This window comes from Sus scrofa, chromosome 13 (genome assembly GCF_000003025.6).
Source record: "Sus scrofa isolate TJ Tabasco breed Duroc chromosome 13, Sscrofa11.1, whole genome shotgun sequence".
In the NCBI taxonomy this organism is placed as follows: domain Eukaryota; kingdom Metazoa; phylum Chordata; class Mammalia; order Artiodactyla; family Suidae; genus Sus; species Sus scrofa.
In genome coordinates, this window is record NC_010455.5 from 198,084,110 (window position 1) to 198,206,005 (window position 121,896).

General features: G+C 47.5%; 1 protein-coding gene and 1 long non-coding RNA gene across 3 annotated transcripts; both read right to left on the reverse strand.

Moving 5' to 3' along the window:
* On the reverse strand, positions 22,147 to 121,618 carry RCAN1 (regulator of calcineurin 1). Of its 2 annotated transcripts, none has more exons than XM_005657146.3 (4): positions 121,187 to 121,618; positions 29,307 to 29,480; positions 27,507 to 27,666; positions 22,147 to 23,939 (listed from the first exon to the last, which is right to left on the reverse strand). In XM_005657146.3, exons 1-4 carry the CDS (start codon positions 121,427 to 121,429, stop codon positions 23,767 to 23,769), a joined length of 750 nt encoding a protein of 249 aa, XP_005657203.1. In that variant the 5' UTR covers positions 121,430 to 121,618; the 3' UTR covers positions 22,147 to 23,766.
* LOC106508034 lies at positions 46,977 to 51,071 on the reverse strand. The gene is made up of 3 exons (XR_001304574.2): positions 50,352 to 51,071; positions 48,721 to 48,780; positions 46,977 to 48,421 (listed from the first exon to the last, which is right to left on the reverse strand). It is a non-coding gene; the product is annotated as an uncharacterized LOC106508034 (long non-coding RNA).

Below are 121,896 nucleotides of genomic sequence, written 5' to 3' on the forward strand. Positions count from 1 at the left end.
ACTCAATAACTGTTCAGAGATGGATGAATGAATGAATTTGCGAATTCAACAGGTGAAGAAACTGGCCTACAGGTGCTTTGTCCATTTGGCAAAGTCATCCACCTTGTTAGCTTCTCATCCCTTTGTGTCAACCAGGAATGAAGACACAAACTCAGACTGGCTTTATCATCTCCCGGCAGGAACTGTCCTTTACATGGGTGTAGACTTACCTTGGAGTTTTTGTTGGTTGCTCTTGATCATCCCTGGCGCCCACCTGGATGGAGCTCACGTTGTGCCATGATGAGCACAGCCCTTGCCTCACTCCAGCCTGCCCCCCTGCACTCACCTGACCGCACCGAGATTGGTCCCTCTGTCCCTCAACAAGAGGACATTGAGGACAAACTGGTGATTGTTCTCTCTACTGATACAAGTGAACAGCAAAGAGTTGTTGAGGGCACTGGCCTGAGACTGGAATTCATCCAAGGTTGGTTAGATCAGAGGTCACAGAACTCCTTATGAAGCCCCAGCAGTTTCCTTGAAGGTGCATGGCTCTAGAAATTTTGAGTTTTCCATACAAATCTCACCATGCCCACCGTCAGGCTCGGGTGAGTTTCTCATTCTCCTTCTTTAGAAAGCAACCTGCTTTACTTTTTTTTTTTTTTTTTTTTTTTTTTTTTTGGCCATGCCTGCGACAGGCAGAATTCCCCAGGCCAAGGATCAAACCTGAGCCACAGCAAAGTGCTGACTCTTTAACCACTAGGCCATCAGGGAACTCCCCACTTGTCTTACTTTAAAGGAAGTACATCCTTAGGAAAAGTGAGCCCTTTGGGGGTCCAAAATTTTAAGAGGCCACCAATCTCTTCCCTTTCCTCTGAAATTTTGGAGTAGCTCCTCAGCTTGTCAATTTTTTGTTTGTTTGTTTTTTGTCTTTTGTTGTTGTTGTTGTTGTTGTTGCTATTTCTTGGGCCGCTCCCGCAGCATATGGAGATTCCCAGGCTAGGGGTTGAATCGGAGCTGTAGCCACCGGCCTACGCCAGAGCCACAGCAACGCGGGATCCGAGCTGCGTCTGCAACCTACACCACAGCTCACGGCAACGCCGGATCGTTAACCCACTGAGCAAGGGCAGGGACCGAACCTGCAACCTCATGGTTCCTAGTCGGATTCGTTAACCACTGCGCCACGACGGGAACTCCAGCTTGTCAATTTTAACACTCCAAATCAGTAACTACAGACATGCAAACACATATGAATATTAAGAGTTATATGCTAGTAAGCCCTTCCCATATTTCACTTGCACAGATAGAAGAAGATGGAGAAATTTTCCTCTAAGCAGCTAGTGTCAGAAGTCCTGCCTTTGTCGGGTAAGTCCACCTGTGGCAGAGCCTGAGCCCTGGCCTTCGTGGTGATTGGCATGGCACCTTCAGAGGAGGGGAAAGCCGTTCTGTATAGTGGAGGGAGAAGAGGGGACCTAGGTGAGCATTTGGGCCGAGTGGAATTCGGGAGGATACAGGGTGAGGAAGAGGGGGAGGGGGAGAGATGGTACAAGGTTCTGGAAGATGAGAGCTCCTTTCCTCAAATCCAAATGAATGGCCAATTAAGTATAGGGAAAGATGCTCAATATCACTAGTCATCAGGGAAATGAAAACACACACCACCATGAGACATTACGTCATACCCACTAGGATGACCAGAAAGAAGAAGTCAGATAACAGTAAACACTAAGTTTTGGCAAGAATGTGAAGAAATTGGAGACTTCATACACTCCCGGTGGGTGTGTGAAATGGTTCAACGCTTTGGAAAACAGAAAGGCAGTTCCTTAAATGAAGAAGCACAGAGTTACTGTATGCCCCAGCCATTCTACTATGGTATCTACCCAAAAGAAACAAAAACTTCATATGTCTGCACAGAACCTTCTCATAAATGTTCATAACAGCATTATTCATAAGAGCCAAAGAGTGGAAACAGCCCAAATGTCCACCAACTGATGAATGGATACACAGAATGCAGTATGTCTATAAAGTGAAGTATTACTCAGCTGATAAAAAGGAATGCAGTACTGATTCATGTTACAACATGGATGAATCTCAAAAATGTGTTGCTAAGTGAAAGAAGCCAGTCACAAAAGATCACATATTATATGATTCTGTCCCCAGGAAGTTCCTGAATAGGGAAATCTATAGACACAGAAAGTAGATTGCTGGTTACTTACAACTGGGCTGGGGTTGAAGAGAGAGGAAGGATGAGAAGATAAGGGAAAAAATAGCTAAAGTTTTGATGTTCCTCTTTTTTTTTTTTTCAGTCTTTTTAGGGCCACATCTGTGGCATATGGAAGGTCCCAGGCTAAGGGTTGAATTAGAGCTGCAGCTGTCAGCCTATGCCGCAGCAATGCCAGATCCAAGCCACATCTGTGACCTATGCTGCAGCTTGCCACAACACCAGATCCTTAACCCTCACCCAGGCCAGGGATCAAACTCTCATCCTCATGGATAGTTGGGTTCTTTTTTTTTTTTTTTTTTTTTGTCTTTTTGCTATTTCTTTGGACCACTCCCACGGCATATGGAGGTTCCCAGGCTAGGGGTCGAATTGGAGCTGTAGCCACCGGCCTACACCACAGCCACAGCAACTCGGGTTCCGAGCCGCGTCTGCGACCTACACCACAGCTCACGGCAACGCCGGATCGTTAACCCACTGAGCAAGGGCAGGGACCGAACCCGCAACCTCATGGTCCCTAGTTGGATTCGCTAACCACTGCGCCACGACGGGAACTCCGATAGTTGGGTTCTTTACTGCTGAGCCACAGTGGGAATTCCTGGGGATCTCTTTTTGAGATGATGAAAGTGCCCTAAAATTGACAGTGGTGATGGTTGCACATATCTGTGACAATACCAAAAACCATTGAACTGGGCACCTTAAATGGGTGAATTGTACATCTGTGGATTATATCTTAATAAAGACCTTTAAAACAAACAACAAAATCAAAGAGGAGTTCCATCTGTGGCACAGTGGGGTAAGGATCTGGTGTTTCTGCAGCTGTGGTATAGTTTGGAGCTAAGCTTGGATTCATTCCCTGGCTCGGGAACTTCCATATGCCATGGTGTGGCCAAAAAAGAAAAAAAAAAAAAAAATCAAAGACCTTTCTGTCTTTTTTTTCTTTTTTTTTTTTTTTAGGGCTGCACTTCCAACATATGGAAATTCCCAGGCTGGGGGTTGAATCAGAGCTGCAGCTACAACCGACACCATAGCCACAGCAATGCGGGATCCTTAACACACTGAGTGAGGCTAGGGATAGAACCTGCAACCTCATGGTCAGATTCGTTAACTGCTGAGCCATGAAGGGAACTCCACGTCCTTTTGATTTCTTGTGGAGGCTGATGAATGAGGCACACTTTGTGACCTGGGAGGCGTGGGTCCAAAGAGAGTTGGGCCTTAGAGCCCTGAGCAGGACCAGTTGACATCGGGGGTGCAGACACATGTAGGTGCATCTGCAGCCGACACCACAGCTCACCACAACACCAGATCCTTAACCCACCGAGCAAGGCCTGGGATGGAACCTGAAACCTCATGGATACTAGTCGGATTCATTTCCTTGAGCCACAACAGGAACTCCCCATAAATGTATTTTTAATGGAACATTGTTTAGAAGTGATTTTGTCCTACATTCTCTGAGTTTATAGCAATTATATGTTAAATGCCTTACACTGGGAGATTATTTAGTTTTCAAGCCCTATGGGGAATTCCTCAGAAATGAATCGCTGTTGTGCATTCAGAACTATGTGGATGCACTTTTTTATCCTTATAAGTCCTCATAACCTGTTTATTCTATTCTATTTAGAAACTAACACTCGCATGAGTCTTAATGCATACACCCCCACCACCCGTACTCTTTCTTTTACAAAAGAATATCTCAGGAGCTCCCTGGTGGCCTAGTGGATAGGACTCAATGCTTTTATGGCTGTGGCCCAGGTTCATTCCCTCATCTAGGAACTGGGATCCCACATCAAGCCACCGCATGCAACAGCCAAAAAAAAAAAAAAAAAAAAAAGAGCATCTAAATTCAGCCACTGAGTTTTACAGCTACTATTCCTACCGATCAAATGCTGATGCACCGAGATTGTACTTCTTATGAGTTTCAACATATCGAAAGTACACTATTCACCTAATACTGAAGGGCTGTGCCTTACTTTATAAAAAACAAAGAGAGCCACATCAGTTTACTGTCACAAATGCTGCTACCTATTCAGTTTATTAAAAATGGAAATAAACATCACAATCAAACTAAGGCTCCACACGTACGCTTTTTTTTTTAATCAAATTTTATTTTTTTTGTCTTTCTGCCTTTTCTAGAGCTGCACTCGCTGCATGTGGAGGTTCCCAGGCCAGGGGTCTAATCAGAGCTGTAGCCACCAGCCTACACCACAGCCACAGCAGCTCGGGATCTGAGCTGCGTCTGCGACCTACACCACAGCTCACAGCAACACCGGATCCTTAACCCACTGAGCAAGGCCAGGGATCGAACCCGCAACCTCATGGTTCCTAGTTGGATTCGTTAACCACTGCGCCACGATGGGAACTCCAAACGTACGCTTTTCACGTGGAAGACACTGCAAGAGAAGACACACTAGAGATGGCATTGCAGTAACAAAAATGGGAAAGTGTGTGAGTCCCTGATTCACTTTTGAGCCACTCTGCCCACCTTTGGGCTTCTGAGTATATGTGAATAAATAAAACTTTATCTATTTTTAAGTCAATAAATAAATGAATAATTCTTTTCTTCCAAGAGCAATAACGAAAAAGAATTACATGGCTACAATGATTCCTTCTTGCAGGTCAAGGTCAAAACCTCAGGAACGTTCCTTCTGGCATAGCTCTCTAAGAGGGCCCCTACAGACCCTTTCAGAAAACTGCTGGGTGTCTAGACTAAGCTTTGCCCTGTTTCCTCACCACTCAGTGATTTCTTGCTTTAAATCACTTCCGGTGGCTGTTAGACTGGGCAGACGCCAATGGGATGCAGCCATGGAGCACCAGGGGGAGAACCAGCCCCTCCTGGACACATCCTGGGAAAGCCAGGCCTGTGTTTCCATGTTGGTAGAGAGTCTCCATTGAGAATACACCCCTGTGAAATATCCATGTGTGTCCCCTTACTCTAGTCCACCCCCTTTCACCACAGACATGGCCCACTCAAGAGTGTTTGGGGGAGGAGGTCCCATCGTGGCTCAGTGCAAACAAATCTGACTAGCATCCATGAGGACGCAGGTTCGATCCCTGGCCTTGCTCAGTGGGTTAAGGATCTGGTGTTGCCATGAGCTGTGGTGTAGGTCGCAGACACAGCTTAGGTCTGGTGTGGCTGTGGCGTAGGCCGGCAGCTACAGCTCCAATTCAACCCCTAGCCTGGGAACTTCCATATACCATGGGTGTGGCCCTAAAAAGATAAAAAAAATTAAAAAAAAGAGTGTTTTGGGGGGACCTGGATCATACAGAGTTAAAGAAAAAGGAATCGGGTTGGATTATAAGCCATTCATTTGATAAATATTTATTGAGGGACAGACTTGCAGAATAGGCTTATGCTGAGCAAGTGCTGAGAAATTAGAGGCAAATAAATGGAAAGAGCTGGGGAACTGGCTGGGGGCTGGAGGGAAGCCAAGCCCTGGGTTCTAGATGAATGGGGTGAGTGCGGTGCTGCAGACCCAGTGGCTTTGCAGGAGCTGGAGCAGGGACACGTGGCTCTGATTGGTGGGACTGGCAAGTGGCGGGCAAGTCTTCCCAAAGACATGCTGTGTGAGCAGGGCCCTGGGGCACAGCTGGAAGCTGGGAAGTCAGAGACGGGCACTGCAGGTGAAGACAGCGGTGGAAGCATGGCAGGCGCGTCCAGAGAAACACAGGTGCCCTCCGTGTGCACAGTCTCTGCAGGGGGGGTGGTGGTGAGGGAGAATGCCCAGGGCAGATGATGCTCCTTCGGAGCCTGAGATAGGACTGTGGCATGAAGATGAAGGCGGTAGGAAGATCAGACACACGTGCTGGAAAGCTCAGCCCGGCTGTGGTGTGGAGAACGGATGGGGGCGCATTGCCTATAATAAAATCAGGAGTTCCCATTGTGGTTCAGGGAGTTAAGAACCTGACTAGTGTCCATGAGGATGCGGGTTCAATCCCTAGCCTCGCTCAGTGGGTTAAGGATCTGGGGTTGCCGCCAAGTTGTGGCATAGGTCGAAATGGCAGATCTGGCGTGACTGTGGTGTAGGCTGGCAGCTAGAGCTCCAATTCAACCCCAAGCCTGGGAACTTCCATATGCCGCAGGTGTGGCCCTAAAAAAGAAAAATAAATAAATAAATGAATACTAAAGAAAGAAAGAAAGTCAGAAAGATGGGGGTCTGATGGGGTTGGAGCACAAGGGGCATGTCCTAAAGATAGAAGAGAGAGACCAGGACTTGCAAAGTGACGGAAGTGGCGGATGAGGAGACAGAGCCTCCTTCCACAGCCCTAGCCTGCGTCACTGGGAGGACAGGGCGGAGATCTGGGGATATGGACCAGAAGTCAAGGAGCCCTGCAGGATATGCGGTTCTGGAGCTCCTGAGAGACGGCTGGACAGAAGAGTTTGTGCGGAGCAAGGAGCTGATCCACACAAGCGTGTCAAGACTTCCTTCTGAAAGAAGGAAAGCCCATCTCCAACGGTGAGAGACATGAACACACATCAGCCTGGCAGCCTCCAGTCCCTTTCTTGGGGGAATCAGTGACAGCCCAGGGATGGCAAGTGATGATGAGGAAGCTTTGAGCAGGTCCTATGCAGCTTCATACAACACCCCGCCTCGGAGCTCCCCCGGCGGCACAGACCGAGGAAGATGTGAGAAGGCCACCGGCGAATAGCAGCTTTGGCATCTGAAAACACTCAAAGACATCCACTCTAGCTTATAGAATATTTTTGTTTGTTCGTTTTGCTTTTTAGGGCTGCACCTGCGGCATATGGAGGTTTCCAGGCTAGGGGTCAAATCAGAGCTACAGCTGCCGGCCTACACCACAGCCACAGCAATGCAGGATCCAAGCCACCTCTGCGACTTACACCACAGCTCATGGCAATGCAGGATCCTTAACCCACTGAGCAAGGCCAGGGATCAAACCCGAAACCTCAGGGTTCCTAGTCAGATTCTTTTCTGCTGAGCCTCGATGGGAACTCTTCTAGAATGTTTTTAAAACAAAGACTGCCCCTAATGACACCACCACCTGGAATTTCAGGTCCCCTTTCTTCCAAGGCATTCAAAGAGCCTAACACATCACCTCCTGTCCAGGTTAGCTAATCAGTTTAACTCTTACTTTTGGTGTTTCTGGAAGGCCATCTGTGAGGCTTCAGGATAATCAAGCATTTGAATAGGATATATATCTTTTTGTCTATTTTTATTTTTTATTTTATTTTTTTAATTTCTTATTTTATATTTTTCTATTTTTATTTTTTTGGGGGGCTGCACCTGCAACATATGGAGGTTCCCAGGCTAGGGCTTGAATCAGAGCTGTAGCCACGGGCCTATGCCACAGCCACAGCAACACCAGATCCTTAACGCACTGAGCGAGGCCAGGGATCGAACCTGCATCCTCACAGTTGCTAGTCAGATTCGCTAACCACTGAGCCATGGGATAGGATGGGAACTCCCAGGATATATATATTTTTTAAACTCAGGAAATATGCAAAAAGTGGGGAAGCAGTCACTGGACATATTTATAAAAATATGCATAGACGTGAATGTGTATGATAAAAATGCAATCCAGCTAGAGGTCTTTCTTCACCCTTCTTTATTGATGTGCAAGTATATGCACCCAGGGTTCTTCTCACACATAGAATTGAGTTGTGTTCTCTACTACAGCACTGGTCTAGAGTGTTTATGCTTCACTAATTGTACAAAGTTAGCTAAGAGACGATATCAAGCAGAGACAGCGCTGAGATGAGGTCGGCAGCTGTAGCTCCAATTGGACCCCTAGCCTGGGAACCTCCATATGCCCCAAGTGCAGCCCTAAAAAAAAAAACCAAAAACCAAACAAACAAAAAGGCAAAGATCTTGACATCTGGCGGAATTGAAAGCCCTCTTATGGCCTAACTGCAAGTTCGCTCCCGACTCTGCTACTGTGGCTGAGCCCCTCCAGCCCCCTACCAAACAGCCCAGGCTCAGCGCCTGCTCACCCCTGAGTCGCAGGTTTCAGTTCCCTCCCAGCTGGTGGAATTGCTCAAACAAGCCCATCACATCCTTCCGGGGGGAACCAGGGGCCACCCCCACCCTCTGTTGGGTGCCTGCCTCCCGCAGCCCTGCTGGATCCCTCTGTTCTGGGTGTGACCCCCAGGTGCCCCGCCATGGAATGCTGCATCCCCTTCCCTGTGATCTCATTTGTCTGTCCTGTGTTGGGTGTTGTGTGTCATCCATCCCCATAACCCTGGGGCTGGAATGTCTCAGGGTGAACAAGGTGAAGGGGAGTTGATTAAAACAGAGAAGCAAGGGGTTGGAGGGATGCAAGGAAGAGGTCACGAGCCAAGAATGCAGTGGCCTCTGGAAGCTGAAAAAGGCAAGGATTCTCCTCCAGAACCTCCAGCATGAATGCAGACCTGGTGACACCAGTTTTTTTTTTTTTTTTTTTTTTTTTTGGTCTTTTAGGGCTGCATCCATGGCATATGGAACTTCATAGGCCAGGGGTTGAATCAGAGCTACAGCTGCCTACCTACACCACAGCCACAGCAACACAGGATCCGAGCCATGTCTGTGACTTACACCACAGCTCACAGCAACGCTGGATCCTTAACCCACTGAACAAGGCCAGGGATCAAACCCAGGTCCTCGTGGATACTAGTCAGATTCGTTTCCGCTGAGCCACGACGGGAACTCTGAGACACCTCGATTTGAGAAATCTGATCTCCAGAACTGTAAGATAAACTTGTGTGGTTCAAGGCACTGCATTTGTGGTAATTTGTTCCCAGCAGCCATAGGGAACTTATAGATCTGGTTTATCTTCTTCATGGCATCTCTCAGTATTAGAAGTTATTTAATACTTAAATAAGTTTAAATTTATTTATTTACGTGTTTACTGCCTAGCACCTCTCGCTAAGAGTGGACACGGTGTTTCCATCACCTCATCTCCAGCTCTGCCAACAGTGCCTGGCACTTCTGGGTGCTGAATAAATACTTATTGAACAAGCCTTAAATGACTTATAACAATAGCGCAATGGCCTCTGTGTGGTATTATCTGGGTTTCTACTCTGCTACTGGTTTTGATTATCATGGGAAGCCTGATTTTTAAAATCATAATAACTCTATTTGCTTATTTTTATAACAAAGCTTTGCACCAAGAGTACTGCATCCTTGGAAGGAAAAAAAAAAAAAAACTCACCCAAATTCATAGCCAGTCGGCCCAGAGTTCCCTAGTGGCTCTGTGGGTTAAGGACGGCATTGTCACTGCTGTGGCTCTGGCTACAGCTGTGGTGCAGGTTTGATCTCTGGCTCGGGAACTTCTGTATGCCACAGGCAGGCATAAATGCGTCATAAAAGAGGAGCCGAGAGATCTGTGTTTGAGTCAACATAGCTTGCAGCATACAGCAAAGGGATGGTTTGCAGGGAGCTCAGGTCCACTGGAGGCTGATGGCCCACAGGGGGCGCACAGGCTGCCCCAGAGGTGCCGGCCTTGGGCAGTCCACGTGGCACTGTGAGTCTGGCCCAATGGAGACATCATACCTCCTTTTTGAGGTTACACCTTACACCTCGGTATTAGTTTTCTAATTATGAATTACCACCAACGTGGACATTTCAAACAGCACACAGTTTTCACCTCACAGTTTCTGCAAGTCAGGACCCAGGTCTGCCGTGGCTGGGTCCTCTGCTCAGGATCTTACCAAGTGAGACCCCCTTGAGGTACAAGATGTTAGCCAGCACTGCGATCTCACCCAAGGCTCAGAGTTCTCTTGCAGACTCACACTGTTCTTAGCAGAACTCATTTCCTTGCAGTCGTAGAACCAACATCCCCTTTTCCAGCTGGCTCTTGTTGGAACTGCTCTCAGCTTCTAGAATCTGCCCTCAGGTGCCTGGCACAGAGCCCTCCTCTCAAGGTTTCCCTCTCCCCAGCCAGCAGGAAAGCCCCCTTGCAGCTTCTGGTCTCCTTTAAGGACTCACCTGATTAGGTCGGGCCCACCTAGGAGAATCGTCCTTTGGATTAACTCAAAGTCAGTTGAGTAGGATGCAGAGTTTTATCTGCAAAATCCCTTTTGCCATATAAAGCGGTATCTTCATGGGAATGAGAGCCCAGCATAGTCACAGGTCCTGCCCACACTCAAGAGGTGCCGGTGAGAAACCTAAGTTTCTCCATCTGGGCCAGTCCGCCCCTGTCCCCAACCCTCCACCCATATTCACAACTACCTCCCCAGCAATCCCATTCTCTCCAACCCCAGGAGGCGCAGCCACAGCTGGATTTCAGCTAAGCCCGGGGAACTCTCTTATGTCCGGGGACAGGGGAACTATCTCTTCAGACCAAGGCTGGCCTCCTGCTGAGCCCCCTAACCTGCCCAGCTCACCTCTCTGCCTCCTCTCCCATCCTCCTGGCCAAGTCAGCATCATGCCTGGATTCCCTGCTTTCTCCCTCTCCTCCGTGCTCTCTGAGTGTGTACCGCTCAGGATGGGCAGCAGGGGGCGCTGGCCGTGGCTGGCAGCAGGAGACTGACGCTCAGCCACATTCCAGGCTGGGCATTGGGCGCTCAGAGGAGGTGGGCTGTGCTTCTGCCTGAAGTTTTCTCTCCCCAGCCTGGTCTTTGGGGGGAGCCCCGGGGCGGGGGGCAAGCGCATGGACGGGGGCTTCCCTGTCGGCCGATGAGCACACCTCCCCCTGCATCCCTGTAGTAGAGGTGAGGCTGGAGGTTGTGGCAGAGTGGTCTCTATTTGAAGGGGGGCTATATTGTCCCTTTCTTGTTTCTGGACACACACACACACACACACACACACACACACACTGCAGTGTTCACATCCTCAGTGGAAGCTTCTCTGCAGGGCAGTCTGGGGAACTTGGCTGAACTCTTTCTATCTCTTCCCTCTGAGCACACTTCCGCTGGGTGAGTCCCCTGGCCACCTCATTCTGGGTCCTTCACGACAGGCCACGGGGCATGTCTGTTTGGCAGTGTACCGGGGTCCCTTGTCCCTGGCTGCCAGTTTCCACCCGCCTGCAGGTGAGGGCCCTGAAATCTGCAAGGCCGGCACTGCGCCCCCTACAGGCAGGCCTTGCCTGGCGCCGTGACTCTCCTTCCTTCACCTCCCCTTTCCCTCCTCCGGGTCTCCATCACCTCCTGCAGCTGGAAGAGGTTGTGAGCGGGGCTCAAGCTCCTTGGGGTGAGCTTAGAGCAAAGCATGTCCTTCAACGTGCCCTTGCCACAATGCCTGAGTCTGGGCCCTTGGGATCAGGTGGACCGCCCGTTATCATTGCACATACAGCTTCCGTTTCCGGTCGGCCCACCCCACCCCCCCTACTTTGAAGGCCTTGGGATCTTTGCTGCAACTGCCCAAGATCGGGCATTAGGAGTGGGCCTGTCCTCAAAGCCTGAGCCTGTAAGGCCATCTGTGGATGACTTGCTTCTGCCTCTCTAAGAAGCATCACCCTTGGAGCATGGCAGGAGTGTGTCCCCCTTCAGATGCAAACACTTTGCTTCCTGCGGAGGAAGATTTATGCGGTAATTCACGATTTCCATCACTGCCTTGGGGACCCACCTGCTGCCTAGCCCACGTGGGACAACCCGTTGGGGTCATTTCCTGCCCTGGGTGTCCAGCCACCTTGATCTGTGGTCTAATTTCCTCCCGGAGAAGAAATCCAGTAGTTTCTAGTATTTGGGGCCCAAGGCAAAGGGCTGCAAATCAGCACCTGTGCTTCTTTTGGTCTTGTTCTGAGAACTGCGTAGAAATTAATAGCTTTGGCAAACTTGAATGGAAGGGAGTGTGTTTGGCACGTTGGTGTAACTAGCCAGTGCCGAGCCAGAGAGAGTGTAGACAAGGAGGTCAGAGATGAAGGGTCAAGGCCAGGACCAAGAGGGCTTCAGAGTTGGGTGAGGATTTTCGATTCCATTGTAAGTCCAGGCTGGGGGTGGGGGGCAGGAATTAGCTTCCTACTCCTGCTGTAACGAATTAGCACATGCCCGATGGCTTCATATAGCATTTATTCTCCTTCAGTTCTGGAGGCCGGGGTCAAAACCAGTCTCATTGGGGAGTTCCCATTGCGGTTCAGTGGGTTAAGGATCCAGTGGTGTTTCTGTGAGGATGTGGCTTCCATCCCTGACCTTGCGAAGGGGGTTAAGGATCTGGTGTTGCCAAAAGCTGTGACACAGGTCAAAGATGTGGCTCGGATACAGCATGGCTGTGGCTGCAATGTACGTCGGCAGCTGCAGCTCCAATGCAAACCCTGGCCCGGGAATTTCCGTATGTCAGAAGTGGGGCTGTAAAAAGAAACAACAGCAGCAAAAACAGCTACACTGGGCTGAAGTCCAGAGGTAGGCAGAGCCATATGTCTCTGGAGGCTGTAGAGAAGCATCCTCTTTCTTGCCTAGTCCAGCCTCAACAGCTGTATGTCCTGCATGCCTGGGTTCACGGCCCCTTCCTCCATCTTCAAAGCCCACTGTGGAGCCCCTTCAAATCTCTTTTCTTTTTTTTTTTTGTCTTTTTGTCTTTTGTTGTTGTTGCTATTTCTTGGGCCGCTCCCGCAGCATATGGAGGTTCCCAGGCTAGGGGTTGAATCAGAACTGTAGCCACCGGCCTACGCCAGAGGCACAGCAACGCAGGATCCGAGCTGCATCTGCAACCTACACCACAGCTCACGGCAACGCTGGATCGTTAACCCACTGAGCAAGGGCAGGGACCGAACCCGCAACCTCATGGTTCCTAGTCGGATTCGTTAACCACTGCCCCACGACGGGAACTCCCAAATCTCTTTTCTGTCTTCATCTGTCTCTGCTTCTCTCTTATAAAGACTCTCGTGATGACGCTTCGGGCCCACCTGGATAATCTTCCCACCTCCAAATCTTTGTATTTTTATTTATTTATTTTTTTAAGGCTGCACCTGCGGCATATGGAAGTTTCCAGGCTAGGGGTTGAATCAGAGCTGCGGCTGCCAGGCTGTCCCACAGCCACCACAGCAACGCCGCATCCTTAACCCACTGAGCAGGGCCAGGGATTGAACCCGCATCCTCATGGATACTAGTTGGGTTCATTATCACGGAGCCACAGTGGGAGCTCCCTCATGTCCAAATCTTAATCACACCTGCAAAGTTCCCTTTGCCCTCTAAGGTCATAGCCACAGGTCACAGGGATTAGGACCTGGAAATTTTGGGGTTCCACCATCCAGTCCATCAAACAAAAAGTCATGGCAGGGGGGCAGAGGTGGCAGTGAGAAAGGGCCTGGCAGGACCTGCTGTATTGTCAGCAGGGTTCCTCTGGTGATGTGAACGAGGACTGGAGGACAAGGGCAGGTGACCGCGCAGGAAGCTCTGCGTCACCCCAGGCCAGAGACCTTGGAGGGCCGGGTGACCTGAAGGAGGGGGACTCCGCGTGTGTTTTGAGCACAGAGGTGAGCATATTTGCTCATGGATTGGAGGTGAGGCAAAGAGGATGGTCAGGCTGGACCCAGGGCATCTGAGCTGAGCTGGACGAATGGTGTTGCCATGGACGGGGGTTCAAAAAAAAAAAAAAAAAACAGGGAAGGAGGGACAGGTCTAAAGGTCCGGTGTGGAAATTAAGATGAAAAAGGAAGTTTGCATTTGAGCACATTTTGTCTAAATGAAAAGCAAAATGTGGGGTTCTCATTATGACTCAGCAGAAACGAACCCAACTAGTATCTACGAGGATGTGGGTTTGATCCCTGGTCCTGCTCAGTGGGATAAGGATCCAGCATCGCTGCAAGCTGTGGTGTAGGTCTCAGATGTGGCTCGGATCCTGTGTTGCTGTGGCTTTGGCGTAGGCTGGCAGTTGCAGCTTCTATTCAACCCTAGCCTGGGAACTTCCATTTGCTGCAGGTTCAGCCCTTAAATTAAAAAACAAAAACAAAACCAAAACAAAACCAAAAAGCCGGAGTAGAGAACAAAATGAAGTTTGCTCAGAAATCCACCTTTGGAGACTGGCTGGCAATTCAATGGAGGTCAAGGTAGGGTGCTCTTTCCAGGCACACAGGGAGCCCGGGACTCTGCCTTCCCCACTGTGAGGGTGTCTTGATCTACAGTGGCTGCCCCTGCCCCTTGCTCAGGCCCGCACAGCCCAGGCAAAGAAGAGCATCCTCAGTGGAAGAAGCCATTGACTCTGGCCATGCCGAACTTGGCCATGAGGGACCTTGGGAGAAGCTTCACACCGGGCCCTGAGACCCTCACAAAGACAAGCCAAGCTCTTCCAAGGTCAAGTCTCTCCTTTTATAGCCCCTCTTCTGTTTCTTCCCCCACCCCAACCCCATCATCTCCTGACCCCTGGCCTTCCCACTCCCAGCTCTGAGCACAGATTCTTCACTCTCTTTTTGACCTTGAAGCTTGGCCACCCACCAGGAAGACCCTGATCTTTCCAAGAGGGAAGCCCCGGGCCCCAGGACCCCAGGATATCTTGCTGACCTCATCTGGGAGCTAATGGAGCCCCATCTAAGGGGCATCTTATTACTCTGCTTTCCCGTTTTGGAAGGGGGAACTCTTCCCATTCTTTTCCTAGTGAGCCTACAGGGGTTTAAAAAAAGAAAAAAAAAAAAAAAAAAAAAAAAAGGAAAAGAAATACATCCACCCAAAGGATAACCTCTCAATAGGTTCTGACCCCAGACTCGGTTCAGAGACATCGAGCAACTTCAGGGAGAAGGACACCTGTTTTGGCGAAGCCGCAAGTCCTGTGAGGGGGAAATCCACCAAGAATCGGGATCAGAGCAGCTCTCAGCCGAACAGAAAGACAAACCATTGATGACATTTGGCAGAGAAAACTTCAAGTAACGGATTTGAGGCTAAAGCAGCTCAGGGTCCGGGTACAGTCGGTTTAGGGAAGCAGCAGATGGGCAGCCAGATACCAGAGGAAAACGAGTCATACCTGGGTGTGGTTTTTAAGCCCGTTTCCCTGTCTGTCTGCCTCCTGGATTTGGCAGTTGCCCGGCATCTCTCACTAGCCTTAAAGCTCCCTGAGGAGGTCCCGTCGTGGCGCAGCGGAAACGACTATGACTAGGAACCATGAGGTTGCGGGTTCGATCCCTGGCCTCACTCAGTGGGTTAAGGATCCAGCCTTGCCATGAGCTGTGGTGTAGGTCATAGACGCAGCCCGGATCTGGCGTAGCTGTGGCTGTGGTGTAGGCCTGCAGCTGTAGCTCCTATTCAACCCCTAGGCTGGGAACCTTCATATGCCAAGGGTGTGGCCCTAAAAAGACAAAAAGTAATAATAATAATAAAGCTCCCTGAAAACTCGGACCAAACCCAAGCTAGGCAGGGTCTGCTCACCCCTCAGGTTTCATCATCCACCTTTTTTAATGTTTATTTTTTGCTTTTTAGGGCCTCACCTGCGGCATATGGAAGTTCCCAGGCCAGGGGTTGAATCCAAGCTGTAGCCTCTGGCCTACACCACAGCCACAGCCACACCCGATCCGAACTGCATCTGGGACCTACACCACAGCTCACGGCAACGCTGGATCCTTAACCCACTGAGTGAGGCCACAGATCGAACCTGCATCTTCAGAGTCTATATCAGGCTCTTAACCCACTGAGCCACAACGGTAGCTCCTCACTGTCCGCCTTCACATCTTTTCTCAGGCAATCTCCTAGTTTCCCAAATGTGAGTGGTCCCTTGGGCTTCCTGGGCCAAAGCTTCCAGTTTCTGATATTAGCAAAGGAAGCAAGCATCAAACTGAGGTGGTGGGGCGAAGGCTCAAACCACTTTTCCCAACTTCATGTTTATTTCCATGGGAACACTTCACATTGATGTCTTTATGGGTGTGCAGTATTTTAACAAAACAAAAACAATTGTATGTCACACTACATACAATTTAGTCTAGGTGATGTCTTTCCTTTTTTTTTTTTTTTCTTTTTTTAATTTTAAGGGCCGTACCTGTGGCATATGGAAGTTCCCAGGCAGGGGTCCAATCGGAGCTGTAGCTGCAGGCTACACCACAGCCACAGCAATGCAGGATCCAAGCCACGTCTGTGACCTACATCGCAGCTCAGGGCAAGGCCGGATCCTTAACCGCCTGAGCAGGGTCAGGGACTGAACCCACGCCCTCATGGATACTAGTTGGGTTCGTTACCGCTGAGCCACAATGGGAACTTCTGTCTTTCCATTTTTGATTATTCACCATGAAGATATTTTAAGGAACATCAATATACCTACTTGATGGTCCCTCCACAAAGCAAGTTTCTTGCTTTTTTCACCAGAGATCTGCCACCAAGACCAAAAACTAAAGCTGGGACTACTTTTACCTCATAAAAAGCACAAATTCAAGTTAACTCAATTAAAGAAATTATTTGGGAGTTCCCGTTGTGGCTCAGTGGTTAACAAATCCGACTAGGAACCATGAGGTTGTGGGTTCGATCCAGGGCCTTGCTCAGTGGGTTAAGGATCTGGCATTGCCGTGAGCTGTGGTGTAGGTCGCAGGCACGGCTCGGATTCCGCGTTGCTGTGGCTCTGGCGTAAGCAGGTGGCTATAGCTGCGATTGGACCCCTAGCCTGGGAATCTCCATATGCCACGGGAGTGGCCCTAGAACAGACAAAAATAAATAAATAAATTTAAAGAAAGAAAGAAATTATTTGGCAACTTAGCCTATGACAAAATCATATAAAAATAATAGGTTTTGGAAGGCATATAAACATGCAGATGTAACTCACTGTTTATAATGGTTGTTGATGAGCTTCTATTGCTTTTAAAGTTATCTCTCCATTATTCGTGGTGCTTAAATTTTTAAAAATTTCTGAGACAAAGAAGGATGAGCATTTGTGTAATCTGCAGGAAAAAATGCTTTAGAAGCTTCAGAAATAAAATCGACCTTGCAGAGACATAGCGGTTTTGTTTTATTTTGTTTTTGTTTCTTTTTCTGATAGTTCACTAATTTCAAATGCATCGTGGCAGATGTGTCTCCTTGGTCCGATATGTCACTGCTTCCTGATGAAAGTCTGATGAAAGCGTGGACTGACATTAAAGACAAGCTGAAATGAATTCCATCTGCCAGTTATAAGTGGATGTGTATATTCTTGAAGTAGCATATGGTTGGTTCTGAACATATGAACATTAGTCATATATTAAACTTTAGGGAAATAAATATGACCCAAGTTGATTTTTAAAGTTAACAGATTGTCATGGACATTTCAAGGTCTTCTAGAAAAGCTTCATGGGAATGCTCCCATTCTAATTTTGGACGTTGCTTTGCCTTGCTGTATAATACTGGGTTTTAAGAATTTTATGAAAGCTTTGCACACTTGAAAAATGTTTTTAGGAGTTCCCGTCGTGGCGCAGTGGTTAATGAATCTGACTAGGAACCATGAGATTGCGGGTTCGATTCCCTGGCCTCGCTCAGAGGGTTAAGGATTCTGCATTGCTGTGGCTCTGGTGTAGGCCGGTGGCTACAACTCCAATTAGACCCCTAGCCTTGGAACTTCCATATGCCGTGGGAGCGGCCCTAGAAAAAGGCAAAAAAAGAAAAAAGAAAAAAGAAAGGAAAATGTTTTTACAAGGATATGGTGAGAATCAAGACCTTCCCTCCCCAACTTTTGTCCATTAAGATGAACATTTTGGAGTTCCCGTCATGGCGCAGTGGTTAACGAATCCGACTAGGAACCATGAGGTTGCGGGTTCAGTTCCTGCCCTTGCTCAGTGGCTTAACGATCTGGCATTGCCGTGAGCTGTGGTGTAGGTTGCAGACGCGGCTCGGATCCCGAGTTGCTGTGGCTCTGGCATAGGCCAGTGACTACAGCTCCGATTCAACCCCTAGCCTGGGAACCTCCATATGCCGCAGGAGCGGCCCAAAGAAATAGCAAAAAGACAAAAAAAAGATGAACATTTTTTCCTTCATCCTAGTTTTTAAAAATGAAATCAACTTTACGGAGGCACACTTTACATAAAAGAAGATGCACTCATTTTAAGTACGCAGTTCGAAGAGTTCTGGACGAAGGTATATTCTTGTTTTACTGTGTGTTGTTGCTGCTACTCTTCTTCTGTTACTCCATCAAGAGATAAAACGTTTCCATCATCCGAAGAGTGCTTTCCTGCTCCTTTCTGATCACCCGTCCTCTAGCCAATCACCCTGGTTTGAAAAGAAAATTTTGAAAACCGAGTATTTTTTCTCTTCGTATTTATTGCTCTAGCCCAACACAATTATGTCTCCTTTTCTTTCTCTTTCATTCTCTTTGCTCCAGCAACCTGGCAGTTTGTTGAAGTAAAGCACTGATCTGCGTACTGATTCAACTAACTAGGGAGAGGGGAACATACCTTGTTCTTTTCTATTTTTTTTTTTCTCAGTAACCTCTCCCTCCTCATCCTCTGAAATCTCCATCCATCCATCCACTCACCTACTTACCCACCTATCCATCCATCATCCATTCTTCTACCAACCCACCTATCCATCCATCCATCCAATCTATTATTCATCTATCCATTCACCCACCCATCTATTCATCATCTATCCATCCACCCATCCAACTTTTGTTGAATGTCTACTGTGACCCACAGGCTACCAGGAATTCTGCCTCCATCTGATTTATGTTTAACAGGGAAAATAAAAGGCAGTACATATTACAACAGGGGAGGATGGGACACAGCAAGTGACACAGCAGGACTAGGTGGGAATGGTCCTCCGGGGGAAGAGACATTACTGATGGAGACGTAGGGCAAATATCAGTGAGTGGGGTAATTATTTCAGTAATATTTACTGAGCACAACAGGCTGGGCACAGAGGTAGCTGCTAGTGATTCAGACAGAGGTGAGTAGGGCAGACATGGCGCTGTTCTCACGGAGTGCATAGCATCGTGGGCTTAGCCCAGGCCGGGCTGGGGCAGTGGGATCATATTTTAAGGCAGAGGGAACATGCCTAATGGAGCCTGGGGAACAGAATGAGTTAGAAACACTGCAAGTTCCTTTGCAGCAACATGGATGGAACTAGAGACTCTCATGCTAAGTGAAGTAAGTCAGAAAGAGAAAGACAAATACCGTATGATATCACTTGTATCTGGAATCTAATACATGGCACAAAGGAATCTTTCCACAGAAAAGAAACTCATGGACTTGGAAAACAGACTTGAGGTTGCCAAGGAGGAGGGGGAGGGAGTGGGATGGACTAGGAGTCTGGGGTTAATAGATGCAAACTATTGCATTTGAGTGGATAAGCAATGAGATCCTGCTGCAGAGCACAGGGAACCATATCCAGTCACTTGTGATGGAACATGATGGAGGATAATGTGAGAAAAAGAATAAACAGATATATACATATATATGACTGGGTCATTTGCTGTACAGTAGAAATGGACAGAAACACTGTAAATCAACTATAATGGAAAAAATAAAAATCATGAAACATAAAAAGAAACACTGCAAGTTCCATGGGATGAGAGTATGAAGGTCAGCCAGGAGGGGTCCCTGATGGCCTTGAAAGAGAGCAGGGGCTATAGCAATCGCTTGGCTCTCAGTGGCCGTGAAGAATGGTCATCGAATCCTTAATCAGAATCTTGAAAGAAAGAGAAAGGTTGAATGTGGGCACTGCCTCTCCATCACTCGCAAATAATCTCCTCTGGCTTTCATAAACAGAGCCATGATTAAAATGACCTTTCACGAACAGCAGGGAGGGAGAGCTGAAGAAAACGAGGTATGTGAGAATAAAATCCATCTACCTGCTTGCCATGGAATTTTGGTGAGTCACAAGAGTGAGAATTTCAGATGTGAATTAAAGATTGCCAAGAGTGGTGGCGTCTTTGAAAAAAATTCCCCACATGTCCTACTTTAGAATCAGAAGACAGGAGAATTGGGGAAGGAAAAAAATGTATTTCTTATTTATAGTCCAGCTTCTTTCCCTGTAAAGGTTCTTCACAGGGTTCTTTAAATGCTGTTAAGTATGACATACCCTAGCTGCCAGTTCAGTTTTGCTTATAACATGTCCCTATAGTGTATTTAATCGTTTGCAATTAATATTTAAGAAAATCTATTTTTTAATTTAATTTTTTTTGGCCATACCCTTGGCATATGGAAGGTCCCAGGCCAGGGATCAAATCTGAGCCACAGCTGCTGGGGCAACACCAGATCCTTAACCCACTGTGCCACAGTGGGAACTCCAAAATTCTATTTCCTTAGCAGTGAGTTCTGTGCAATTTCACCTGAAATTAAAGCTCTCTGAAAACCCAAATCTCATGGGGGTGCTCATTTTCACAACAATCTGGAAATGTAAAATCCTAAACGCTCACTGATGGCAGATCAATGTTGATAGCCCGAGTATTAATAGCTGCATGAAATATTATACCTCGCCCATCATTCATCACCTTTTGCTTGGATTTAGCATACATTTCCAGGGACTGATTTTCTTTTCTTGGATGGATGGCTCTAAGCTACCTACCATCAGAGGGGAAATATATTCTCTCAAAATCTATTTGAGGAGCATATCCAATCCATGGCAAAGAATGTATTCTGCCTGAGCTCACCTGTTTGGTGTCCGTCGTTTCGTGTTTTATGGAGCCTTCTCTCTAGCAGGGCTAGAGAGATGCATGAACCCTGGGCATGTGATTTGGGGCCCTTCATTGCCATCTGCCTGGTCACCAGACCGTGAGCATTTTTGGCTTCGGAGCTTCAGGTGAGGCTGCCCCACTCACCTCTCATCAGACATCATCTGTCAGGAGTGAGGCTGGCTATTGACTTGATTTCTACTCGGGGATCTGATGGAGCATCCACCTGTCTTTCCCCACTTGTGAAAGGGGACCTGCTGGAAAGCTCAGTTACCTGACAACACGACTTGACATTACTCCAGGGCTATTTATGAAATCCGGTCCTGGACCAGCACGCTGCCCAATCCAGCTCTGCTCAGTAGTGGCTCCTAGTTGTTCAACCGGATGGCAAATAACAGCACCCCACCACCACCACCCAGGGGGTCCATGATTGAATCAGCGCAACAATCACATTCAGCCAACCTGATGGAACGTGACTTTCCCACCACGTTTAAACTTCCACCACACGTAGCTTTAATCTGTGCAACTGCTCTTGCGGAATGACAGCATGAGGCTGCTCATGCAAGGAAAACGGGAGCACGTGAATTTTCATGGAAAAATGCCTGATGCTGATCTCGATGAAGATTAATGCCATTTGCTTGAGCTCAGCAGATGAACATGGGGTTATTTAGGCCTTTGAGGGTTGGTCAAGAACTCGTCACACTGATGATAAGATTTCCAGGTGAGGTTCAGGTAGAGGCTTAAAAGACAGAGTTCTGAACATAACCAGCCTTTGTAACTTAGTCTCTTCCGTGGACATCTTATCTCTTTTTTCTTTTGGGCTGCACATCGCTCCACTCCCCCCACCCTCATCCCACCCCCGCATGCAGATGTTCTGGGGCTGAGGATGGAACCCAGGCCACGGCAGTGACCTGAGCCACAGCAGTGACGATGCTGGATCCTCAACCCGCCGTGCCACCAAGGATCTTTGACGTCTTTTCTAACAGGAAAGACAACTCCTCAAATTAACAATCAAAAATGTTTAGTGGAGCTGCCTGTGAAAAGGGTTTTCATTAGAATATCATCTCCCTGGACAAGGGAAATATTCAGACTTCTGCTTTCAGCTTTGTCCATTTTCCCCTCCCCTAAGTGACACACGGTTACTGTGGGTGAACCATAGCAAGGAACTGTGATTATTATTTTTTTTTTCCTTTTTAGAGCTGCAGCGGCAGCATATGGAAGTCCCCAGGCTAGGGGCTGAATTGGAGCTTCAGCTGCCAGCCTGCATCACAGCTACAGCAATGCGGGATCCAAGCCACATCTGTGGCCTATGCTGCAACTTGCAGCAATGCCGGATCCTTAACCCACGGAGGGAGGTCAGGGATTGAACATGCATCCTCATGGATACTGGTCGGGTTCTTAACCCACTGAGCCACAATAGGAAGTCCCCAAAACTGGGAGTTTCTAAATTCAAACTGATGAATGAATGTATCCTTCTAAGACTGCAGAATTTGAAGGGGTCCCAGGTTGACCATTAGCAATAAAATGACAAGCGGATAACTTTTCCATAAAGAGCATATTGTGTTGATTTATTACAGAATGCAGTTAAAAAAAATATCTTGAGGTTAGCCTCTCCAGTTGAAAAGCACTTAACTAGGAACACTTGAACGCTATGCAATGGTCTCTCCCTCACCTGCCCCCCATGCCCCACCAAGTACTGTAAACAGGGTTTGGAGAACATTCGGTCAGTTTTCTTGATATGAGCAACCAAATGTATTTGCTCCTTCAAGAAAATCCTCTTCTGCATTTCCAAAGCATGCATTGTTACTTGGCGTTAGGTATTTCAAAGGGACAAATCTTGCTATGGTATTGTAAGGCCAAAACAGAATACCTATCAACCAGACATACACATGACACACCTAGAAAAAAATGACAGATGTTAACCTCATGTGACAGTTCCATCAGGGAGTAATGGGGAAAGGCACTGCATTCTTTTCATACCACCACACACCTACTATCCACTTCACATGCTTTGAGTTCAAGTCCCGTCGATCATTTGAAAGGCGTTTTCTACAACACAGAGTTCACAGGTAGGTTAAAACATCTTTCGTGATTCTTCCACTGCCCTATTTCTCACCCAAGTGCACAGCAGGTATGAATATATGTTACTAGCTTTATTTACAGGTTTATCTCGATGTTTTTGTAGGGTTCAAAAAAATTAGTTATCTCAGCTGATATTTTCCCCCCAAAAAAGGGGTTTTGGCTAATGATTCATGTATCTAAACCACCATATAAAAGAAAGAAATGAAACCAATTTATTGTCTGACCTAAAACATTGAAACATTTCTCACCCACTAAATGTTGGCAGTGAAACTGCTATTCTCTGCATTTGATAAGCGCAACGCTAGCTCGGACTTTCAGATCGACTTCTTTTGCAAAAGCACAGGTTCTAGGTTGCTTCGCAGAGGATGCTGAATGAATGTACTCCAGGTGTTTTCCCACCTGTGTGTGCTGTTGCAAAGACAGTCAGGAACCTGGAAAGGTGGACAGATATTTCTAATGCTTCTCTATCTTCCCCAAAGGTGCAAAACAACAGTGGCGTAACTCTATACACGAACAAAGGTTAGTTCCGAAAATCAGTAATATACATGCACAAACATTAGAACATGGAGGGGGAAAAAAAAAAGAAACACTACAATTTCCACACTGCCTTGTTGTTTTCACAACCTTTCTTGCACCAGATGCCTTGTGGCTTCCCCACGGTGCCTTTTCCTCCCAGGAGAGAGAGGGTCAATCCTGTAGGCTGGTTAGAAATTCTACAAGTCTCTCCCTGGACCCTTTGATCAACCTGCCCCTGGCGAAAACAGAACCTACCAGAAAAGAACAAGTACAAAACACTATCGTTATTGGTTTTCTCGAGACATTCCCAGATGTCCTTGCGGATCAACCCTAAACTCAGTGATTGGCTCAGGACATTCCCGGGAGCCACGAACAGGGACGGATGCGCAGCGTTGGAACCGGAAGACAAAGCCTCGATTCTCTTCTGAGCAACATGAACTGGAATTTCTGCCACAGCGCTCACGGCTGCCGCCTCCAAGGTTGTGACCGGCCACTTCCACAGACAAAGATTCCTTCTCGGGTGTTGGATTTGGAACGCTTCTTCGTCCGGGTCCCAGTTCAGCTTAAGTGGATGGGCGTATACTCTGGCCTCCTCGTCTGGATAATTTTGGGTTTGGGTCTCTTCATTCTTTCCATCTCGTCCTCGTCCTCGTTCTCCTGATCGCTCTCACACACGTGGACCACCACGCTGGGAGTGGTGTCGGTTGCGGCGTGCAATTCATATTTTTCGCCTACGGGGAGAAAATAATTGCAGAGTGACTCAGGCAAGCACCCCAGGGCCAAAAAGCAAGGGCAAATGAATGCGCATCGGAGTCAGCTGGGCTGAGCTTCTGTGGGCATCCGACAGGGGCTGAGGGATGCGGCCAGACACATGCTGGAGTGCTGTATCTTTGGGGCTTCATTATATGGCTCACCACAGTAAATGACTCTGCTTTCAAACACCCTTGAGTTCAGGCAGATGAAAGATATGGAAGGGATGTATTTTCTTTTTTCTTTTTTCTTTTTGGATAGTATTATTTGCCAAAATTTTTAAAAATTTTATTGGAGTATAGTTGACTTGCAATATTGTGTAAGTTTCAGTTGTACAGCAAAGTGAATTAGTTATACACATATCTGTTCCTTTTCAGATTCTTTTCCAAAGGAAGGATGTATTTTATTTTATTTTTTATCTTTTGCTTTTTACGGCCGCACCTGTGGCATATGGAAGTTCCCAGGCTAAGGGTCAAATCGGAGCTGCAGCTGCCAGCCTACGCCACAGCCACAGCAACTCGGGATCCAAGCTGCATCTGCAACCTACACCACAGATCAAGGCAGCTCGGGATCCTTAACCCACTGAGCGAGGCCAGGGATCAAACTCGCACCCTCATGGATACAAGTTGGGTTCATAATCCGCTGAGCCACAACAGGAACTCCAGAGGGACGTACTTTTAAATACACTTAGCAGGTCTACCAGGCCCTCTAAACGACTAAGGGGACTTTGCTGGTGTGATGCAAAGAGCACCTACTTAGGACAGGACACTGCATGAATAAAGGCGTTAGGAAAGGACCTCTTGAGCCTCCTTCCAGGGGCTCCTGCTGAAGTGCACAGCCCATGCCAGGGACAGGAAGCAGGGGGAGGCCCTGCATGAAGACACAGGTGTGCTGGTTGAGCCAGGTGCTCTGAAAACATTTTTGACCACATCATCCTTTTTCATACAACTATCAATCCCCTTGAACCAGGCGTGTCCTGCTCTGTGGTTCCATGTCCGCCTGAGGTCATCAGGTTCGGTCAAGGCCTTTTGGTTTTTTTTGTTTTTTGTTTTTGGCTGAATCTGTGGGCTTTTTTTTCTTTCTGCTTTTTAGGGCCACACCCGTGGCATGTGGAAGTTACCAGGCTAGGGGTCGAATCGGAACTACAGCTGCAGGCCTACACCACAGCCATAGGAAGGTGGGATGCAAACCTTGTCTGCAACCTATACCAAAGTTCATGGCCATGCCAGATCCCTGACCCACTGAGCCAGGTCAGGGATCAAACCTGCATCCTCATGGATACTATCAGATTTGTTTCCCCTGCGCCACAGTGGGAACTCCCACACCTATGGTTTATGGAAGTTCTTGGGCCAGGGATCAAATGCGAGCTGCAGCTGTGACCTATGCCACAGCTGTGGCAATGCCGGATCCTTAACCCACTGTGCCGTGGCTGGAACTCCCAGTCAAGATCCTTATATTCGTAAAAGAGGTGTTGCCTCTTCTCTGCCCCACACGTGAGACTGGCAAGTTATCGTAACTGTATTTGGGTGAATGAGCCTCAGCATGCTCAGGGGAAAAAAATCAAGGTCAGACAGATTCCTCAAAATGTTGGCCAGGATCCCCTTTCCAAATCCTTTTCTACCTGCCAAGGAGTCACAATCCAGAAGGCATGGATATTGGATCATGTTTGCAAAATCTTCGCAGGAGTTCCCGTCGTGGCACAGCGGAAACGAATCCCACTAGGAACCTACCCTCGCTCGGTGGGTTAAGGATCTGGCATTGCTGTGAGCTGTGGTGTAGGTCACAGATGTGGCTCAGATCCCACGTTGCTCTGGCTGTGGTGTAGGCCAGCAGCTATAGCTCCTCTTGGACTCCTAGCCTGGGAACTTTGATATGCCTGGGGTTTGGCCCTAAAAAGAAAAAAAAAAAAAAAAAATCTTGGCAATCTTGTCAGCTGAAGAGAGAGCACAGCTGAGATATGAAATACTATTCAAGTTCATTGCTAACTAGGGGCTAGGTGATCTTATTTTCTAAGAAGGCTTCTCAACCAAGCCTTCTGTAAAGAAGTGGGTAGATTCTAGAGAGTGAGGAATGTTCGCTGGCAGCCCCTCCTCGCTTCTCTAACATCCCAGCAGGTTCCAACCCTCGGCTCCGCTAAGACACCTTGGCTGGGAGGTGCCAGGAAGAGCACTGGCCACCTCCCTCTTGACCTTCACGCCATGATGAGCAATAGGTAATATGATGCTTGCTCTCCACCACAGAGGGAATTTCCATCAGAGCAATGTTCACAGAAATGTAATCTTTTCCATACGAAATTGCTGATGGTCCAAGAAAATAAAACCCTCAGTGAAAAGAACATCAGATTGCTGGTCAAGGAGAAAGCTGATGGTCTCAGCGCTTACTGCCTTTGCTCCACGGATAGGGCAGAAGGCGGGCTCCAACCTCTTCACCCCAAGAGCCCTCCCTGCACCTGTCAGCTCACCCCATCGGGGAGGACAGGACCCACCATTTTATTGTTTCCAGAAAACGTAGCGCGCACGGCCACTGAGCCAGGTGCTGTATGAAGAAGTCTTTTTACATGATGGTCTTATGTATTGCTTATAACTCCACTGGGTAATACCCATTTTCTGGATGAGAAGCCTGCCTGCAGCCAGAGTATCTTTCTTCCTAAATGCTCAGGCCTTTGTCCCTTCAGAGGACTGGAGCCTCTTCCCCTGGCAAACTCAGCAGCGGAGCCAGGGGAGCCCAGGGAGTCCAGGGAGGGGAGCGCCCCCCCCCCCCCCCGCATAACTGTGGTCCTCCCATCCCCCTCACACATTGAAAAGGGCAAGTGACAATCACAACAAAGGACACAGTTACCTTGACAAAAAATGTAGTGTATACAAGGAGAGGGGAGTTCCCTTCGTGGCGCAGTGGTTAACGAATCTGACTAGGAACCATGAGGTTGCGGGTTCGGTCCCTGCCCTTGCTCAGTGGGTTAACGATCCCGCGTAGCCGTGAGCTGTGGTGTAGGTTGCAGACACGGCTCGGATCCCGAGTTGCTGTGGCTCTGGCGTAGGCTGGTGGCTGCAGCTCCGATTCGACCCCTGGCCTGGGAATCTCCATATGCCGCGGGAGCGGCCCAAGAAATAGCAAAAAGACAAAAAAATAAACAAACAAATAAAAGGAGGGAAGTTCTGCTTTCCCTTTCCCAAATCCAACCTCTCACTCCCACTTGGAGCGACAGGAATAAGAGGCCGGGTTTTGAATCACCCACACAGGCTGTGCTCAGTGGGAGGGGAATGGGGTCAAGCGATGTGCCCGCAGGTCATGGTGCTTTGTCCTGTGGACCAGCTGGCATGCCTCCCTAAGAGAGGAGGCCGGAGGCAGGTGTGCACGCTCCTGGCGTGGGTTACTTTGATTCAGAAGAAAGCAAAGAGAGACATTTCACAACACACGTTTGCGCGGATCGCTGCTCAAGAGGTGGAAAGAGCCATGGAGATACTGCCACCCCTGTGGCAGGTGAGCCCCGGCCTTTCACACTATCCCCAGGTCGCCTTGCTCCCTCGCCACCAGAGGGCGCTGCTTACCTGGCCCCAGCTTGGAGATAGCATATAAAAGATCATAATTTATGACGGGAGTAGCGTCTTCCACTTGTTTCCAACCGACTGGCGGCGAGGCAGGAGGTGAGATCAGAAATTGCTTGTCTGGATTGGGTGGGGCCAGGTGGGAACTTCCTATGTGTAAAGTCTGAGGAGAAAGAGAAGAACAGGTGGATGTTTCTCTAGGGAAGAGTTGAAGCAATGCCACAGCACTTAATGACAGCCTGCAGAAGAAGGCACGAAGGACAAATCCATGTCCAGACAGCAGAACAGGTGCAGCCCAAGGATGAATGTAATACTGTTTATAAGGGGAGGGGAAGGGAACTTGGATTATGGGGCAAACATGATTAGAGCCCCCTCCCAGGACTGGGACTCCTGGGCACAGAGACTAATTATGCTTGCCCTAGACTGATGGAAAATACACAGAGATAATTTTAGTATAAATGGAAAAAATAAAGCACTGTGGCTGAGGTCAGAAGGGATCTCAGAATCGATTGCTTCCAGCTCCTCACATCTCAGAAGCATAACATACCACAGAAGCTCCAAAAGGCTAAGCGACATCTTTAAGATGACATCATTTTTGGGGGGCTGGGGCTGAGCCACCAGGGTCTCAGGCTTCCCTCCCTCTGGGGCTCTGAATCAAATGCCAAAAGTGAGGAAGGAAAAATACATCCACTTTTCAGGGCACACACTGAAAAGAATACTGATAAGGAACAATAACCAAGGTCCTTGTTTGGGCTTTAAAATTATACCAGTGATTAGAGGCGCTGTTGCGAAAGATCTTACGTCAAAACCTTCCTAGTTTGGATTTTCTTAGTTCTTTAGCAATGAACTTTAATAAACCAGAACAAGTCGTGGAGGGAGGGACTAAGTAAGTATTTCTATGAAACCCCACCATACACAGAAGCAAGTTTGCTCCCAAGGATCCAAGGTTGAAGCCTGCGCTTGGCAGTCACCACCACCAGGGGGCAGGGCATCTCAGCAATCGGTTAACCCCGGGAGGGCCTGCACTTTCGCCTTTTGGTGAAGTCAGGAAGCCCCTCTACAGGGTGTCTTCCAAACTGACCTGAGAACTCAGGGCCCCAGTGGGGTCTCTTTTACTAGGCAGCAGCATGCAGCATCCACGAAGCCCCACCCCTCCCACTGCGGACCTGTTAGATTCCTGTAACATCTTTAGAGGGAATTCTGAGAGCTGCCTAGACGGTGGATGGCTCATCATCAAAGGACCTGGTGGGGAGGGGGAGGAGCAGGAGAAAAAGCAGACATACCCCTCCTCCGCCCCACCCTGCGCCGAGGGTCCGGGGCCTGACCTCCCCTCCCCTGCTCCTTACCAGGAGGATTTTTTAGCACTTGCTACCTGCCAGGTGAACCTATTTTTTCCCCTTCAGGCAGGGCCAGGCCGCCGTGTGCTGATGCGCAGTCCAGGCTTGCAGACACCAGCTCTCTGAGAATGAGGGGGCTGCAGGGACCTGCACGCAAAGCCACAGGGCTCTGGCGCGGGGGTTCCAGGGTAGCCACGCCCACGACCCTGTGTTCTAGACCACCCTGAGTCGGGAAAGGCTCTTTCCCCATCGTCACTCAATCCAAGAAAGTCATTTGTGAGGTCACTTTCAAATGCACCCCGATGTCTTCTTAAAATAGGGGACATGAAAAGTTATTGAATAGAATTCTGCCCTTCTCGACATGAGTCCTTGGAGTTTGAAATCAACATACACATCCTCGATGTCTAAGCTACTTTAAGGTCAGAGGGAGAAGGGAGAAGCATGCCAACCAGTGACCTCCACTCACCTGAGCAAAATATAATTTCATTTCCTTTCCAAGAAATTCAGTCTTATGTAGTTGGAGTCTCGCATCTGCTGCAGACAAGGGGTTGCTGAAGTTGATTCTGACTCTTTTGAAGCTCTTAAAATACTGAAAGGTGATATCTTTGTCATATGTCCTAAAGAGGGATTCAAATTTGGCCTGAAAAATGAAAATAAAAGGAGTTGAAATTTACCTGCCTAGGACATTTGATTAGATGATTTCATTACATCATTTCTTATGAAGGAACTGAACTATGAATCATTTCAAGAATTTGACTTCTTTTTTTCTTTCTTTTTCTTTCTTTTCCTTTTTTTTTTTTTTTGGCCTCGCCCACAGCATGCAGAAGTTCCCAGGCCAGGGACCAGGCCAGGGACCAAACCCTCACCACAGCGGTGACAACTCTGAATCCTTAACCCATTGGGCCACCAGGGAACTCCCCTAACTTCTTTCTTGAGAAGACAGAGAGCCTGCCTTTACCCTCGGGGAAGATTCTGCCCTTTCTGCCCTTTTAATATAGGAGATTTTATGTGACAGTAGTAATGTTTTTTAGAATAATCCCCGCTACTATTTTTCTATTCGGTCGGCTACTTTTTAACTCTCTAAAATAATCCTGGGTTAAAAAAATGAACATACTGCAAATGAACCCATTTCTGCATGCTGGCTTTACCACGCATACTGATCGAGGCTAGTATTCTAAGAACTAGTGAACATCAAGAAACAGCATGAGCTCTTAGAATAGCCCCAGTTTAACAGTCAAAGCCTAGATTCAGGAGGGAGACTGTGGGCTCCTGGGAACAGCTCTGGGGAGTACTCCTTGGCCTGAGTCCTGGGTGGGAGTGTCTGTTGTGCGGGGGTGCTAGGAGGCCACTGCAATCTTTCCAACCAGAGAGGGAGTTGATGGACAGTCTGGAAACTTCCAGGGAGATTTTAGTCACTGTGTTTTCTGAGTCTTTTTTTTTTTTTTTTTTTTTTCCTTCAGGCTAAACACTGAGGACAGTGAGAGGCAGGTGGTGGAGGGTGGCTGAGAGCCTGGAGGGGGCAGGTGCCCTCTACCCAGGTGACTGGTGAGAGGAGGAGGAGCCACAGAGCTTCGCAGAGGGGAAGAGAGAATGCCCAACAAGAGGGGAACATCTTTGGGAACATCCAGCGCTAGAAAGTGGGGGAGCGGACGGCCCTCCCACAGCCCTGTAGTACCTGCTGTCTACCGCAGGGCAGGGCTGCAGGCAGGTCCTGCGTTCCCTGCTGGCAGGCCGTTCACCAGGAGTGAGACCAACTCACAAACTTTCTCTCTTCAAATATACTGGCTTTTCTTTAGTGGATGGAAACATCTGTGATTTTCCAACGAGGGGTGTTGCAGAGGCAAAGAAGAAGAAAGCAAGCTCGACAGATGATCAACCCGAGAGATTTCATCTGGCTGCAGGTGGCTTGTTCTCCCCCTCTTCTAAGCTGGGGCAAGTGTGGCGGGGGAAGGGTGTCTGTGCAGATTTGGAATCTCACACAACCTCATCCACGGGCACTGTGACCCACTGTTTCGTTTTAAAGTTATTATTCATAATTTAGGAGAGATGCCTTTTTTTTTTTTTTTTTTGGCTTTTTAGGGCCACACCCTCAGCACCGAAGTTTCCAGGCTAGGAAACTTGAAACTTGAATTGGAGCTACAGCTGCTGGCCTACACCACAGCCACAGCAACATGGGATCCAAGTCGGACTGCGACCTACACCACAGCTCAGGACAACACTAGATCCCCAACCCCCTCACGGAGGCCAGAGGTCAAACCCACATCCTCATGGATCCTAGTCAGGTTCGTTAACCACTGAGCCACGAAGGGAACTCCTAGGAGAGATGCCTTTGATGAATGTTCTTAGAATACAAGTCAGGGCCTAGGACCAGGACGCAAGAGAACCCACATTGTCTTGCTAATTTCATATTGCTATTGTACTGTTCTCTTAGAAAATAATCGTGTTTATTCTACTAACTGATACCTAGTTATGGTAGTGATTGGAGAGCATCTCAATTAAATAAGTAAATCAGTGATTTGACACATATAAAGCTAATATTAAATGGCTGGCTTTGTAGTATTTTTACCCATGCAACATCTTCTAATACTGGTTCTGAAACGCCAGTCTGGGCTTGCAAGCGTAGCACCCAGTGATGGAGTTAAATTTGATTAGCTTTGGATATAAAGCTATAACATGACCTGTGCCCTCCAAAAAGAACATACAGAATCCATTCCCTAGTGGTTGGAGATCAACTAGATACCTGCACAGCTACTGCTGAAAAATCTTACATTTTCATCAAATGAAGAAGAAAGCATCGTAATTAAAATGGCTAATTATATTAACTACCACCAATGAGAGCTGCTTCCCAGGAGGTACACTTATAAGTTATTTATCCAGTTTTATTATTTGCTATGGCTGCATTTTCTCCAGCGAGAGAAAGCTGGAAACTTGAAGACAGGCCGTTGTAATGACGGCAAACCCTCAAATGTCTTTACAACATTTATTTCCTAAGATAAAAATCCAAGTACTCTGAACTTCGGATGCCAAAGCCAAACGTTCTGTTCTTTGTCAGACAAGCCCTCCCTCCAAAGTTTACTTACGACCTGTACAGAATGACAAAAACCCAGTGCCAAAGGCTGCTTACTAATTAATTGGTCTGGAGATGAGGATGGTTTTTAAGCATTGAGAGCTTTGAAAATGCCATCACAGTCAATTCCTCCGGCAACACCTTCTGCTTTTCAAGGTTCAAAGTATTCTGGAGGACTTTCAAAACCCCAAAGCCACAAGAGAACCACCTACACCCCTCCCCCACCCCGCTCCAAACAAAGATTTCAGTTCGTACGTAGTCCCAGTTAACACACGCTTTGACAATGTTCAAAAACCACATGAGAGTAGAAGCCTTACCCTGGTTTCACTTTCGCTGAAGACATCACTGTTTGCCACACAGGCAATCAGGGAGCTAAAACTGTAGTTAAAGTTTCTAAAATGCATCTTGCTTTCTTAAGGTGAAAGCAATAGGCTCCCGGAGACGAGCTCCAAGTGAAGTTCCTTTACAGAGGCTGTGGGTTCTTTCCCCAGCCGGCGCTTATAAAGCATGAGGTCCAGCCCCCCCGGGGAAAAAAAAAAAAAAAAGAAAAAAAAAAGCTCCACTTCCAGAGCATCCTGTTTGGACACCAAATTCCTGAGTCAAGTCCTGCTTGCTCGCGGCAGACAGGGACAGAGTGTAAGTTTCTACTGGAAAGAGGTGACGTCAACACCTTAGTCATTTTCCCTATGCTAATTAACTTTGCTTGGGGAGGATGGAAAAAGAGCGGAGGTTTGCTGTGCAGCTGCTCTATCTACCCCTCTTGCAGCATAGTTTCCATTGGTAGTAATTCCATTCAGCCACTCAGTCACCAGGCTCGGCGGCTGAATGGGACGACCCTTCTTCAGATGGAAAATGTTACAGAAGAAAAGGAGGAAGGTCTTCAGCAGTAAATAGCAATTAGCCTCCAGGGAATTTTTAAGGCTTGGAGAAACCTGGAAACCACCATCTTGGCAAACTGTTTGAGCCCTGTAATTTTCTGAACCCTTCAATCACAGTTTCATATACCGGGGGGATTAGAGAAAACATTTGGAAATCTGTCTTGGTCAATGAACTCTGTTTCTAAAGAAGAAAGTGCAATTCATTTTGAAATAAGGTCTTTTTTGTTTCCTCTTCCAATTGAACTTTATTGGATGAATGTCCCAATTCCCCACTTGTACGCCCCAGTGAGAATGTGGGAAGAGATCCTAAGAGTATCACTGGAAAATCTATGACTGTAATTTGAGAACTAGGACTATGAACCACTTCGATCACTTTCGAACAGCTACTGAATTCAAAGATACCAAAACATTCTAGAGAACCTAGTCTCTGAAACTGAGAAAAGAAACATTAAGAGCTTGTCCTGTTTGAGAGACTCATAGCCTGAACATTTTCTGTTTTGAATAGGAAAAGAATAAATAGAAAGAACGTATGTTACAATTGAAAAGTTACCTTGGCTCGCCTTTTTTCAGGTTAGATGTCTGGTGGCAGGATTGCTGGTTCTTTTATTTTTAATTTTTATTTTTATTTTTATTTTTTTTTTTGTCTCTTGTCTTTTTAGGGCTGCACCTGCGGCACATGGAGGTTCCCAGGCTAGGGGTCTACTTGGAACTGTTGCTACCGGCCTGTGCCAGAGTCACAGCAATGCCAGATCTGAGCCTAGTCTGCAACCTAGAGCACAGGTCATGGCAATGCCAGATCCTTAACCCACTGAGCGAGGCCAGGGATCGAACCCGAAACCTCATGGTTCCTAGTCGGAATCATTTCCGCTGCGCCATGACGGGAGCTCCAGGATGTCAGTTCTTTTAAAAGGCTAAGACTTTCTTCCTCCCAGCTTTTTCTATTATTATTTGTTAAATGAAGTATAGTTGATTTAGAATGTCATGTGAGTTTCAGGTGTACTGCACAGTGATTCAGATACACACATACACATTTTTTACAGATTATTTTTCCTTAAAGGTTGTTACAGAATATTGAGTATACAGTTCCCTGTGCTATACACTAAGTCCTTGTTAGTTATCTATATTATATGCAGTAGTCTGTATATGTTAATCCCATTAAAAAGCTACAACTTTCCCGAGTTCCCGTCTTGGCTCAGTGGTCAACGAATCCGACTAAGAACCATGAAGTTGTGGGTTCGAGCCCTGGCCTTGCTCAGTGGGTTAAGGATCTGGTGTTGCTGTGAGCTATGGTGTAGGTTGCAGACGCGGCTCGGATCTGGCATTGCTGTGGCTCCGATTCGACCCCTAGCCTGGGAACCTCCATGTGACGCAGGAGCTGCCGTAGAAAAGACAAAAAAAAAAAAAAAAAAGCTACAACTTTCTGACCTTCCAAATACTTTGCAAGTTTAGGTCCCATGGCAGTTGGAGTCCCAGGTCCTTTCCCCTCTCCCCAACTTTATGATCACCTAAGCGCAGTCACGCTACTACTAAAAACAGTCACACTACTACTAAAAACACTCTCTAGTCTAGAGGCACACAGGGCCAGCTCTTAAGCTTCCAGAAGTTAAGTGGAATCCTGCCATTCCCCTTTAAAGATTAACTCCAAAGAATCACTGAAGTCAGCCAGTCATAAGAAGAATATATGCAATGGCTCTGAGCAAACCAGAGCATTTATCCCTCCATAAAAGGAAGCTCACCTCCCTGGATGAGAGCGTTGCTTAATCTCTGAGCAAGGTGCCCTGCTGCCAGCTTAGGGTTACGTAAGAGACCAGTTATGGTGTTTGCTTTACCAAATTACCTGTAACTCCCAACCCAAGAGATCTAAAGGCATGTATCCTAAACAAGTCTGGACCGCTGTGAATGAACAGGATGCGATGCCTCAAATGCCAAGAGGAAAGCTTCCTGCTGGGTGATGCTTGGTTCTGGGGACAGTGCGCTTAGATGAGCTGCGATTTCAGGGCAAAGCCTGGAGTGTGCCCTAGGTGGCAGCGGTGTGGGGATGGGAGGCTTTGCGGGTTGGCGGTGGGGGCGGGCACTGAAGGGAAAGGGACTGGCAGAAAGTGCATTCCACTCCCCCAGAGGGGCTGGAAACATCTCAACTCCCTCCGCTCCAACCCTCCTTTGCTGCTTCTGCTGGAGTCCACCTTGGAAATAAGGGTTAAAGGGGGATGAGAGGAGGGAGAAGAGGTGGATTTCACTGTCTCCTCCGCCCTTTCTCCTCCTCCTATGAAAACATATAGCGTGAAGCTCCAGCTCAGTTGTGTGGGCAAGTCTGGAACATTCTATTCATTCAAGATGACACCACTGAACTCACTCAGATGAACAATTGTGGATTCACTGTACAGATGGGGGGGGAAATAAAGGAAGAGCGAGGTATTTGAAGATGGTTCCACTGTCTCTGCTCATAAAAATAAACGATCAATGACAGATCTTTCATCAGGCTGTCCAAAAAGCCTTCCAAAACATGGAATTCCGGACCCGCCTTTGACTTGATGGCCAGCTCCATCCAAATCCTGCTTGGTGAAGGTGAGTGGCTCCAATTCCAGATCAAGGAAAGGGGCTCAGAAGAGTGGCTGACTCTAGGGAGGCTGGATTGGATGCTGGCAGAGAGCACTGGGTCACCAAGTTGAACCCAGGAGGGACAGCACATACGGTCCAATAGCACAGGCCTCCTATGGCGAGAGAGATGGAGTGGATTGGAGCTGTCAAAGTATTGTCACTCTGGGTAGCACAGACCCTTTGCGGTGCTCCACGGCCCCAGCTGGCCAAGGGGACAGACACCTGTCCCTGAACCTAGAGGTACTTCCCCTCATCTGCCAATCAGACATTTATTAGGAATGTCCGCTCTTGGACTGTACGTCTCTTATACATGAACTTGGATGTCCTTCCAAACGTCCTATGGAAAAGACTTTACTTTATAAATAGCAATTTTTCCCACCGAGAATAAAAATGGATCCAAAGCAAGTGTTTAAAAAAAGTTGACTTCTAGGGGGAAAAAAAAAAAGGAGCTCCCGTTGTGGCTCAGTGGGTTAAGAACCCAACTAGTACCCATGAAGACACAGTTTGATCCTGGCCTCGCTCAGTGGGTTAAGGATCTGACGTTGCCATGAACTGTGGTATAGGTCGAAGATACAGCTCGGATCTGGTGTTGCTGTGGCTGTGGTGTAGGCTGGCAGCTGTAGCTCTGATTTGACCCCTAGCCTGGGAACTTCCAATTCCTTCGAGTATGGCCAAAAAAAAAAAAAAAAAAGTTGACTTCCCTATTTGTATATCCCTTGGAATTTGGGAGACGTGCACCTTCTTGATTCTCGTTTGTTAGCTGGATGTAAGTGATTTGAAGATAGCAGTGCCCACAGCAATGTCTCGCTAGAACGCTTGAAAAGAGTACTAAAAGTTGCACTTAGGCTGGTAAAACTGAAACCAGAGATTAAAGAAACAAAATGCTTTAGTCCACTGGAAGCTTTAAATGCTTTGCATTTCTTCCATTGATAGTATTAAAAATCTTTTTTTTTTTTTTTTTTTTTTTTTTTGGCTCTTTAGGGCCGCACCCATGGCATATAGAAGTTCCCAGGCTAGGGGTTGAATCGGAGCTGTAGCCACCAGCCACAGCCACAGCAACGCAGGATCTGAGCCACATCTGCAACCTACACCAGAGCTCATGGCAATGCTGGATCCTTAACCCACTGAGCAAGGCCAGGGATTGAACCTGAATCCTCATGGATGCTAGTCAGACTCATTAACTGCTGAGCCAAGATGGGAACTCCCTATTAAAAAAATCTTAAATGAACCTCTCCCACCTGCATTTACCTCTTCTGGCTCCAAGCAGTTAGAGCATATTTTCATTAAGAAGTTTCTATTTTCAGTGAGGAAAAACTGAGGTTTATGTTGAAATCCACCATCCCCATTACAGCACTCCGAAAGCAGAGTGAGGATGATCTCAGCGTGCCCATTATAAACCCCAAGGAGTTTACAACTATGCCAAGAATGTGCCACCAGTGAAACCTTCTGCAAAGTGACCAGAGAAAGAAAAAAGGGAATTTTGACTTGGATGCTCAAACCAAAGCAGAGCCAGGAACGAGGAAATCTGCAAACGATCTCCTGGGAGGGAAACTGACACACCTGATTGAGATCAAAGATATCATCAGAGCATTTATCTTGAATGCCAATGAAACTTGTGGTTTCCTGGTGTTTTAGCTTCTGAGATAATGGGACAGCTTTGTTGTTATTTAATGCTAGCCCTTCCCTCTCTGAGGTGGAGCCTTGTCCCCCTAACCTAAGCTCTTAGACAAAACAAAAACAGCGGTTTGCTCTCTTGCTCATCTTTCTCGCTTCCCAGTCTACAAAGTGTTATTACTCCAGGGGACAGTTTTCGTCCTCAACTTATAAATGGGGTTACTACCTAGTTCAGGGTTGCCGTGGGGACGGAACAGTCTGACACAGGCAGGGGCCCAGCATGGTGCCCGGAGCGCAGTCAGTGTTTGATGCATGTTAGCTCTCACTTCATGGCTGATGATACTGAGGTTCAGAGGGGCACCCTGTGTTGAGAAGAGCCAGGACTCACCCTGGTCCTTTGGGTGCAGATTCCATGCTTGTTCCATGGAACTGTGCCGGCCTCACAGTGCCTTTGGTATTTCCCCAGCTCTGTCCTCTTAGTCCCTCTGGCATCTTGGATGGCTGTACCCTGCTGGCCAAGGGAGAGGTCCCTTGTACCACCCTCCACCTGGCACTCCCGCATGCTGATTCACGCAGAGCTCTGCAACCACCATAATACCTCTTCTTTTCTTTTTTTTTTTTTAATTTTAGGGCCACACCTGTGGCATATGGAAGTTCCCAGGCTAGGGGTCGAATCAGAGCTGCAGCTGCCAGCCTACACCACAGCCACAGAAAGGCAGGATCCAAGCCACATCTGCCACCTACACCCCAGCTTGCGGCAATGCCAGATCCTTAACCCACCGAGCGAGGCCAGGGATCGAACCCGGATCCTCATGGATACTAGTTGGGTTTGTTTCTGCTGAGCCACAATGGGAACTCCCACAATACCTTACAATAAGAATTCCCACAACAGAAAACACCCCAAAGCTGAGCCTGAGCACATTCTTCGCCTACTATAATGATTTCAGTGACTTCCAACGCTCCTTAGGTTAAAGGTGAAGGTTTTCACGTGGCATTCATCTGTTTGTCCACCTGTGCATCCATCCATCGAGCCATCTACCCATTTTTTCCTTCGCCCCAGCACAATTTCACCTCCTCATGGACACTAGTCAGGTTCTTAACCTACTAAGCCACAACAGAAACTCCCTGCCTTGTCTTTTTTAAGTGCCTACTTTTAGGGTGTGTTTTATAAGGTACACAGTGCAGGGTGTGTTTTATAAGGTGCACAGAGTACGGTAGAATTTGTATAAAGTTTACAGATGAACTGCTTTTATTGGCAATGTACTCAAAAGTCTTGCATCCATGAGGTTCATGATCCAAAATGTTTGGAGCCCTATTGTCTAAGCGGTAGTGTGATTCAATTCCCAATTTTCTGCTTTTTCATGACAATCATGGGCAAGAAAGAGAATAGGAACATTCTCTTCTTTCTGGTCTCTAACGGCATTTCCATTTTTGTTCTCTCTGGGGGTGATCAGGGAATGGGTGGGGAAGCAGTCCTGGGCCAGACCGGGCTCAGGAATTTATTGCTCACTGAATTGCTTTATTGCTGGTAAGATCTGCTCAGCAACAGGGAGCGGCCTTCATTTGAAAGAAAACATAGGAGTTTCCTGGTGGCTGAGTGGTTAAAGGACTTGGCGTCATCACTGCTATGGCTCTGGTTGGATCCCTGGCCTGGGATCAAACTTCTCATGCCGTGGGTGTGGCAAAAAAAAACAAAAAACAAACCAAAAAACAAAACCAAAAACAAGGAAACAAACAAAAAACTAAAAGAAAGCCGATAACCTTTTTTTGGTGACGGATTTGTAAAGTTCTAACTAGAACCCCTGAGACAAACTTCTCCCACCACAAAGGATGATGCCTACGGATTCTGAATCTGAACTGAGAACATGTTCTTCAATGAAAATCTTCTTTACGTCTAACAACCATTAATCTTCTGAACCCGAAGGATAACACAGAAGAAATGACATTAATATTGAACGTCAGCCCGGGCCATGTCTGATGCTTTGGAAAAAAACGGAAAAGCCTGAAATGTCATTTGATACTTTGCACGGAGTAGTACAAAGATGATGTACAAAAGATTTGTATGTCGGAGATAACACAGAACTTCCTATTACTAAATTTTTGAAAAAGTGCCCAAAATGATGGCTGCAATGGTGAGAATGCTAGACATCTGTTTTTAGCAGAATGACAATCACGCTCTGTTAAAGCTTATGGTGGAAAGAAAGAAAAAAAATTGCCATCATCCAAAGGAAATAAGAAAAGACATAAAGTAAAATAAAATAAAATATAAAATAACCAACAAATTGGGGGAAAGGCGGGAGGAAGAGGGTGTTCAAATTTATACCTTAAGAGAGAGGTCACGGTTCATCCAAGATTTCATCTTGTTTGTTAAATTCCATGTGCACTTGAAATCCCATTAACTCTTTTTTCCTTATTGCCTCAATCTTTCCTTAGTACATGGAGGTTAACCACCCCTCTGAAACTTCTTGGAAACGCACTGCTTGCAACGCTGACGATGGAGAAATAGCCATCGGCAAATCAGAGCAGTTCTTAACAGCCTGGCGACCGGCAGCCTCGGATGAAGGGAGGTAACAATTATTCTGAGAAGATGGGGGCCAAAGCCACCCTAATTAATCACTCTTGATTTGCTCCCTCTAGTCTGTCCCTTCCGGGACCCACCTTGCTCTAGTGACTGATTTTCACTTCCGCTTGGAAGCTGTTCTCAAGCCGGAGCACAAGCCTGTGGTGACCAAAGCCTGGGCAAGGTCAATTGTGCAGGGCGGGCTGGTGGCAGGCAGCCCCTATATTCATCAGTCCCCTGGACCTGGTTAACTTCCATTCCAGCTCGAAACAGCTTTCACTGCCCCAAGTCAACCCCTTTACATTCAAAGGATGAGTACAGCACAGGGAACTCAATCTAGTTACTCGTGATGGAACATGATGGAGGATAATGAGAGAAAAAGAATGTATATGTGTGTGTGTGTGTGTGTGTGTGTGTGTGTGTGTGTGACTGGGTCACTTGGCTAGAAGCAGAAATTGACAGAACACTGTAAATCAACTATAATGAAAAAATAAAATAAACAGAAATAAAATTTAAAAAGAGGATGAGTCCTACACGGTCGTGTGAACAGCAACAGAAAAGCCTTCTCCCTCTCCGTCCCTCCCTCTTCCACACTCATCTCGGAAGAACTGACACAACTAAACCCCAGCTGGTGTGTGTGCTGCCGTGAGGCAGAGGCCGGATCCTGTTCTGGTAGGTTCTCCTGGGGAACCTGGCGCAGAGCGGGGTTCCCGTAAACACCCCATCCGTACTGGTGAGTGACTAAACCAGAGGCGGAGGTCAAAAGGAGGAAGGGGAAAAGAAAGGCATCAACCCGAAATCAGAACCACTGGAGAGAAAACCCGGTTTTCAAGAACTTGGCGGTGCAGCGTTTGTATCCACACCCAGTTTTAAATCTCAGGATCTCCGCTCAGAAATCGTTTGTTTGCCAAGTGTGGGGAAGAGCAACGTATGTTTTGTGTTCCTACCTACTCTTTTCCGTCCCTACCCACAGGCCCTCGTTCCATGTCTGTAGTTGGGAAGTTACCAGGACGAGACCACAGCCTCTGCTGTCTTTCCACACTTCCATTTGCCTTCTTTGAGGATTATTTAAAAGTCTGATTAACAAGCCGCCTGAGAAAGTATATCCTGTCACCTCCATGCGGGTAACAGTGATTCAAAACATACTTTAAAAGCAAAAACACAAAGACCCTATAAACACAGAATGACTAAGACACCACCACGACTTGGATATTAACAGTCACCGTGGAAAACAAGACCTCGCCAACTTTGTCCATTAGGAAAATTGGGACATTGGTGTCATGTGACTTGAAACACACACACACACACACACACACACACACACACACACACACACACACCTTTAAACCAGAGCATCTCAGAAGAGCTGCCTTCTTTCCATCAACTCTAGAGGGGCCAGGTCAGTGTACTGGTTGTGAACTGGCAGCCCACTATTCCCCTCCACCCCGAAGTTAAAAAGTTAGCCAGGGCGTTCCCGTCTTGGCTCAGTGGAAACGAATCTGACTAGCATTCGTGAGGACGCATGTTTGATCCCTGGCCTCGCTCAGCGGGTTAAGGATCCAGCATTGCTGTGAGCTGTGGTGTAGGTTGCAGACGTGGCTCAGATCTGGTGTTGCTGTGGCTGTGGTGTAGGCTGGCAGCTACAGCTCTGAAGATTTGACCCCTAGCCTGGGAACTTCCATATGCCATGGGTGTGGCTCTAAAAAGACCCAAAAAAAAAAAAAAAAAGTTAGCTGCTAGTATTTTAAAATGTGGAAGTTTCACATAGAAATGGAATTTCTGGTTTCTTTGGGATTAAAGAAGAAAAAAAAAAAAAGGAAGATGTGGCAATTTGGGGCCCATGTAGCAATGGCTGACCCAGTGGCTAAGCCTGTGTGCTCTTCAAATACCAATGGCCTCATTGCTCCCGTATCTGAGTTTTTGGCCTCTGGCTTAATTTACTAAGTCATCAAAAATAGATTAGTCACTTGCTAGGAGCCAGACACGGAGAGGTAGGAATACACACCAAGTTTACACACTGTATGTATCCCCATGGCTCAGAATGTTCTGGGTCAAAGAATCTACTCCATATATAATACAGGGAGAGAGCGAGTCCCTCACTCCTTATACAGCAATTCTCTCTCTCTCTCTCTCTTTCTTTCTTTTTCCTTCCTTCCTTCCTTCCTTCCTTCCTTCTTTCTCTTTCTCTCTCTCTCTCTCCAAACACATTTCTTCGGGTGACTCCCCGTGCATTTGCAAAATGTTCCCTCCACTCCTGAAATTATACTGTTATGCAAGTGAACGGTGGGGACGTTATTATAGGGCCGACCTAGATTCCATCGAAACGCTTACAAAGCACAGTTGGTTTCTTTAGCAATCTCTAGTGAGACGCGATTGGGCCACACCAGGGAGGCGGACAGCACGGCTTGAGAAGCAGAACCTTAGCGCGCTTACAGATTTCTACAGAATTGGCTTACGATGATGGGATGGAGACAGCGGGGTTTCGGCAAGACCAACGTTCAATGACACGATTAGAAAGATAACCTGAGGGATTTCCCGCTGTGGCGCAGTGGTTAACGAATCCGACTGGGAACCATGAGGTTGCGGGTTCGATCCCTGCCCTTGCTCAGTGGGTTAAGGACCCAGTGTTGCCGTGAGCTGTGGTGTAGTTCGCAGACACGGCTCGGATCCTGGGTTGCTGTGGCTCTGGCACAGGCCAGTGGCTACAGCTCTGATTAGACCCCTAGCCTGGGAACCTCCATATGCCGCGGGTGCGGCTCTAGAAAAAGGCAAAACGACAAAAAAAAAAAAAAAAAAAAAAAGATAACCTGAAAGTAATCTGAGGTCCCAGTATTCTTCCGGGTGAGGCTTTTAAAATAGTTTCCGGAAAGATCATTTTGAGAAGGCAGCGTTTTAAACTGCTCTTGTAAGATCCTCAGATACAGTTGGATCCATCTTCTGCTGAAACAACCCTCAGGAAGCAGGAGCCTGTCTTCATCCTTTTAAGAACCCCTCCCCTTGAGTCTGGGCTGCCCTGGCTCTTCCGTCCAGAGGTAGGTCGTGGTAAAACTACTAATTTCCGAAAAGGTGAAATTATGTGATCAACTGCTGGGATCTGCTGAGCCCCACTTCTGCTCCTGTAACCCCCCAACCCACCCCAAACCCAAGAGTCTCTGGCTGTTTTCAGACTGAGACAGAGGTGCTGCTGCAAGAGGTTTATTAGGGAGTTCTTCCGGGATCTACACCCAGGGAAGGAAAGGGAGGGAGAGGAGAGGGAATGGGGGGAGGGGAGAAAACAGGACTGGGCAGAGGGAGAGGGCCGTGTGGTCCAGCAGAAACCTTGCTGACCTTGTGGGAAGTTCTGAAGATGGGTGACCCGCGTTGGAGCAGAAGGGCTGAGCCTTGATATTCCCATATCGCTCAGCTCTGGGATAGGAGCTTACCACAAGAAGGCGGAGACTGGAGTTCTGGTTGTGGCTCAGTGGTTAACGAATCCGACTAGGAACCATGAGGTTGTGGGTTCGATCCCTGCCCTTGCTCAGTGGATTAAGGATCCGGCGTTGCTGTGAGCTGTGGTGAAGGTCGCAGACACGGCTCGGATCCAGCGTTGCTGTGGCTGTGGCGTAGGCCGGCAGCTGTAGCTCCGATTGGACCCCTAGCCTGGGAACCTCCATATGCCGCAGGAGCAGCCCAAGAAAACGGCAACAATACAGAAGGAAAAAAAAAAAGGTGGGGACTTAGGGACAGGGCTGTCAGCTGAAGTAATCCCTAAAGGGGGCAGCTGAAAAGAACAGCTGGGGGACAAATCCACTATCTCTGAAGGGACCTGGGTTGTGTCACTGTGTCCCTCAACAACCAATGAACCAACAAACAGCCGATGAAAAACCAACCAACCAGCCAGCCAATGAAAAACCAGCCAACCAACCAACCAGACCCAAAGTCAACAAGCTAACAAAACCCACATTCAAAGATTTGTAGCTGAAGTATCTCACAAATAGGACAGACTTTAAACTGGACACCATGAAAATACTACTGGGTCCACACCAAACCATGAGCTCCTCTCCGCAGACGGGAACTTCTAAAGGAATATGGTAGTGAGCCGTGTCATAAACTCAGTAGTTTAAACTTTCAGGGTAAACCAGATCAACTAAAACCCTGAGTATTTTCACCAGTCTCCCTCCTAGGAGTTTATCCCAAGGAAATCCTCCTGGCCGTGGGCTTAGATTCAGATGCAAATACAGATTCAGATGCAAATACAGTCCCTGCGAGGTCTTTTATGCAAATAACACACTAGAAACAAGTTAACCGTCCAGTCAGTGACCAGCTAATACCCATGTTGAATCCATTCAATAGACTGTAGAGTTGCTCACACCTCATGGGAAAGAGGTGAAAGCTATTTAATGACATAGATGTCACAACTTGCTGTCAAGAGGAAAAAAGCAGGTTACACAGCAAATTTTATTGTTGTGACTCCAATTTGGTGGAAAGAAAAACTACGTGTGTTTGTATTAAGAATGCAGAGCTCCTGCTGTGGTGCCAGGGGATCGGCAGCCTCTTGGGAGAGATGGGACCGGGGTTCCAGGGTTTGATCCCTGGGCTGGCACAGTGGGTTAAGGATCTAGTGTTGCCACAGCTGGGGCTTAGGTTGTGACTGTGGCTTGGATCAGTGTGGCCACAAATGAAAAAAAAAAAAAAAAAAAAAGGAAAGGGAAGATTGCAATGATCCCCTTTTGCCTTTCTTTGGACTTAACTAGAATTTCTACAATGCACATCTGTCACTTTTGTAATAGCAAAACAGCTTTCCTCTTTCCCCTCCCCTCCCCATATGTTGGACAGCAATGATCACAGAAACTGTGGTTACAGATACACGAGGTAAGGTTGAAGTTTAGTCGGAGAGGAAATCTACTTTTTTTGCATAGCAGTCTGGCACCATGACCTTTAATTCATTATGTACCATTCCCAAACATGATGGTTTTTTTTTTTTTTTTTTTTTTTTTTTTTGGCTTTTTAGGGCTGAACCTGCAGCATATGGAGTTTCCCAGGCTAGGGGTCTAATCGGAGCGACAGCTGCTGGCCTACAGAACAGCTCACGACAATGCCAGATTCTTAACCCACTGAGCGAGGCCAGGGATTGAACCCACAACCTCATGGTTCCTAGTCGGATTCGTTTCCGCAGTGCCATGACAGGAACTCCTCAAACCTGGTGTTTTTAACTCATTAATATTTTAGAGTACCAACTGTTAGAAGAATCGCATTTCTTTACCTAAATATTTCTTTTTATCTTTTGGTCTTTCTGTCTTTTCTAGGGCCGCACCTGAGCGAGGCCAGGGATTGAACCTGCAACCTCATGGTTCCTAGTCAGATTCCTTAACCACTGAGCAACGATGGGAGCTTCTACCTAAATACTTTTAAAGACAGGGATTTTAGGAGTTCCCCTTGTGGCTCATCAGTAATGTACCTGACTAGTATCCATGAGGATACGTGTTCAATGCTTGGCCCTGCTCAGTGGGTTAAGCATCCAGTGTTGCCCTGAGCTGTGGTATAGGTCACAGACGTGGCTCAGATCCTGCGTTTTTGTGGTGTAGGCCAGCAGGTGCAGCTCTGATTTTACCCCCAGCCTGGAAACTTCCACATGTGCAGCCCTAAAAAAAAAAAAAAAAAAAAAGACAGGGATTTCATCAGAAAATATTTATTTTGCCTTTTCTTTGAAAAGCTCCTTGGTGGTCCCTTCATGGCTCAGTGGTTAACAAACCCAACTAGGATCCATTAGGATGCAGGTTCGATCCTGGGCCTTGCTCAGTGAATTAAGGATCTGGCATTGCTATGAGCTATGGTGTAGGTTGCAGCCGTGGCTCAGATCCCATGATGCTGTGGCTGTGGTGTAGGCCAACAGCTACAGCTCTGATTCGACCCCTAGCCGGGGAACTTCCTTATGCCACAAATGTGGCCCTAAAAGAGAAAAAAAAAAAAGCCATACACTTCCACCTTGTTCTTTTGGAACCTGGTCACCATGCTGTCAGGAAGCCCAAGCAGCCTGGGGAGAGGCCCACATGGCGAAGAACTGAGGCCCGAAGCCCAGGCCAAGCTCCCACATGACAACCAGCACACCTTGGTGGCCATATGACTGTGACATCTTGGGAGTGGATTCGCTGTCCAGCCAAGCAAACATGGCAGAGAGAAGAACCATCTCCCCACAAATTGCAGATTCATGAGCAAAGTACGTGGTGGTTGCTGTTTTAAGGCACTAAGTGCTGGGTGGCTTGTTTCCCAGCACTACTAACTCAACAGCCTTTCAGAGGTGGGCAGAAGTGACAGCGCCTTGTTACCGATCAGGCTTGGAAAGCACGTACAGAAGGACCAAAGTGACTGACTGCTGTCCCACCTGAGAGAAGGGGCCCTTACCAGGCACAGTGGAGTTAGACGAGGGGCAGGTCAGGGGGAGAGGGGGAGAGGCGGAGATGGAGACGTTGGCTTCTTGCCTTTTTTTTTTTTTTTGCTTTTTAGGGCTGCACCTGCCCCATGGAAGTTCCCAGGCTAGGGGTTGAATCAAAGCTGTAGCTGTCAGCCACAGTCACAGCAACACCAGATCCAAGCCTCGTCTGCGACCTACACCTCAGCTCACAGCAACACTGGATCCTTAACCCACTGAGTGGGGCCAAGGATCAAACTTGCATCCTCATGGATACTAGTCGGGTTCTTAACCCACTGAGCCACAGTGGGAACCCGTAGTTGCCATTTATATCAAGTGGCCTGCTTTGCCCCTGTCCATTGATGAGAGCTACATAACAGAGTGGGAAAGACACAGTCTCTGGAGCCAGACTGTCTGGGGTTGAGCCCTGGCATTGCCGTTGCTTAGCTGTGTGGCCTCAGGCAAGGTTCTTCACTCCCACATGCTTCGGTTTCCTTGTCTGTTCAAGGAGGACCATAATAACAGAACCCACCTCTGAGTGCGGTTGTGACACAAATGACCTCATGTTTACAAAGGGCTCGGCTCATAGAAAGTTCTGGGGAAGTCTCTGCTCTGTGCTCCACAGACATGTGGGCCTTGGGCATGAGCCTCTCAGACATCCACGCCCTAGTCCCTGAGACTCTGAACACATGACCTTACAGGGCAGAGGGGCTTGTGCAGGTGGGATTCAGTTAACAACCTTGCGATGAGATGGGAGATGACCCTGGATTGCCAGGCAGCAGGTGCTTCTAAGAAGCAGGCAGGAGGGTCAGGGTTGGAAGCAGAGATGGTAGTGATAGGAGACTGTGACCCACTTCTGTAGCCTTAGAACCTGCTAAAAGGCAAGGAAACAGACTTTTTTTTTTTTCCTTTTTAGGGCAGCTCCTGCAGTAGATGGAAGTTCCCAGACTAGGGGTCAAATCAGAGCTGCAGCGGAGGTCTATGCCACAGCCACCGCAATGCAGAATCTGAGCTACGTCTGCGACCTCCAAGCAACCCACGGAGTGCGGCCAGGGACAGAACCTGCATCCTCATGGATACTAGCCGGCTTCTTAACCCACTGAGCTACAACAGGAACTCCAGGAAACAGATATTTGATGATAGGCCCCTGAGGTGGATTTGAGAGTCTGGCATCCAGCACTGTGAGACAATAAGATCTGTGTGGTTTCAGGCACTAAATCTGTGGTAATTTGTTAGAGCAGCAGTAGGAAACTAATCAGATTTTAACCTTGAGGAAGGTGGCTTTATAGTGCATGGAGCAGAGAGAACGCAAGGAAGAAGATGGGTTTGGGAATCAGTAAACCGTCTCTTTATTCCTCTTCTCCTGACTTAGCCTTGGTGGGGCATTTTCTCATTCATCTTAGCTTATGGAGCAGCCAAGTCCCAGCTCTGGTCTGGGTGCTGGCTCCAACCCCCTCTTGCAGGGGCTCCTTGGGCAGCAGGTGCGGACCAGCAAGGGCACAGCGGTTACACACGGCCAGAACCCCTCCCGATCACCTTGACGTTGCTTCTGATTGGTTGGGCCCACGAGATACTAGTTGCTATAAACTTTGAACGTTACCTCTAGACTTAAAACACTCAGTGTCCTATTTGTAAATTAGGCACAATCTAAGCCGAAGGCGGTGCAAGGAGCCAACACAGGTAAGTCGTTCTCTGGCAATGCCATTTCCAGAGCAGCAGCATCTCTTTAGCTGGGAATTTGTTACAAGCGCAAATGTTCGCCCCACCTACTGTAGCCGGCAGAGTTCTAGAACGGCCCACAATTCCCTTTCCTAGCGGGGAGGGGGAGACGGGGGTGGGAGGCATGCCGGGAATAATCCCCAGGATGACGGCCATGACGAATTTTACCCATGACTAGGTTCTGTTACACCGCCCAGTTTGTGCAAGGGAGATCAACCGGACTGAGCCCTTGAAAGAGACCAGGCTTTTTCTGAAATCAGGGTTGACATGAGAGAGATGCCTGGTGGCTGGCTGGAAGGAGGAGGGGACAAGTGGCAAGGCTGTAAGTGGCCTTCAGGAGGGATGACAGAAAACGGGGCTCTGCGTGTTGGCAGATGCAGACTCTTGCCCAGCCGCCAGAAAGGAAGGAGCCCAGCCTAGGACTTGATTCCATCCTTACACAACCTGGAGCAGAGAAGCCAGCCGTGCCGCACCCAGACTTCTGACTACTGACCTGTCAGCTAATAAGCGGGTGTTGCTAAGCCCCTCATTCTGTGGTATTCCGTTACGCAGCTAAGAATGAATTTACTGAATCAGGAGCTCTGTGTTTTAACAAGTCTCCAGGTGGCTGGGATCACGTTCAAGTTTGAGTAGCTGATGCACAGAAAGGGCCCACCCAGCACAGCCGGGCACACTTAGGTGGGTGGGTAGCAGCTGGTGTTGTACCATCTATCATATAGTCCGAAGATCTTTCTGCTTCTTTGTTGCCTCTGAAAACCTTTTGAAAAGCACAGAAGAGAAACCACTTTCAGGCTGGCCCTTTTCAGGTGTAAGATCAGATTGAGAACCTGGACATTCTGCATACACCAGACAAGGGCGTGAGTCCCCCCCTTCCCTTTGCCCACGCAGACCCCTCCACGCAGCTGGAGGGAATGCCCAGAAAGCTACAGCAGAAGGAAAGTCTGAACAGAAGTGGGGCCAGGGAAGGGGGACCACATCCCATCTTCCCATCTTCTGAGAGGCTGCAAGCAGGGGCAGGTTGCCCAGAGTCTTTGAAACTTTAAAAGCAGGACCTACCTCCTAGGGTGGTTGTGAGGCTGCAGCAGGAGAAGCCACGCCCAGGGCTCAGCACAGCACCTGGTACAGGGACATGGAGTCAGGGTGAACAAGTCTGTGTTTGTTCCCTTTTCCATTGTCCTCCATTCCATCCTTTTGGCATCCTTCTCACTTCTCCCAGTTTTTTTTTTTTTTTTTTTTTTTTTTTTGTCTTTCTAGGGCTGTACCCAAGGCATATGGAGGATCCCAGACTAGGGGTCTAATAGGAGCTGTAGCCGCTGGTTTACACCACAGCCACAGCAATGCCAGATCTGAGCCTCGTCTGCGACCTACACCACAGCTCACATCAATGTAGATCCTTAACCCACTGAGCGAGGCCAGGCATCGAACCTGCGTCCTCATGGATACTAGGTCAGATTCGTTTCCATTGAGCCACGATGGGAACGCCTTTTGACTTTTTTTTGATGAGTGTGAGCATGGTTTATCTTTCTCCACCCATTTATTTTTAAGCTATACATGCCATTTATGGTTAAAGTGGATTTCTTACAGACAATATATGGTTGGTCTTGTTTTTTTGATCCAGTCTCCATTTCTGTATTTTTTTTTTTTTTTTGTCTTTTTGCCATTTCTTGGGCCACTCTCGCGGCATATGGAGGTTCCCAGGCTAGGGGTCCAATCGGAGCTGTAGCTGCCAGCCTACGCCAGAGCCACAGCAACTCGGGATCCGAGCCGCGTCTGCAACCTGCACCACAGCTCACGGCAACACCGGATCGTTAAGCCACTGAGCAAGGGCAGGGATCGAACCCTTAACCTCATGGTTCCTAGTCGGATTCGTTAACCACTGCGCCACGACGGGAACTCCTCCATCTCTATATTTTAATTGGTGCATTTGGACCACTGGTGTTCAGAGTGCTAACTGGCTTGGTAAGATTCATGCCTAACATATTCATTACGACTTCTCACTCTTTTAAACATTTCTGCCCATTTCTCCCCCACCCTCCCCTGCATCCTTCTTTCCATCTCTCTGGTTGGTTCCTGAGTCACCCCCCACCCCTCTTTGCTCCTGTAGGACTCCTTCACTGTGGGCTGTCCTGAGGGTCCTGGGGGAGGGCAGCATGTGTGGATGGGGCTGGAAGGCCCGCCCAGTCTCTGAAAGAGGCCCCACAGACAGGACCAGGAACACAAGGAGGTGGACACGTCTTGGGGAGGATGCTCGAGGGTGAGCCTCAGAAAATGTGCTGTCTCACCCTCTTCTTTGAGACATTCCCAACCTGGGAGTTAATCAAGGGCCTGTCCATCTCTCCATGTTAGCACTTCATTTTTTTTTTCTGTCTTTTTGCCTTTTCTAGGGCTGCTCCCGCGGCATATGGAGGTTCCCAGGCTAGGGGTCTAATCAGAGCTATAGCCACCAGCCTACACCACAGCCACAGCAGCTCGGGATCTGAGCTGAGTCTGCGACCTACACCACAGCTCACGGCAACGCCGGGTCCTTAACCCACTGAGCAAGGCCAGGGATTGAACCCGCAACCTCATGGTTCCCAGTTGGATTCATTAACCACTGAGTCACGACGGGAACTCCCCATGTTAGCACGTCTGTGGCCTCCATTCACTCAAAGGAGAAAACACGGCATGGGGACCACGTGACCCGCTACCTCTTAATGCAGGTCCTGCCCTCCACAAAGTCCAGCTCTGGCCACTGTCCCGGTTCATCTCGGCGGCCCAGGTCAGTCTTCAGGTCTCAGGACCTGTCTCGGTGCTGCTCTTTGCTCTTTGCCTCCCACGTCTGCTCCGGGCTGAGTCCCACTTGAAGAACAATTTAAACATCACTCCTCCCCGAAATTGGATTGTGATGATCATTACACAACTACAGATGTGATAAATTCATTAGGTAATAAAAAAATAAACAAATAAAATAAAATAAAAATTAAATAAATATCACTCCTCCCAGAAACTGCCCCCGCCCCCCAGGCAAGGCGAAGTCCTCTATTAAGCACTCCTTTTCCTTCATGGCCTGTGTGACAGTGGTAACGGGTCCAGGTCTTAGGGCTGGAAAGTGATCTTCCTGCTGCCTGCCATACTGCCACTGCTAGCCCAGCTCCTGGCACTGGGCGATGGCTCAAGGACCAGCCCCTGAATGGCTGCGTGAATTAGTGATCGTGTTGTCAACTCCAAAAAACTGATATAAAAAGAGGAGTTTATAAAAAAGAAAACAAGAAAGAAAAAGGTAACTGGCACCTTTTAAAACTGGTAAATGAGGAGTTTCCATTGTGGCTCAGTGGGTTAGGAACGTGACTGGGATCCATGAGGATGCAGGTTCGATCCCTGGCCTCAGTCAGTGGGTTAAGGATCTGGCAGTGCCACAAGTTCAGCATATGTCACAGACACAGCTTGGATCTGGCATTTCTGTGGCTGTGGTGTAGGCTGCCAGCTGCAGCTCCAATTCGACCCCTAGCCTGGGAACTTCCACATGCTGCAGGTGTGGCACTAAAAACAACAATACAATAAAATAAAATAAAATAAAACTTGTAAATGAGTGAATTGAGGAGAATCTGATTTTTGGGTATCAGTCACCAAACATCCTTTTCCTTAGTCACTCAACAAGCATTTTCTGAGCATCTTCCCTGAGGGACCACACTCGTCCCTGAGAGAGAGCAGGTGAATGAGACATGTTCTCAGGAAGCACCGACTTTAGGTCAGAGTCAAAAGCACATATGAACTCCAAGATCCACCCCTGAAGGCCAAGGGCAGTTAGAAAGACGGTCGCAGTGGAGACATGACTTTATGTTGATGAAGCCTCTTCTCTGGCCCCCTGTCAGTGAGAACTGCTGGGACCACATTTCCCGGGTTCCGCACCCGCCATCGGGGGCAGGCGGACTGGCCCTCTTTGGTTCAGCAGCCCTGGTGAGAGCAAAGCAATGTCACGAGGCAGTGAGAGCAAAGCAATGTGTCACGAGAGCAGCACCCCCCGCCCCGCCCCCATCCCAGCCTTGTTACAACATCACCTCGAGTTTGCTTCGTGCTCCGGTGGGGAGATTACAGCATTACACGGCGGGCAGTGTGGGCCGGTCAGCACGTGCCACCCACCCTTCCAAAGCCCGGCTGGAAGAGTCTGAGCACTGGCTTGACATTTTCCAACCAGAGATTGTGTCAGTGACGTGCGTGATCGCGGGTTCCCACAGAAGACTGATCTGAGCCCTGACTAAGAAGGCCATTTGGAAATGAGGAAGTGTATCTTGGGCTCCTTGTGGTTTCTGATGAAAACTGCTGCAATGTGGGGCACGGGTGAAGGAGCGCCGGGAAAAGAGCTGTGTGTGGTCGGCACGCTCTGCTGAAGGTGGGGCGGTTGAGGGGAAGGTCCTTTAGGTCCTTCCTGAGTCCGTGAGCCACGGCGTCGCTCAGCGTTTCTCACGCTTTTACACTCATGACACTTTGGATGCAACAAATTTTCCTGTGCGGTCCTGTCCTTTGCATCCTAGGCTGTTTCACCAGCCCCTTCCCATGTGCCAGCAGCTCTCTTCCAGTTTTTGCTGCAACCCCAGGGTCTCCCATGGGTTTGCAAACATCCCTGGGGAAGATCATGACCCTGGGATCTAAAATCAAGCAGGTGTGGAGTCCCCGCTTTGGCTCAGTGGAAATGAACTTGACTAGTATCCATGATCATGCAGGTTTGATCCCTGGCCTCGCTCAGTGGGTTAAGGATCCAGCATTACTGTGAGCTGTGGTGTAGGTCAAAGATGTGGCTTGGATCTGGTGTGGCTGTGGCAGTGGTTGTGGCTACAGCTTCAATTCAACCCCTAGTCTGGGAACTTCCATATGCTGCAGGTGTGGCCCTAAACAAAAAAAGAAAAGAAATGACATAAAATCAAGCAGGTTTGTTCTCACATTCTAAGAACAGCTCCAGGATGCCAAACACATTAATTTAATTGCTTGTTCAACAGGAAAGAATGACCTCTTCTAATACAGAGCTCCTTTGAAACGCATCCTTTTAATGGGTCCAGAGGAGAGCCTGTCCCGGTCTCAACCACTCCATTAAGCACGTGGAGAAATGTTGGGAGATTTCAGTCCATCTGGAATAAGATGAAATCCCTCAGAGATAGGACACGCTATTTGATCATTGGAAGGATGGTAAAAGAAAGTGATTTACAGAGGAGTTCCTATCCTGGCACAGCGGAAACGAATCTGAATAGGAACCATGAGGTTGCAGGTTCGATCCCTGGCCTCAATCAGTGGATTAAGGATCCAGCATTGCCGTGAGCTGTGGTGTAGGTTGCAGACATGGCTCAGAACCCTTGTTGCTGTGGCCGTGGCAGAGGCCTGCAGCTATAACTCTGATTGGAACCATAGCCTGGGAACCTCCATATGTCTCTGGTGTGGACCTGAAAAAAAAAAAAAAAAAAGAGAAAGAGAGAGAGAGACAAAGAAAAAAAAGTAATTTACAGAAAGAAAATGGATAACAGCAAACATTTCAGTGACTCAGAAAACGCCTAGAAATCACGTCAGGTGAAAGTTTACTTTTTCTATTAACCCCTCCCCCAAAAACCCCCAAAACTCTACCTAATAATAACTTCCCACTACAAACATTTGCTGGCACACTGAGAACCTACTAAATTCCGGCTCTAAGGGTGATCTTTTAATTTTTTATTTTTGGTTATAGATGTTCCTGGGCCAGGGATCGAACCTGAGCCACGGCAGCAAGTTGTGGCTCTAAGGGGAAATGACATAAAAATCCTGACTTGACATCTTTGTTCACAGTTTCTTCCTTACCGTTAGGTTTTGTTTGACTTATTTATTTATATTTTCTTTTTAGGGCTGCACCTATGGCATATGGAAGTTCCCAGGCTAGGGGTCTAATTGGAGCTGCAGCTGCCAGCACCAACCACAGCCTCAGCAACGCCAGATACGAGCCACATCTGTGACCTATGCTGCAGCTTGTGGCCACATTGGTTCCTTAAATTACTGAGTGAGGCCAGAAATTGAACGGGCATCCTCATGGATACTAGTTGGGTTCTTAACCCACTGATCCACAACAGCAACTCCTAGGTTTTTTTTTTTTTTTTTTTTTTTTTTTGTCTTTTGTTGTTGTTGTTGTTATTGTTGTTGTTGTTGCTATTTCTTGGGCCGCTCCCGCGGCATATGGAGGTTCCCAGGCTAGGGGTTGAATCGGAGCTGTAGCCACCGGCCTACGCCAGAGCCACAGCAACGTGGGATCCGAGCCGCGTCTGCAACCTACACCACAGCTCACGGCAACGCCGGATCCTTAACCCACTGAGCAAGGGCAGGGACCGAACCCGCAACCTCATGGTTCCTAGTCGGATTCGTTAACCACTGCGCCACGACGGGAACTCCAGGTTTTAAGTGTAAGAACGATTTTCTTTGTTTCAGACTAAGTAGACTTCAACTTAACATCATTTACTGGAATAATCGAGCATTAAATTATTTGAAAAATCCCAACAACACTGCTAATATATTGTCAATCGGCGTGCAACTACTCTTTGTTTAAAAAGCCAATGCAGGGAGTTCCCGCGTGGCAGGGAGTTCATGGTTAATGAATCCAACTGGGAATCATAAGGTTGAGGGTTGGATCCCTGGCCTCGCTCAGTGGGTTAAGGATCCGGCATTGCTGTGAGCTGTGGTGTAGGTCGCAGACACGGCTCCGATCCCGTGTTGCTGTGGCTGTGGTGTAGGCCGGCAGCTACAGCTCTGATTAGACCCCTAGCCTGGGAACCTCCATATGCCGCGGTGAGGCCCTAGAAAAGACAAAAAAATCCAAAAAAAAAAAAAAAAAAAAAAAGCCAATGCAAAGAAGGTGCCACACACATGAACATGAAAGAAAATTCATCATAGCTTCAAAGCAAAACTGTCCTTGTAGTTGGAAGATAAACACAGTGTTCCCAAATACTACTGAGCAAGAACGTTATTATAACTCTGCAGCTCAGAAAGTAGAAGTCAGAGGGCTCGAGCAATGTCTAGTGTACCAGGAACTGAAGAATAGGAGGAAGCAGGTTCAAAATGGCCATGGGTTTTTCCCCGAGATGTATATTTTACAAGAAATGTTTGATTCCATTTTAGATATGGAAAGAAAGTGTGTTTTTCCCATGAAAAGGGGAAACAGGAAACGTATAAGTAGCTGGCCCTATTACTATGTCCAACCTGGAAAATTAAAAAGGTGGAGAGAATGATTAGTCATATGAGCATGACTTATTAAAAATGACTTTCAGGATAAAGTCCCTTTCAGGAACATACATGCATGAGGGAACATTTCCCAAAACCTGACAATGGGACCCTTTTATTCTTTTTCTTTTGCCATGCCCAACCTGTGGAAGTTCCCGGGCCAGGGATCAAACCCAAGCCACAGCAGTAACCCCAGCCTCTGCACTGGCAATGCCAGATTCTTAACCCGCTGAGCTACAAGGGAACTCTGGGATCCTTACTTTCGAAAGACCTACTCAGTGAGCAAGATAGTGGGTTTGGGTGGAACCCAAAAAGTCATAGAAGGAGTCCACCAGGCTGCAGTCATGCCACCTCGACAGATGAGCAGTGGTGTCTGGGAGGGACACAGGCCCCAGCACCCAGGCATCTCAGCAGTCTGGGCCCAGGGGTGGGACTCTCCCAGCTGAGCTGAGAGACCAGGGCATCTCCAGGGGAGCCAAGAGAGGAGCTTTCATGGGTGATACTTCTCCCCTCATCCTCTCCCTGCCAGGCAGCAAATAGTCCCTAGGAGATAGAAAATCTGGAAAAAACAGTCCCGGAAGGAAAAGTAAACGTTGTCACGAAGAGGTCAGGAGAGTAAGATAATAAATTAAGTACCTTGCACACTGCTGTGGATTGAATTATATCTCCTTTGTTTGAATGCTGCAGCCCAAACTCCCGATGGGATGGCATTAGGAAGTGGGGGCTCTGGGAAGCAGTCAGGTTGAGATGAGGCGCTGAAGGTGGGGTCCCCATCTTCAAGCCTCGCCACGCAGGCAAAGAGAGTTGCCAGCAGAACCTGTGCCAGGCCGGCCCCTGACCCCAGACTTTCCAGAATCCAGGACCATGAGAAATATAAATAGAAATAATAATAGAAATAAGAGAACCTGCTTCAGCCACCAAGACTATGGAGCCCGAGCTAAGAAGACCCCTGTCACTCAGGCATCTTTGGAACCAGGACTGTGAATCAATGTCTGTGGTTTCTAAGCCTATGTTCTTAAGAACTGTTTTCTCCCTTTGACAGAAACACTGAATGAAAGCATTCAACACGCTTTAATTAGCGGTGGTGCACTGTTTGCTTTCGAGGGTGACATGTGACATTTGTTTTGCAGGGTTAGATGTGAGCTGGAAAATTGGACATCTGAAATTAACATATCAATAGTCAAATCAGTTCTCTTAATAAAGGGACATCTCTCTGATTTCTGTAAAAGCTCTTTAATGACCTCTGAAACTCGGACAGCTGAGTTTCCGAATTTAAACTGGGAAAGTGAAGGTTTCAAAAGGGTAAAAGTGATCAAAAAGGTTCAGTCAGTACCTGCTCAGGATTTAAATTCACTGCATGACTGAAAAGTGTGAAATATGAGCAGAGTCCTTTTTAAAACACTGAAGTATAGTTGTTGTACAATATTATATAACGTACAAGTGATGATATAGTGATTCACAATTTTAAAGGTTATACTCCATTTATAGTTTCAAAATATTGGCTGTATTCCCCGTGTTGTACAATCTACCCTTGTAGCTGATTTATACCTAAGAGTTCGTACCTCTCACTCCTCTACCCCCATCTCACACCTACCCCTATCCTCTCCCCAGTAGTAACCACTAGTTTGTTCTCTATATCAGTGAGTGTAGTGTTTCTTTTCTTTTCTTTCTGGCCGAACCTGAAGCGTATGGAGGTGCCCAGGCTAGGGGTTGAATTGGAGCTACAGCCGCTGGCCTATGCCACAGCCACAGCAATGCCAGATCCAAACTGCATCTGCAGCCTACTACACTGCAGCTCACAGCAACGCTGGATCCTTAACCCACCGAGCAAGGCCAGGGACTGAATCCGAATCCTCATGGATACTGATTGGGTTCTTAACCCGCTGAGCCACAACCGGAACTCCAAGCATAGTATTTTTATTTTTATTTTATTTATTTATTTATTTGCTTTTTAGGGCCACACCCACAGCATATGGAGATTCCCAGGCTACAGATCCAATCGGAGCTACAGCTGCAGGCCTATGCCATAGCCACAGCAATGCCAGATCCAAGCTGCGTCTGAGACCCACACCACAGTTCATGGCAACGCCGGATCCTTAACCCATTGAACGAGGTCAGGGATCGAACCCACAACTTCACGGTTTCTAGCTGGATTTGTTTCCCCTGCGCTACAACAGGAACTCCCAAGCACAGTACTTTTTAAATGGATTTATTACGATATAATTTAAATACCATTGTGGTACTTTATTTTTGGCCACACCTATGGCACGCGGAAGCGCCCGGGCCAGGGATCCAACCTGCGCCACAGCAGAGACTCAAGTCACAGCAGTGACAACCCTGGATCCTAACCTGTGAGGCCACCAGAGAACTCCATAATTTAAATACCATCATGACACTTGAAAAATTGTTGTCTTTAACTCCATTGGGATAAAACTGATATTCTGCTTAACATCGCTGGAAAACATTACTCATAGTAATTTAAAAAGCTGTTACGAATGTCTCTATCTCTCAGTAAATCTACTAATAGGTTGGCAGAAGAAGGTTAAATTCTGTCTTGATGCCATCTAAATAAAACTTTCTTCTAAGTTTATATTGTAAATACAAGCAAAAGACCATAAAAGTATAAAGCAATTACAACGAAATGCATGCTTTCCCTCCTGAGCTTATTTTTTGTGCTTGTTTCCTATTTCGAGTAGGCTGGATGGTTTCGCCGGCTTATACTGCCCACAAACTGTCCTGTGGTTAACAGCCGGAAGAGGGACCATGAGATTTCTTTTGCCAGATGCTGGGATATGACCGAATAGTCATGTCTGAAGTTCTCCTTTATGGCCTTCTCTTACTCATGCTTTTTACCATCTCCATCCTACATGATGAAAGAGAGTGCCGTGTCTATGGCCAATGACTAAGGTACCCTGTCCGGGCATGCTCTGTTTGGGTCCTGGCATCTTCTGACTCAGGCTGTCAGCGCCATTCGGAGGTATCGGGCAAAAGTTAAGAGTCAGACAGCCAGCAGCCCCATGGCTGTGGCCACCTGGGTTCCAAAAGGCAAACACTCAGAGTTCCCACTGTGGCTCAGCGGTAACGAACCTGACTAGTATCCTGAGGATGCGGGTTCAATCCCTAGCCTCACTCAGTGCATTAAGGATCTGGTTTTGGCGTGAGCTGTGGTGTAGGTCACAGATGAGGCTCGGATCTGCATTTCTGTGGCTGTGGGGTAGGCTGGCAGCTACAGCTCTGATTTGACCCCTAGCCTGGGGACTTCCATATGCCACAGGTGTGGCCCTAAAAAGAAAACAACAAAAAACAACCCCAAAAGCAAAATCTTACCCTGAGGGCACTTTCTAGGACAGCCTATAACTTTGTATAATTACAATTTTTATTTCTTCATAACAATGTTCATTTTCTCACCTGGTGGTTTAAACGTGTTTACTACGTGACTCGCTGTGGTTGCTCAAAATCTGCATTAGTGGTGGGTGCTTAAGACCCCCAAAGGACCAATTATGGACGTAAACTTGGCAAATTAATACCCTTTCCTGGCCAGGGTGGTGCTGATGCCCCTGGTGTTAAAACAGGACTGCACAATACAGCCTTGCTTCCAATATACCTAAAGCCAAAAATGAGAGTTAACTCCACGCCTGGACTCTCCGGCAGCTACACAGGGTGGAGGAAAATAATGGAGGACTAGGAGGTCCGTAGCCTCGATGGCTGACATTCTTCTGAAATGCATTCACTCGTTGGTTCATTCATTTGTTCACCCATTGGTTGAAGATCTACTTTGGACCAGGTGCTACCTATGCCAAGGGCTGGGGCCCAGCAAGGATTCCATCGTGGTTCCTCGAGGAGCTGGCTGGCCCACAGGGCAGACCATGCTGACCCCAGGAGCTACTGAACACAGAATCCAGGTTGTAATTCTGAGGGCCGGTCCTCAGAGGTCTTGAGGGCACAGGGCAGCACATGGAAGGCGAGGCGGGCAGTGAGGGAGGAGGCACAGCCAAGACCCTGAGGTGGCAAAGGTCTATGCTGTTACCTGCTGAGCATCCCAGGTGTCCATCCAAATCTCTCTTCCCCCAAAGGAAAACCCTTCCCAGTGGCCTGAAGCATCACTTAAAGAATGGGGTGTTGGTGTGTTGTTGCAGTTCTTACCTCCTCGGTAAAATTCCAGATCTGCCATCTCCCTGCTAAGACGATAGCCGAACCATTCTTTTTGTTTGTTTGTTTGTTTGTTTAGGGTAGGGCTGCACCTGTGGCATATGGAAGTTCCCAGGGTAGGGGTCTAATCAGAGCTATTAACTGCCGGCCTAGACCACAACCACAGCAACACCAGATCCGGGCTGCATCTGCAACCTACAACACAGCTCATGGCAATGCTGGATCCTTAACCCACTGAGCGAGGCCAGGGATCAAACCCACGTCCTCATGGATACTAGTTGGGTTTGTTTCCACTGAGCCACAGTGGGAACTCCCAGAACCATCTTGAAAAGATGGAAGGACTGCAAAATATCTAAGCCTTAGAAATCCTTGTGTACTTCCAAAGTGGTTTCCATGACCTTTGGTTATGGGCTGAATTCTTTCTCCTCCTAAATTTGCATGTTGAAATCCTAACCCCCTGGTATCTTGGAATGGGACCATTTTTGGAGACAGGCTTTTAAAGAGGTGGCGACCATTAAGTAAGGCTGTTAGGGTGGGCCCCCATCCTACAGGACTGCAGCCTTATAGGAAGAGGAAATTTGGTCACACAAAGGGACACTGGGCGGGGGCACAAGACAGAAGAAGGACCGCATGAAGACACAGCAAGGAAGCGACCATCTATAAGCCAAGGAGGTGGGCCTCAAAAAGAAGTCACCTCCTGCTGACATCTTGATCTTGAACTTCCAGCTTCCAGAGCTATGAGAAAGCAAATTTTTGTTGGCCAAGCCACCAGTCTGTGATATTTTGTTAGAGCAGCTCTAGCCTAGCAAACGAATACAGCCCGTAACTTAAAGAGTATGTAACCAGGAGTTCCTCTTGCGGCTCAGTGGTAACGAATCCAACTAGTATCTAGGAGGATTTGGGTTTGATCCCTGGCCTTGCTCAGTGGGCTAAGGATATGGAGTTGCCGTGAGCAACTGGGAGAAAATGATTAGGCAGAAAAGTCACCCCTGGAGCGCACATCTGGCTACCTCCAGACCAGTTTAGTGGTGTGTGCAGAGCTTTGCCATTTATCAGATGAAATTCACATCCTGCCATCGCCCGTACCAAGCTGTCAGCCAGTCATTCATATATGGGAAACCACAGAACTCTCTCATGTTGATAAAGAAAGATAGGCGACCCTATGACAATGATTAAACTCGCTGTTTCAAATGCCACATTTTTGGCAATCATCTGGAATGGGGCTTTTTTAAACAAAGACCTGAGGAAAACTGTGGAAAGGCTTTCAAAGGCACCCACTACACTAAGGGACGCCATCAAGGAGGGTGCATGCGTGCCAATAGGAACTATTTTTACTCCTACATTCTCAACACTGTTTCTTTTCAAACCGGCTGTGTGAGAGGTTGCTGGCCGGCTTCTAACTGGAAAAGTCACGGAAATGTACCCTTGCAGAAAAGATCTATAACAGTTTCTTCCTTGGAAAAAATAATGACAAACCCTGAATCATTTCCTAGGATCTTAAAATAATGATGTCGATTTGCTGGTTGATTTGAAAATTCCGTGGTCATAAAATAACCAATTAAAGGTCTAATCTATTTGCATCAGGCGCCATCAAGGGAAAAGGAGGCGGCAGAAAAGAGCTCTGACACTCTGGCTTGACAATTCTTCTGCGAGTCCAAGACCCATGTTCTGGCAACAGGTGGTTCTGAAATGCAGCAACTGCTGGAGTGCCTGGGCTAGGCTACAGCCTGGGAGGACATGCTTTCTTCTTTCTTTAAAGCAGCTTTGAGGAATTAAGCCTCTCCAAGCTTCACTCATAGAACGTCTAGTGTTTCCCTGTTGGCCATTGGTTGAAATCCCTTCTTCTGGACTTTCTGTGCTGTGCATGTTGGAGGATGAATTCAAGTGGGCTCTGAGAAAAATCTTAAAATGAAGAGTAGGGCTCCTGGGTCCCAGGAGAAGGCTCAGATGACCAGTGGTTCACTTTATTTATTTTTTAATGGCTGCACATATGGAAGTTCCAGGGCCAGGGATTGAACCCAAGCTGCAGCTGCAAACTATGATGCAGTCCTGGCAATGCTGGATCCTTAAACCTACGGTGCTGGGCTGGGGATCAAACCCATGCCTCTGCAGCGACCTGAGCTGCTGCAGTCAGATTCTTAACCCACGGCACCACAGTGAGAACTCCAATTTTTTTTTTTTTTTAATGGAAGAGTTCTAGAAATCTTCTGCATACTTAGAAAGAGTCCAGTCAGTGGAGAAAAGTGAGGAATAACTAGACCTTTGCAAGGCAGGATCTGGGGCAGGTCACTGTGTCTGTGCTCAGAGGATGCAGTGCAGTTCTAGATACTGGTGAAGAGGGCAGCAGGGGACTCCTGCCCTGTGCTTATGAGTGTTTCTCCATCCCGGGGTGTTTCCCAGGTCTGCTGGGGATAGGTATGAATGTGATGTAAAGACACTCGAGGTTGTGGACACACAGGGGCTGTGCAGGTATTAGCATCAGGTGGTGACACCTTTTAAGGCTTGGCTTCTTGCTAACTCTTGCAGGCATAGTTCACTTATACAGCGCTGGCCTGGATGCCCCAGACACCCCCAGGATGGTACTCACAGGGTGGCCCTGAGCCAACAGCACTGGCCTCCCTGTGAACTTGTGCGGAATGCAGGATGTCAGCCCCACCTCAGATCCACTGAAGCCAAGTCCACATTTTCACACAATTCCGCACATGCTGCCTTAGTCTGTCCAGGTGGTAACACAGAATACCACAGGCTGGACAGCTTAAAACAACAGATGTTTATTATTTCTGACAGTTCTAGAAGTTAGGAAGTCCAAGATCAGGTTTGGTGTCTGGTGAGGGCCCAACTTTCGGTTCATAGTGGGCTGTCTTCTCACTGTGTCCACGCCTGGCAGAAGGAAGGGCAAGGAGCTCACTGGGATCTCTTGATAAGGGTCCTGATCCTATTCCTGTGGGCTCTGCCCTCTGACATAATCACCTGCCAAGGGCCCTGCCTCCTAAGACCACACTGGCAGGTAGGATTTTAAAGTGTGGATTTCCTGGGGCACAAGCATTCGCCTGGGCACCCAGTGAGGTCAGAGAAGTGCTGGTCTAGCGTGGACGGGGAGGATGGATGTGCTGCTTATTACCATCTGATTGCTAAGCGATACCTTGAGACAAGAACATTAAACTGTCCTGGGTTAACTTGCGGATGGATAATTCTCCATAGGACTCTTGCCAGCTGGCCACACAAAGCCAACAGGCAAACCTGGTTTACAGGATTCTTCCAGGGGAGTGTTTACCAGGTTGCCAAGGGCATCAGAGTCAACTGGACTTTCACTGACGTCCAATGGGGAGTTGAGAACTCACACACAAGCTCCATTCTTTTTTTTTTTTTTTTTGTCTTTTGTCTTTTGTCCTTTTAGGGCTATGCCCATGGCATATGGAGGTTCCCAGGCTAGGGGTTCAATTGGAGTTGTAGCCGCAGGCCTACGCCAGAGCCACAGCAACACCAGATCTGAGCTGTGTCTGTGACCTACACCACAGCTCACAGCAACACTGGATCCTTAACCCGCTGAGCAAGGCCAGGGATCGAACCCACAACCTCACGGTTCCTAGTCAGATTCATTTTTCCACTGCACCATGACGGGAACTCCCATGCTCCATTCTTAACCGGATTATTCCATTAGATATGCTTGTGTGTGTGTGTGTGTGTGTGTGTGTGTTTACACACACACACTATGTATATATAAATTTTATACACACACACACAAATATATAAGAATTCCCATTGTAGCTCAGGGGGTTAAGAACCTGACTAGTATCTATGAGGATAGGAGTTCGGTCCCTGGCCTCGCTCAATGCGTTAAGGATCTGGAGTTGCCACAAGCTGTGATGTAGGTTGCAGAGGAGGCTCGGTCTAGCGTTGCTGTGGCTGTGGTGTAGCCTGGCGGCTTCAGCTCCAATACAACCCCTAGCTTGGGAATTTCCATGTGCCACAGATGTGGCCCTTAAAAAGAATTTTTTTAATATATCATCTCTATATATATCCATTTCCCAAGCTGTAATTATCAAATGCATATGGACCTACAGAGCCTGACTTGGTTACTTGATTCTAAGTTACTTATATTGCCAATAAAACTACAACTTATTTCCCTCCATGTTTAGTTTTAGTGGTTGGTTATATTTTCAACATTTTCCTCTAGAGATACAGTTTTATGAAATTTACACAATCCAAACATTTAATCCACTCCACTTCCACAAATTTTTCTTTTCCCTTTAACAGGATGACAGAAGGCCAGATCATACTGCAGTGTTCTGAGCTTCAGAGCTCCTTTCTAAGGCACAGCACGATACAGGGAGAAGCAACACTCTTGCTGACTTTAAAAGGCATTGCTTCATAAGCAGTGACCCCGGGAGCATTAGAAACGAGAGAAAAAGGGGAGTTCCTGTCGTGGGGCAACAGAAATGAATCCGACTAGGAACCATGAGGTTTCTGGTTTGATCCTTGGTCTCGCTCAGTGGGTTAAGGATCCAGCGTTGCCGAGAGCTGTGGTGTAGGTTGCAGGCGTGGCTTGGATCTGGCGTTGCTGTGGCTGTGGTGTAGGCTGGCAACTGTAGCTCTGATTAGACCCTTAGCCTGGGAACCTCCAAATGCTGCGATGCAGCCCTAAAAATACAAAAAAAAAAAAAAGGAAAGAAAAAGAAACGAGAGAAAAGGGCACATGACACCTGTTTGTAGCAGTGACTCTGTCGAAGCCAATTGCTCTTCTGAAGTGACTTGCAGCCCCAGCAGGCTTTGGGGTGAACGTCTGTGCCCCCATGGAGTGGGAGAAGGATGGAAACCCACTGGAGTTGACAGCAGATCAGATGCACAACTACCGGAAGGGCCATGCTTTCAGTGCACGATACTCTTCGATTTCATCTCAAAGCTTATGATTAAAAAAAAAAAAAAAAAAAGGCGCCAGGTGTTTGGAGCATTATGCCACATGATTTATAGCACATAAAATCATGGAAAGTCACACCACTTCCTGATAGCACACAGCTCATGTTGGCCACTGAAACCCTTCTTCTGACTAATTCATTCCATGCTGCAGTTTTCCACAGCTGACTCATAACCGTATCCTACTTTTCTCATTTCCTGAAATGATTCTGATGAAGGTTATTCCACATAAAAAGTGGAGTGATATATAAAATCCAGAAACTAAAGTACAATCTAAGGATCTTAACTCCGAGTCCCAAGTAAACTTTTGGTCATCATTTCCTAAGATGGACCGTGTTTCTGGGTTTCATAAGGACGTCCTATACTCCAGCAGACGAGCCTGTAGCACAGAACTGGGCTTACGATCAAGAATGACTGAGTTCAATTCAGAATCAGACCCACTTGTAATGAACCGAAGAAGCTATAAAGTAAAAATCTTTTCAGAGGTCTGAAATCAAGATGATGCATGATGACAGTGCAAAGGGGATTAGAAGCAGTAGAGACCCTTCTGTTTTGTAAGATGGGATCCTTGTTGTGCTTATATTTAAAAGAATATTTCGAAATTTTTTTTATTTTTTGGCCACCCCATGCCATATGGAGTTCTCGGGCCGGGGTCAGATCCAAGCCGCAGCTGTGGCAACGCAGCATCCTTAAACCTACTATGTCAAGCCCGGGATTAAACCTGTGTCCTGGAGATGCAGAAATGTCGCCGATCCATTGCGCCACAGCGGGAACTCCCATTTCAATATGTAACCACTGCTTTTTTTACATTATTACCAAGAGGAACATGGAGTGCTTTAAACTGCCTCGATTTACCTGTGTTTTAAGGAAGATAAATGCAAAAAAAAAAAAAAAAAAGAAGAAGAAGAAATCTCTTAGAAACAATGCACATTTCAACTCTTCAGTTGGAGCTTACTGGAGAGAGTAAACAAGCCAACTCTTCACTGTTTATTTCTCATGCTCGTCTTTTATCTTTGAGACTTAGAATTATTTTTATTTTTCTAAGTTAGCATCCTGAAAAGTATGTGTTTAGATATGAAAATGTGAAAACATTCTGAGTCAGGCAATTACTTTTTCCTAAACATCATCCTTTTATTAGACACACTCAGCGTTTCTAATACGCACGAAAGGAGTCTCTTGCGGTAGTGGGTAAGGATCTGCTTTGTCGGTGCAGTGGCTTGGAGCGCTGCGAGGCATGGGTTTGATGTCTGGCCTGGGAATTTCCACATGCCAGGGGTGCCCCACCCCTCTCCCCGCCTGCCCATCCCAAATAATACCCACTGAGAAATTTTTTTTTTTTTTTTTGGTCTTTTTGCCTTTTCTAGGGCCGCTCCTGCGGCATATGGAGGTTCCCAGGCTAGGGGTCTAATCGGAGCTGTAGCCACCAGCCTGCACCACAGCCACAGCAACGCGGATCCGAGCCGCGTCACAGCTCAGGGCAACGCCAGATCCTTGACCCACTGAGCAAGGCCAGGGACTGAACCCGCATCCTTACGGATACTATTCTGGTTCATTACCACTGAGCTGCAACAGGAACTCCGCTTTATGGTATTTTAAAGCTATGGGGACCACCTGGGACCTATGGGTAAGGGTAATGGCCATTCAACCAGCTATGCCACTCGGACCCCTCACGCATGCCCCATGGCTCATTCCAGCCACCCCTTTCAGAAGCACTATCTCATAACTCCTGTTTTTATTTCACCTATGAAAAGATAGATGCAGATCATGTGATTTCCCAAGGCAGGGAATGACATAAGAGAAAGACCGGAAATAAAATCCAACCCAACGCTGGGAAAGCCCAGCCTGCGGTTTTAACCATCATGATGTACTTGGTTCCAAGCCTGGGGAAGATGCTTAATATGAATAACATATTAAGATGCATATGGTATCAGGTGGTGGGCTTTTTAAATTTCCAGACAATTTTTTTTTTTTAGGAGATAATAAAATCACCTTCTATGGAGGTCCCCAAGCTAGGGGTCGAATCGGAGCTGTAGCTGCCATCCTATGCCACAGCCACAGCAACGCCAGATCTGAGCTGCATCTGCAACCTACACCACAGCTCACGCAATGCCAGATCCTTAACCTACTGAGCGAGGCCAGGGATTGAACCTGCGTCCTTATGGATGCTGGTCAGATTTGTTTCCACTGAGCCATGATGGGAACTCCAAATTTCCGGATAATTTTTAAAAGGAAGAAACACTGAAACGACTTTCCGACTGAACATACTTAAGAGAAGAGAAAGGTGGTGTCCATTTTTCACATGAGAAGAAGACGCATTTAATACCCTTGGCAGCCAACAGCGGCCACAGCAGCAATGAGAGGAGGGGAAAAGCAGCCATCAGAAATCCGCAGCTTGCTTACTACCAAGTCCTGGGCTAGGTACTCAGCATCTGTTCTCTCTTCATCCTCAACTTCTCTGTGAGAGGCGCTATCTCTTTTTCACAGATGAGGAACCCCGGCAACATGTCACGCCTAATTCTCTTGGATGTTTGACTTGGAATCAGAATCTAAAGCAAAGCGATGAAATTGTACCCAGCCTGACACAAATTCTTCAGATAGTGAAGAATGATCCATCATACCCGGTGGCAAGCTATGTTGACAAGATCGAGGCATCAAGGAGATGCCTGCGGTCCCATGAATTACAGAGGAAAAAGCCTAATTCTTTTAATGCCGCGGACAGTTCACGAGACATTTGGCCGGTCTGTGGAAGAGGTTATACCATGCGGGTGACCTGTACTGGCAGACTCACGAAGGAACCCGCTCGAGAAAGGCACAGATCAAAAGTTTGTGAGAAAGGCACAGATCAAAAGGTTTGCGAGGCTGGCGCCCTTCAGTAAGAAAGCAGGCCTTGGGCTCAGGCCCTGTTTTTCACCTTATGAGCCACAGCCACCTCCCCCTCCAGCAAAACACTGTGTGGGAGGCTCAGACTGACTGATGGGCTGGAATGATCTAGGAAAGGCATTATCAAGAATGATCAAGAAAGGAAATTCTCACGAAAAATCCTCTGATTCCTTTTTAAGATTAAGGCAGGATTGGACTGCTTATTTTAGACACAAATCCCCAAAGAGTTAAACATTAAACTTCTAATGATCACGATATCATCCACCTTTTCTTTTCTGTTTTCCTACAGAGAACCTGGCTATCTAGGGATACTGAAGAGCAGAGGTTTTCCTCTGGGTTCCCAAAGAGCTGTGGTCGCTTAGGACCCTGGTCCAGGAGTCAGTTTTGGTCTCTCGCCCAGGCTTCGGCAAAAACAAGCTGTGAGGCTCTGGGCAGGACATTTCACCTCCCTGGACCTCAGTCTCATCTGTTGCAAAACTAATGGTAAAGGAGCTCTAGAAAGGTGACAGCCCGGACGGGAAAGATCATTGTCACATATAACATAATTCAGCTTGTGTAACAGAAGAAGCCGTGGGAAAGCAAGGCAGGAGACGCTAACACGCAAGTGTATTAATATCTGTGCTAATGGAGCACTATAAAAACATTTCGCCTGAAGAGCCAAAATAAGCTTCCAAGTAATCATCATAATTTTTTGAAAAGATCATAAATTGCTGTCATCCTAGCCGCATGAAATTCCCATTAGAGTCACCGGAAATTGTGAGAAGGCAAAGATGGATACATGTAGCCTACTTTATTCCAGGGATGATTGGAAAATTCGTACAAGGTCAGGGTTAGGGGGAAAAAAAAGAAAGAAAACTTGCCTGAAAAATTAAGCAGTGTCAGGACGTTTAGTACAATCTGATTCATAGCACAGGATTCTTTCTGTAAGAACTCTTTTTTTTTTTTTTTTTTTTGGCCGTGCCTGTGGCACGTGGATGTTCCCAGGCCAGGGATTGAACCCATGCCACTACAGTGGCCCGAGCCAATGCAGTGACTAACCCCAGATCCTTAACTTGCTGCACCACAAAGGAACTTGCTGTAAGAATTCTCATCCAGCCCTGTTTGTTTTGGAGAGTGGCTGGTATGGTCATGACGGATGAGTTCAGACAAGTTCAAGGTAACAAGCTCCATGATGAATCCTATTATGTTGGTGTTTCTGGAACTCATAGGCAAGGGAGAAGATAAAGAACTTGTTTGTAAGGTACACAAACGTCCTTCCGGCAGTGGTCTCATCAGCCTAATGCTTTAGATGTCAGCTCGCAAATATTCCCTTGTTCCAGTGGATTAAGTCAGAACATCCCGGAACTGGGTCCTGAAGAGGTTCCGACGATCTTCTGTGAAGAGAGCTTTGATTTTCCAGTTGATTATGCAGGCTCTGACTATAACCATTCGCAGTTACATTCAACCTCCACTTTGCAGTTTACAAGCCTTTTCACATGTACTAACTCATTTGAGTTTCCTGAAATCCTTGAGAAGACACAGGGGAGGCATCTGTATCTTTACCTTTGCAGAAAGGAGGCTTGGTGAGCTCAGATCACTCGCCCAAGGTCAGGCTCGTCATGCTGGCAACATCGACATGCACGTTCATGCCCTCTGACTGTATGCAAGAGGATGGCTGTGCCCAAATACATCTTCTTGTAAATCCTTAAGGTGGGACCAAAAAAAAGGCACAGCTGGGGAAGAGGCACATGCTCTCAGATTTCTGCAGGGAGTCAGTAAACACGTCCTAAAAACATTGAGGTGAACTCGCTCACACCTTAGGATCTGAACTGAGATAGGGTCAAGACCAATAAAAACTGTTCATCCTAAATTTATCTCTCTCTCCTTTTTTTTTTTCTTTTTCTTTTTAGGGCCGTACCTGTGGCATATGGAGGCTCCCAGGCTAGGGGTCAAATTGGAGCTATAGCCACCGGCCTACACCACAGCCACAGCAACATGGGATCCGAGCCGCGTCTGCAACCTACACCACAGCTCATGGCTATGTTGGATCCTTAACCCACTGAGCGAGGCCAGGGATCGAATCCGCAACCTCATGGTTCCTAGTCGGATTTGTTTCTGCTGCGCCACAATGGGAACTTCCCAAATTTATCCCTTAATCCCAGAGGTCAGGTTCTAGACATTCTTTTTTGGGGGGGGGGGCGTGTCTTTTTTTTTTTTAGGGTTGCACCATTCTATTTAAACAGTAAGACTAACAGGATTCTTTCTCTTTTTTTAGGGTCACACACACGGCATAAGGAGGTTCCCAGGCCAGAGGTCTAATTGGAGCTGCAGCTGCCAGCCTACACCACAGTCATAGCAACTGGGGATTCGAGCCACATCTGCAACCCACACCACAGTCCACAGCAATGCCGGATCCCCAATCTACTGAGCAAGGCCAGGAATCCAACCCACGTCCTCAAGGATACCAGTCAGGTTCGTTAACCACTGAGCCACGATAGGGACTCCAAGTTCTAGGTATTCTTAAGCATTCGAGCACAAACCTCCTAGTCCACCTAAACTATTAACAGAGGTGCATGATATATATAAAGCATGAAGAGCATGCTTTAGTCTGAAGGTGCTGGCTGATCAAGACATGTGTTGGCATAAACGCAAGCGACCCATGAAGGAGCCAACAGCAAAGCCCCCACACTGGAAGGAGCTGGAAGTTCCTGTGGGAAGGCTAGTTTTAAAACTCCTCCATGGAGAATGCAACTCAAAACTACAGTGAGGTATCACCTCACATTGGTCAGAATGGCCATCATTAAAAAGTCTACAAAATAATAAATGCTGGAGAGGGTATGGAGAAAAAAGAACCCTCCTATACTGTTGGTGGGAATGTAAATTGGTGCAGCCACTATGGAAAACAATATGGACGTTCCTTAAAAACCTAAACACAGAAATGTCATATGACCCAGGCATTCCACTCCAGGATATACATTCACACAACCCCAAAACACTAATTCGAAAACACACGTACCCTCCAATTTTCATAGCAGCAGTATTCACAACAGCCAAGACATGGAAGCAACCTAAGTGTCTACCAACAGATGAATGGATAAGGATGTGGTACTTATATACGATGGAATACTACTCAGCCATAAAAAAGAATGAAATAATGCCATTTGCAACAACATAGATGGACCTAGAGATTATCATACTAATAAGTCAGACAGAGAAAAACAAATGTCATGATATCACTTATATGTGGAATTTTAAAAATTGATACAAATGAACTTATTTGCAAAACAGAAAGGGAGTCACAGACTTTAAAAACAAAAACTTATGGTTACAAAAGGGGAAAGGGTGGAGAGGGAAAAATTAGGAGTTTGGGATTAACATATACACCCTGTTATATAAAAAATAGATAACCAACAAGGACCTACTGTATACCACAGGGAACTATACTCGGTATCTTGTAATAATCTATAATGGAAAAGAATCTAAAAAAGAATACACACATATATATGTGTGTATATATATATGTATGTGCATACATATATAACTGAATTGCTTGGCTGTATACCTAAAACTAACACAACACTGTAAATCAACTACATTTCAATAAAAATTTTTTAAAAAGTCCTCTGTGACTTGTTCTATGTAGGGATACCAACCTAGACTTCTACAGAAAATTAAAAAGCAGGCTCTTCTTTGGCCACTTCTCCATCTTTTACATTTAGAAGAGACAGGTGATGGAAAATAAGCATAAAAATTGATGAAAAAGAACAGAAGCAGACAACGCAGGTCCATATCGATATTCATCTCAAGGTTGTTTTTTTATGGGGCATCCATTTACTGGAAAAACATCTTTTCAAAAGGAGGGTTGTTGCACAGTTTTCAATGATGAAAATAGGGTTTTATAACGGAAACTATTTTGCAATTCTTTAATAATTTTAATACTTAATATAATAATTTGAAATGTACCAGAAGAAAATTGGGTTAAAGTGACAACAAAAGCAGTGTGTCAAAAATTGCAAATACTGACATGATTTCACAAAGACATGAGAAGAAGGATATATCTGTTCAGGAAGCAGAGTGCGCCTGGGAGAAGCTGCCTAGAGAATTAATGGTGGAATAAGCAAACAAAAAAAAGAGTCACGTCCAACAAAGCCTCTCTGAGTAGGGTTAAAAACTAATGCGCTAAAACCATCATGGGTATAAATATAGGATAAAAGTTCCCTATCTATGCCATTCTCTCCAGCACCAAGAAAGTCTTTTTGGTAAGTGGTTAGTTTAAAACTTTTATTTTTAGTACCAAAAAAAAAAAAAAATCAAAAGTATATTTGTAAGCCACAGTGGTTGGACTGTGGACTATTTTCTGTTTTGTTTGTTGGTTTTTTGGCCATGCTTGCAGCGTATGGAAATTCCCGGGCCAGGGATCAAACCTGTGCCACAGAGCCACTGCAGTGACGACACTGCATCCTTAACCCACTGCGCCACAAGGGAACTCCTGGTTTGACTAATTTTTTAATGTTGGAAATAGTGACTTGCTTACATAACCTATTTACTCTGGATACTATTCTGATGCTCTGCATGTAAACAATAATACGTTTGGATAGTTTCTTTTTCCTCGAAGAGTTAAAAATATGGTTGCCTTTTCTACTTGGCTGGTTTGAATATTTGAAAGCAGAATTGCAAGAACGAGCCCTCTTTGGAAAATGTTTCCCTCTTTCTGGACTCTATTACATACAAGTTATTAGTTACCTGAGTAATGTGTTTATGACAAGAAGCTGAACAGGAATTCATACACAGTGTCAACACCAATAAAACTTGAATTTTAAGTCAGAAATATGCTGTCCATATTGGCCCCATGTCAGCAGGGCGACAATAGGCCTACTGTTCAAAAGAGCTGACGCGCACTGGGCTGGCTCCTGGCCGCCTGAATTTTCCACAGGCACGGAGAATTCAGGATTTGGCTTCTTAAAAGGCTCACGATCCTATCTTTTCCAATTCAGAGATCTACCCAGAAAATTCCACGTCGTTTATCACTCCAACGCACCAGTGCTCCTCTCCACTGCATTTTCTTAAGTGTGACTGCGTTAGCCGGAGTGGGGCCACTCCCAGGTTGGTCTCATATTTTCTGTGATGTCAGGCAGAACAAGCACTTCAAGAAAAGCTTACCGGGAGCTCTGTGAATTCCATTAAGGAGGCACATAAAATAATCATCGTGCTCTGTTTCCCTCAGGGGTAATCTCTGGCTGTAAATCAATCAAGACTTCCTGGAGCCCTGATTTCATCTGCAGTGACATCAGTTTGGGAACATTCTCATGCTCCTGAAAAATCAAATTATTCTCTGTTCCATAATGACCCCTCCGAATATTCTGAATATTTGGCCACCACTAGTTGAATACCTACTACGTGCCAGGCATTCCCAGGAAAGCATGTTTTCTAGGAGAGGCAGACACACAGGTGGTTCTGGAAAGGCACAGGACCATGCCCTGGGGACGCTCCCCAGAGGGCAGAGGGATTACGCCACGGGTGGGAGAGCAGGAGGGAGGATGGCCCAGGCCAGCTGAGCCCGCCTCCTCCCTCGGGGTTCTGATCCCTGACATGTCTAGGACTGCAGCACCTTGGTGTGACAACATCAACAGACTTAACACTGCGGAACTGAGCTTTAAAAAAAAAAAATAAATAAAGATAACAGACCTGAGTCTAATCACTTGGAAACATCAGACAAATGCAGACTGATCACCATTCTCGGAAATGATAGGCTTGGTACCCTTCCAAAATGTCCAAGTCCTGAGTGTCCAGGAAAGACAGAGGAGCTGTTCTAGACCAAAGGGGACTCAAGAGATAGGACAACCCCTCGCCACGTGTGAGCCCCAACGAGATCCTTTTACTTCAAAGGATGTCACTGGGACAAATGGGGGACTTTGAAAGGAGTTTCAGGATCACACGGCTGTAACGTGTCAGTGTTAGTGTCCTGATCCCGATAGTTTCATTGTGATTATCCAGAAGCATGTCCTTGTCTTAGGGGACATTCTGCTGTATTCCCTGGTGCTGGGCATCGTTGGCAACTGCTTTCAAATAGCTCAGAAAAAAAAAAAAAGCTACTTGGATTGAACCTGTGACTATTCTATGAGAATAACTACAATAACAATAATAACCACAAAAAAAGAATTACAGGTCAGGCCTATGCAGAAGTTCAATGCAGCACCATCACAGGGGGGTGTTGGGGCTCTGGGCCATGCAGAATTGAACCCTGCCTTCACTCTGTGCATTGCAAAATCACCACCCTGAGCAAGATATTTCATCTCCGTGTCCTCTGGTTTCTCATCCATAAAAAGGGATGAGAACACCTGGGGACCAGCTCATGTAGCTGGTGTGGGGATTCAATGGGAGACCCGTGAAGTGCTCACAAAGCTGGCGCCACTGTAACAAGCGCACGTGTTAGTGAGCTTATCCTTACCCCAAAGAGTCACAGATGCGGCTGATGGTGCCTCCGTGCTAATCCTCTGCCACCAGCTTGCCTGCTACCTTTGTTACTCTTCTGCTCCACTTCTGCTGGACAAACAGGAAGGGACGTCTTCCTTCAACCTTTTTTGTTTTTTAAATGATTCCACATCTTTGCGACATGTGGAAGTTCCAGGGCCAGGGATCAAACCCAAGCCACAGCAGTGACAACACTGGATCCTTAACCTGCTGAGCCACGAGGGAACTCCTTTCAACGAACTTTTTTTTTTTAATTTAATGATTTAATGATTTTTATTTTTTTCCCCTTATAGCTGGTTTACAGTGTTCTGTCGATTTTCTACTGTAGAGCAAGGTGACCCAGTCAACAAACCTTCATCTTAACTTCTAAACTCGCCTCAGCATGGGGCTCAGATCATCAGCATCACTGCCATCATTGCCATTGATTCATACGTCCACTGTTTTCAGGGAAAAAAAATGCTGGAGGACAGACCCTTGCCTTTGTAGAACTAACACACAAAGCAGAAAGCCAACTGGTTTGATATTAGCTATTACAAACCTAAGAACTCACTGTACACTCTAGTGTAAAACTTAACTTGGGGCTGATACTGGCACAGTACTTCTGAGTTGAAAGCCAGGATTTATTGGAGTTGACGTCGAAAAGGGACTCAACCTTTTCAGAAATCAAGTGGGCAATGGGCAGCAAGTTTATATGGTCCATAAGTCAGTCTGTGATTCCATTTCAGGGAATTAATTCCTATGTTTTAAAAAAAGACAAACGGCATAAAGATGTTTGTCAGTGCTGTTTGTGATAGAAAAGTATCTGGGGAAATGCTGCAAAATGGGGGGCTTGTTGGAGTTCCTGTCGTGGCTCAGTGGTTAACGAATCCGACTAGTATCCATGAGGAAGTGGGTTCAATCCCTGGCCTTGCTCAGTGGGTTAAGGATCCGGTGTTGCCATGAGCTGTGGTGTAGGTCGCAGACTTGGCTCATATCTGGCGTTGCTGTGGTTGCGGTATAGGTCGGCAGCTACAGCTCCGATTCGACCCCTAGCCTGGGAACCTCCATATGCCACAGGTGCGACCCTAAAAAGACAAAAAGATAAAAAAAAATGGGGGGCTTGTTATCTGCAAGAACAAACAGCTACTATTCACTGAGCACTGGGTGCAGGGTGCTGATTTATTAATGCCATGGGCTGGGAGGCGTGAAAAGGCAGAGACCTTCCAGAGCAGCATGGAACTTGGCGTGGCTCGGCATACACAGTAAGGTGGGAAGGCTCATGGCACCCGAAATAAATTAAGAAATGAAGCCAGAGAGGCAAGCAGGGGCTGGATCAAGCCTAGGAAGGATGTAGACACCGTTCAGTAAGAACTGTGAGCCCACCTGAAGGAAGGGGAGCAGGTCTGTGACTTGGGAAGTCCACTCTGGTCACCTCAGAGAGCTTTGACTTGAATGGAGAACAGAGGTGAGAGGGCAGAACAGGCCGGAAGGTGGGGCAGTGGCCAGGGGGGAGGTGAGGAGGGCCAGGACTCGGGCAGCAGGGAGGGGATGTATACACATGAACAAATGGCCAGTGGATAAAAGCAGAATACAAACCCAGTTAAGCTCACCACTATGCAAAATGCGGGCTTCTTCACCGAAAAAGATGTAAAAATGCAAATTGAATATGATATTCACTGGTGTTCTTCTGAAAAGTTTATGAAAACCTCGTCATCGTAACTATACATATTTATTATTTTATTTTATTTTTTGTCTTTTTAGCGCCGCACCAGCAACATACGGAGGTTCCCAGGCTAGGGGTCAAATCAGAGCTGTAGCCACCAAGCCTATACCACAGCCACAGCAATGTGGAATCCAAGCTGCATCTTCGACCTATACCACAGCTCACTGCAATGTCGGATCCTTAACCCACTGAGCAAGGCCAGGGATCGAACCTGAGTCCTTATGGATGCTAGTCCGATGCGTTTCCACTGAGCCACGATGGGAACACCCATATTTATAATTTCAAATTCAAGCCCTGACCCCTACTTGTCACTGACGATTACCCAAGTATGGCCTGTGGACAGTGGCTAATCTGCAATCATATAAGGACAGAAACTGGGGGTGTTTAGAAACTTTTAAAGCAGTTTATCAAAAAAAAAATGTGCATGTTTGTTGTTGCATCTAATAATAAAACGTTGAGTCTTGTGTTTTGTTTGTCTTCCTGTTCCACTTCATTCTTCTGGTAATTTATTTTTATTATGTTGTATTTATTAGTTGGCAAGAGGTGGGAGATGGAAACAAAGCAGGTCATTTTCACTGACAGTTTGAGAAATGCTGGTTGAAAACACACTGCACAGATGGGGGGGGGGACGGGGGCTCTCAGAGGCTGGCGTGGTCCACGCGGGAGCCTGTTCCAGCTGGCAGTTGCCTCCCAGCTCCTCCACCCCCCAATCTGGGCTGCTGCTCCATTTACACGGTGATTGGGATGGCGAGGCCTCAAGTCTGGGAAAGAGGCCCATACAGACCTTGGAAGTGGATTTGGGTCATTTGGGAGGGAGCTGAAGGGTCCTGGGTACCCAGAATGTGGTGTTAATGGAGAAGGGTAGGGTCTGGGTGGGCTGTCCCCTTGGGGCCACGGGAATGTGGACAAAGGAGGGCTGGAGTAGGGAAGCACTGGGTCCAGGGCCGGTGCAGCTGCCAGGGTCCGTGCGGTCCTGCTTACAAAACAAGTTCCACCAGACTCACCCCACCCCACCCCAAAAGAACATCATTCCTTTCTCCTCTAGCATCTCAGTTACAACCAACGAAACTCTCCTTGCTTCTCCTTCCCTGCTTCTTTTCCTTTCTTCTTTCCCAGTGTATGTACACAAGAGCGCAAGGCACACGGGCACCTGTACCCTGCGCAACCCAGGTGCGCATGCGCAAGGGCGCACACCCACTGGTCTGGACCAATCACTGCTTCCCTAGAGCAGGAACCCATGAGAGCGCGTCTGACCCACAGGACCAGCGAGCCTCATCCTCACACAGAAAGGCGGCCGAGGAGAAATCAGAATCCCGCTAAGCACCCTCACTTCAGTGTTCCTTGACCTAAAGTCTTTAAACTACAAATCTGATAGATGGAATGGCTTTGTTTGGCACCCCTACACCACCCCCAAATTTCATTATGGTTTGTTGTGTGTTGCAATTTGAGGCTGTGTAGGTGCAAACCAAATGCGTCAATGTTAAAGAAAATTCTGAATACTTGAAAAACTGAGAACACAAGCTTTAAGGGGCTTCCCTCTGTTAGATAAAGGTGACCAAGCATTCAGAACAATCTCAAATTAACTTCGACAGGTAAAACTTCAGCCTCGTTCCTGCTTAGGGACATCTTTGCGAGGTTTAAACCTGCAGCGGAAGACAACTCTAGCAGGTACAGGCTTCACCAGAATTTCCTACTTCTTGCTGCTGTTGCTGGTGTGATGAAATAGTAACATAACAGGAAAAAGAGGGGAGGAAGAACAAATCTCTCTTTTGCCATTGGTATTCCAGAGTTCTGTCCCACGGACAAAAGATAATCGCAGTGAAACAGATATCGTCCTGTGTCTTTCGTGCATTTGGTTGGTTCTCACGGTCAGGACCAAATTCCACATGACGGATAGCTGCACAGAAGGGGCTTGGCTCTGAGAACTCGGGAAGGTGTTGGCAGATCTGTGGGGCAGCATCCACCAGGATGTAAGCCTTCCACTCAGAACGAGAGCGCCAGCTTTTGGCACACCGCAGTCCATTAAAGGAAGTTTGATATGCACACAGAAAGCCGACCTCCTGCTTCAGCACTCCTGCGGGCTGCTGCAGCCTTGGCTAATGTGTCATTGGGCCCCTCCCAATGTCAGAATTTCATCTTGAAATCTAGACACTTTTCTGTGCTCACATTAGGCAGGATAAAGGGCGAATAAAAACACTCTATATTTGATGCAGTTCCTTCCCGGCCAAATCCATTGAAAGACTGTGCTAACGTAATCGGATTGGCGGCTAAAAGCTTGACCTTGAGTCAATGATGTGAAGTTGCAACTCAGTCTAAAAAGTGCATCTGCTGGTGGGGAATGGCAGTAGGGCCAGGAACGAATATGTGTTGGTGCTGCCTTCGTTTCTTTCTTTTTTTCTTTTCTTTTCTTTTAGGGCTGCACCCATGGCATATGGAGGTTCTCAGGCTAGGGGTCGAATTGGAGCTATAGCTGTGGCCTATACCACAGCTCACGCAACGCCTGATCCTTAACCCACGAAGCAGGGCCAGGGATCGAGCCCGAATCCTCAGGGATATTAGTCGGGTTCATTACTGCTAAGCCGCCACAGGAAATCCCCCTACCTTAGTTTCTTCAGTTACAGCACATGGGGCTCCGTGGGTGGGTCTCCCTACATCAGTAGGAGGAATTCCATGCTGATCACATGTCAAGGGTGAGTGGTTCTGAGCGGATGGGAACTTTGCTTGTCTAAGTGACCATGCGCTGGTTCAATCCCTGGCTCAGACACTTCTTCATGCTACAGGTGTGGCCAAAAAAAAATTTTTTTTTAAATTAACAAATACAGAGTATTTTTCTTTAAAAAATACTGGTTTAGGAAAAATACGCTCTGGAGAAAATAAAAGAGAACAAATCAACAAAGGGAATAATAATTTAAAACAGAAAAAGGGTAAAGGAAGAAAAGGAGAAAAAAAAAAGAAAGGAGGAAGGAAAGAAAGAGATTGGGGAGAGAGGAAGTGAGCGGAGGGAAACCAAGCAAGCTTTTTGGGCTCAGGAATTCTCCACAAGTCTAGGTGATGGGTTTCTGCTTGTAACTCCCATGAATTCAAGTATCGGTGGTGTAAGAGGCCCTTGGGGAAAAAAATCCTAAGAACAGGATGTAAATGAAAACTTCTTAGGCAATAAGTATTTAGACGATGGAGCAGCATGGCTGGCGTCTTGAATTAGCACACTACCACTTAAATGTGCAAAGCTTTTTGTCCATGTGCGCCATGTCTCATGGCTTCAAACTCTTTGGGAAATCATGCTACAGACTGCCTTCATCTATAACTTGTTTGGCTAATGATACAGCTCTGTCCTGTGATGATGGTGGATTCGGTCTCCCCCCTTTCTTTCCTTCTTTCTCTTTTTGGAAACTTGAAACCAAAATTTGGCACGTGAAGTACATGATCAACCTGGCAACATTATTATAAGCCAAAAATAGAACGCAACCATAACCCCCATCTAATTTTCTCACGTAACTAGTGAACTTGCTCCAAACATGAAACTCAAAAGAAGACCTACAAATTACTTTCAGTACAGCACTAGAAAATGCTATGTTTATAGAGATTTACATGACTCTGTATAAACACACACATATATATATATATATAAGAGAGAGAGAGAGAGAGAGAGTTCCCTGTTCTGGCACAGTGGGTTAAGGACCCAGCACTGCTGCAGCTGGCCTGGGAACTTCCATATGCTGTGGGCATGGACGAAAAAGAAAAAGAAAAAGAAAAAAAATATATATATATATATCCCTTCCTCAGTCACAGACTCAAGCAAGCTGCAAACGTGCACAAAAATTCACAAAAATGAATCGTGATTTTGAAGAGATCTCAGAGGGAGGTTGCTCTGTAAATGACTGGAACATGTTCAAACATGCCAAAACATAGTTTGATTTTTCTGACAAAATTCTCCTGAAAAAATAAAAATAAATCGCCACTTAAAAGTGGTCATGTGTATTCTATAAAAATTAAACTTACAACTACCTCTTGAAAATACGTCTTACGCCAAAACATGAATGCACTTTCAATGAATGAAATCAAATTTCCCTAATAATCCCAATCAATTCATTTTAAATTAAAACTAAACAGAGAATAAAGATGCAATTTTAAAATGACCTTCCAGTGAATCACTAAGACATTTAATTTGGTAATTTAAAACAAATTGCTTCTACTCGCATGCCTAACAAAGACCCAATTTAATTATCACTAACATAACTGGCGAGTCAGAAAAGGCAGAGAAGGATCACCGTATTGCAAGAAGAGCCCTCTCCCTCTAAATCACGAGGGAAACACCCAGACGTTCCCAGGATGGTGGGCTGGAAAATCTTCATGATGTACCTGCACTTTAACTGAAGGGCATATATGCATCTGTGGGACCCGAACATGAGCAGTTAACTCCCAGGTGACTAAGAGGTTTCCTAAGAGCCTCAGATTAGAACCCCCCCTGAGGTATCTCCTCTCACTCTCGTGAGGCTAGAATGTCAAAGATCTGGATTCACCCACAGCCCTTTGCAGTGCAGAACCTGCTGCTTCTCCGTGGCAGGAAACAGCACAGTGGCCAGAACACAGGGGGCCCGGGTGCAGTTGCTGCCCCACTTTGGGCTTGGTTTCATTAACATAAAATTAGGGGAAATCCTGGGAATCTGTGGCCGATGGTGCAGGAGGTGAAGGGGACTTGCCTCGGGGCTCCAGGGCAGACCCCCCTGTTGCACGAGGGAACAGGTGCACTTCCATCTATGTGTTGGGTTTGGCAGGAGAGTTCATTTAAAAAAAGTATTTCATTAAAAACAAAAGCACACGCACACAAAAAAGAGAAATCCCAAATTTCAAGAAAGGTATCTACCAACCAACATTCTCTCTCTTTTTTTTTTTTTTTTTTTTTTTTTGCTTTTTAGGGCTGCACTCTAGGCAAATGGAAGTTCCCAGGCTAGGGGTAAAATCGGAGGGACAGCTGCTGGCCTACACCACAGCCACAGCAACTCAGGATCTGAGCCGTGTCTGTGACCTACACCACAGCTCACAGTGATGCTGGATCCTTAACCCACTGATTGAAGCCAGGGATCAAACCTGCATCCTCATGGATACTAGTGGGATTCGTTTCCACTGTGCCACAATGGGAACTCCCAAGCCGCTTCAACATTCTAAAGGCCACGAGAGTGGGTGAATTTGACTTATCTAGACTCTGCTCCTAGATCCAAGCTGGAAAATTCTGCAAGTGAGCTGGCATGACTGGTTTTATGATGGTGACCCAAGGATAATGTTTGAACATGGACTTGATGTAAGAGAAGAGACTGTAGCAGAGACCCTCCAATTTGGGGGCCAAAAGTTCCCAGCTTCCTTTTGGCCTCGGTTCATCCTGGGACAAATTTCGGCATGGTGACAGTGACCGAAGGAGGGGGGAGGGACACAGAGAACCTGAGTCAAGATTATTGAGCTCATCTCTTGTATTTTTTTTTTTTTTTTTTTTGTCTTTTTGCCATTTCTTGGGCTGCTCCCGCAGCATATGGAGGTTCCCAGGCTAGGGGTCTAATCGGAGCTGTAGTCGCCGGCCTACGCCAGAGCCATAGCAACGCGGGATCCGAGCTGCATCTGCGACCTACACCACAGCTCAAGGCAACGCCAGATAGTTAACCCACTGAGCAAGGGCAGGGATCGAACCCTCAACCTCATGGTTCCTAGTCGGATTCGTTAACCACTGCGCCACGACGGGAACTCCTCATCTCTCGTATTAACATCACTGATGGAAATACTTTGCGTTGGTTGAGTTCTCTCACTGATGTCCTGTTACCATGCTTGCTGCCAAGTTTCAATCTTCTCCTGCTCACAGCCCCTAATTATTGGACATTACGAAGCCTGGTCAACTTGCCCCACTACAAATATATGCTATGCATGTCCTCAAGGCTTCTGGGTCAAACTTACATCCACCATTTCCTGTGTCAGCAATTTCATATCTTTTCAGACCCTTGAGTCTTCAGTCTAAGTAGATGACCTCAACTTCTACTTTATAAGATCATCAAGGCCAAGAAACTTGAATCAAGTTCTCTTCTCTGTACTGTAACATTTCTCTGTATCTTGACCTGGCTTTTTGGTCAACATGTCAACAAGAAGCATCCCTTCTCCTTGCCAAAGATAAAGGCTTCGTTTGTTCTCTCAATTCCGTTCCGTTCTCCTGCCTCCCCCAGGGCCTGACTCAACCTTTTTTTTGGGGGGGGGGCATACCTGCAGGATAGGGAAGTTCCTGGGCTAGGGGTTGAAGCAGAGCTGCAGCTGTCTGCCTACACCATAGCCACAGCAACACCCGATCCAAGCCTCATCTTCAATCTACACCAGAGCTTGCAGCAACGCCACGTCTTCAATCCGCTGAGCAAGGCCAGGGATCAAACCCACATCCTCATGGATACTAGTCAGGTTCTTAACCCACTGAGATACAACTGGAACTCTCTGACTCCATCTTATAATTACTCCTACTTGTAATTTTTGTTGTTGCTGATACAGGAGACATTCTTTCTTTAATTAGCAGGAAATTGCCAAAATTACCTGTGTCATAAAAACATAAAGATAGAAACTATGATAGAGAGCACCAATTTAGGAGACCTGACATTCAATTCCGAGGATTCCAGAAAGAAGAGAAATAAACGAAGGGGAACAGATTAGCTGCATGCGCGCACACACACACAATTCCTCAGGTCTTAAGGAGATGAATCTTCAGGTGGAAAGAACTCACCAAATGAAGACTACCATGAACAAAGGCCTACACGTGGGTATGTCAGTAAAGCATTTCAGGATATTGAAGACAAAGAGAAATGTTTGAAGAGGAAAAAAAAATCAGTCACTTATAATGGTGCACGAGTCAGAGTAACATCAGCCAACCTAGACCCTAGAAGACCATGAGCTTTCTCTGAAAGTTCTGGAGACAACAATGTTCACTAGAGAATTCTATGTGCAGGGAAACTAGCCCTCAAGTGCAATGGTTAAAAAAAATGCATATATTTCAAGATATCTTCAGGAAATCAGACAACTTACTTATTTTTATTTTTATTTTTTTAATCGTTATTTCCCCAATACAGTTTTTTTTTCTACTGTACAGCATGGTGACCCAGTTACACATACATGTATACATTCATTTTTCTCAAATTATCATGCTCCTTCATGAGTGACTAGACATAGTTCCCAGTGCTACACATCAGGATCTCATTGCTAATCCATTCCAAAGGTAATAGTTTGTATCTATTAACCCCAAGCTCCCCAACCGCCCCACTCCCTCCCCCTTCCCCTTGGCAACCACAAGTCTATTCTCCAAGTCCATGATTTTCTTTTCTGTAGAAAGATTCATTTGTTCTGTATATTACATTCCAGATATAAGTGATATCATATGCTATTTGTTTTTCTCCTTCTGACTTCTCTCAGTATGAGTCTCTAGTTCTATCCATGTTGCTGCAAATGGCGTTATTTTTTTATGGCTTAGTAGTATTCCATTGTTTACATATACCATATCTTCCTAATCTAATCATCTGTTGATGGACATTTGGGTGGTTTCCATGTCTTGGCTATTGTGAATAGAGCTGCAATGAACATGCGAGTGCATGTGTCTTTTTTAAGGAAAAGTTTAGACAATTTACTTTTTATTGTCTCTTTGGGGAGGAGGAGAAATTAACGTGAATGAAGTTCTGCAGAATGAAGGCATAAACCTGAGAAGAGAAAGTTATGGCATCTAGGAAACGCTGGGTCCAAAGCAAGGAAGGAGTGAAGAAAACTCCCTGGGGTGGGAGCAGGTAAACCTCGGATCTTGAGAAGAGCCAGCCCAGAAGGGAACACATAAAAAACATTCGCCATCATTTGAGAAGATGCGAACACTCGTGACTATGACAAACTGGGACACGTGGAGAAAACAAAACCGTAACAGAAACTCTAAGGAAAATAAAAGACTCTTCAAGAAAGTCAGGTCCAAATAGGAAGTAAAGCATAACATGACATGATTTAAAATTGGCAGCTCTGTACATGTATAAAAGGCGTTTCCATTTGCTTTTGACACTAAATACATTCTCTTTGAGTGCCTCTTGGTCATGAAGTTGGACCTAGTTAGAAGCAGTTGTAATCCTCACCAACTGCTTGGCGCAGCATTGAGGAATATCTCTATAGCTATAATAGCAGAAACCCTCCTTACTGAGTTACAGGTTTTCAAATCTATGAATAAAACATGCGCAATGGATGTCGCATAGAATATAAATGTAAACCACTTAAAAGCAGAAGCATGACTGCTCGAAGGTGGAATTGGACAGGCGGCTGCACATCCACAAGAAATGACAGGAAAGGGAAGGTGGAAAGTCTTGATTCCAGAATTTGAGAGGATGGGCTAAAACTGGCCAATTTACATCAAATGAGTTTTCCAACAGCATCATGGATCACTCTTTACCGAAACTGGGAGGCTTTTCAGACATGCCGTTGGAGAGAACCACTCTGCAGCAGGGACCTGGCCTCTCGGTGCCATCACGCCTGGGTGGCCCAGGCCCACTCAGTACGGATGGCAATGCTCCACAGAAAAGCAAATGCAGCCCTGAACCTTGTCCCTGCCTGGAACCACCCACTCAACTTGCTAGTGATAGATAGCATTTCCTTCTTCCCTCTTTTCCTCTCCTTTTTTTCCCTCCTCCTCTCCTCTCCGATCACGGAGCTTCTTGTATCTGCCAAACATTATGACTGAGATGGTTCTGTTCTCAAGGTGAAGCCATCTTCAATAAGGTTACACCTAGAGCCTGAAGACTCTGTGCCAGAAGGTGACAGAGAGGAAGACAGAAAGGAAAAGTGTTTTCTAAAGGCACTTAACAGAGTTCTCTGGTGGCGCAGGGGGTTAAGGACCTGGCGTTGTCACTGCAGTGGCTCAGGCCACTGCTGTGGTGTGGGTTTGATCCCTGTCCCAGGAACTTCCATATGCCACGGGTGCGGCCTTAAGAAAGTTCAATCATGATTCTATCTGTGGTCCCCCCAGTTCTTCTTTCCATCTCCCAAGTCCAGGATGGTTCTGAACCATCTTTTTTTGTTTTTTTTTGTTTTTTTAAGAGCTGCACCTACAGCATATGGAAATTCCCAGGCTAGGGGTCGAATCTGACCTGCAGCCACCGGCCTAGGCCACAGTCACAGCAACACCAGAGCTGAGCTGCATCTGCGACCTACGTACGATGCAGCTTGAGACAACATCTGATCCTTAACCCATGGAGCAAGGCCAGAGATTGAATCCACATCCTCGTGGATACCAGTCAGGTTCTCAACCAACTGAACCACAACAGGAACTCCCTCTGCCCATCTTTGTCAGAGAGGACAATGACCAAGACCTTGAGGCCAGCAGGCTCACACCTGCACCACCCCACCCCTGGCCATGCCCTCTTCCTGACCTGTTCTTTCCAGCAACAAGAACTGGGGCCTCTCCAAGGGCAGGGCTCTGGCTGCCTCCCAGGCAAGCCGGTGACAGGAGAAAAGAGCTTTTGGGACTCCATCCAACTTGAGACAAGAGAGCTGCAGGTGGGCGGCTGTTAGGGGTTCAGGCTCCACGGAGTTCTCCTCCGCCTTCAAATCAGGCTCTGACTGTTCGGGTGCTCTTAAACCCAGCCTTCCTTTTTAAGGAAGAATGATGAATTTTATCAAAAATAAACCTCAAACCAGCCAGCAAGTATAGTCTTTAGGAGAAACCAATTCCAGCAGGTTGAGAATAAGGCACAGGCACTGCGGGAAGTCTGCACTTGGCGGGAAATGCACGTGAATGCTTTAAACTGGGCAGATTTCCAGGGGGTCTAATCGTTGCTCGGCCGGAAATCTACTGTAGTCAGATGAATTATTTAATACACACGAGCAGGTGGGAGAAGACCCAGAGATACTTAATGAATTATGATTTCCCCTTTGGGTCAATTCTATGACTTGGTTTTTAAAAGACTTGCTACCTCGCTCACTCATTCATCAAGCACTTTTATTTGGGGCCGTGCCTGCGGCATGTGGAAGCTCCCTGGGCCAGGGATCGAATCCGTGACCCAGTAGAGAACAGAGCCACAGCAGTGACAATGCCAGATCCTTAATCTGACAGGCCACGAGGGAACTCCTCAAACACTAATTAATAACATACAACATAGCAGGCAACTGTGCTAGGAGCTGGCAACATCAAGACAGTTTCAGGATACGGGATGAACGGTCAACAGGGACCTGCTGTATAGCACAGGGAATGCTCCCCAATATTCTGTGATAACCTACATGGGAAGAGAAAAAGAATGGGTATGTGTATGACTGAATCACTTCATTGTACAGCACAAATGACCGCAACATTGTAAATCAGCTCTACTACAATAACACTTTAAAAAATGAAAAAAGACAGTGTTTTGGTTTCTTCACTTAAGACCAGGAGTTAGTTGGGAGAGTCAACCTCCGCTAAAAGGCTCTTTGGGAGAAGCAGGCACAGAGCACAGAGGATTTTTAGAGCAGTGAAACTCCTCTGTACAATCATGGTGGCTACGCATCGTTATCCATTTGTCCAAACCTACAGACTGGACAACACCCAGGGTGAACCCTAATGTGAACTATGGACTTTGGGTGATGACGTGTCAATGGAGATGCATCGGGTGTAAGAAATGCTCCACTCAGGTGGGGGATGCTGATAATGGGGAGGTTACGCACGTGTGGAGACAGGGTTTACAGGAAACCTCTGTCCCCTCCACTTACTTTTGCTATGAACATAAAAACTGCTCTAAAATTGAAAGCCTATCTTTTTAAAAAAATTTTTTAAACGCTATCAGAAGGACTGGAAGGGTCTGCTCGATGCAGAAGAGGCGGGTGAGGCATCCCAGGATCCATAGCATCCTGTGCTCTGGGGACCCCAAGCGGTTCTGCGCCCCTGCCTTGATGAGCTGTTAGGGAACAGCAGGGACAGGGCAGAGACAGAAGCGGGGGCAAATGAAAGGCTTTATTTGCAAAGTAAGGATTTTGAAGTTTTCCTTATTGACAAAGGACGAGTGTGAGAGAGTTATTAAAAGCAGTGCAGTGAGATGACTGACAGGTCTTGGAACGGTCATTCAGGGGCAGACCGAAGGAAGCCTGGAGGTTCCGGGAGCCGAACAGGAAGACTGGGTAGGAGGCTGATGCAGTAACTTGGGAAAGAGGCAGTTACAGGGAGGAGAGGAAAGTGAGACAGACAGAAAGTGGCTTCAGAGGTGAAATCTACAAAACTTTCAGCTGCATAAATGAGGATGGGAGAGAGAAGGTGGCAACACTTCCCCTGTTTCTGGCACAAACAACTGAGTGGATGGGAGGGAACATCAGAGGGAAGGCAAGTTCAGAAGATAATGGCCAGGGTTTGGTCACACAGAGCTGCGAGCATCCTAGTAGAACTTTCCCTGGGGAGGTGGAGAGCTCGGTCTGCAGCCTTGCAGACGGGGCTGGATGCATCAGTCAGCAGATTCTCAGGTGTGATGGAAGGGGAGGAGGAAGCTGAGGCAGCTTAGGTCCTGAGGACCACCCACATGGAGGTGATGATTCAAAAACGTGGAAGAGTCACACGTGTGCGGTGGACAAGGAGGCATAGATGATTTTACCTTGTGCTTGACCCTGTATCTCTGACTACCTACCTCATGATCCCTCCCGACCCAATATATAGAATTTAAGTAAGCAAATAACACCATTATATGAGTACCAAGGGCAGGTGCAATCTGGAAAATAAATTTCTCCCTAGTTGATCTGGAAACAAGTTAGAATAGTAGATTGAGATCCTTCAGAAGCGGGGAAGGATGAAAGAAAGACCTCAGAACTATTTTGCAGGAGGAAATGAAGAAATGTATCACATCAGAGGTCAGCAGCTCTCCTGCTATGACTAGCGATTAGCCGGAACTCCTGGAAGCCTGAGACAGACGAAACTACATATTCTTATCATCTCTCTACTGAGCCATCTAAGTAATAGATAATCGGTGCCCCATCCAAAGCCTACTGGATAATCACTTTTTTTTTTTGTCTTTTGTCTTTTTAGGGCTGCACCGCGGCATATGGAGGTTCCCAGGCTAGGGGTCAAATCGGAGCTGTAGCTGCCAGCCTACACCACAGCCACAGAAATTCCAGATCTGAGCCATGTCTGTGACCTACACACTCATGGCAGCACCGGATCCTTAACCCACTGAGCGAGGCCAGTGATTGAACCTGTGTTCTCATGGATGCTAGTTGGGTTCGTTAACCACTGAGCCACGATGGGAACAGCTGGACAATCATTTTTAAATGGCCTGTTTAAAGTACTACAAATGTGGAGTCCCTTTGTGTCTCAGGGGGTTAAGGATGCGGTGCTGTCACTGCCGTGGCACAGGTCACTGCTATGGCATGGGTTCGACACCTGGCCTGGGAACTTCCACATGCCATGGAGGTGGTCAAAATGAATTAATTAATACAAATAAAGCACTAGGGATGGAATGTACAATATTAATACAATTAATATATAATTGACACTGCTGTATGTTATACATGAATATTGTTAAGAGAGTAAATCCTAAGAGTTCTCATCACAAAAAAACATGTTTTCTTTTCGTTTGTATCCAAATGAGATGACGGATGTGCACTAAACTTACTGCGTAAACATTTCAAGATGTCTGTAAGTCAGATCATGATGCTGTACAACCTTAAGCTTCTACGGTGCAGCATGTCAATTATATCATAACAAAACTAGAAGAAAAAATTGTTTATTTTTTATTTTTTATTTTTCATTTTTCTTTTATGGTCACACCCAGGGCACATGGAAATCCCAGGCCAGGAATCAAATCCAAGCCACAACCGTGACCTATACCACAGCGGCAACAATGCCAGGTCCTTAACCCACTGCACCACAGTGGGGACTCCCAAGAGAAAACATGTTTTAATAAAATAAAATAGGTCATTTAGCTGAAGCCACAGACAAGTGACGTTCACTGTGTCCAACTGAACAGGTTTCCTGGGTGGGTGGCTGTCACAGGGTGGCAGGTAGATTGGACAGACCAGCTCTATTCCAGGGCTTGGTGGGTCCTGTCTAGGCCCTGGGGAGGTGGCCTTGCCAAGGGAGGGAGAAGGCTTTCTAGAAAGCCCCACAAATAACACTTCCTAAGGGTAGGGAAGACTCTCCTGAACCTGATGAGTCCTCTGAGAGGTCCACCCTGGCCAGGGTGACTTTGCAGGAGCCTGAGGCCATGACAACACCTTACCCAGAGTCTGCGAACCACACCGTGGCCACTCCCCTCCGCTGGCCACGCTGTTGGGCTACACTCACACTGATGCCCTGGGAAGAGCAGGACGGGGTTTCCAGCCCCAATGCCAACGCTCAACTAGTTGTGTGACTGCGGGGCGAGGTCACCGAGCAGCCTTTGGGCCTCGTGTTCTTCTCCCAAAGAATAAAACAATAAGCAGACAAAACAAAAGACCCCCAAACCAAACACATGAGAATAAGCAGGATTTGTACTTAATGACTCTCGCATGGGGGTCCTTTAGAGATTTTTAGGCTGGTTGTTTAGGAACTGTTTGGGGAGCTTGCTACACATGCAGGGCTAAAGGCAGAGGCCAGATCACACAGGCTCTGGGCCTGGGGTGGTTCTGGAGCATTTGGACTTTTCAGAAGCTCTCTAGGTGATTCTGATAAACCTCCAGATTTGGGAACTACTGGATTACTGATTACTATGTTCCAGCTCTCACACCCTGTGACCCTTTCCAACCTCAGGCAGGGCAGTTGCATTACTCAGATATCACTTATACTTGCTACTGAGTAACTCTTTGCTTTACAGCAAACAGAATAAAACAAAATTAGTCAGGGGTCCTAAAATAGACCCATCTCTCATTTCCCTTGAATGAATTTTCTAAAACTGAAACAGAATGTCAGCAGAATGTCAAGAGGAGGGAGGTGGCGGGGTGTCAGGTCCAGAGCCCTGAGCTCTAATTCCACTCCGGCCACTGGTTTGCAGCGATGACCCCGAGCAGAAGATTTTTCTTTTTCTTTTCTCTTTTGAATTGCCTTTCTGCTCTGCAAAATGGAAACAGCAACCGCCAATCTGTCTCCCAGGGCTCTTGGGAAGAATCCGTGTGGAATGTGCTATCAATCTCACTCTTTACAACTAACACGAGGCATCAGGGGACACAGGGGAACATGTCACACTGCATTACTTTCAAACCCAATTGCACTGCAATTCCGTCGACAGCTTAAAATAAGAAAACCCGACGGAGAAATCTCAAGGAGAGAGGAGGAGGCCCTAGTGGCTCTGCTTTCTCAAGTTAAGAGTCCAGCTTTAGGACAATGAGAGCCAGCTTATCTATCCTCAAGAGTGCTGGAAACAGCGACCAGTCTACGGCCCGGTCAGCCGTTGCAACTTCCTTTAGCCGAACGTGCTGGCATTCACTCTGATACAAGCAGGGTCAGCGGCACGGATGGAAAGAATGACAGTGTGTCCTTCCATCTTCTTGAGGCTCCGGCTGATATGGAAACCGGTTGGCGCAGGCGGCAGTGGAAAGTATGAATCCATTCTTGCCTGGGGGTGAATGACTGGAGAATAATCAGATCGGGGCTCGAGTTCAAATATCACTGTAGTCCACTTGATGGGCCATTATCCAGGCACGTCCTCTGGGGCTGCAGGGATTATGCGATGCGATTCTAGGCTGCTGGGGGGACAGTGCTTGCAAAAGCGGGCGGGGGGGGGGCAGGGGAAAGAGCTTCTGAGAAGTGAGTGGTAAGGCAAGGCGGGGTGGCCTGTGCTCCTCGCCTCCCAAGAGCCCGGCAGGGCTCTGGAAGCTTCCAAAGCCACTCTCAGGGGTGGGAGCCTCACTGTGATCCTAAGAGGTGTGCGAGATTTGCCCCACTTTATGGCTGAGAGAACCCAACCCCCCTGAGATTAGATGACTTGATTAAAATAGGTGGCACAGAGCAGGGACCCCAAGTCCAGGCCCTTGGAAATATCCCACCATGCTGCTTGTATCACATTCACATGGGTCTAAAAGATCATTGTGAGTCAAGAGAAAGCAGAGCGGAGTTCTTGCTGTGGCTCAGCAGGTTAAGGACCAGACATAGTCTCCCTGAGAACGCAGATTTGATCCCTGGCCTCACTCAGTGGGTTAAGGATCCAGCGTGGCCTCTAGCTGCAATGTAGGTAGCAGATGCAGCTCAGATTTGGGATTGCTGGGGCTGTGGTGTAGGCCGGCAGATGCAGCTCTGATTCTACCCCTAGCCCGGGAACCTCCATATGCTACAGGCGCAGCTGTACAATTAAAAAAGAAAAAGGAAAAAGCAGAGAAAGGCCAGCAACACAGGGGATGCTTGTGAGCAGGGCAGGTAAAGAGGTTGGAGGGGAGTTTTAGGCCAAAACTACAACTATGGCTTTTAAACAAGCCCTAGGAGAAGAACCCTGAAAACAAAAGCACTGAGCAGGGAGTCCAGAATTCTAGGCCCTTCTAGAGACAAGCCCAGAGTCTCCCCAGTGATGTCTTGTCTTTGTGGGAAAGAGCAACTGGACATGCATCCAAGCTGGGGAGTTGAAGTAACCACTGTGTTTGGCCCTCCCTCATAATTTGTTTGCAGTGTCTTTGAATTGAAAGATACTTATTCTTAGGAGTACCCATGGTGGTTTAGTGGGTTAAGATCCTGATGCTAACTCCGTGAGGATGTGGGTTCAGTCTCTGGCCTCGCTCAGTGGGCTAAGGACCCGGCATTGCTGCAAACTGAGATGTAAGTCACCGACGCAGCTCGGACCCAAAGTTGCTGTGGCTGTGTTGTAGGCCAGCAGCTGCAGCTTAGATTTGACCCCTAGCCTGGGAACTTTCATATGCTATAGGTGTAGCTGTAAAAAAGAGAGAGAGAGAAAAAAAAAAATAGAGTTTCTGTTGTGGCTCAGCGGTTAGGAAACCTGACCAGCATCCATGAGGATGCAGGTTTGATCCCTGGCCTCGCTCAGTAGGCTGTGGTGTAGGTTGCAGACATGGCTCGGATCCTGCATTGCTGTGGCCGTGGCATAGGCCGGATGCTACAGCTCCACATGGAACCCTAGCCTGGGAACCTCCATATGTCGCGGGTGTAGCCCTAAAAAGACAAAAAGACCGAAAGAAAAAAGAAAACAGGGGAAAAAAAGATACCTATTCTTATACCCCAATCAAATCAAGTTGCTGTTTCTAGGTCTCTTGACTGCCTCTGCTCAGAGCAAGGACAGCAAAGAGTAAAGGCTTCTTAAAAAAGGAACAAAAATGGACATCTCAAAAAGTCAAAAAATGAACTGACATTGCTCTTAAAGATCTTTTCAATCTGAGAAAGTCTTAGTCATACCCCCTCTTTCCAAGAACTTGAAGTTTCCTCACGGAAGAAGAGGAAGGAGGAGGAGGTGGAGGGAGAGGAAACTGCCTCGCCTGCAAGCCGCCAGCTCTCCTCGAGACCTCTGCTAAATTCTGAGCCTGGAAGCCGAGCGCCCCAGACAGAAAGGGCGGCCACTGCCAGGCGGCAGCCCCATTGTATGCGGACAAAAACCCCCGAGCGTGAAAAGTCTCTACAGCTTATAGGACCTGAAAATATTAAACCCAATCGGGATATCTCGCATGACAGTTTCAACAGGGTACTAATGAAAGAAAAAGTTAGGAAGATGGGAAGTGGCCTTCGTGGTGGCTGAGTGTGACAGCAAGCTGGGCGGCTCCCCGGGGCTCTGCTTCATTCCTGCAAAGCAGATGCACCTCCATTAAGGTCCCAGAATTAGGAAACAGACTGTCTGTGACCTCCCAGCTCTGCATTTGTTACCAAAATGCCAACAGCGTTACTCTCCTTCAAGCCGGAGGGCTCATTACCCTTGCAGGTAATTTCTCAGCTAATGCGGTGTAGCCCAGGTGGAAAGTTTCGTCCTGTGGCCACTTTGGACTTGAAGAGGGGGTGGGTCTGTGCTCACTGGCAAAGGCGCTCTGCCTCCTCAGCCTCTGGCTGCAGGTTCCTGTGAGCCCCGAGGAATTCCAGTCCCCATTTCCTGCCCATTCATTAGCAGGCGCTGTTCTAGGTGCTGGCATCTAGCGATCAACCATATGACATCTCTGGGAAGCTTATATTCCAGCACAGACGGGAAATAAGCAATCATGGACCCGGATGTCACAGGGCGACACAGGCCCTGAAGACAAGGAGGACAGATGGGCAGGGTGGGGGGACAGGAGCTCAAGGAGGATCCTGGAGGTGACATCCGGGCAGAGAGCTACGAAGACAGGGAGAAAGCCACGTGCAGATCGGGAAGAACGTTCCAGGACTCCAGGCCTTTGCCGGGGGAGCCATGCGTGTCACACTGGAGAAATAACAAGAAGGCCAGTGTGGTGGGTGCATGGCTGAGACAGAGACTGGGAGCGGAGGCAAACGGGGGCCAGTTCACGCTCAGCTTCATAGGCCCAGGAGAGCATTCTGCCATTTGCACTAAACGTGCTGGGATGCAGCCTGAGAATTCAGAGCAAGAGAGTGACGCAATTTGATTTCTGTTTTAAAACACCATGTGGCAAGTCAGTGTTCCAGTGGGGGCAAGGCTGGAGGTGTGCATTAGGAAGCCCTTGCAATAATCCAGGCAATCCCCAATGCTGGCTCAGACCAGGGAGAGGGTGGTGGCTTTGGAAAGCAGGTGAACTCAGAACACCTTTATTTTTTTCCTTTTTAGGGTCGCACCCTCGGCATGTGGAAATTCCCAGGCTAGGGGTCCAGTCGGAGTTACAGCTGCTGGCCTACGCCACAGCCACAGCCACGCCACATCCACATCTGTGACCTACTCCACAGCCTGTGGCAACGCCAGATCCTTAACCCACTGAGTGAAGCCAGGGATCGAAGCCGTGTCCTCATGGATCCTAGTTGGGTTCTTAACCCACTGAGCCACAATGGGAACTCCAGGACACCTGCTGATGAGACAGCCAGAGACCTTGCACCTGGGCTGGATGTGGAGGTGGGGCAAGCTGCCAAGTGGCTGCCATTTGAATGGGTATTAAAGACAGAACACCTGTTGCTTGTTTTAGTGCCAATAAATTCCTGCAGATGCTTTTTTTCCTCTGGCTTTACTGAGGTCTGATTGACAGTACAAGTTGTTTAAGGAGATGAACTAATACGTACATCCAGTGTGAAATGGTTACTGCAACCAAGCTAATTAACACATTCCCCTCTTCACACAGTGACCACCCCCTTTTTCATGTGTGGGGTGAGAACCCGAGATCTACTCTCCTGGCAAAGTTCAAGTATACAACGCAGCAACATCACCTAGTCACCACGCTGTACGTTAGGTCTCGGGAACTCATAACTGAAAGAATGTTATCATTTGACCAACGTCTCCGCATTTCCCCCAATCCCTGATAACCACTGCTCTGCTCTGTTTCAGCTGGAGAACTAAGATTACCCTAATAAGGCGATGGGCTGAACCGTGACCCCCCAAAATTCATATGTGGAAACCCTAACTCCCAGGACCTCAGAATGTGACTGTACTTAGAGACGGGGCCTTTAAAGAGGTGATTAGGGAAAAATGACACCCTTTGGGTGGGGCGCTAACCCAATCTGACTGGTGTCCTTATAAGAAGAGGAAATTAGGACACAGACACGCACAGAGGGGCGGTCACGTGAGGGCACAGCAAGGAGCGGCCCGTCTGCAAGCCAAGGAGAGAGGCCTCAGGAGAAAGCAAACCTGCCGGCATCTTGATCTTGGACTTCCAGCCTCCAGAACCAAGAGAAGACAAATGTGTGTTGTTTAAGCTGCCCAGTCTGTGGTACTTGGACATGGCAGCCCTGACTAACTAATACCCAGAGCCTCTTGCTGTTCTGAACCTGTGTAGGTCGACAGGTGTAACCATACTTTACAGAGATCCCGTGACAAGATCAGCCACTGCAGAGTCCTGGAGGCCGACCATCATTAGGTCTGGTCACTTACGATGGGGCGTGATAACGTACCAAAACAGAATGTGTTCATGGATGTGTAACTGGGTCACCCTGCGATATGCACAGCATAAAAAAAGTTGTATTGGGGAAATAACTATTAAAAATAATAAAAGTAAAAAATAAATAAAAAACAGTCAACTCAAAAAACCTAACCCCCCACACACACCACATACAGACACCACACATACACTCACACACACAACACACACACAGACACATGCTCACACACATCACACACATATACATATACTTACACATATATACACATACACACATACATACAACATACACACATGCATACACACAATACGCACACATACATACACATACAGTCATACACAATACACACACATACATACACATATACACACATACACATAATACACACATACGCACAACACACACACATATACACACACATACACAGTCACACTCATACACTCTCACACATACACACACAACACACACACATACACACACTCACACACACATACAGATTAGGAAGTCTAACCAAGAGCTACCTACTTATTCCCAATTATCTTAGGACAACTTTTCTTTGAACTTCTTGCTGAAGGGCGCCGTGGACTCCCGAGGAAAGGGCTGCCCAGAGATGGCCCGCCGGGCCCCTGGAGTGCCTGGCCCACTGCCCACCACCCTGCAATTACGTGTGGGGTGGCACCTTGGCCCGGATTCTAGACGCAGCAAGGCCACACCCTATGTGAGGTCATCTCTCTCAAAGTCCCCCCCAGCTCTCAGGAGATATTAAGAATCCAAAGGGAAGCCAGAAACTCCGCTTGAAACATCTATAATGCCTCATCAGCGATGAATGCGTCAATCAGCCTCCCAGCAAAACAACGATGAGAAACGAGCCTTCCAACATCACGGTGTTTCTTCTTCCTAGGGTCTTTGTAAGAAAACAGGTATCACCATGGTTTTTAAAAAATTGTACTTGGTAAAAATAAGACTTCACAATTATAGTGTGTTCCTGTGGAGAAAGCCCTCAAAAACATCCTTCTTGCAAAAGGGTTTCTTTTACCCACCTCCTCTCCTTTCATCGCTGACTGCAGTGGAAAATTACATTCCCTACGAAATATGATCCTGCTGATCTTAACACCTACGAAAGTTTTCATCAAATTGCTAGGTGAGCTGATGTAATTAGGGACAGGCAGGGAGAAAATTACAAAGGATGCATCAGTCCAAAGGAGGTAAACGCTAAAAAGATCACAGGTTGTTTTTAACTTGGGCTCGTGTACTTACAAATTTTAAAAAAAATGCTCACAGACCAGGCTTCTTCAAACCACTGCAGAAGCAAGTACCTGCCTACTGGGGGTGGGGGTGGAGTCTTTTCGAATAAAACTTGTGCGTTTTCTAACTTTCACCAGGGGATTCCTAAGAGCAACCTGAATCCCAAATGACAAAAACGAAAGGCACACTAACCACTAGTCCCTAGGGCCTCAATGTAAAGGCGTGACATTAGGAATAAAAGGCAAGAATTATCTGCTATCCAGGGTCATGCTTTGTTTTTTTTGGTTGTTTGTTTTTTTAGGGCCACACATGGATGTTCCCAGGCTAGGTTTCCTATCTGAGCTATGGCCACCAACCTACACCAGAGCCACAGCAATGCTGAATCCAAGCCACATCTGCAGCCTACACCACAGTTCATGCAACACCGTATCCTTAACCCACTGAGCGAGGCCAGGGATTGAAGCCATCAATATGAGTCAGGTCTGTTAACCACTGAGCCAGGACGGGAACTCCCCAAAGTTTGTTTTTTTTTTTTTTTTTTTTGGTCTTTTTTTTTTTGCCTTTTCTAGGGCCGCATCAGCAGCATATGGAGGTTCCCAGGCTAGGGGTCGAATCGGAGCTGTAGCCACTGGCCTACGCTACAGCCACAGCAATGCAGGATCCGAGCCACATCTGCAACCTACACCACAGCTCACAGCAATGCCAGATCCTTAACCCACTGAGCAAGGCCAGGGATCGAACCTGCAACCTCAGGGTTCCTAGTCATATTCGTTAACCACTGCGCCATGACGGGAACTCCCCCAAAGTATTTTTAAATTAAGGTACACACTTTTTTTTTTTAAGGCATAATGCTGTTGCACACTGAATAGACTACAGTAGTACAAACATAACTGAAACTAGAAATTCCCGGGACTACCTTTATTGCGGTAATTCACCATAGCTGTGGTCTGGAACCCGACTCGCACTGTGTCTGAGATCTGTCTGTCATGACATCTCTCCTCTGAGCTCTGCTTCTCTGGAGAACCTGACTAACCCAGAAATCCAGCCAACACTTTCCCATCCTTCCCCATTTTTCCCTTGTTCACCCCTTCCTGAGCACGCTAGCCTCCTGCATGAATGCCTCACACTCTTTCCGCTGAGGCCTCTGCACCGGTCACCCCCCGCAGGGCCCTTACCCTGCTCTTTGCACCCCTCAGACCTCAGTTTCAATCTCCCTCCTTGGAGAACCTTCCGGGGCCCCCAAGAAATACCCCCTGGTCTGGCCCCTCACGGCTCCCCATTTGCTCCACGCATAGCAGCAGCCATAATCTACAGCCAAGACCTTTATAAGGGGTCCTCTGTCTCTGCCATGAAAACGTTTACTCCTGGATGGCAGAGGCCTGGCTCTGTTTCTCCCTGGGCCTAGGGACACTGCCAGAAGCATTCTGTAAGTACCAGCTGGACGAACAAATGCGTGCATAAATGAATGAGGATCCCTCCCCACGAGCTGCCCACTTCAGGACTGATCCCAAAGAGGATGAGAAGAGAAACCTAAGGGAAAACATTCCAAATCCCCTTTCTGAATTGCATCTCTCTCTCTCTTTTCTTTTTTTTTTCTTTTTTTTTTTTTTTTGCTTTTTACACCTGCACCATATCGAAGTTTCCAGGTTAGAGGTCCAATCGGAGCTACAGCGGCCGGCCTACACCACAGTCACAGTAACATGGGATCCGAGCCGAGTCTGTGACCTACACCACAGCTCATGGAGATGCCCGGTCCCCAACCCACTGAATGAGGCCAGGGATGGAACCCACATCCTCATGAAGACTAGTCGGATTTGTTTCCACTGTACCATGACGGGAACTCTCTAAACAGCATCTTTTCAACTGAGTCTTTTCTCCGCATTATCGCGACACACATTTTTTTTCCTGTTAACAAACCTCTCCCCACCCAGCCCCTGATCAGCACCTGCTCCTACAGGATTCCGTATTCCAGGCCACTGTGACTTTAGCTGGCATTTCCTCCTCCGGTAGAGCCGGGGCTGAGGGCTGATCTGCTCCCGTGTGCAAGGCCACAGAGGAAGGTCACAAAAGGACTAGAAGACACGTTTCCTCCACTTGAGAAGCTAGTGACCTCATGGATAAGAAAAACTGTGTCTTTATTAAAACAGAAAGTCTACCCAGCCAATTAGACCTGTATAATAAAGTGATCAGAACGATTGGATTTGGATGGTCTAGAAATTTCTGCAGCTGATAATATTGTTATGATCTAGGGGATGATAAGGATTTGTTTATAGTAAAAATGCATCAAGCTGCACCCTTTTATTTATTTATTTATTTTTTATTTTTTCTGCTCATGGCATATGGAGTTCCCAGGCTAGGGGTCGAATGGGAGCTACAACCGCCAGCCTACACTATAGCCACAGCAACGTAGGATCTGAGCTGCATCTGTGACCTGCACCACAGCTCAAGGCAACGCCAGATCCTTAACCCACTGAACAAGGCCAGGGATCAAACCCACATCCTCAATGGATACTGGTCAGATTCATTTCCGCTGAGCCACAACAGGAACTCTGGGGTGGGGACTCAAATGTGACGTGTTCAGAGACCACGAGGAGGAGTTCCTACTGTGGCACAGCGGGTTAAGAACCTCACTGCACAGTGGCTCAGGCCCCTGTGAAGGTCCTGTTTCTGGTTCAATCCCTGGCCCCTGGCCCAGCGCAATGGCTTAAAAGATCTGGTGCTGTGGCAGCTGCAGCTTGGATTCAATCCCTGGCCCGAAAACTTCCATATGCCACCAGTGCTGCTATAAAAAGAAAAGAAAAAAGAACACAAGGAGGCAGTGGCGAGGGACTGGCCACCTCAGGGACACCGCTGGACTCTAGGGACAAGGGAAACCCTGGCGGGTATGAAAAAGGGATGGAAATTAAGGCTGAGCTTCAAACACAATGACTTTGAGACTCAACAGAGCTTAAGTCATTTAAATGCACTGAATTCCAGTTTGATGAATTGATCTACCTAAAGGGTTGGAGATTCCCCACAAGCTGGGTCTTAGGAGTGTCAGGTTTATACCCAAATGGCCACTAGTTTACACGGGTTGGCAGCAGGTGCCCTCATTTGATCCGACCCTTCGGCCCTTCGGCCCCTGCACCGCCCCCACTACAACACACGAGGTTACAGAGCAAACCGCAGCAAGACCAGGATTCGAGCTGTAAAAAAGTCATCAAATGTGTAAGGAAGCATCTTCCCCACTCCCTGCTAGGCTGGCAGAGCCCTCTGTCTTTACCAAATCTTCCTTATCAGATGAAAGGAAAGCCATGCGGAGTCAGAAAACCTGAGAAAACAAGCCCAACTCACTCGAATGTCTGAACTTTCATTCTGGAGAGAAATTCTGCTTACTGGGGGCAGGGGGCACTCCCAGCTTGGGCATCAAGACAAGCCAGGACCCCCACTTCTTGCCCCGTCCGCAGGGAGCTCTCCTGCTGGGCTTAGGCCCACTGCCTAGGGCACAGTCTTCATTATTTCAGGGTGTCGTCATCCACACACACGGCCACACCCAGCTGCACTGTCCCCTGACTGGCTAAAAAAAGATTTGATAAAACCCAAGGATCAGAATTTAGGCTGCTGTTATTCTGAATACAAGGCAGGTCAGGAGGCGATTAAAGTGGGGGGGGGTGTCGTTTTCTCAGCACCAGGATTAGCTGGCAAGTCAACACGATGGGACAGTGTATTCCTATACCCACCCACCAAATCCCTGGCCGCCTTTACTACCCAAGCCACTTTTCTGGGGCCATCTGGGTGCCTGTCATTGTACTACACGGGGACCCACGGCCTGTAGGAACACAACCCTTTATCAAGAACCCACTGATGTGCATGGCCTTAAAAAGTGAACAGAGGAGTTCCCCTGCAGCTCAGTGGCAACAAACCGACTAATATCCATGAGAACATGGGTTCGATCCCTGGCCTCGCTCAGTGGGTTAAAGATCCTGCGTTGCAGTGAGCTGTGGTGTAGGTTGCAGACGCAGCTTGGATCCTGCATTTCTGTGGCTGTGATGTGGGCCGGCAGCTGCAGCTCCTATTCAACCCCTAGCCTGGGATCCTCCAAGTGCCAAGGGTGCAGCCCTTAAAAAAAAGATTAAAAAAAAAAAAAGTGAACAGAACCCAATCTTCTGTCGCTTGTGTTTTCTGATTCCACGAAGAAACATTTCTCAGCTTAGGCCAGACACCCCTCTGCGGACCTGGTGATTAATGAGAGACGTCAATCTGCAGTTACAGGAAAACTGCAAAGGCCTGACTTGATTGCATTGCCAGGAAGACCTGGGAAGGGGCTTGGGCACTGACTCTTTTAAGAGCACATGGTAATGTGAAGACAGGATGGGGCCCTGGGCTTGGAGCAGGCAGGAGGTCTTCCATGCACAGAGGACCCACGATCACGGTTCCATGCCATCGCAAACACACGTTGGTTGGCCTCCACACTGACCGGAGCTAAACTGTCCCTCACTTAGATTACAGTAAAACTTTAAAACTTAACCTGAGTTTATCCAGACTGGGACTTCATGTGACAGTATCAACCTGGCTTTAGTTACAGAGAAGTTTGTTATGAGATGGTCTCATGTGAAACCTGATCACAGACGTAATGGCGAAGTGTCAGGATGTTTAAGTCAAAAATGCTCAGATACAGGCTATTTCATATTCCGACATCATGCTAATTAGCCCTCCCCCAGCAACCACGTGCCTAGGGAGCGTGCTTGTCAGACACGGCACAACCTATTTTTACTGGATGCAAACCTCACCCTTGCTGTTCCGATCCCCAGACGCGTCATCCCAATTTATAAAATAATTGAATTGTTCTGAATAAGATTTGGCTGATGACACAGGCCGAGGCACCACTCAGCATAACAAGCTTCCTTTTAGGGAAGTTATGAAGGGACAGTAAGCAAGCTGGCATTTGGGCTGTCTCTGCGTTACTGAGAAGTTTCTCAAACATGAGCCCACTCCGCCTCGCTCAGGGGAAGGGGAGGGAGCTAGAGGCAGCCAGAATTGGAATGATGGCATGGGCTTTCCAGATTGAGGACCTGGGCCTCGATGAGTTACGGGGTGGGCCAAAGGGCCGCAGCCACCTGGTACCTAGAGAAAAGATATGTGTGGTTTTCAGAATAGGAAACAGGTCTAGCAAATATACAAATGGGGAGGTGTCTGGCAAACTGAGAAGAAAAGCCTTGGGTGTTCTCTCCATGGATGCTCTGGGCCAGTTTCTATATTCCTGGGTCTTCCCACCGAATACCTACGAGCAGCCCCTGTCCTTCCCTTGACAGACACATATGGATGGAAGGTTCCTGCTGGCCAGGCCCCAGGCTGTGGGGCAAGGTGAGCCAGGTACAGCCCTGCCCATAAGGAATGGGTCAACAGACTAGAGGACTGGTTTATGCCCTGGGGGACCACTGCCCCAGACAGACACAGGCGTCTGTAACATGTGCAGGGAAAAATCTGCCAGTTGACACTTAGTTTTTACTGTGAGGCTGGAGGCCTGGGGACTGGACAATGTCTGCCTTCTCATTCTCACCCTCGTATTCAGCATGAGGGGCACGTGGTTATTTTCCAAGGTGTTGCAGGAGAGAAAAGGGATGAAGAAGATGTTGCCTCTCGATTGATGAGATCAGAGGAATTTTTCTGTCCTGATCCTAGAATCAGACAGCGGACCTGCCTAAAATAAACAGCCGAGCAGCGGCGGAATAGGCAAAGGATATGAACTAGCCAGAGGAAATGGCCTGGCGGAAACAGAACAAGTCAACAGGCATGGGCAGACGGAACAATTTTCTAGCCAGAGACAGAGCTTTAAAAGAAAGAAAGAAAAGAAAGGAAAGAAAGAAAAGAAAGGAAAGAAAGGAAGGAAGGAAGGAAGGAAGAAAGAAAGAAAGAAAGAAAGAAAGAAAGAAAGAAAGAAAGAAAGAAAGAAAGAAAGAAAGAAAGAAAGAAAGAAAGAAAGGAAGAAAGAAAGAAAGAAAGGAAGGAAGAAAGAAAGAAAGAAAAAAAAAAAAGAAAAGAAAAAAGTTCCCATTGTGGCACAGCAGAAACAAATCAGACCAGTGTTTGTGAGGATGCAGGTTCCATCCCTGACCTTGATCACTGGGTTAAGGGTCCGGCATGGCCGTGAGGTTGTAGGTGGCAGACGCGGCTTGGATCCCGTATTGCTGTGGCTGTGGTGTAGGCTGGCAGCTGTAGCTCAGATTCAACCCCTAGTCTGGGAACTTCCATATGCCGCAGGTGCGGCCCTAAAAAGCAAAAAAGCTTCCATGAAAGAAGAGCAGAGAGGTGCCCTTAGAGCCCCCTGAGGTCAGCTGCTACTTGGTGGGCGATGTGAGGGGCACAGCACCAGACAGAGTCCAGGGCCTGAGATGGCAGTGCCACCAGGTGCCTGGGGAGGAGCCGTGTTTGGAGTCAGGGCCTCGGGTGTGGTGTCCAAACCCCAGGCAGGCTATTGGTCTGCACGCCAACTCTCCTGGCCTCAGTGTCTTCATGCAACGTGTGGACCTTCCAGGGAGGCCAACATCAAATTAAGTGAGGGATCAGGTCGGAGAGGTGGCAGAGGATGGCAGGAGGGCCTTAAGGTATAGGACAGCCCGGGTTCAAATCTTGCCCCCACCCCAACATAGCAGTGTAACAAGCAGCAAGTTCCTTTGCCCCCATATGCCTCAGTCACTCCATCCATAAAATGGGGGTAATAACACTATTTCCCTCACACCCACCTTTCTTTTCTTTTCTTTTTTTTCGGTCTTTTTGCCATTTCTTAGGCTGCTCCCTGGGCATATGGATATTCCCAGGCTCGGGGTCGAATAGGAGCTGTAGCCCTACGCCAGAGCCACACCAACAGGGATCTGAGCCATGTCTGCAACCTACACCACAGCTCACAGCAACGCCAGATCCTTAACCCAAACCCACTGAGCAAGGGCAGGGATCCAACCCGCAACCTCATGATTCCTGGTCAGATTCGTTAACCACTGCGCCACGACAGGAACTCCGAAATCCACCCACCTTTCTAAGCACGTCCAACAGTGCTTGGCACACTTGGCCCACTTCAGCCCACACACGAGCCCCGTGCTATGGGGACCGGCACGTGGTAGGTGTTGAGTGGACGAATAAGCAGTCACCACAGCCATTTCCCTTCTCTGGGAGCGTTCAGAGGTGAAAAGAGAGGGTCATGAGGGGGAGAGGGAAAATTACCCAGGTTTTTTTTTTTTTCTTTTCTTTTCTTTTTTTGTGGCTGCACCTGAGGTATGTGGAAGCTCCAGGGCCAGGGATCAAACCAGAGCTGTTGCAGAGACAATGCTGTGTAGTTATGCTGTAGGCCACAGTTTATAAGCTCTAAGAAAAGTACTCCAAGACTTTCCTGACCATGAAACAAACAAGCAAAACAAAACAAAACAAAAATGGAATGCCACCTGCAGATGGAATAGAATCCTAGAAATCTTGTGTTCAGATCCGGCTGAGTTTGACCTTTCTAGCACATTAGTGACTCTGCTACCCTCTTCCCACCTGAGGAGCTGACTTCTTAGCTGGCAAACAGGCTCACACACGCCTGCACCTGCACTGCTCCTGACACCAACATGCTGCCTGGACAAGCCTGTGAGCTGGCGTCCTGATGGCTCCAACTAGGTCACTGGGGCTGGAGCAGCTGCCCCCAGGGGCCTGGGACCCTGCTGTCACATACACTGGCCACTGATCAGCTGAGCTGACATGGTGACACATATGTCACAGCCAGGGAAGGGACTCTCGGGAGTTCCCCAGTGGTCTAATGGTTAGGATTTGGTATTTTCACTGCCACGTCACGGGTTCAATCTCTGGTCTGGGGACTGAGATCCTACATCAAGCTGCTCCATGCACCAGCAAAATAAATAAATAAATAAATAAATCATAAAAAAAAAAATCTCCGGGGGCCACTGGTGTAGCCATCAGCAAACACACTCAGGCAGCACTCCCAAACCTGCCTGCATGGAGAGCTCCCGCTGAGGGGGGAGGTGGACAAGCCTGGAGGTCACTGCCCTCAAAGTAGAGAGAGCTGTCACCTCTCCCCTGTGATGAAGAGTCACCACTCATGGAGGGTGGGTGTCCTGCTGAGCTGGGCCCTCTGACGTGCTCCAGCTGTGGACTTGCATGTTCTCCTCCGAGCCCTGGGATGGGGGCGTGATGACGACCCCCCATCTCCCAGGTGGGCAAGCTGAGGCTCAGAGCAGGTGGTGAGTGGCCTAGCTGTGTGGGCAGAGCAGCAGAGCTGGGCTGCGGCCAGGTGGGCCAGCAACCCTAACCGCTAAGCCCACCAATGGCCTTTGGACAGAAAACCGCTAAGTCCATCAATGACCTTCAAACAGGAAACCCCTAGGCCCACCAATGGCCTTCCTACCAGCCAGAAAAAGCAAAGAGTTCCTTCCAGGGTGGGTCCCTTCTGCTTCACTTGAATGAGTGGTTGGAAGGGACAGCAAAGGAGGACACCAGCAGCGGCCCCGAGTGACTGACAAGGAATCCCCCTGGGCTGGTGAGGCAGGAAGAATTCTGGTGACTCCTGAGAAATGCCGTGGAAGCATCATTACTAAGAGGCCTCCTTCTATGCTGGAGGCCACCAGCCAGGACCTTCTGGAAGGCTCTTCTTTCTCTCTTTCTCTCTCTCTTTCTTTTTCTTTCTCTCTTTATTTCTGCCTCTCTCCTGCCTCCCTCCCTTCCTTCCTTTCCTATCCTCTTCTTTTCGTTTTTGATCGCCCCACAGCACATGGAGTTCCTGGGCCAGGGATCAGATCTGAGCCACAGCTGCGACCTAAGCGGCAGCTGCCGCAACACTGGATCCTTAACCCACTGCGCCGGGCTGGGGATTGAACTTGTGTCCCTGTGCTCCCAAAATGCCACTGATCCCACTGCACCACAGCAGGAACCCCAAGGCTCTCCATTCCTTATCCTCCTCTCCGACGCCCTGACTCACCAGACTGAATTTTCTGAAGTTTTAGACACAGGGGTGAGGAAAAACAGCCCACTGTCTTTCTGGAAGCACAGATGTTCACAATCTTTCAAGCAAAAGGACTAGAAAATACCTTTGAACTGAAAGGGCATCCCTGAGACACGGTCCCCAGTGGTGCTTTAATCCCACCAGTGGAGAAGCCAGACACAGAACCTGGACAAACAGCCGTGGAGCTTGGCCTCCCAGGTCCATGGCACCTGCCCTTATTGGGAGAGAACCTTTGCCTTGCAGAGCGAGACAGCGCAGCCGAAAACTCCACATCTGCACCCGCCCTGGGGTCAAGCCAGGCTCAGTGGGGCCAGAATATGTTTGCTGGAGTTGTTAGGTCTGTCTGCACACACTGGGAACTGGGTTGTCACTTAAAGAAGGGACTCGGGAAGCGGGGAGAGTCAGTCACAGTGGGAAAAGCTGAAGGCAAGAACAAGGAGCCTGTCTTCTCGCTTCAGGTTTGTTTTTTGTTTTTGTTTTTTGTCTTTTCTAGGCCTGCACCCGCGGCATATGGAGGTTTCCAGCCTAGGGGTTGAATCCGAGCTGTAGCCACCAGCCTACGCTACAGCCACAGCAACGGGGGATCTGAGCTGCATCTGTGACCTACACCACAGCTCACAGCAACACCGGATCCATAACCCACTGAGCGAGGCTAGGGATTGAACCCTCAACCTCGTGGTTCCTAATCTGAGCCACGATGGGAACTCCTCGCTTCAGTTTTAATTATGAGCTTGCTTTGTGATTTGGGGCCAATTTCAACCTCCCTGGGCACAGTGACCTGCCACTTGGTCCTTTCTATGCCCATGTCCTGTCATTTCAGAAGAAAACTGAAGAGTTGGGGCTGCCCAAGTCTGCAGCTACTTCTCACATGTGGCTATTTAATTAAAATAAATGTACACAAGCTTAAAAATTCAGTTCCTCAGTAGCACTAGCCACATTTTATGTGTGCAATTGCTTGTCAGGATTTAAATGAATTAAAATGAAATAAAATGAAAAATTAGGCCTCCCAGTCACACCCACATCTCAGATGCTCAGCGGCTACTGCACTATGCAGACATGGAACATTTCCAGCCACATGGGGGTTCCACTGGCAGCGTCGGGACTGTGCAAATGGAGCCACATGGTTCAAAGAATGTTCTTGAAAGATGTGGCATAAATAAACAAGGGAACACTACTCAGCCATAAAAAAGATGAAACCCTGCCATCTACAAACATCACAATATGGATGGATTTGGAGGGTATTATGCTCAGTAAAATTAGTCAGACAGAGAAAGGCAAATTCTGTATGTTTTCCCTTATACATGGAATCTGAAAATTAAAACAGGAGTTCCCTGGTGGCTCAGTGAGTTAAGACTACAGCGCTGTCACTGCTGTGGTGTGGATTTGATCCCGCACCAGGATCTTCTTGGGAACTTTCACATGCCATGAGTGAGAAAGAAAGAGAGAAAGAGAGAAAGAGAGGAAGGAAGGAAGGAAGGAAGGAAGGAAGGAAGGAAGGAAGGAAAAAAGAAACAAAAAAGAAAAGAAAAAAAAACAAATTACTGACTATAACAAAAAGGAAACAGATCACAAAGAAAGCATTTACACTACATTTACAGCTATTCACATATGTAGATTACATGCAAATATCACCTAATTTAATGTAAGGGACTTGAGCATCTACGAATTTTGGTATTCGCAACAGTCGTGGAACTGGTTCCCCATGGATATCCAGGGAGGCTTGTATAACGATGCTGCTTACAACAGTGCTTGTAATAGGAAACAACACAATGACATCAAACCAATCCAGAAACAACCTAAATGTCTATCAACAGGAATTGCTGGTTAAATTACATTACACTCTTATAATGAAATACCAGGCAGTCATCAAAACAAATGCAGTCTACTGGAAGACGTCTGCAATACTTTAAGAAGGCAGATAGTAAAAGAGTCTCTGCAATATGATATTTGCAAACACATACACGTGGTACCTACAGCATATCCAAGAAAGAGTACATGTAAAACTTAGAGGTTATTTCTAAGAAACAGGTTGAGAGAAGAGGATGAGGAATGTTTAACAGATGCTTTCATTGATTTTTATGACCAAATATAAGTTTTATAATGGGCTACCCTTCAAACCACATAGCAATCTAGACCAATGTGCTAACTCACAGCTGGTACTCAGCAAATGTTTGTCAATATGGGGGGTGAACTTCAGAAAGTTCCCCTTGTGCCATTAAAGACCCTTATGCCAGCAGCGCATACACATAACACAATGATGGCTAACTTCTTGCTAACATCAGCTTGTAGGCTGCACTCTCTGGCTAGAAGACCGGAGAAGGGCTGAGTAATCCTGGAACCAAAAGCATGAAGAAACAGCTCCAAGGACGATGAGCCCAGATCAGACAATGCTAAAGCCCCTTGATCTGCTCTTCAGCCCCTACTGGTGCCACCCTATGATGTAATCATCTGGAATGACTGATCTGGGGACAGACACTGAGTGACATGCTGCTCGGGGATAAGAACTGAGGTTTGAAAGATTGGTTCATTTAATTAAAAGCACAGCAGGCCACTGAGTATTAAGAAGCCAGCATGCGCTTCATTAAGGAAGGTCATCTTTCCTGGCACGATCTAATGGAAACCAGGGCAGCGCTCAGAGAGAAGATCACAAGTTGATTCTGCCCTCTTAGGACAAGATAAGGCAAAGAATGACCAGCTCCCTTCCATCAAGGGTGCTAGAGGCTGGCTGGTAGGTGGAAACTTAGCAGATGACAACGAATTTCTGAAAAGGTCTGTGTGCCCTGCAAAAGACACTCTAAAAACAATGAGACGGAAGGGAGGGAAGGCAAGGGATGAGAAAGCCAGAGGAAAGAAGGGAGCTCGGAATGGATGGAGGGGAAAACCTCACCAGCCAACATGACATTCTTTTTTTTTTTCCTTTAAATTTTTTTTTTTAAATTTTATTTTTACAGCCACACCTGTGGCATATGGAAGCTCCCAGGCTAGGGGTCGAATTGGAACTGCAGCTGCTGGTCTACAACACAGCCACAGCAATGCCAGATCCAAGCTACCTCTGCAACCTACACCACAGCTCACAGCAATGCTGGATCCTTTCACCCACTGAGCGAGGCCAGGGATCAAACCTGCATCCTCATGGATACTAGTTGGGTTTGTAACCCACTGAGCCACAATGGGAACTCTGATATCCACTTTTCAATTACAGGATGTTTTAAAAAATTGTTCTGGGGAGCCTAGGATTTCTTATCATCATCAATAATGATTCTATGTTCTAGATAACCGTAGAGAAATTGGTAGCAAATCTCATTCATGTTAAAACATGATTTTCCAAGCATTATAAGTGATAACAAGCCATGCTAGTTTTCTGGTTTAATACATCTCACGACAGTAATTTAAATGCTCGGCAACACATAAGCCTGTTACTTTCATACATGTTCACGGACACACAATACACTATGTTAGTGTTTTACTTCCACTGCTGCACAAATACGTATTACGTGCCTACTATGTGGCAGGCACTATTTTAGGCACAGGATTACAGCAGTGAGCAATATAGATGCTGTAATCTTTGCATTTTAACAATTATTTAAATAAAGTTGCTAATGGTACAAAGCACTTACTACAAGCCTGGTATTATTCTTAGCCCTTTATGTATATGCTCTCTTTTCACCTTCACAACCCCACGAGGCAGGAACTTCTATTACCCCGTTTTATAAAGAGACTGAAGCACAGAGAAGTTAAGTTACTTGATCAAGGTCACATTGGTGGTTGCTGGCAGAGGTGGGATCTAAATTCGCACTGACTTGGCTACTCTAGAGGGATATAGATATAAACTAACCCTGATGCAAGGGTCTCCAGGCCAGTTCATGAACTGCTTATGACCCAGTGAGCTTTCTGATGAGTGGTCTGTTTTTAGGAGTTTCCATATGGCTGACCTAGACCTGAGATTGGCAGCTTAGGATGAAAAACTAGTTGTGTGAGCAGAGCTAAGGGCTACCAGAATTCCCCACATTCCTGTAGAATACTGTCACTACATGGCCTGGCCAGCAGGTAATTCTGGAATCTTCCAATGACAGAGGTTCATCACATGGGTCTGGCAACCTATGCACCAGCCCAAGCTTTGCCTTTTAAAAGTCATCTCTGTAGTAACCTAACAGCTGAAAATAACCTGATAGCTCAGAAAATTGCCCTTATCTCTGAAATGAAGTGTTTGTTTCACCTGAGTGAGCTCTCCCTTTATATTTCTTTGTGCTGATAATCTTGAGTCACAGTCTGAGTAAGTTACAACAAATATGAGTGCAGGACGCAGAATGTCACAAACGTGTACCAGGCACAGGTGGAGGCGGGTCACTCCTGAAAGCCAGCACAGCAACCCCGCTGCCTGTTTTAATCCAAGGAGGTCCCATCACCCAGCACCAGGGAGGGTCTGCTCAGGGAGGTGGCTCTCACTCACCTGGGCTTTCTGTTGAGGGAATGGAGTGTTTATCGTTATAACAGCCTCCTCTGCCTGGAGCGACTGCTCCCTTCTGAAAACGCAACCGCCGGTCTCCGTTGCAGAACATACGGGAGGCGAGCTCCCCCTGGTGGCGGGCGCAGGTGTTGGCGGAGCCCCGGACTAGCTCTCAGGGCACCGCTCCCTCTGCCCCTCCAGGAGGAAGGGCCATAGATACTCTGCTCTTCGGCGGCCCCCTAACGGTGGCGCCGGGGACAGTTCTGCCTGATTTAGCTGAAGTCGTTCTGCGCGGGCTCTGGGTTCTTTGGGTGGAGTGGGAGGTGGGACAGGGGAGGACACCATTTCAGAGGAAATCAGATGAGCAGTGTAGCCAGTGGGAGGGTTTGGAGAAAGGAGACCATTGAGTTCTAGTCCGGCCAATATCTACTGAGCACCCCTGAGAAAATGTCATCACCGCGCTGAGCCTGGATTCCTCCTTGGGGAAATGGAAGGCGTGGGCCCGAGGGCCTTCCTGCTGCGATTCTGTTGCTGCGCCCAGAATCGGATGCCCAATTGCCACTGGCTTCTATGTGATTAGCTTTGCTAAGAAAGACATCTTTGTCTATAAAATGGGCCAATAGAGTATTTCCCTTAGAAGGTTGTAAGAAGGATGAAATGAGGTACATTAAATATTTGGCAAATGGCCAAGTGCTAAATAACAGACTGCTTATAATGAATTGTATAATTACTAACTACATATATCATTTATCACCCAAACTTCAGAGTGAGGGAGGGTACTACTAGTTAACCGTCCCAGGGTGACAGGCATGAACCAGATGAACACACTGGGACATAGAGAAATAAAAATCAATTTTAAAAAATTGCTATCAAGAGATTTGGAAAAGTCCCCAATAATGGACAAACTTTAAAAAAAAAAAAGTTTCACTCAAGTGTTCTGGCTTTGTGAGGCTCCATCTTTGGCGAACCATCAAATGGCACCTGGACAGAATCTGACATGGGTTCCTCTCTAATCAATGAAATTTCCAAGACCAATTATAGGACACAAACGAAACTGAAATTTACCTCTTCTCTCTCACCAACAGGCAGACAGACCCCCCACTGATCAGAGCCTCCCACTGACCAGCACCGGATAAGGCAGAAGTTGGGGTGAGAAAGAAACCAGTAATGTCACCCCCAAATATGCCTCTTCTGACATGTTATTTGGAGCTGAAGGTAGTTACCAAGCAGCACATGTAGGAAAGCTTTTTCTCCTCGCCCCCACCCCCACCTCTTTTCTGCCTAAAGGTAGGAGGTAAATGCCCCCTTTAAAGCAGGTGACTCCAGACGCTTACAGAGGAATATGCTAACGCATCCCATTAGCTTCCTCCCACGTTTACTCCCCCAGTGTGCAGCGGTGTGGAACCTGAGGCTTTTCTCCCTTCCTCCAATTTATTCTTTGTTGAAGAAGCTACATAAGCCGAGTCCCAAGCCTCCACTGGCGCTGGGGGTTCCCTGCCTGCCATGCCCGCCCACGTTAATGACGATCTGTTTCTCTCCTGTGAGCCATCTTTTTGTTAAAGCCACAAAATAGCTGAAAATAACCTGATAGCTCAGAAAATTTCCCTTATCTCTGAAATGAAGTGTTTGTTTCACCTGAGTGAGCTCCCCCTTTATATTTCTTTGTGCTGATAATCTTGAGTCACAGTCACAGCTGAAAACCTAGGATGGGCAGAGGTCGAGTCTGTCTACCCCGCAGATGGAGGCTGAGATGCTGGATGGAAGTCCTGGAATCACACTAGGGAATATTCTCTTCCTGAGCCAACTCCTGCTTGGAAAAGTCTGACCGAACACATGGCAGGGTGGGGGAACAAGGGGCAAACGCGCTGTGCTCCACTGATGGAAGAGCCGCAAGTGACCTCCCCGAGGTGACCCGGCTCAGCCCGCTCACTTCGCAGAGGCAGCAGCTGAGGTCTGGGTGAATACCTTGCCCCCAGACTTGTGGTTTATTATGGATCTATTAAGCTCTCTGGTCATATTTATGTAACACACACAACAAAAAATTGTGTGACTTCCCTGCTGGCTGGGAAGCTCCCTGATGGGAGGATGGTGTCTGTCATTCACCAAAGGCTGCCCCCCCAGCCTCCCCCCACTCTGACCTCATGGTGACTGTGGGGTAGGAGTTACCATCCTTCTGCTAATGGGGAAACAGGGCCTGGGAAGGTCGACTGCCCAACCCGATGTCCCACGGCCAGCATTGCAACCATCAATCACACTGCTCAGAACACAGCAGGCTCTCAGAAGTATCTGTTGAATGAATGAATGAATGAATGAGTGAAGAGACAGAGCTAGGACTCAAATCCAGGTCTGTCTGGCTCCAGTGCCCAGGCAACACCTTCTATCTGAACACAAGAATAGCATCAGGGCTTGGAGTTCCCACTGTGGCTCAGCAGGTTAGGAATCCAACTAGAATCCATAAGGATTTGAGTTCGATCCCTGGCCTCACGCAGCGGGTTAAAGATCTGGCACTGCCTCAAGCTGTAGTGTAGCTCATAGAAGCAGCCTCAATCTGGCATTGCTCTGGTTGTAGTATAGGCCAGCAGCTGCAGCTCTGATCAATCTCTAGCCTGGAAACTTCCATATGCGCAGGTACAGCCCTAAAAAAAAGAAAAGAAATGTATTATCAGCACTGCCGCTGATGGCCAAAAGCACTCAAATAAACCTGTTAAAGATGAACAGCTGACAAAACAATAGATGTGTAACTCATCTGAACCTCAGTTTCCTGTGGATAAAAGAACTTCCTTCATAGAGAAACCCTAGGGTTTAAATAAGACGTGAAAATTTTGTGTGCATCACTGCATACTGTAAGATGATTGCGGCACAGGCTTTGGGGTTGGTTAAAACAAGGTTTGAATCACAAGTACTCCCTGGCTATGTGACCTGGAACTGGTCACCTGGCCTCCCCTGGCCTCCGCTTCCACATCTATAGCATGGGAATAATAACAGTGCCTCTTTCATAGAGTTCTTGCAGAAAGATGAAACGATATATATTACACATAAAGCACTTCACAGTAATGAATGGAACCTACTATCTGTAGAGCAAAGCAGAAAATTTAACAAAAAAAATAGCTGATAAAATAGGAGTTCCCTTTGTGGCTTAGTGGTTAGCAAACCCGACTAAGATCCCCATGGGGATGCTGGTTTGATCCCTGGCCTTGCTCAGTGGGTTAAGGATCCAGCGTTGCCATGAGCTGTGGTGTAGGTCACAGAAGATGCTTGGATCCCGAGTAGCTGTGGCTGTGGCATAGGCCAGTACCTACAGTTCTGATTCACCCCCTAGCCTAGAAACCTCCATATGCCTCAGGTGTGACCCTAAATAGACAAAAGACGAAACAAAAATTTTAAAAACTTAAAAAAATCCAAAATTACCTCTCTGAATTAAATAACATTTTTGTCTTTTAATTCTGAATTTAGACCAACCTCAAATACCTCTTTCTATGGTGTTAATTATGATTACACATGGGAACTTCATATTGCACCTGCTGAAATTAGTAATGAAAGGAAAAGTACTGAACCTTCCCAACAGAAAAAAAGGTTTAGTTTCCAAGGCTTTTGGAAATGTAGTGGCTGACAGCCTTTGCTACAAACCTATCAATGAGGTCTTTTATGTTAAGTAGGGGAGTCTAAAACTGTATTCTTTTATAGAGTTGAGCTAAGAAAAGAAAAATCCCTTAATAAACATTTCTGAACATTGACTGCTGTAAGTCAAAAAAACGTACAAAGAAAAAAAATGTCATAATAGTGACTTTGGGAGGCAGGCACCTTGGCAGAAGCCCCCTACCCCCTGAGTGTGAGCTGCACTGACTGACTCACTTCTTTTTTTTTTTTGCTTTTCAAGGCCGCACTGGTGGCATATGGAGGTTCCCAGGCTAGGGGTCAAATCAGAGCTGCAGCTGCCGACCTATGCCACAGCCACAGCAACATGGGATCTGAGCCACGTCTGTGACCTACACCACAGCTCACGGCAACACTGGATCCTTAACCCACTGAGCGAGGCCAGGGATCAAACCAGCATCTTCATGGATACTAGTTGGATTGCTAACCTGCTGAGCCACAACGGGAACTTCTAATGAGGAGCATCCAGTGAAAGTGGTAGACTATCACTCTGAGATCCGGCTACTATAAGACTGTGAATTCCGTTCCATCTTGCATACCCTTCCTTGCTCTGATGGAAGCCAGCGGCCAGGTGGGAGCGGCCTTACGGAGAGGCCTGTGTGGCAGGAAATTGAGGGAGGGCTCCAGCCAACAGCCACTGTGGACCCGGGGCTGTCAGTCCAACAACCCACTAGAAATGTAATCCTGCCCGCGACCATGGGAGTCAGTCTAGGAGCAGACACTCACTCCCTTCAGCGGAGCCATCAGATGCTTGGGGCATGTGGACATTCTTGGGCCAGGGATCAAACCCGCTCCACAGAAGTGACAACACTGGATCCTTAACCTGCTGAGCCACCAGGGAACTTCAGATCCAATGAAATCTTTCGAGGTTAAAAATATAAAGAGGAGTTCCCACTGTGGCACAGTGGGTTAAGGATCCAGCATTGCTGCAGCTGTGGTGTGGGTCATAGCTGCGGCTTGGATTCCATCTCTGGCCCTGAAACTTCCACACACCACCAGTATGGCCAAAAAAGAAAAAAAAAAATATATATATATATATATATATATGTAAAAATACTTATATATAACCTACTAAAACAAATATAGTAAAAGATTTCTACAGTGATTGAATCTACATAACATTTCCTTCCACGTCAACGTATGAGTTAAGGTCATTAATATTTTCCTGATGTCACATTTTGAAAACGTTTCTGTTCTGTCCAAGGACTTCCTACTGCCACGGACCATCAGTGCCCAGAGGACTCAGCAGAGCCCTTTGCTGTCTCACGAACTGTCAGCATCCCTGTGTTTCAACAATTAGTATTTACAAAGGAAAATATGTGCCACCACAGCTGAGCTGTATTTCAAATGCCTGGCATTCCCTCAGCCCTCGAAATGAGTCCTAAGGACTGTCCACAGAAAACGTACACTCGGGAGCCTGTTCCCCCCACCCCCCAACATACGCACAGCCGTGGGCACAACTGCCATCACTGTCACAGCAGGGAGGTGTTCACAGAACTGGGCAAACAGGCCTCGCAGTGGCATGTGGGCAAAAGAGTGGACTGTCTCACCTGATGGCATTTTCAGAAAGGAAAGCAAGACCACAGCCTGAAATATAAACACTGGAATCAAACAGCCTCTGTTTTAGCTATTCTGTTCTATCATAAAGCCTTTTTTTTTTTCTTTTTCTTTTTTGGTTCCCTTGTATATTTTGGGGCTTGAGGAGTCTATGGTTGTTAGTAAGAACATTGAGAGTACTGCTCCTGAAGAAAAAAAGAATGCCTCGAACAGTGGTAGTGCCTGCAGGTTGAGCAGAAGAGAGAACCAAACCCTTGCTTGGGAGGGTGAGGAAGGATCAAAAGAAACTCACAGACTCTAAAAATAATAACTGTAATACTTACATATATGGACTTCTGACTCTTAAATTATATATGTAAATATATGTGTATATACACATTTACATAATTATATATGTGTGTATAACTATATATATACACACACACATATATTATTTAAGAGTCAGAAATTCTAAAAGTTGGGAAATAGTGGATAACTTCTAAAGTAAGCTTTGCACATACAGTACACTGTCTGTGGCTTTTCTTTTTCTTTCTTTTTTTTTTTTAATGTCTTTTTAGGGCCACACCTGTGGCATGGGGAAGTTCCCAGGCTAGGGTTCAAATTGGAGCTGCAGCTGCCAGCCTACCCCACAGCCACAGCAACTGGGCATCCGAGCTGCGTCTGCGACCTCCACCACAGCTCACGGTAACACCGGATCCTTAACCCGGTGAGCAAGGCCAGGGATGGAACCTGTGCCCTCATGGATACTAGTCGGATTCATTACAACCACAACGGAAACGCCAGGCTTTTCTTTTTTTAAACTTCCAACATTCTAAACCTTCCCAAATAAATCCAACCATACCATACTGGTTTAACATCGCTGCACACTTACGGGGGCTTAAGGGGGTTTTATGCCTCATTGAAGTTTGAGAACCCACGTGCCTGAGACACTCAGATGAAAAGTGAAAATGGCCCAGGATGGCTGGGAGTTTACGCTGTCACAGAACCCAACTGTTACTGTCCTGCTGGAATGTCACCTTTTACAACGTGCTGCCACGGAGGGACGTGATGGGAACAGGCGGATACACAGCCAAGCGTTTACCACCTTACAAGCGGAAACTATGCCTATCAGCTGGGCCACCCTGGACCTTCAAAACTTTTCGATCATCAAATTACTATTGAGTGATATCTTCTCTACCGAAATACGAGCTTTGGGAGGACAAGGCCAGGGCCCCGCATGTTGGGGGGAGCGAGCAGCAGTGAGAGGAGGTGTAAGAGGGCTCGGAGGTGAAGTCATGCTCTTACCTCCCGAGTCACCCGCCCAGAGGCTGGGCTGTCCAGTTGATGCCAGTCATCCTGTTTGCAGCCACAAGGTCAACCACGCTGGGCAGGGAGGCACCAGAACAAGGGCCTGCCTCTCCTTTCAGCCTGGAGGAAATCAAGGCACCAGATCTGGCCGAGCTGCAGGTGGCTCATTCAGTGATACGACAAAGACTCTGGCCGGGCCAGACCCCTGCTGGCTAGACCACGGTCCCCAATCTTGGCTCCTGGGCAGAATCAGCAGCCCATTTTTCCAGGCAGTCCCCCAGCCCCTGAGACCAGAACTGGTCTGGAGTGGCCTGGGCATGGGAGTTTCTGGAACTGCTCAGGGGTCTTTACTGATACAAAGAATTTAAGGACACCACTCAAACTCCACCCGTGCCTGTCAGAATACCTTATGATATTAAAAGAAATTCCTGGCAGTATCACAAATCTTCAGTGGGCATTTGTTTTAAGAAAGGTGAGTTGCAGAGTTCCCGTCACGGCTCAACAGTAACGACCCAACTAGGATCCATGAGGATGTGGGTGTGATCCCTGGTCTTGCTCAGTGAGTTAAGGATCTGGCGTTGCCGTGAGCTGTGGTGTAGGTCACAGACTCAGCTCAGACCCCACATGGCTGTGGCTGTGGCACAGGCCGGCCACTGCAGCTCCGATTTGACTGCTAGCCTGGGAACCTCCACATGGCGGCTGTGGCCCTAAAAACAACAACAACAACAAAGAAAGGTGAGTTTCTTCACTAGAGGAGCACATTTTTCTATGATTAGGCACTTCCCAAATTAGCCTTCAGGCAAAGCTCTGTCAATCAAATACATATTCATGTTTCAGACAACAGAAAAATGGTGTTTGCTGCCATTACTCTATGGAACTATAGCTACTGCCTGGAAACTAACAGAACATTTCTTGAGAAATCTAAATTTGTGGTTAGCTTGGTCGCAACTGAATAAACTCTCATTCCAGGGAAACAACGAGCCAGTGCCAACAACCCAAAGCACATGTAATTACTGATTCAAAGCCCTGCTTTGCCTTCTCAGGAAAAAGAAAAAGGTTTGCAAAGAGAGGACAGTAGCGGAATATGCTCAGCCAATATTTATACGACAAAAAAATAACCTTAACAAAAGTGTTCATTCATTTGTAATGGTGTGAATCCTCTAATGAGATTACTTGAAATCAGTGGCATAGAGTTTTTGTCATTTTTTTAGGCAAACATTTAATGAACATGTTAATTATCAATTATTTACAATATTGATGATGATCCAGCCAACAAAAACAAATTGTACGCATCAGACCCAACTGTTGGAATCAGACATCAGGCTTCCAATATAAATTCCTGAACGAACGGGTCACACAGCTCAATTTCGATCCTTCCACTTAAGAATAAGGTTGGAGAATAATATGAACATATGCAAAGAAACTGACAAGTCTCTTATCTTCACACCATCTGCTACCACCTGGATGTCTGTGTTCTTCCCAGATGCATATTTTGATGTCCTAACCCCACCCCCAACCCTGTGATGGTTAGCTGCGGGAGGTCATAAGGTCATGCAGGTGGGGCCTTCCTGATGGGATTAGTGCCCTTAGGACAGAGCTCCCTCACGCCTTCCACCATGTGAGGACATAGAGAGGACACAGGAGATGGGGGCCCTTCCCCAGCGTGCTGGTCTCCAGAACTGTGAGAGATAAGATTCTGCTGTTTATAAGCCACCCAATCTGCAGTATTTTGTTAGAGTGGCCCTCACAGGTTAAGACACCATCACTTGGCCAGGTGGCCCTCCAACAGACCAGTTAGAGAGGTGGCATGGCCAGACCACCAGCACAGGGATTTTTGTCGGCAACACCATCAAAGGGGTCAAAGATCCGCCTGCTCTGAGCTGAAGCGAATCACATTTTCATTGATACCCAAAGGTGACGGGCCAGCCTTAAGGAAGAATGGCTGTCAAACTAATAATAAATTATTACTTATTATTTCTGTGAAATCTCAGAAGCCACATCTTCCCACCCAGAGAGATGGTTTTAGAAACTATCTTTCTGGAATTCCCATCATGGCTCAGCGGAAACAACTCTGACTAGCATCCATGAGAATGCAGATTTGATCCCTGGCCTTGATCAGTGGGTTAAGGGTCTGGAGTTGCTGTGAGCTATGGTGTAGGTCGCAGACGCGGCTTGGATCTGGCCTTGCTGTGGTTAATGGTGTAGGCTGGCGGCTACAGCTCCAATTAAACCCCTAGCCTGGGATCCTCCACATGCTGCGGTGCGGCCCTAAAAAGACAAAAATAAAATTAAAAAAAAAAGAAACTATTTTCCTACTGGAAGCTTACCCATGGTCTGCAGGACCCTGTGGATGGGCAACCAAGACACAGAGCTTCCCCTGCCCACATTCTGAGGCGCCTGACCCCCAAATGAGGACATGCTCTGCTTTGTCTCCAACATCACCCCCCAAGTCCAAACACCTCCATGGCTTCCCCAACAACCAAAGCCAAGGGCCTCCTAAGGGGCCTCCTTGCCTCCTTCCCCCAAAGACACTCCCCACCTAGTTTTGCAAGTAGAACAGCATCCGAATCCCTACCCTGGCCTCCCAGACTCCCATGGAACCGTCCCCTGGCTGCATCCAGCCTTGGCCACCACCTCACTGTGCCCTCAATAGGTGCGGTTCATCCCTGGAACCTCTGTCTCTGCCATTCACAGTGCCTGAACGCCAGCCACACAACATCCACACGAGGCGCTTCTCCCTGCCAGCCAAGTCCAGGCTGTGCCACGCGGCCTTCAGGGGCCACTCAGTCTAAAGAGGCCCCATGCTACCCTCTCTGGCCATCTTCTTTCCCTGCACTGATCCCAAATCCACCCTGCCCTCCTCATCCCTCTCTGGGCCCTGGAGGACTCAGCCCGCCTGCGGACTGCACTGCTTGGGCTCCTCTGCCTTCTGGATGCCAGCTGGGTTCTGCCGATGAGATCAGAAAGCTGGGGCAGGCTGCGGTATCTCTCCCCTGCTACTCCCTGCTTCAGCAGCTCAGTTCTGCCCCTTCAGGCCTGGAGCTTCCACAAGGAGGCCCCTCTCCCAGGGGTTCCAGCAACACTCCTTCCTGCCAGGAGCATCCAATGTTCCTGGCTGACTCCCTCAGTCCTGCCCCAATTAACCAGTTCTTCATTAAAAAAACTCTTAGGAGTCCCTGTCGTGGTACAGTGGAAACGAATCCAACTAGGAACCATGAGGTTTTGGGTTTGATCCCTGGCCTGGTTCAGTGGGTTAAGGATCCTGTGTTGTCGTAAGCTGTGGGGTAGCTCACAGATGAGACTTGGATCTGGCTTTGCTGTGGCTGTGGTGTAGGCTGTCAGCTGTAACTCTGATTAGACCCCTAGCCTGGGAACCTCCACATGCCGAGGGCGCAGCCCTAAAAAAGCAAAAAAAAAAAAAAATTAAAAGACCAAAAAAACAAACCTCTTGAACCACCAGTGTCCCTGTTAGGCCCTGACTGAGCCGCCCCAGTCCCTGTCCTCTGCTTGGTCACTCTCTATCGTGGTTTCCTGCACACCTTCTCCACTGCACTGATCACCAGCTGAAATTACCTTGTTCACTCACTTTTATAAATTGTCTATCTCTCCCTCAACCACGAGAACATAAGCAGGAGGCTCATTGTGTTCGCCTCTCTATCCACTGGGCCTAAAACAGTGCTTGGAACATACGAAGCATTCGATAAACAGTAAAAGAAAAAACTGTAAGAATGAGTGAATGACGGAATGAGTGAATGAATGCTAGCCTGTTGCCTCTGCTCAAAACCGCACCTTATGAGAAAGCCCTTTCCTGACCATTTTCTGTAAAAACAGCAATCTCCCTACTCCCCTCCACCCCATCTTCTAAGTCCAACTTTTTCCTTCGTCACCATCACCACCTGACATATTTGTTTCCTTCTTCGCCCCCCACCGGTGGCATGTGGGAGTTTCCAGGTGAGGGATCGAACCTGCGCCACAGCCATAACCCAAGCTGCTACAGTGACAATGTCAGATCTTTAACCTGCTGTGCCACAAGAGAACTCTACCTCCTGACATATCTCGGGGTGTTTTTGTTTTTGGCCATTTAGGGCTGCAGGTGCAGCACATGGAAGTTCCCAGGCCAAGGGGTGAAGCAGAGCTGCAGCTGCCGGCCTACACCACAGCCACGGCAATGCTGGATCTGAGCTGCATCTTCAACCTAGACTGCAGCTTGCGGCAACACTGTATCCTTAACCTGCTGAGCAAGGCCAGGGATTGAACCTGCATCCTCATGGACAATATGTCGGGGTTCTTAACCTGCTGAGCCACAACGGGAACGGGTTCTTTGTTGTTGTTTTTTTGTTTCTTGTTTTTCATTTTTGTTTTTGTCTTTTATAGGGCTCTAACCATGGCATATGGAGATTCCCAGGCTAGGGGTTGAATCAGAGCTATAGCTGTCAGCCTATGCCAGAGCCACTGCAACGCCAGATCCGAGCCGTGTCTGCCACCTACACCACAGCTCACGGCAATGCTGGATCCTTAACCCACTGAGCGAGGCCAGGGATCGAACCTACAACTTCATGGTTCCTAGTCGGATATGTTTCTGCTGCACCATGACAGGAACTCCTGATATTTATTTGTTTATTGTCAGTTTCCCCCAACAAAAATGTCAGGCCTGAACGCAGGAATTGCTGTTTTATTCACTGCTGTGCCCTCAGAGCCCAGAACAGTGCCTGACTCATAGCAGAATATGAATATACACACTTGTTAAAATGAAAAGCTAGCAGAAAGGGCAAAATTTCAGACAAAGCAATTTCACGATGGTCTCCAACACTTACAGGAAAGACTGTAAAACTGAATCGCTAGACACCTGAGCAAACAAGCAGTGTCTGACATAAGCTGATCTTGCTCCTTTAGAATGACTGCCTAGGACCCTTAAGAAATTGAGACTTGATGCTGGACTTAGTCTCAAAAACAGATTTTTCGAATAAAATGAGTGAGACCTTGTATTTGTGCCAATTGTTGCTTTAGAAAGCACACACGGAACCTTATCTAAGCATACAGCCATTGTAAATCCTTTCTGAAAGTAGATGAGTATTTATATTATAAATAAGAGGAACTTAAGCACACCATTCTCTCTCTGTTCCACAGTCCTGTTCCTCTTGGCAGCGGCCTTCAGCTACAGTTCATTGACAGTATATGCAGACTCAGAGCCAAGCACCAAAAGCAGCACTTTCGTTGACAGCTGCTCTCCTAATGGGGCACAGCTCTCAAAGACAGGCTTTATTCTCCAATGCCTAAGTGGTCCAAATTTTATTCTCTGCACTAATTGCTGATTCGAAAGAAATTCGTCCTCCCTACCACCAGCAGTTTCTCCTACCTGCCCCCTCACACTCCAAAGAGTCTATAAACCATGGGCTTGGGGGGAAAAAAATGCAACTCCCCATACATTGAGTGTTCCTGACACCGGCTCTCCTTCGGGGAGCAAGATTCCTGAAAAATATCCTAAAGGCCTAAAAACTGGGTCCCTTCCCCTCCCAACCCGTTCGACCAAAACTGGCCAAGCGCAGGATAATGAGCAACGGCGGATCCTCACCCAAACATTGGCTTTCCTTCCCGGAGTGCAGATTGAGAGAGAATGCCGAGACGCCGTCCTATTTATGAACAGTGAGTCACGTCGCGGCTCAACGTCTGTTTCCTCCTCCCTATGAATGAGGCGACCCCCTCCTCAAGGGAGTAAATGCTTGGCACGATCCAAGCCCAAGGTGACGGATTGAGCTCCCCGACCACTTGGGGAACTAAGTCATCCCCCGATTCTCTCCGACTACGTCGTCCCCCTCCCCACCCGAGTGAACACCCAGGGGTAGGGGCGTCGCTGGGAGGCGGTCACCAGTCCAGGAGAAAGGGGGTCCCCTGAAAAGCCCCAGGGCGGTCTGCGCGGGAGGCCTGGCAGGTGCTTGGGACCCGGGATCTCGGGGAGCGCGCCCCCACCCCAACCAGGACAGAGGGGGCCGCGGCCAGGCATCCGGGGACGTCGCCGCGTCCCCCAGGGTGGCCCCCCGCCCCGCCGGTGACACGGGCTGGAGAGGCTACCCCGGGCCGACCCGGACCGCCGCTCTGCCTCCTCCCGGCAACAAGTGTCTGCCCTCCACCCGACGGCCCGCCCCGCCCGACCCTCACCCGGCACAGGCCGTCCACGAACACGCGCGGGTCCAGGTGGCAGGCGATAGTGGCGCTGGGCAGGTCCTGCAGGTCCACCTCCTCCATCTCGCAGTCGATGAAGCTCCAGTCGCCGCTGCCCTCGTCGGCCTCTGCCGCCCCCGAGAAGGGCGCGAAGGGCCGCAGCGTCACCCCGGGCTGCGCTCGCGCCTCGGCAGCCTCGGTCGCAGCCCCGAGACGCGACCCGGCCAAGCCGTCCTCCATCCCCGCTCCCGCTCCCGCTCTCGCGCGCCCCCGCCGGCTGCACGGGCTCGCGCGGCTTCCTGGCGCTCTCCAGTCCGCGGACTCCCGGGGTAACCTTCTCCCGCTAGCGTCACAGCCGGCGGCGGTCACCACGGCTCCGGGAGACGCGGCTTCCGCGCGCCGGCCCCGCCCGCCGCCGTTCACCTTGGTGCTCCGCCCGCCCAGCCCTAGGACGGATTTTGTTGTGGGCCCTTTAAGGCCGGCCCCTGCGGGTCATTGTGCCCCACCCTCCAGTAGAGGAAGCCAATAAATGATAGGAATTCTTCTCACGTGGTCCTCATTCTGCCGCCCTCAGCCTGAAGCCTCGAAGCGGCCATGTTGGTTAGGGGCAAAGGTCTCCTCGATCCAGTTCCGTTTTTAAGACAGAGGCCGGCTGAAGGCGCCGGGCGGTGTCTTCGGTGCAGGGATAATAGCTGGAGAGGTAGCGC

Coding starts and splice junctions, on each gene's coding strand:
- RCAN1 (XM_005657146.3), bottom strand. CDS start 121,429: ATGGAGGACGGCTTGGCCGGGTCGCGTCTCGGGGCTGCGACCGAGGCT. Junction 29,481..121,186: donor TCGTGGACGGCCTGTGCCGG/GTGAGGGTCGGG, acceptor TTCATTTTTCAG/GCCAAATTTGAATCCCTCTT. Junction 23,940..27,506: donor TATCTCCAAGCTGGGGCCAG/GTAAGCAGCGCC, acceptor TTCTCCCCGTAG/GCGAAAAATATGAATTGCAC.